The following is a 144,179-nucleotide window of genomic DNA, read 5'->3' as shown; positions in this document are numbered from 1 at the left end:
TTTGTCCAAACACTTTTAATTTTGTTTCCCAGGTGTTATTGGGTAGGTAACGTGATGATGCAGAAGGTAGTCAGGTGGGAGCAGGATGTCACGACGTTTTCTCAACGTGATTGCTCTCTCAGCTGCTATTAGTTTGTTGAAATTAAACCCTATCCAACAAATTACAATTCTTTTTTTTTTATGGTGAACGAAGTGGCAGCCGTGTAGAATATTAGTTTCGGGCTCCGTCCATAGGTATTCTAGCTCGAAGCCTGCTAGTTTCAGGAGCGCTCTATGCGGACGGCATAGCCTTTCCCATTCAATTTAGCGTTCAATCTTTTACTACCGAGTGCCTAATGATCTTAAGCGTTTTGCTTATGGAAAGCTCGAGATGTTTCAAGAGAGTCAACCCGCCGTGGTTGCTCAGTGGCTATGGTGTTGGGCTGCTGAGCACGAGGTCGCGGGATCGAATCCCGGCCACGGCGGCCGCATTTCGATGGGGGCGAAATGCGAAAACACCCGTGTGCTTAGATTTAGGTGCACGTTAAAGAACCCCAGGTGGTCAAAATTTCCGGAGTCCTCCACTACGGCGTGCCTCATAATCAGAAAGTGGTTTTGGCACGTAAAACCCCAAATATTATTATTATTATGTTTCAAGAGCGTCCAATCCGTAAGGCAGATTTTATTGAATTTTACGTTTCAATAATGAAAATATTATATTGCGTTCGGATTGTCAGACCTTATCATTTTTATGTTAAAACGCGCATCGCCATTCGACAAAAGAGAATAAGTTTTTGAATAGATGCCGTGTTCGACGAAATGTGAGTAGGTGGATGAGTATGGTCCAGCAATTGGACATCGGAACAGGCACGGACCCAGGGGGGGAGGCGCCGGGGGGCCCGTCCCGCCCCACATTAAGCGGCATAAAGCCTCCCCCCCCCGCTACGCCTCCACTCCTTACACACATTACTAAACCACCACCAAATCAATGTTCCGACTCGACAGCTATTCAGCGGTTAAGGTTTTGTTGCCTTTTGTCAACTTTTGGACGGCGGTAGTTATCGGCATCTCCTGTGATTTAAAGGCTAGTTTTATCACCGATTCGGTGCCTGTGCGAATAACTCCAGGTGCCTTCAGTTGTCACCATCTCTTGCTGCAACGGTCACGTGCATCACTATTGCGGGGCAAGTTCAACCTTCTTTGTTTAGACTGATCCAGGTACCAGGAATGGGATATAGTTCATTGTAAGCTGGTCTGTAGTCTGTGGTCTGTAGGCCCAACCAACCGGGGACCACTCGTGCAAGCAGCGACTCGGAAGACGAAGAAGAGACCTACAGGGCGGACACTCGGGGCCGGCCGGTCAATACCGAGCGACGCTCCCGCTCCCGGTCAGCGAGCCGCGAGCATCGGGCGCCACCGACGCCCAAAAGGAACCCGTCGCCTCCGGCAAGGAAGCAGAAGCCTTCACACGAGGTAAGCTGGGCGGAAGTCGTCTCTCCCAAGCCACGAAACACATCCGCACCGATCACAAAAAATCCTGAATACCAGAGAGTCATTGAGGAAAACAGACAGCAAAAACAGCGTCTAACCGACTATGAGCACAAGATCGAAACCTTAATGAAAAGAGCGGCCATGCTTGAATCGGCACACGCTGCGACCTGTGAGCGATCGCCACAATCTCAATTACAGCAGCTGAGCACTCTCACCGGACATCCGCCACTACAAACACAACTGCCCTCTTCCCCCCAAACAGCACAGCCAAAGCAGCCTCAGGCGCAGTCACCGTCTGATAGCAACCTGGTAACCCAAGACCAATAGCAACAAGCACTGCAACAATCACGACAACAAATAATATAACAAATACAGCAACAATTCCAGGAGTTTTTTGCGGAATTCCAAGAATTAAAGGAATACGTTAACGAATCCTTAACCAAGGAACCCAAGCATAAACGAGAAAGTAGTAAAATACGCTCTCAGACAGATGACGGTAGCATGCCAACTTCCGACACAGACAACATAATACCGTCTAAGTCCCATCATGGCCCGTAAAACTGAAATGGAAAGCGAAAGCATCAAGATCTGGTCCTGGAACAGTAGGTACATTAAAAGCAAGCAAGCATCCCTCTTGCTATACGTACAGGCGGCGTTAGCACCCCCGGACGTTATCTGCCTGCAAGGGGCGGGAGAGCAACCGAAGCTAATTATGGGGTATAAAATGCACTACGATCCCAGCTACCGTAGGGTGGCCACACTCGTCCGCAAAGATTTGGCAACAACCCTGACAGTGCTCCCTGGTGAGGAAATCCCACATCTCATCACAACGATATGGCCTGTCAAGAAGGGGAGACCTAAACAAGTCGTATGCAACGTATACAGTCCACCCCGCGACGAAAAGGCTGACTTCGCGTCATTGTTCCGGCACCTACAGGGAATGCTGGAACACCGCGATCGCCTAATTATAACCGGAGATTTCAATGCAAAGCACAACACGTGGGGCTACTCGAAAGCAGACACCAAGGGCACCAAGCTCCTAGAAGCGATAGAGTGCCACAATTACACACTAATTACTGTACCAGGTACGCCTACTCGAATAGGAAACAGCGCCAGCAGGGACACGACCCCCGATCTCACCATCACCAACGATACCATGGGAACAAGCTGGAGCGTCCTAGACGACTCGCTGTATAGTGATCACTACATTATCGAAATCACCAGCGCCTCGGCCAAACTACGCCGACCCCTAGGGAAGGACAAAATTACAAATAGGCCTAAATTTAGGGAGAGGCAACAGCTCGATTTAGATACAAGTCCGTCCTTCCCGGAACATCAAGGCCGCTTAACCACGATCGAGGAGTGGGCCCAACGCATCAAAGAACTATATGACGCCAACACTAAAGTGTACCAATGCGATACCGACACGCCGGCAATCGACAACCATCTAATAAACTTATGGGAAGCATACCGAGGCCTCACAGAAAGATGGCGCAAACAAAAGCTAAATCGCAAACTTAGACTTAGGATATCAAACATCACTAAACAGGCCAGCAGTTATGCCCTGAAGGTTCACAGGGACAATTGGCGCACGTTCTGCGATTCGCTTAAAGGCACGTTAAGCACCAAAAAGACGTGGAGCATACTCCGCAGCATCATCGATCCTTCAAATACCAAAACAGAAACAAATACAACCCTACAAAAACTCGTTGGTGAATATCCGGGAACCTAGGAGGAACTCATACAGGAACTCCAGCAAACATACACGGGAATCCGGACCGGGCATCCGAAATCATACCCTCAATATCCGGGACCACCGAACGAGATGCTTGATGCACTCATCACGCATGCGGAGGTATACGCAGCAGCACAGAGCTTCAGGAAAAACATGGCACCGGGTCCCGACGGGATCACCAACGCCATCTTGATAAACCTAAGCGATGAAACCCTACGAGCCTTTACAAAGCAGCTGAACGAAGAAGTATGGACACCGGGCGGAACATTACCCGAAGAATGGACTACAGCTCACATAGTCCTATACCCAAACCGGGAAAACCGCGCAGGCTCGACCAATTACGACCGATCTCGCTCACATCTTGCCTGGGCAAGCTTCTTGAACGAATTGTACTCAGTCGAATAGAACAACACATGGAAGAACATACACTTCACCCGAATTGCATGTACGGATTTCGGAAAGGCATGTCAGCACAGGATGTCTTCCTCCTCCTCAAGAAAGAGGTCCTCAACCCACAACCGCGCAGCAACAACAACATACTACTAGCCCTGGATGTGGAAAAAGCATTTGATAATATAGCACACGAAACCATCCTAGATGTCCTCGCCGCCATAGGATGCGGAGAGCGAGTATACCATTATACCGTGACTTTTCTCAGCTACCGCAAAGCCCGCATCGGCATAGCCCGCATCGGCAGCATCGGCAACATCGGCATGTTGCACAAACGCTGTTTCAGAGACCCAGACACATACTACACGGACGCTAGCGCGTATCCCTTGTCGCCACGTTGCGGGCCCAAATACACACTCGCCGTTGTCAATCAGGGGAACCTGGTAGCCTCTGCCTCCATCCGCGCCCCATGCAGCGCAGCAGCGAAGCAGCAGCGATCGCTCTCGCACTTCGCGACGCCGAGAGCAAGGGAAGGTTTGCCCGCGTCCTTACAGACTCACAAGCGGCGTGTCTTTTATACATGAACGGAACACTCCCTATACAAACCCTTCGAATCCTGCGTCACTCACTAGAATGGACCCACGGTATCGTCTGGTGCCCCGGGCACGAAGGACTGCGGGGCAACAAAGAAGTCGACTGCGCAGCTCGAGGTCTCACTAGCCGAGCGGCAGACCACACCGTTCTTCAGCCCCCGACAGACCGACGAGTGACCCACATGTTATTAACAAGTCAACAAATACTACAGGACCAACGTCTCGGAAGAACGCAATAGGCTCCCCCACACAAAGCTCCCAGTAAACTCCAGGCAAAGGACTGGCGCCGCCTGAAAACCAACACATACCTACACTTGTCTCGTTTACACGCAATCTCCCCAGGCAGTTATACGTCCCGGACATGTCCCTGGTGTAATAACCGCACAGCGACACTCGCGCACATAACACAGGAATGTACCAACCGTCCGGGCGACGCAATTTTGCCACGAGTCACAACACGCAAACTAACTACGTGGTCTTGGGAGGCGAGACTCTCCGAACATGGCCTGGGAAGCCAACTGGCGACCCTCGACCAAGCCCGGTGAGCCGCGATCGCCAGTGGAGCCCTCTCAGAGGGAACCACCCAGGAATAAACCGCGCAACGGCTTCTGCGATAATAAAGTTCCTCCGCCTCCTCCTCCTGGTCTGTAGTCGGCTGGAGAAAACGCCATTTGTGGTTAACTTTTCCGTTTGCTTGATTATTTCTTCGAGTGACGGCTAGCCGTGACGCTGGCAGATCCTCAGAACCATATACCCATGAGGTGGGTTACATGAGGTAGGTTACATACATGAGGTAGAAAATAAAATCATGCCAAACAACGTTCATCATCAAGCTCTGCATTAAAGGGTAAATCGATAAACAATATCAATGTCACGCACTACCTCGTCTGGTTTTTCCGTAATTGTACACTACTTTTCGTGCAATATGGGCAAATGGAAACAAGAGTAGCAAGGATTGACAAATTAAGCGATCTACAAGAGAAAAAGCTGAGGCAACAGCCAAACAAGAAGGAAAATGAAAACTGAACAAATTTACCGTTGTTTGTGAAAATATTCATGAAACAACATATTTTTATTTAAAAGGGAAACAGTGATAACGCTGCCAGAAGTGGAGAATGATTATGTGTGTTTGGAATGGATGCTTCTCGAGTTATAAGATGAGCCGCCTGACGTAGCCACTCCTCTACTGGGCTTATGTGAGTGTTTTCCGTGGAGCGCGCAATCCGCCTAGAACCGCAGCGTCCTGCGCTCCGCTTGGTTGTAGGGGACTGCCGGTCACGCATCGTTACGCAACTTCAGAATAAGAATACTGCTTGGGTTTGGTACCTAACTTGGTAGAGCAGTAAATGAGGGATCCAATAGAACTGTGACCATTCCGCAAATATATATTTCTCTACAGTTTTTACAGAGCTAATTCAAAAAACGCTACTAGAAATCTTTATTTTAACCTTTCGCTTGACCACTTGTTCTTGGCAGTAGTCTTCCTGCGCTTCTTTCATGCTTAAGTCCATTTTATGTGGCTCCTTGTTTGTGAAGTAAAGAAGAGGTGTAGCTCACAGGCGTACCTGTGAGATAAACCTTATTTAACTTCTCTTCCGCAGTTTACGCGTATTTATGGGGAACCGTGGGCATTCTACACATCTATACTAGAAAAGATAATCTCCTCCGCTTATTCGGATAGAAAACTTACCTTGGGTTGCCCCCTCCCCCTCCCCCCCCCCAAAAAAAAGAAAAAAAAAACATTTTCTGTGTGCGTGCGTACATTGGAATCTTAGGTGCAAGAGCTTTCTGGACCAAATTTAACTTGTTAGTATGTTTTTGTGAATTACCTTGCAATGCTCTATACTGAGTATGATGAATTACATATTGCATTCTGCATGTCACTGCAGCAGCAATTGAAATGGAGGCGGAGTATCGCGACTGGCTCTCCGGAAATTTATGAAAATTTTGTACTTTTACGCATATTTTTTGAGACAGTTTCAATAGTATCAACGCATCCATAAATATCTTTTACCGTTGCCTTCTTTCAGATATCACGGCGCAGTATACACAAGGGCACAAAAGAAAGGTACACGCAGACATAAGCGTTAACCCGGAACTCATTCTTCATTTAAAGGAAACCACAATTAAATCTGTTCCATTAAACATATGCCAGAACATGCAAAAATTTTATTTCATTTCCTGAGTGTCTGCGTAGGGAGAGTTCTGAGGTCAAACATAATAGGCATTACCTCGCAGAGTGTTCGCTTCCCAAAATGCTGAAAGAACCCCATTTCCTAACGTTGTCGCACTCATTGCCGTATAAATGAGATGTTTCTAAAGAAATTTACTCGTCCTCCCGGCCGTGTCAAAGTGGATATCGAGGGAAGCTGCTAAAAACCAGCCCTACAACTGGTAATGGTGGAGTGCAATGTTTTGTCGCTTTACAGCACTGGTAATAATGGTAATTTAGAGTAATGATAGCAATGGGAGTAATGGAAATTTCGGCAGCGCGCCACAGCCCATAGGGGTGGTGCAACAACGTTGAAACCGGTTGCTAGGCTGGCTCTTTTATATACGAAAGGCTAGTGGCTTCACTCCCCACGTCGCAAGGGGCCTTCAGCGCGGCACCTTGCGCAACAGTAATCGTTACAAGGAAATGTATGCCCGGAGCGGGACGTGCTTTGCATTGTTATCAGGAGCGCGCTGCAACCATTTATGTGGTTCGGCTGATTGTTTTGTACACGTTCTTTATTCAAACATGTGCTGCTCTGCATGTTGTATACGCGATTCCAAGGAATGTATGCACTGTTCGCTTCACATTGCTGACCATTTGAAGCCTCTGCCTTGCGGGGCTTGAGCCACTGCTCCTATATGCTCACGGCTATATTTTTGCTCACGGACGCGGGCGAAAAGAATGCCACCAAACCAGAGCCTCACAGCTTCGTTGTAAAGTATAAAACGGTCCGAAAGGAGAAAAACGAGAAACTCCACAATGTACATCTGCATGGCAATTAGCCCAGCAGTTCTGGCGCATACAGCATTAAATAAAGGAACATACCAAATCCCCAGATTTATTACGCAAGCGCACTTATTGAACAGTGGTAAATCTTAAATAATTGAGGCGCTCATTTCATAGTCCCTTCAAGCATTCAGTCTTGAGCCACGCACAAAAATAGCTGGGCTTCTCACGCGGTAATCATACCAGCTCATCGCCTTTCGCTCCGCAACAGTCTGTCTAAAGCTGTATATGCACCTCCTGCGCGCACCACGGCGCATCTCAACTCATTTTTCTTTCGAACAGCGAGCGACTGGAATAATCTGCCCATCGACGCTGCGCACCACTCCAATCCTGGCCACCTCAAGGCATTCATCGATGACCTGGCACAAATGTAATAACCATCACTCATGTAAAACCCCGCACCATGGGCATTTGAGGTGTAAATAAATAAATAAATAAATAAATAAATATAGAACTGACGGCTAAAGCATACCTAATTACGAAGCATCCACTTCTCTCGCAGGGAAAATAGCACATGTCGAAATTCAATAAAGCCAGGTCATTGCAATATACATAGAAAATTTCCTATAACAATGATCGCGACAAGCGGGGAAGCTATTGAGAAGCCAATTATTGGCGTTGCTCTTTCGACCATTTTTGAAGCGCCAATTGAAAGTCAAGAGGATGAAGGAAAAGAAATTTATACAATAATTATTACAGGGCGTTGTGGCGCTACTGTCTACCGGAGCTGCAAGCAGGGAGGTTGAGCTAGGAAGGGAATGATGGTTAGTACATGGATGTCCTCAACTTTCTTCTTCTGGTTTTGAACGGCTTCGTTACTTTACAAACTCATAATTTTCTAAAACTATGCATTTTAAATAAATAAATAAACAATAATAAAGTAGTTCTATGGCAGTATTTCAACAGACAGCCTCTAGCCTAAAAGTCATTGCTGAAACTAATACAGGACGGATGCTTTTTATTGCTATAACAATTATATGGGCACTCCAAGTGCATTGTCGCCGTCGGCCTTGCCCTGGGGCTCCGAATGTATTTAGGTATATGCATGCTATGAGCCATGCCATGATATCTGACATGCTGCATTTGCGAATTTACAACACTTACTATTCTACCATGAAGTGGCTCCTAGCAGGTCTTACATAACTAACAACTTTATTCCTCAAAATTTTGTAGTGGTTCGCCGATGCTCGTTGTTATTGTGGTCGAATACGAATTGAATAGTTCCAGAATGGAAGTGAGTCGTATGGAATCGAATAATGTATACTTTTTGAACTGGTTTCAAATATGAAACATTCATTATCACGAATGTTCACATCCCAGTATTCTTCAAATTATCAGGTTTTTGTTATCACATATTATGCTATGAATTGTTGTTTGTTAAAAACACACATGGAGCATTAGAAGGGTACGAGTAGTCAGTCTCTTCGCATGCACACGACTTCACAGAGACTGCGAATGACGGCTGTGCAGCCTGTAAATTCTGGCTACCTAAGTCACGTCGCCAGCTCCACTACGCAATTTCTCATGTTCTATGTCTTTATCAGGCTCATAGGGGTGAAAATTTACCTAACTTTCGCTCCAATTTTATGTTTTCTTGGACACAGTGAACGTTTTGAAATATTCGAAAAGTATAAGAAAAATATTCGCATTAAGAATAGTGAATATTTTATTCGAAGATCCTATCGAATAAGACACGATTCGGTAAGTTATTTTAAACTTTTTAGCATTCACACGCCCCAAGAATTGTGAGCATGGCAGAAATGAAACCTAGAAGTGACAACATATGCCTTCCTTTTGCCTTAAAGCTTCTCATTCTACTAAATAATTATAGCGCGAAACAATACCAGAGTTCAAATGTGGAACCCATGTGATCTTACTGGCGCGCGTTTTCTTATCTCCGGGATTGACCAGGGAAACATGTATGAAACATACCCAATACGGATAAGCTGTGGTTTGTAGCTAAGAAACACTTTTTCTTTAATAAATAAACATATATTATCCGACGGCAGGATTTGAACAGAAGACCCCCAGAAAAGCAGCTCGTACACTTGAATATTAGGCCCCGGGCGCACGCCTCGGTAAACAAACATCTTTGACAATTTTACGCTTGCAGACCAGCGCGTTGAGACGCTCGGCACGTTTTATCGATACTCCGCGCGATCTTTCGCCGCCATTAACAGCTGCACGAGAAATGGCTCATTCCTTTAATTTTAACCTGTTTTCTGAAGAACATTGCTCACATTACCTGTACGATTTCCCATTGTGCCAGAATGTGAATTCCAGTTAGCGAAAGATGTGTAGGCGTGCTTGTGTTCCAATAGCAGAGACTGGTGCACAAACAAAAAAAAATCTGTATTATAACAGCTCACTTTAAAGAAATTTGCTGGCTGAAACAAATTCTAAACCAAGCTACGCAGATCATGCAGACCATGCAGACTCTGTCGGCATCTGCCATCGTATTCCCACACGTAGTAGCATAAGTATACGGTGGATAGAAGGCTACTTGTCAACGCGTGGATTCCGCAGCGAAGCACCGCCTGCCTGACATCACGCACACGTCCAGGCCCGAGCTTTCACTGTACATGGCCCTGTGAAATAAAGGAGGCCTAAAGTGTAACATGCATCAATACACATTTTTAGATAAAATTTTTTGTCTTAGAAATGTACCCTCAAAAAGTGAGCACTGCCAAGAATTTCTTCAAAGAAGCCTCAAGCCGAGCCCAGCATGATTTCGGTTCCAAGAACGAATTAAGGAAGGGCTCGTCTGATCCTCATCTGGACATCATGAGTAAGAACGAGTCTTCCACGTTGCAAGAAAAGTTAGTTAAATGGGGTTTAGTGGGGCATAAGCGGCTAAGACTATGCTGCGCAAGCACTAGGTGTTTTATAAAACCATTTAAGAGGAGAAAGGCTGTGGTAATCTATATTTTGTGTAAAAAGCCAGTGTCGTCAAGGAATTTACACACGTCAGGTAATAAGACAATCGAACCATTTCCTAAAATTAAAGCAGGATGTAAAGACATGTGTAGTTGATATACGTTGGGCAAAAGGTTTCGTCTTTGTAATTCAATATGTGTGCATGTGAGTAATATATGCATAACTGGTAGGGGTTCTTCGCGCACGTTGGTAGGTCTTCTTTTGTTAGTAAATAATTGCGTGTGGGATGTGTGTGCCCACTGCGTAGTCGGCAAAGAACTACTTCAAATAACCGTTCCTGGTGGTTACACGACTTCGACCCACCAAGTACGCATTCAGTGAGATGTAGCTTGTTGTCTGTGTAATGGTCCCATGCTTGTTGCCACTTTTACGTTAAGGTCTTCCTAATTGCACGGATACTATATTTATATGAAAGTGTTGTGTTTATTATGTCTATGTACACTGCCATTGATGCACATCTATCACCTGCTTCTTTACCCGGTATCTCAACATGGCTTGGTATCCCAACACACCAGAAACGAATTGATCTCGTGTAGTTGTTAAGCGCGACCATGTTTAGTATAACCCCTAGGAGGGGGTTCACACTCAGATTTCAGATGTAGAGCCTTCAGTGTACTTAAGGAATCCGTGTATGTGACTGTATTTTTATGTTTGTCAGTGATCATCTTTTTGACTACAACCCATACAGCATAAACTTCAGCAGTGAAAACAGAGGCATGATTTGGTAGACGAATACTTTTTTCCCCAATTTTCTGTTACGGCCCCTACACCCACGTGTTATTTTGTTTTAGAGCCATCAGTGAAGAATGCCATGTTATTTTGATATTTGTGCTGAAGAGCACAGAATTCTGGTATGTTGGTCTTCGTGTGAGGTGTCTCTTTTCATTTAATGTGCTAGTGTCCAGTCACATATCTGTGGGAAATCGTACCGTGGGGGCAATCGTTGTGTTTTTTTTTGGCAACCTGGATGACTTCGCGAGAAATGTCATACTACCAACAATATTCATCATATCACAGGGCAAGCGGCCTGTGATATGTTGGAGCATATGTGTTATGGGTAGGACTGAACTTCTGACTTTGGGGAGACTGAGCACATAGGAAAAAGTGAGTAATGCTCTGCGCTGCTGTATGGGAGGCTCATTACTCTCAACCTATAAACTTCGGGCAGGTGATCTTCGGTAAATTTCACTGCCATTCGCAGTGCCAAGTTACGTGCTGGATCAAGTCGTCGAATGTAAGACTGTCTGGCTGAGCCATAAACCATTCAAACGTAATCTAGAATGCTGCGCGCAAGAGACCGGTAGATACGTAAAACACACGTTCGGTCCGAGCTCCAATGCTTATGAGATAAAACTTTCAGGATATTTAACGGTTTATTCACTTTAATCTTTAATGCTTTTATGTGAGCTAGGAAGTCTAATTTGGTGTCAAAGGTTATTCCTAAATAACTTATGTGCTTGTTTCACCGGCAGTATGGCGTCAATTTTAGGACTGGATCGCTGTGTAGTCCTCGTTTCTGAGAGAAGAAAACAGTAACTGTTTTCTATGTGGAGAAATGAAAACCATTTTTGTTAGCCCATTGTGTGAGGCTATTTATTGTAATTTGAAGTTGCCTTTCACAGGTTGGCAAATTTGAGGCGCTTCAGGCCACTTGGAGATCGTCTACGTATACAGAGCGTATAGGAGACGACTGCATAATCTTATTAACTGACTTAATTTTTACTACAAAGAGTGTCGCGCTGAGAACACAGCCTTGTGGAAAGTCATTTTCCTGTGTAAATGTATGAGAATGTACTGAGCCATGACCTACCTGAAATGTTCTATTAACATAAAATCAGCTAGGCAGTTTAGCATTTTACCACGGATGCTGAGGTTAGCCAGGTCTTTTAAAATTCCATATCTCCATGTGGCTTCTTTTAAATCAAAGAAAACTGCAAGACAGTGTTGTTTGTGTGAAAATGTATATCGAGTTTCGTGTTCTAGACGGACAAGATTGTCAGTAGTTGAACAACCTTTTTTATATTCGCACTGCTGGGGGTCTATAACGTTTACTGATTCTAAAATAAACGAGTCTTATGTGGACAATGCTTTCATATGATTTTGCCAAACAACTTGTGAGGGCAATAGGTCTGTAGCTGCTTGCGGATGTTGGGGATTTACCGGCTTTTAGAAATGGAACTACTATTGCTTTTTCCCACTCTTCCTGCATTATACCAGATTTCCAAATTATTTTGAAAAATTTTAGGTGAGCATCTACAGATGTTTGAGATAGATGAACCAGTATGGCGTAGCGAATACGGTAGTGACCTGGCGCTGTTTTTTTTTCTGCAGAAAGGACTCTCTTTATTTCTTGTTGTGTGAGGGTGGAATTGTACGGTTCATTTGACGCGCCAGTAGTGGGCAGCTTCTGTTTTTCAGCAGGCTGTTTGAACTTTAAAAATTCCTTTGTATAATTCACGGAACTGGATACATCACAAAAATGTTTGCCAAGCATATCAGCATATTCTTGTATTTTTGTTTGTTTGCCTGGACTTGGATGTGATGGTATGGTGTAAGATATATGACGTCCCCGAAATTTTCCAACCCATTCCCCCATTCGTTTAGACGTGAGTGAACAGTTTATTGAAGATATGTATTTCTTACACGATGATTTTTCTGCCTGCCTCCGGATAAATCGTGCTTTGGCTTGGGCCTGTTTAAAGCATAAGATGTTGGTATAGGTGGGGTGTCTTCTTAAAATTGCCCAGGCCCTGTTTTGAAGCGTTTTTGCTTTTGTACACACAGGAGTCCACCAGGAATAGATTTTATTTATTTATTTATTCATTTATTTATTTGATACTGTCAACCCCGTTGTTGGGGTCATTACAGGGAGGGTGATGTGTCAGGAATACATGATACATAATTTTCTTTCTATGTAACATACAAATGCACTGGCGCTCTTGGAAGTTAACAAAAGCAAATAACAGTAGTTATACAAAGCAAAGTCAACGAAAGTGCTCGCAGCAACAATTTAGTATACATTCTCGTAAAAGAAAGTATCCAACGCATTTTCAAATTCGGGAGAGCCCTCGTTGCTCACAACTGCATCAGGCAATCTGTTCCACATTTCAATTGTGTCAGGAAAAAAGGAGAAACGAAAAGCATCAGTACGTGTTAAATAAGGTTGAATAGCTGTGCTATTGTTTAGACGATCGCATCTCCGTCCTGGGGGTTGTAGATATAGATCCTTGTTTATTTTCGTTCGCCCACTCATGATTTTAAAAAGAAACTTTAGCCTATGCTTACTTCTGCGTTCCTCCAGAGGCTCTAGTTCACACGATTTTAACAAGGCTGTAACCGACTCCATGCGTCGGTATTTACCGCGTATGAAACGGACTGCCAATCTTTGTATTCTTTATATTTTTGCTTTCAGGACTTTCTGATGAGGGGACCACACAACACAAGCGTACTCCAAGACTGGTCGTACAAAAGTTTTGTAGGCTGTTAATTTCACGTCCCATGTAGCGCATTCCAGTTTTTTCTTTAAAAAGTATAGTTTTTGGTTTGCCTTAGAACATATATTATCAACGTGTGAGTGCCATTGCAATGTGTGCATAATACTGACTCCTAAGTATTTGAAAGAAGCTGCATTGCGCACAAGGCCAGATGTTTGTGGTATTGCTTTTCTTGCCGCTGAAATTAAAACTGCCGTGAACTTTTCATTAATTCCCTTTACGCTGAGTCGATGATCTTCACCCAAAGTTTTCCATAGGCCAAGATACTACATTTCCTTCATTCTTGGAGCTTCGATAGTGAAGGCTAGGTGAAAAATGTCTTGACTCAGAACCTTCAAAGCACTGTCTACAAAGTTCGACAGATACCATCACAAAAAAAAAAACCTCAAGTGTCGTCCATATAAAGGAAAATACACAAAAATGCTATCGACTTCACGCTTTATAGGCCTGTCAACATATTCACGCAAAATCTGTGAAGAAATAGTCGACGCACTAGAATATATACAAACCCTTGATGTTATGAACAAAGGTTTCTTCACATAGATGTCAAACTGGAACCAAGTAGAAAGATAGAAGTTCAAGAAGAGCTGCTGCTAAAATATCGCGACCGTGTCTCAAAGCTTGTTTATTATTCTAGCAGCATATACACTCCGTTATGGAAATTTCTTTCGCGTTTGAAGCACGTTCGTTTCCGGCTTTATTACACGTTCAAGAGGCACAACAGACTCACCTAGCCATTTTAATTATAACGTTTGCGTAATGAGCATGTGTTCATCCATTGTCATATAGTTTTACCTGCGAATAAGCTACCGTGTTCATTGAGAAATTGCAAGGTTTTAGCAAACTTTAAACAGTTTCTGACGACTAATTGGAATAGGTCTCAGTGCAAATATCATTTTACATCACAGTCAAATGCAACCGATATAAGGTCAATTAAACAAATCGTAAACCGACAAGCCCGTTCTGGCCACGCTGTATTTGCTTAAGAGACCCGAGTTCAAGCTTTGCCTGCGCGCACCCCTTGAATTTTAACGTGTGAATTTGCCAGCACGGCACTCAATACGTTTGTCGCCAGCCCTCAGAACGCCATTGGGAGTTTCCCGATGAGTCTATAACAGCAAGCTTTCGTTGTTCACCACAACATTTTATCGCGACGTTCAGTCGGTCAGTCGGTCGCTGGTTGTGTTTTCGACGAAGTAGATTAGCACTAACTTAATTCAAAAAATGTCGCAGCTTCGCTCGAAAGGCGAAGCGTTGTTTGCGATAGCAAATTAGTGGACAGCTACACGAAGTATTGATGGTATAGTTTTTCTCGGTCTTAAGCACTTAAATACATAGGCAAACTACCTAAATTAACAAGTATGCTGTCATGCGCGCACAAGCAAACATGAAAACATCTTACTCGATGACCGCGGAAACTCGCTGTCAAAACGCTGGCGTGAGGAAACGCGGCAGCAGCAGGGAACAAAGTTACATTCGTGTTTTCTATCGCTTCTATGGAACCTGAGTGCCGAGAAAACACAGTACGCAGAAAGCTACGAGCCGCCGACTCACCTAGACTCTGTCTCCAACGCAGATCGCTCTCGAAACACGGCCGGGCAACCGCGCGGCCGCCACATACGCATTTGCAGCCGGCGTGGACCGCCGCCCCCACCTCTCATCGCTCCCCCCGTTGCCTCGAAAGGTTGAATGATTCCTGCAGTGCGGAAGACGGCGCGCGTCCTGCGCGCATTCGTTTCTTTCGCGGATTGAGCTGCGCTCGTCGGTTCCCCTTGAACGCCTTCACTCGCACATACAATATAGGGTGCGCGGCCACGGTGTTATCGCCCTTGGACTTCACGGCGATGAAGGAAAAGCACTTAGAGTGTGTAGATAATTGCAATTGCAGTATAAATTAGCCAGGGTCCACCGGCGGGGTGCTAACTTTCGGCCGCCAAGCGCAGGAACCCGATGCTCTAAGCATTACACCTCAGTATATTTTTTATTGCGATATCAATTATATCAGCGCTCCAGGCGCATGTTTGCCTTCGGCGTTGCCGTGAGGTTCCGTAGAAGGTCCGATGGCGATAACACCGTCGCCGCGCGTCATATGCTGCATGTGCGAGTGAAAGCACCCGATTTAAGTCGACAATCGCGCTTCATTCTGCCGCCGCGAAGGAACGAAGGGGAGAGCAAAGCCTTCTGTCAGGAGAAAGGCCGGCGAGGGAGGGGAAGGCGGGCAGCAGGGAGGCAGGAACTAAGGAAGAACGGGGCGCGTTCAGCTCCGCCAGCAACCGCGCATTTCGCGACGGTGCGCAAGGTCAACGGATGATCGCGGTTAAATCTCGCGCGCGATATATGGAGAAAAGCAGAGAGGCATTGCGGCCGTGACTCCGCCATGTGCGTACTTTGCACGGCCTCGTGAAGTCGCGCGCGCTGTGTCTTGAAAGGGATCTGCAGACTGTCCATACCTTTGCGCGCGATGTTTTCTCTTCGCTGCTGCGTTGAAGCGATAGACTGCACATCAGTCACATTGCTTTCAGCTGCAACCGCGCTTGCTCACGCGATCACACCATTGTTTTGACAGCGAGTGTGCCCGCCGATCGAGTGGGATGTGTTCACGTTTTGCTTGTGCTTGCTGACACCATGCTTTTTAATTCAGATAGTAATCGAATGTTTGAAAGTTGATACGGCCGATAAAACTAGTGTCCTTGCTTCGTATGGGTGTCTACTAATTTGCTATCACAATCGATGCTTCGCCTTTCGGGCGAAACGGCTAACTTTTGATACATGAGAGCAAAATGTTCAGAAAAAGAAAGCGCTACAGAAATTTAATGGTGCTGAGACTTTCGAAAGTCAGGAAATCAGGTACAAGTGTCGAAAGTGGCATTCAGTCCGGTCGTGTTTCCTGTGCAGCGTACGCACTAAGAGCGCAAGCAGCAGATTCCCTGTAACATTCCTGCTTCGCAATGATTGAGCGTGCTGTCGCACATTCACTCGCACGAGTGGACTTGGTGGCACCGTCTCGGGACACATGTTCATGCACGTCTTTTTCACTGCACAGATTGCGTGGTGGCAACTCGGTACTAGCCTCGGATCAACCACGCATGCCTCGCCGGGAAGTAAGCAGTCAACAATGGCTGTCACCTTGCGGCCATTCCAAGGAAATTTCCGGGACCTGCTGAGCACGGACGCCGCTCACGAATGCGGCTATCAACTACCAAAGCCAGTGACGTCAGCAGACCCACTTCCACCCCAGGATATAAAAGCGGATCTTCATGCCGAGCCCTTCAGTGGACTTGGTGGCACCGTCTCGGGACACATGTTCATGCACGTCTTTTTCACTGCACAGATTGCGTGGTGGCAACTCGGTACTAGCATCGGATCAACCACGCATGCCTCGCCGGGAAGTAAGCAGTCAACAATGGCTGTCACCTTGCGGCCATTCCAAGGAAATTTCCGGGACCTGCTGAGCACGGACGCCGCTCAGGAATGCGGCTATCAACTACCAAAGCCAGTGACGTCAGCAGACCCACTTCCACCCCAGGATATAAAAGCGGATCTTCATGCCGAGCCCTTCAGTGGACTTGGTGGCACCGTCTCGGGACACATGTTCATGCACGTCTTTTTCACTGCACAGGTTGGTGGCAAGTATTTCGTATATTCTGTTCGAGATGATGATATCACCCTGACGGTGCTACCGAGTCCACGATTTCTTGCTGGTTTGGTGTTTGAATGTTGTGATGTTATATGACTGTTACTGCTAATGTCAGGAGATGTAGAACCTAATCCAGGACCGCACTCTGACTCAGAAAGTGATGAAGGCACGAACACTGACTTACTGAAGAAGATACTAAAAGAACAAAGTAAAACAAATAAGACATTGAAGGATTTCGCTTCTAACTTGAAGCAAGTGGAAAGAACCGTAGCCGGTATACAAACAAGAATGACGGCCATTGAGGATGAGCTATCTCGATTCAGACAATGCGAACAAAGAATATCGGAATGTGAAAGTTGTTGCAAAAGCATGAACAAACAAATGCATGAACTTGTTATTAAAGTGGATGATATGGAGAATAGAAGTCGCCGAAATAACTTAGTAATTTATGGCGTTACTGAAGACTCAGACGAGGAGGCGAGAACACTAGAAAACAAAATAAAAGTAGGTATATTCAAGGATATACTCGGCCTTGAAGTTAAATCTATTGAAAGAATTCATAGGATTGGCAATCGTTACGGTCAGCGCCCACGCCCAATCATTCTTCGTCTTTTCGATTGCAGAGAAGAAACGAAAATTTTTTCTTGCTGTAACAAACTCAAGGGCACACCGATATCAATATCAGAAGATTTCTCAAAAAGAATAAGAGACACCCGATCCAACTTCTGGCGTTCAACGGCAATTGAACGGGCAAACGGTACAAAAGCATCACTATCATTTGATAAACTAAGACTGAACGGACGTATTTACACGTAGGATCCCGATAAACGCACCAGAGTAGAAATAACAAGAAACATTGCACCTACCTTAAGTGATTCCCTCACCTCGTCATCGGCACAGGTTAGCACGAAAGAACGCAGAAAGAAATGACAAGGTAACAAGACACAACGGATTTCTGCGCCACTTTCGATATTATGCCTGAATGCTCGAAGTGTAATTAATAAAATTGACAAATTAGAGATAATCATACTGTATAGTCCAGACATCGCAATAATTACCGAAACATGGCTACATGCCCAAATACATGATACTGAAATTGCGCCTGCCTCATATTCATTGATACGTACAGATCGTAATGGCCGAGGCGGCGGCGTAGCTATTATGATAAAAAGCAATTTAACATTTCAAGAAGAGCCTGGAATAGCTAACCATGAAAGTGCTTGGTGCACAATTCAGTTTGATAATACGTCATTGTTAATAGGTGCTATTTACAGACATCCTCGAGCGCCTGAGGAATACCTTTTGAAAGTGCATGATTACCTACACAGCAAAATTAATAACCGTACAAAGCTGTTATTAACTGGGGATTTTAATCTAGCTGGGATAGATTGGATTAAGTTAACTATCGGCAACAGAGATGCAAGAAACTGTGAGCGCCTGTTTGACATAATGTTTAGTTTTTCTTTATCACAGATTGTTAATGAACCTACGCGTGTCCAAGGAAATGCCTGTTCAGTACTTGATCTTGCTTTGGTATCGCAGTCGATAAAACCACATATACGCGTTGAAGAAGGGATTTCAGATCATAAGATGCTGCTTCTAACATTTTTTACTCTGCGTATGAGCACTGGGTGTAAGACCCAACCATCTCGAATAGCTTTTAAGGACTATAGCCGAGCTAATGATGAGAGTGTTATTGACTACTTAGAGGAAACCTTGGATGGTTTCTCAGCTGAATCCTGCGGAGGCGTTAATGGCCTTTGGATAAAACTAAAAGAGGCTATAATGCATTGCGAAAATAATTTCATACCAACAAAATTCAAAAGAACTGAGCGGAAAACACCGTGGATCACGCGGAGCATAATTCACCTAAAACGAAAACTAAAAAGACGTCGAAGAAAAAGGATAAATTCTGCGGAGATAATAGAGCTGGCATGCAAATTGAAATTAGAAATAAAAGCTGCAAAAGACGACTTCTTTTCAAATAAGTTAACAAATTTCATAAAGAACCAACCGCAAAAGTTTTGGCGCTACTTGTCGAAGCCAGAAGGCGTGAGCAGTAAAATAGAAGTGGCAGGTTTGGTCATAGAAGAAAAGCGCGTTGTAGCAAATACATTTAACACCTATTTCCAATCCGTTTTCACGCGCTGGCCAATATCGAGTGCGCCCGTGACAGCCGCTGACACCCGGATGGGCGGAGTTGTGATAACAGAGTCGGGCATTTTAAATTTGCTTTTGGAAATAGACACCAAGAAGGCGCCGGGGCCCGATAATATATCAAATGAATTTTTGAAACGATGTGCGCAGCAGCTGTCTCCCTTTTTGCAAATTATCTTTTCTGAATCGCTGAGTACAGCCTCTCTTCCCAAGGATTGGCTATGTGCCAAAGTAATACCCATTCATAAAGAAGGCAATAAATTACACGTGGAAACATATAGACCAATATCACTAACCTGTTGCAGCTGTAAATTAATGGAACACATAGTAAGTAAAGCCGTTATGACATACTTAGAAGAAAACAACATATTATATCCTAAGCAACACGGTTTTAGAAGAGGCTTGTCAACTATAACACAGTTATTAGAAATAACACATGACTTCGCATCAATAATTAACTCCAAATTCCAAGCTGATGCTATTTTTATTGATTTTTCGAAGGCTTATGATCGCGTCGTGCACTGTAAACTAATCGAGAAAATAGTCTATCGGAATTGAGCACAATGTAGTAGAATGGATAGCAGCCTATCTGTCAAACCGAACTCAGTATGTTACTATAAATAATTATGACTCGGACCAACTCGAAGTTTATTCAGGGGTACCACAGGGGTCCGTATTGGGGCCATTATTATTTCTCATATATGTTAACGACATCGCTGATTGTGCAGAAAATGGAGTAAAATTGCGGCTCTTCGCCGATGACTTGGTAATTTATACAAGCGTGCAAAGAATCGAGGACCAGCTTAGACTAAATACTACACTAAGCAATATAGCCCGCTGGTGTGACATGTGGGGAATGGAAATTAATCTTAAGAAAACACAGTATATGACCATAACTCATAGAAAGTCGATCTTTAGGTTCAATTATACATTAAACGGCAACGATTTAATACAAACTGAACAGTAAAATATTTAGGCATAACCTTTACAAGCGCGTTAAAATGGAATACCCATATCGATAATACATGCACGAAGGCCTTCCGAACACTCGGTTTCTTGCGAAGAAAATTAACTGCAGCATCATCCTACGTGAAACTAACAGCATATAGAACTTTATTAAGGCCAATTCTTGAGTATGGTAGCATAGTGTGGAACCCGCACCAGAAAGGACTCCCACAGAAATTAGAAAGCATTCAAAATAAAGCGTTGCGATTTATTTACCATAAGTATTCTCGACACGAAAGCGTAAGTGCTCTTAGAAGCCAGGCAGCACTGCCTACCCTTGTTTGTCGGCGTCGTGTGGCTGCCATGAAATTTCTTTTTGTGCTATGTAATGGCAAAATTAATATAGATAAGCGATATTACGTGCAGCCACCGCACCGACACTCCAATAGAACTTGTCATAATAAACACATCAGGCAATATCCGACACAGTGCGACACGTTCAGCTATTCATATTTCCCATGGGCAATTGAAATCTGGAATTCGTTACCAAAGGAAATTGTAGAATCACATTCTGTGGATGGCTTTGTCGCAAAATTGGAGTCATATTTTGGCTGTTCATGAAAGTAGTTGAGCGCATAGTTTAAAGGTAATGCGTTGGTTGATTGACTGGACACTAGTGCACGTGTGATTGCATTTCAAATGTAAATATTGCAATGTGCTGAGTAGTGGTGTTATATAGATCCACAATAACTACAAGAATATTATATTTCCTGTTTTTCCCATGCTCGTGTGTGTATATTATACAATCCACTTCCTGTTTGGGCCTGTGCAAAGGCCTACAGTATTGTTAAATAATAAATAATAATAATAATAGTTACGATACGCCAAATGCTATGTAGACGAAGTACCATGAACATGTCATATTGTGGGGCACAGTTATTTTTACAAGGTAAGAAGCCAATTGTGTAAGGCATTATATCTAAATTTGGTATAGAATATTTTCTTTACCTTAGATTCGGGAACCCTTCTTTTCAAAATATGGTGCGAGAAAAGTGCGAGAATATGGTGACTGTTCGTCCCGTATTCGACAAACGGCATTTGTGTCCACATGCTGAAGCAATTGATCACTGTTTTGTAGACAGTAGGGCTTCCGTATTGCTCTAGGACATTTATCAAAGGACACTTTTAAAATAGGCCACATCCTCACCTATACATATATCATGCCAATACACTCTAGCACTTTGCAGTTATTGCCGCATATTGATTGATTATAGTTGCCGAACCATGGCACATACCTACAAAGGAGTGGCAGAGACAAACGTCCAGAAGTTGCCTATGATGATGATTTGATGCTATGGCACATACCCACAATAGGGGTTGGCCAAGTAACGCGTTTTCGCGTCATGCTAACGCCAGCTAGATATTTCAGATGATCGCCGTGTGTACATAATGGTTTTTGCCGCCATGCTACGGCACATAACCGCAACCGAGGGCTGCCGAAGAACAGGCCACTACACTTAAATAAGAATAAGCAAAGGAAAACATACCAGTATGAGATTTGTAAGATAGCGTAGCACGGGTACGTGAGTGAACATGAACGCGGCAGTTTCCCTTACGCAGAGGATGCAGGAATGAAATGAGCAATGTGGTAGCACTTCAACAATTGCTTTACAAAAGCACTTCATCAGATACACTTTCCAACATGCTAGTAGAATGTGCGTAGTATCTTTCAATAAGATGTCTTAAGATGCCGAAATATTAATTGATCTTTTACACGCACACGTCATTTTAACGCGGTGAGTTTTCGCACTCTTGTGACGTCGCGTGACAGGCAGGTGAAGGGGGCGGAGCACGAAAACCTTTGACTTACAGCCGAGCATTAACGGCTAAAAGGCGTCGAATCGGAAATAACTATTTTTTGGGTTCCGTCCAAAGATGCTTAATCATTGTGTACACGTCATATCAGACGGGGACCTATCGCGGTATTCGCGACGTCGCCTGACAGGCAAAGTGGCGGTGCTTCAAAAAATGTTTTCCTAAATAGCTGAAAGCTGATTCCAGAATTGAAATCGAAAGTTTGGAATAGCTTTACGTTATAGGCAGCCAAGGGCTGTTTTGTGCTGTCATCTACAAACAGCCATTAGGGCCCACATGCTGTAACGATTGATCACTCTTGTGCAGACTGTAACGCTTCCGTATTCCTGTAAGATATTAACCAAAGGACGCTTTTAAAATATGCCACAGCCGCACCCATAGATACATCACGCGAATGCACGCTACCACTTTGGAATGGTTGCAGCGTGTTGACGATTGTCTTTCCCGTACCATGGCACATACCCACAAACAAGGAGCTGCCTAGAAGCATGTTCATAAGTTGACTATGATGGTGATTTCATACTATGGCAAATACGCGCAACGCTTGGTGGCCAAGAAGCGGCTTTTCACGACATGCCAATGCCCGCTAGATATTTCAGATGATCGCCCCGTGTACATTGTTTTTTGTCTCCATGCTGCGGCACACATTAGCAAACGAGGACTGACCAAGAAGTGACCAGTACACTTAAATAAAAAGAAGCAAAGGAACACATGCCTGTATGAGATTTGTAATGGCACGGGTACGCGAGAAAACATGCGCACGGCAGTTTACACAGAGGATGCAGCAATGAAACGCTCAAATTTGTAGCATTTAAACAAGCGCTTTACAAAAGCTCCGCTTCAGATACGGTTTCCAACATTTTCGTTGAATATACGTGATTTACTTTAATAAAACGCCTTCGCGATATATTTAACGTGACACGTTGTTCAGTTACGGCACCGGATGTTCTTACGCCGTGGTCGTCGGGGTAGCTTATGCCCCACAGCTGGTTGTGTTTTGAGCGCATGTTTACACCAGCCGCGCTGGTTTAACTGCTATGATGTTGCGCTGCTGAGCACGAAGTCGCGCAATCAAATTACGGCCACGGTGGCCGCATTTCAACGGGGACGAGGTGCAAGAACGCTCGAGTCCTGTGCATTCGGAGCACGTTAAGGATGCGCTGCTGGTCAAGTAAATGCGGAGTCCCACTACGGCGGGCCTCATAATAAAATTGGGGTTTTTGCACGTGACACTACACAATTCCTTGAGCGCATGTTTCAACGTGACGTCATGCGCTCTCACCTCTCGTATATGCGATTTATTCGTCTGGCTTGGCGTTATGCGTTCTGCACAAGATAGTATTATTTACAGCAAAGCATGTTTTACCTCTGACCACGCATATTGCGGTGGATTGGGTAGATAGGTAAACTGCTCTATGCGCACGCTTGGGGCCTCATCGATAAAAGAGATCCGTTACTGATGGCGGTGGGAAAACTGAACTAAGGTGTAATGTTCAAGTACAACGAAATGGCCGCTATACAAGGCATTCGCAAAACTAAACTTTATTTCAATAAAATCGATATCCGCAAGGTTATTTGAGGCATGTATCGTGAGCGAAAATATGATGACAATGGGCAAATATTTTATCCACCAATTCTTGTCTGATCAAACCATATTTATTACTGCTTTATCTATGAAGGCAGTTATAGTTGAAGCTTTCGGTAATTTTTATCACAGGGGCGTTGTTACGTCCAACCCTGTGCAGATAAAGTTACCCTGCATGGTTCAGGAATTGCATAGAGATGGAGAGTCTCCTGCGGACATATAAGGTTAATGTTCCTCTACGGTCGTATTATAACGAGAAATAGTGGTGTTCTCAGAGGTGTATGGGTCCTCGGTTGCCGCTTGCGCTTCGGTAACTGTTGGCGGCAAAGTCGTGACGTAATATTCCCAACTTGTCGTGTTTTCCACGGATGGAGCGCCCACACATTTTCCACCACTGCAGACGTGTGTTTTGACTAATGCTGCTAGCGCCTGCATGAAATAGAAAAAAAAAATCCGCAAAGGAAGTTTCCGCTAGCGCAGTGATGAATACAGTGATGTGCACAAGACTCATAAGTATATAAATATCGTCTCAACATGGTACAAGAAAAACCAGAAACACAGAAGCCCACTGAGAATTCAAGTGCGAGAGGGCGTCGTCACACAAAGTACAAAGGGATCAATGACGAAGAAATACACAATAACGCTAGTGAAATCAGCGACGCCAAACTAACTCATTTAGCAAAAGCTTCGTGCCATCTTCGGTACACACACTGGCACATAGATTGATTAGTCTCGGAACGGAATCGTAATGAGACTGACGAGCGAGAAGGGTCGGTGCGCAAAGCTTTTGGAAAACATTGTATCTTTTGCGCTGTTGGTCTGCAAGAGGGTGGACTGATTCTCGTTTTATGACGAGTCGTAATTCTTCTAGATTGGGGCGCCAAAGAGCCTGTTGTATACAAAACATGAAAGCAGACCATTGGTGATAGTGTGCATGCAAGTTTTACTTGGCTTTGTTATAAAGGGAACAGCTTTCTTTGTTTCTTTCGGCCGTTTTCGTGGTAGGTCCGTGGCTCGATGGTGGTTGGACTTGTACCAGGGAAGGGGAGCCCACGCGCTCACGGAAATGACGTGCGTGCTTGTGTAGCCGAATTGTGATGCGTGGCGGGTGGAAGGAGTGTTTGTCCGCGTATGCAGGCGTGCAGGCGCTGCTTGTCACACGTGAGTTCTCGCGCAACCAAGTGCCGAGTAGGGGTGGGAAGCTGACTTGGGTCACTAGGTATGTGCGACTCTTCAATAACGAAAATACTTCTTTAGAATTTATCCGGTGCTGGAAATGGAATGTGCCACGCTATCATCTTCAACGAGAACTTTTGGTTCAGATTACTAGCATACCAAGGCACTTTCTAATATACAAGGTGGTTTTTGCAGGTTATACAGATATTTCTGATAAGGCTATGTGCCTAGAGAACGTGGAGGTGTTGCTCGGTGCCTAGGCGAGACAAACACATTTAATATTTTTACTTTTAATGAACATACTGCAGGCTTTGACGGCCCTTGCAGCAGTGGATACAAAGATAAAACAAGAGCAATCATGAACAGAAATCTGTAGTTTTAAATTATTACATTATACATGTGTGTTGAAATAAAACATTATTGCAAAACACAGAGCTGTTGGTAAGTCGTTCCAGTAAAAGATGGCTGAGGGAAACAGTGAACATTTATTTAAATTAACGCGGCTTGGATTGTAGCCAACTACCTCACTGTGGTTAGCTCTTGATGAGTGTAAAACGAGATTCACTAAGTAACGTAAGTTACACCTATATTTTTTGCGAAAGAGCCAAACGGCCCATTGAGCGATAAAACTGCCATCTGTCGATTCTAGCAGGGAAACTCCAAGCAAATGCAGACATGCATATATAATTTCCCGATACTCTAGATGCGTTTCTACGTGCCGCTATGTCTTCACTGTACGTGCGTGGAAATTTTCGTCATTGTGTAGCTGGGTCTGCTAATAAGCAGATTTTGTTGGCGCTTCTGTGTGTAAGTTTCTTCATGCTCCGTACTTTGCGCCAAGAACAACATGCATAGTAGAACAGACAGGTGGGCTAGTTGGTTGAAATACGTACTGAAAAAGTTTGCGCGGGGAAACGAGGACAACGCGCTACCAATGTAGCGCTCGTCCCTCTCTTTTCTCGGCAATGTCCTCGCGTCTCCGCGCAAACTTTTTCAGTATGCATGCATACTGTGGGGAGGGCCCAGACACTAAATTGCTCATGATCAACTTCTTTCTGTAGCAGTAATTACTTCAAGCTAATGTTATAACTCACCCCGCATGGAATTCCGTCGGGCTCGTTCTCATACCGTATTGGCCAACCTCTGCACATATATGTGCACATTACTCTGTAGGACGACTGCCACTGTGCGCGCGAAAAAAAGAAAAATTTAAGCACGACTGATATGTTTTATGTCATTTAAATCGCGGTTCACCTATTGCGAATGGGTTAACTCTCATTACAAAAAGAAAACAAGACAAGAACCGTCAGAATCTACGTAACACATGGCCAACACAGATTCTTGGTGAATGTTTGCAATGGTCCAATTAGGTAGATATAAAAAAATTGTGTATTTGGCAAGAACATTGTCTGTATGTCAGTGTGTATTGCTGTTGGAAATATTGGCGACACATTGGAGGTCTTGCAACATTTCTGGTACGCATAACAACAGAAATGTGGTCGCTTATGTTAGCCCATTCAGGGTGCCTAAATTTAGAGCAATATAATAATTCATCTCCATTGCTTTCATCATGTGCAATATGTGATGATTATTGTCATTAACTTGCGCAAATCATTCACCAACTTGACGCTCCGGAGCTCCGGTAATGTATTGAAAATCGAAAGACAAATAAAGTGTCCTGTAATAGATAGTACTCCACCCTTTTGCTCGCGCTTATTCAACCAGCACAAGTAACGCCCTAACCGAACGTATTTGGTCAATTTCTATTCAATTCCGCTGCCACCTGCATTGATTTTCAGCAGGCTGAATTAAGGTAGAGATAACAGCCTTGGTGCCTTAAATCTAGCACATCGATGTCCAAGAACAAATTGAATGAAAACAGTGAAAAAAAAAACATTATATATAGCCGTCGGAAAAGGACAATGTGCCTCAAACCTCGAGCTTAAAGAATGCGGTTATCAATTACGTTATTCGAAATGTCCAAATATAGGCCCATTTTGAATATAAGGGAGAAAAACACGCATTAGAGTGTCAAGGGAGAGAGTACCATAAGCACAATTATTCCTAACTTTTGTTATTTTTTTTGCAGCCACCCAAGTATTAATTTTCTTCTCCAACATATAGAGCAGACAGCTTCAGCTTCATATTTGTCTCTCATTTATCCCGTAAGACTATCTTGCTTCTAGGTAGCCTACAGAGTCATTCGTTTTGTGTACTTGTTTCTTTAGATTTCCTATCGTGACAAATTGATCATGCTTACATCACTTTCATACAAGGTGGGGTGCTGTAACGACGCAATTGTATCCTTCAAGAAACATTCTGCGTGCCTCTTCGGTAAAAGCCTTTTTCCGTGTTTCATTACTGGTGTTTCCATAGTGTTTCACATAACAGAAAGCAGCTTTTCTTTTAGGTACAATGTCAACCGTTCTCCGGCCGTATAGTTGAGAATGATATTACATATGTGTCTAAAATGTGTATCAATCTCATTTTTCTACTAGACAGACTGCGCGCAAATTTCATGTTTAAATTTGAGCAAGAAGTTTGAAAACATTGAAAATTTTGTTCGGTATTCGGAGGTCGTTGCACTCGAACATTCGTGTTCGATCATTCACTAATATTAATGCTCGAACACTCCTTATTTTATAGCTTGCATCTTACAGGACAAGACTATGCAACTAGAAGAATCTAGGCGGTTAGCATTAGCATTTCTAGACATAGGATGAAATGGATCTCTCGATTGTTCTTGCTCTCCGAAATTTCGCCTATTACCGGTGGCAGCAGAAATGCTCGGCGACACTTCCCGTAGACCCCGTCTTCATCTGCTTGACCTGAAACCAAACAAAAGCATAAACGCAGTCACTTCGTTAGCCGAATAGAACCCTGGCAGTGTACTGCCATGTTTACCAATGCGTTTCCGCTAGAGAATATGGCTTCAGTTGAATTTTGCCGATTACCGTAGCGAAAATGAAACGAGCTTACTCTGGCAACTTTGCTTGAGCAAGGCGCTGATTTTGAGTGGTCCATTCTATAACGCGAGGTTGAGTAGAAACACTGCCTTCGTGATTTCTTTTAGGTCACGCTGCTTCATTTTCTTTATTCACACTAATCTCGAGGTTGATGACTGTTGCAGAAAGTACGCACGACGAGCTATAAAAGCGTCAGTGGTTTTTCAGCAAGCCGAATTGTGCGCTTGATCAAAGTCTGCAACATTGCTTAGAGAACGTTCCGAGCTGAGCTATTCATTGTTGTAGGCCTGTATAAGGACCGAGAAATGGCATCTCTGGTTTCACTGTTAAGGATACTGGAATATACGCACGCTAGAAAAGCGGCCATATCGCGTGCAAGAAGCATTTGAAAACATATTTAAAGAACTATTTCAGCAGGAAGTGCGCCACTGGAATCAGACTCAAATAATCAGATTCGAAAATTTGCAGTAAAGTAATAGCTGACTACAGTGGTGTATTTCTTTACTTCTTATAACAATTTACGTTGGGGAATATATTCCCTGACTTAAATCTTTATACCTTATCAACATTGTAACGGTGATTTGGTATAATGAAGATATGATATGAAATTATTTTTTTTAGTTTTCACGCTAGAATTTCATATGCTAGTATATCCCAATATTTGCTTTCTCGTCTTTCTTTCTGTTTCTGGCGCTGCCCTGAAATAAAAACCTAAGTGATCTTGACGAATTGTCGCCTCTTTGCTAGTTTCAATTCTATCAATGCTCGTTAGGAATGTCTACTTTTCATTTGCTTTTTTCTCACAACAGCAACGACTGGGAGCCAACGTGTTTGTTATGATGAAGTAAAATATTATACATACGGGAATAAGAAATCTTAAGGTCGTGAAAGTTTCAAAGCTATACTGCGGAGAGTATGGCAAATTTTGTTTTTGAGAAGAGCAGCCGAGTAGAGGTCTCGCAAGTTAAACCTCCTAGCTCTCCCTCTTCAAGAACATTGCCTGTTTATTTCTAGTTTGATGTCTTATGACATAACGGAGGTTTTTTTCGCGGGTTTCAATCGCCGTACTTTTCTAAGCCACATGCACACTTTCATTTTATGTGATGAAATGTTCGACGCATAAATCATACATACTTAAATAAAATTGAGGCTAACAGCAAGAACCAAGAAATGTCTGCAGCGGCCGCTCTTTAAAGAAGTAAGAAGAAAGCTGGCCTAAGCTAATTGCACTCAAACATTTCAGTTAATAATGCATGAATTCAAGGCAAACGCGAAAATAAAATATCAGCGTGGTAGGTTCTGGTTTCCTTGTAATTTCGTTTCTTCTAATTTCAAAGAGAACAACCGTCAGAAAAAATTAGTACGACATTTGATCATAAGAAATAAGGGCAGGAAGAGACCCAAAAACAAAATTCATTCTCCCGAATGAAAGATTCCGCTCAATTAGAAGCGAATTAAGAAGAGTGTTAGGCGCCAATATGCAAAGGCAGTGAGCTAGATATCGAATTGCCGAATGAATGTTGCGAAATTATGCACACATTCAGTATAAGCACAACATGAATATGCGATATTATTCGTCAGTAAAACTGAGCCTCGTGTGGTCATATGCACGGGCGAACTTGTACATTACGAGTGTGAATGCAACGACTCATTTAAACGGTTTACTCATACCTGTGGAAGATGCTACAAGGCTTGCGCAGGCTGTGACGAAAAGGGCTAACGCCACCTGGTACTTCATCGCTGGTGTTGTTCAGTCGATGTATTCAGTGACAATGATGCGGTGGCTGCAGCATTCTCTTATATACTCAACGAAACCTGCCCTATGCACAGTGCGTGCCCGTGTACCTAATCTCCGGGTGCAACCATTGCATTGTGTGCAATGTAGCTTATCTTAAGATGACCCAGGCTTCAGATTAGTTTCCACTGGAGCCTGACACTTCCCCGTTCCGGCTTCTTGTTCAATGTGTTGATAGCCGAGGTTATTTCATTCTGTTTGTCCATTCTGCAGTTGTTTGGACTTGTTGGTGCATCATCATTGTTTGTCTCGGCGTCCACTAACTCCCTTGCTGCGCGCAACTGCTCCCCCCGATATTTCTGCGTTACTGCGCGAACCTGCAATTAACATTTTATTGCGATACTTAGAATAATCTTCAGAGACCTTGCGCTATAGTCGTTGGCGTCGCCGTCGTCATGCCGTCATGATATCGACGTGCATGCTCGGCTCGCGCGTAGAAGTTTAGAAGCTCTCCAGTGTTGCGAAATGGCATAGTGCTTGCGGCAGCCAACCCAAGAAAGCCATGAGCGCGCACCATCATGCTCCACTCAATCGTCTCTGCAGCCGAGCCATAACAGTGTTCTGCATCTCACTGCTGGCATGCGCCTTGCGCGCACAAACATACGCGTCCCTGCCCTGCTTGCGTGTGCATGCCACGCCGTCGTGCATGCGGTAATAGGAGTGGAAAGGACAGTACATTTCATGCTATAAATTCCAACGGTTTTTTTTCGGTCCTATCTCGCGCACCACCGAGGAGCGATGCCTCAAACATGTGGCACCACTCCTCAGCGCACTAGCGCCGTTTGACGTGTAACAACTGCCTTGGTGACGCTTCCGATGCGACGTAGCCGTCGCCTTGTTTGCTGTGTAGCCCAAAATGCCATCTCCACGTACTGGTAGAATACTGTCCGAGTAGCTTCAGCGCGATGCTAAACCTAGCTATCATTTCCAACGTCACGTCTCTATGGCGGAAGTGTACAGTTTCTTTTCGCAAGAGAAATTTTATGAGCTTCTCCATGTGGTTCCGAGATATATATACATAGCCACTATCGACTGAGCAAATGCACACTGATGACAAACGCTTAGCTTCCACAGCTCATGAAAATGAAGTCGCAACATCTCGATGTTATCTATGCATATGAATAAGAAGAACGGGACCAGAGAGCCCAATTTTTGCTACTGATAGCATCAGGAGCCAACAGGCAAATATACCAAGGACAGCATAGGTGACGACTTGTGCGGATTCATTCAAGAAATTAAAAATATAAATGAAAGTGGATTAAAAAATAGGTTGCTTCATTGGAATACGAAGCCAAGTCTGCGCATTACACGTGCGATGCTCACTCCCATTCACAAACCCCAGGCCTCAATGTGCATATATACACGCCTACATTGTGGAATATTTTTTTCCGCCTATAGTGTTTTACCGGTTAAAGACTGTTCCATGGTTGCCGCTCGCTGAAAAACACGGATTGATATGTCTCAGACTGTCGCCATAGGTTCAACAGCAAAAACAATCGGCTCCAATCAGAGTGCGTGCGCGACGCGAGCAGTGGTGTAGATACCCTAACGTAGCGTCAGAAATGACGATTAGTCTGAAAATGAGAATGAGTCACTTATAAACAGACCAAGCACTGGACCCGCATATCAGACTTTGACGACCACCGGTTGTCCTCTCTGTTATCCTTTTGCTTTGAGGCTTGTTTTTCTGGCCACAAGTGGAATCAGAAAAGAGCATTCGTGGCTCAGGTTTGCGCAAGACCAATTCGTCACTGGCACTCCAATGTGACCAACGATTTTCCTTGCTCAAGAAGGGCCCGCAGAATTTTCCGAATTATAGGGCAATCGAAAAAAGCTAATTTGAGTTAGAAAACAATTCATTTTGTCGAATTCGGGAGTCGGTAACGGATGACATGGTTGGATGCCCCGTCAACGATATCTTCAAATCGGTGGTTCCAATTAAGTGAAGCCCGCCACGCTTCCACGTGCACTCCGAAAAGCGCTGGCAACGGGCAGCAAACGTTTGGTCTGCCTCTCGCTCCAACGAGTCACTAAAACTATAGATTGCGGGCGGGAACACAGCTTACATGGTTCCACGCCATGAGACGTTCATTTGAGGGATCGCCAGCCATTTGTGCGTAGGCGAGGGTACGAGCGGGCACGATAGAGAGAATCTATGGGCTTTTGCTCCTTCAATACATGACTCTGCTATGCACTACGGCGGAGATTTCTTAGCGCGTGTAGTATCCGTTTGTCCCCTTGGCATGCCGGCATTGCGGAGTGGGGTCCAGTTTCTTTACGCTCTGAAGCTGGCTGCCCGCGCGGCGAGGCAGTGGGCAAGAGCGTCCCATTTGGTGATCGCAGTGTCTGAAGCTATGTCGGATAGACTTTCTCACGCCTGCGGAGCCGGTGCCGAGTCAGTCATGTCGAATTAAACCTTTCTTGCTTCTTACGGTGCTCTACCTTTAAAAAAACAGCACTGATTTTCCCGGGGAGCACTAGGGGTCGCAGTAGATGCTCGGCCTTCTCTCCTGGTGCAGTATCTTCGCTCTTGGAAGCTTTTCGTATACTGCTGCCCACGGCTTTGCAGGAGCATTTTTCAGCGTTACCTTTTGAGTGAAATAAACGCACAGCGCCTTAGCAGCCGCTGTTCATAACCACTAAGTGATGTCACGCCGTGAGGATTATTGGCTTTGCGTCTCGCCCACATTTGGTTAGGTTAGCTTAGGTTAGCTTACGTTAGCGCCCACATGCTTAATTTATAAGACATGAGAGCAAACACGCGTTCACAAGTGAAAAAAAATCAAGTTAACACCAGGAAAAAAAGACTATACAAAATTGCGAGAACGTAATTGTGATTCTCCTACAAATATACACCCGCTTTATAAACCTACTTAAACAGAATAAGCTACTTCTGATGACGCTAACACTCAACCATGAAAAGTCAAGTCTTCACAATCCCAGAGTCCCTCATAAGTCTAAGGTCTCTTTGCATACGATGTTTTTTGCACCAAAATCCAATACACATGAGGTGTTCTGCACATCGAAGCAGCTGTTGAGAAAAGAATGCTCAGACGCCTTCTCCTGTGATTTATGCTTTACGGCCCCTTCATTGGCGTCCCACACAACAGCTCTGTGCACTACCAGAGTATCTTCGCCAGTCTTGATGAAAAGGTCGGGTCTCACTCTGCTTCCATAGCGGGAGGTTAAGCGAAGTTTTTTCCGAACAAGCGCTTGTGATTCTTTTGACGTACCGGAGCAGCTACCTGGGCACCTATAAATTTGTTGCGTACAGTGCGTGCGAGATCCACAGATTCATATTCCTACAACATGGGGATAGCGCTTACTGGTTTCTTCTTGCATGTATGGCATAATGGAGATTTTGGGTTTCGGCTCTATTTGTTAGTGAGGGATCCTATTGAATAAAGATTCGTATAAAGACGAAGAGGCTTGATACAATCACCATCTTTAGGAGCTTGAAGTCATGGCACAATAATGAAAACGGAAATAAATATTGGTGCATTCCTTTACGTACGCTTTAGTACGCTTTACGTACGCTTTACGTACGCTATTCCTTACGTACGAACAGCTTTAGGCCTGAATCAGTTTCAGTTTCAGTTTAGTTTATTTGTTTAATAAGGAGGAGACATACATGATTTCACAAGTATACAGAAGGGGGTCCCAGAGCATGTGGCTGAAAGGGGACCTCCTGTCAAAAAATCTATACATTAGAGGAAATACAAAGCATAAAACAGGAATACAGTTGTCACTATGAGGAAGATTATACAAAGTAAATGTAGTACAATCTGTAAAGTAAAATAAGGTCAATAACTAGTCGTAGAATTAAAACAGTAGTCTAAGGCATTCGTAACAGAACAAACCAAAATACTTATAAAGGCTATAAATGATAAAAAAAACTAAAGAAAAAGGGAAAACGGAAAGGAAATAAGCAGGAGGGAAGTGAATAGCTTAGATATGTGGATTATTTTGGCTATCTAGTACAAAAGTGAATAATGTTTTCTTGAATAAATCTAAAGACGAAGAGCGCTTGACATCTACTGGGCGGCTGTTACAAGTGGATAATGCTGCGAAATATCCGGATTGTTTTCCATAATTAGTATGTATTAGGGGTAACAAGAAATTGTTGTTACCTGCAAACCTTGGGCGGTTCAAGTTAACCAAAGTAGCCGCAGTAAATATATTTACTAGAGGAGGATTACGTATTACCTTAAAGAACATTACGGCTAATTTATATTGAACAAGATTTTTTACTGGAAGTATTCTGTGGTTGAGAAGCATATCAGAAGCACTGCAGTTGAATGGGCTGAACGACAATATCCGGATGGGTTGATTCTGCAAATGCTGTAGTGGTGCTCTATGAGTTGGATATGTGTTACCCCATGCTGTAATGCAATAATTGTGATGGCTGTGAATAAAAAAATAATACAAGGTGAGCAATGTTGGTTTAATAAAATAATATCTAGATTTAAGTAAAATTCTAATACCGGGAGAAATTTTGCGCTTCAAGTAGGCGATATGCTTCGTAAATTTTAAGTTGAGTCAAGAATTATTCCAAGAAATGAGCATTCATTACCTGCACTGATGTTAAAGGAGTTTAGGTTGACAGTGGGAATGAATTCTGTTATCCTATGATTCGAATGAAAAAGCATAAAAGACGTTTTGGTAGGATTTATGCTTACCGAGTTAAGCTGGCACCACGTTAAAATATTTTTCAGATCAGTGTTTAGCTTAGTAGTCGGAGAAGTTAGTGAACAATCTGTTGCAAGTAATGTAGTGTCGCCAGCGTAAAGAAAAGTCTCAGTTTCTCTTAAACAACAGGGTAAATCATTTATATAAAGCACGAATAGTAGTGGGCCTAGTACAGACTCCTGCGGTACCCCATTATTGGGTATTCTGAAATTAGAAAGTGAGGAACTAAAATACACAGCTTGTCGTCTCTCTGTTAGGTAACATTTTATAAGTGCTAATGCTGGGCCATCGACGCCTACTGCTCGTAGTTTAGCAAGAAAGAAGACGCGCTTTATGGATAGAAATGCTTTGGATAAGTCGATAAAAACTTATCCTGCGTAGAAAACGGCATCTATAACGTCTTTTATTTTATCCGTGAAAGAAAGTATAGCACAATCAGTCGAAGATCCTGCCCTGAAGCTAAATTAATTTGGCGAAAGAATGTCAAATTTTGAGACATATTTGGTTAAGCGTTCTTCAAGACCGTTTTCGATAACATAGCTACAGAAACGAATAGCAATAGGGCGATAATTATAAATGTAGGGGCGGTCACCAATTTTAAACACTGGAATTATTTTTGCTTTTTTAGTTGACTTGAAAATACTCCAGTACTAAAGATCAAACTGATAACATTAGACAACGGGCTAGGGATAAGAGGAGCTACTAATTTAATATTCATAGAACTGATTTCGTCCAGACCTGCTCCTGTAACCTTTAAATCATGTATGATTTTAAATATTTCATCTGGGCCAGCTGGAAATAGGTACAATGATTGTAAGCATCGCTGAAATGATAGTTGAGTATCAGTAGTATGATCAGAGGAATGGTTACAGAAAAGCTCATTAAATGCGTTCATGATTTCTTCTGCTTGTCCATACGTGGCGTCTGATGAATGAAGCTTACTTATTGGTGTAGCCCGATGGGTTCGGTTTAAGAAGGAATTTATTATATTCCACTGGCATTTTGAATCTGTGCCGGCTTCGGCTATTCTGAATTCATAATATTTTCTTTTGGCTACCCTGAGCAGCCAGTTTAGCAAGTTACAATAGATCTTATAGCGAGTGTTGAGTGGAATGTTAAAATGGCGTTGTTTAGCTTTTCTGTACAGGTTATCTTTTTCACCGAGGCTAGTTAGTAGACCATTGGTTAACCAAGGGTTCTGGATAGCTGGGACATGTCTTCTGCATATTACAAAGCTTGTAGAATTAGCAATACATTTATTTATGTTCTCCGAAAAGTCATTAAATGCAAATTCTGCGTTTGAATCTGAAAACACAGAACACCAATTTAGCTCACCAACGCGAGCGATGAGGCCGTCTTTATTAATCACGACTTTATAGAATTCATGACAAAGTTTATATAATTGATAAGGAAGTTTAAAAAAACCGGAAAGTGGTCAGTGCAGTTAATTTCAAGCACACCGCAAACTGGAGGGTGCATAAGATTGGAAATTATGTGATCTATTAAGGTGACCGAAGCCCATAAATTACATCTAGTTGGAAGGGAAACCAATGATTCGAAGCCAAATCCATGAAGACAGTTAGTGTAGGCAGTAGTAGCAGCGCTGCAGTCATCCAAATGATTGCTGTTAATGTCACCAAGAAGCACAACATTGCTCTTTTCTGAAGAGAAGTTACAAAGTACAGCGTTCAGGCCATTGTAAAAAGCAGATAAGGAAGATGAAGTTGAGCGATACAGGCAACAGAAAATTATCTGGCTCGCATCCTCCAGTTCGATCCATCATCATCATCATCATCATCATCATCATCATCATCAGCCTGGTTACGCCCACTGCAGGGCAAAGGCCTCTCCCATACTTCTCCAACAACCCCGGTCATGTACTAATTGTGGCCATGCCATGCCTGCAAACTTCTTAATCCCATCCGCCCACCTAACTTTCTGCCGCCCCCTGCTACGCTTCCCTTCCCTTGGGATCCAGTCCGTAACCCTTAATGACCATCGGTTATCTTCCCTCCTTATTACATGTCCTGCCCATGCCCATTTCTTTTTCTTGATTTCAACTAAGATGTCATTAACTCGCGTTTGTTCCCTCACCCAATCTGCTCTTTTCTTATCTCTTAACGTTACGCCTATCATTCTTCTTTCCATAGCTCGTTACGTCGTCCTCAATTTGAGTAGAACCCTTTTCGTAAGCCTCCAGGTTTCTGCCCTGTAGGTGAGTACTGGTAAGACACAGCTATTATATACTTTTCTCTTGAGGGATAATGGCAACCTGCTGTTCATGATCTGAGAATGGCTGCCAAACGCACCCCAGCCCATTCTTATTCTTCTGATTATTTCCGTCTCATGATCCGGATCCGCCGTCCCTACCTGCCCTAAGTAGATGTATTCCCTTACGACTTCCAGTGCCTCGCTGCCTATTGTAAATTGCTGTTCTCTTCCGAGACTGTTAAGCATTACTTTAGTTTTCTACAGATTAATTTTTAGACCCACTCTTCTGCTTTGCCTCTCCATGTCAGTGAGCATGCATTGCAATTGGTCCCCTGAGTTACTAACCAAGGCAATATCATCAGCGAATCGCAAGTTACTAAGGCATTCTCCATTAACTTTTATCCCCAATTCTTCCCAATCCAGGTCTCTGCATACCTCCTGTAAACACGCTGTGAATAGCATTGGAGATATCGTATCTCCCTGTCTGACGCCTTTCTTTATTGGGATTTTGTTGCTTTCTTTGTGGGTGACTATGGTGGCTGTGGAGCCGCTATAGATATCTTTCAGTATTTTTACATACGGCTCGTCTACACCCTGATTCCGTAATGCCTCTATGACTGCTGAGGTTTCGACAGAATCAAACGCTTTCTCGTAATCAATGAAAGCTATATATAAGGGTTGGTTATATTCCGCACATTCCTTTATCACCTGATTGATAGTGTGAATATGATCTATTGTTGAATAGCCTTTACGGAATCCTGCCTGGTCCTTTGCTTGACAGAAGTCTAAGGTGTTCCTGATTCTATTTGCGATTAGCTTAGTAAATAGTTTGTTGGCAACGGACAGTAAGCTGATCGGTCTATAATTTTTTCAAGTCTTTGGCGTCCCCTTTCTTATGCATTAGGATTATGTTAGCGTTCTTCCAAGATTCCGGTATGCTCGAGGTCATGAGGCATTGCGTATACAGGGTGGCCAGTTTCTCTAGAACAATCTGTCCACCATCCTTCAACATCCACACAGCTTCACAATTTGGCACTGAAAATTATACGTCATGTCTTCGTTTGTAATGAATATTCGGTTATATAAAAACAGCGACACCTCCGTAGCAATGATGAGGGCGGTAGAATAAGAGGGAAAGCCAAATAAATCATTATCTGCAACAGATAGCCAAGTTTCAGAAATGCAGATGAGAGAAAATGTGTGGTGTAAAGATGCTAAAAAGTTGTAAATTTCATCATGGAGTTTTTTTTAGACTTCGAGCGTTAAAGTCAGTCACAGATAGGCATGGGTTCCTAAAAAAAAAGATTTCAGTTGTACTTTCAATTCCCACCACTTAAGTTTCACAGGTGAGGAAAGGCTATTCTCTGAGAAGCAGTTAAGGAAGCAAGTGATGCCGGTGTTGGTTAAGTTCTCGTGTAACTGCCGAGCGTTTTTGTGAAGAGAGGCAAAAATGCAATATTATACCATAAACTTACTCCTCCTGAGCAAACATGTTTAAGTAGGTTAAAATCAAGGTAAACCTAGCGGAAGTCATAAATAGCCAGCGTTTGTGCTATGCTTGTTGCATCACGGCATGTATGGTATTTTAGCGCCCTACTAGGTCCCACAGTAGTCCGAACACAAAAAGACGACGACGACACGCCCGGCCAGGCTGACGGTGCGCGAGCCGTAAAATAGGCGGAATCAGGGCGGGGCCGATCCACCGCTTTAGCGATTGCTAGGGTGGATCCAGAGTCTGCGGTGGACCGAGAGCAGCTCGGTACCTCTTGAAGTTTCGTTGACCTGCATTGCTGTTTTAGCTGAGTATCGAGTGGTATAAGGTGTCTCAGTAGGCTTAATTTATCGGCTTTCGCCAAGTAGTGACAAGTTCCTCCTCTCCTACCACGCTTTCCCTTGCAGCTCGCATCGGCCGACATTTTCTTCCTAACACGCTCCGGTGGCGCCGTTGTACGCGCTGTATGCACATGAACGGTAGGCGCCGGCAGTCACGGCTTTGCTGCGAGAAGTAGTAAAGAAACGTACCAAATTAGTTAGACACTGAAAAGAAGGGAAACGTGCCATTAATGCGTTCCAGCTGTACTTTACGTGGTCTTTTCTCGTAGAGGGTGCGAGCGGTGAAACTGCGTAGTTGTAGTGCGGCTGCCTTGTTCGCGAGGGAACAGTGCACGCGCGCATCTTAGTATAAGCAGAGTGATAGCAATGCCGCGGCCGCCAGCGTCTTTTCCTTTCGTTTCATACTGTAATAGAGCCAGTACCTAATTTCCTGTATATTGCTGTTTAAATATTCAACGATAGCTCAACTAAATACATTTAAGAAGGATGTCGCACTACGCGGTTAAGCATTATTCGCGCTCAAGAACGAACCCACAATCACAAAGCCAAATTTACCGTTCATGGCCGTCTGATTAGCGCTATCTGATTAGCGCTAGACAGACTGTTGCTGGACTTTTCGAAATGTGAACTGCGCCCTCAGTTGTGCTATCTGTGTATTTAGTACGCGGAAATCATTGTCATGGGGCGAACAATGAAGCATTGCAGCAGCAGGCAGCAAGCAGCGTCCGGAAAGGTACGCTGACTTCCCGCAAACAGCGAAAGATATACAGAAGTCACCTTCTCTGAAAATTTGTGGCCGACACACCTGCACAAGCAAGCAAACAAGCGTGCTAGTGCGTCGAACTGAGCAGCTGGACTAGCCCAGGAAGTACATGGCTGACGGAAGCAGCTTCCAGCCGGAAGTTCGTGCTGCCCAATAAAGTGCGTCGATTTTAAAGCTTATAAAGGTGCTTTAGGGCACGCTTACGTTGCGCGAGCAGTGGAATTGGCGGACTCAGGGGGGGACTGATCCACCGCGTGAACAGTTGACAGGGTGGATCCCGAATCTGCGGTGGACGGAGAGCTGTTTGGTGCCTCTTGAAGCTTCGTTGACCAGCAGTGGTATTTGGCGAAGTATCGGGTGGTATCAGGTGTCTCAATAATCCTAAGTTAGTCCCTGATTTATTAGCATTCCTCGCATCGGCCGCCTCGGGCTGATGCCGACCAATTTTCGTGCCCAGGTGTGAACCGACTGGTCAACATCCCTGCCACCTAATTGTCTCTAGATTTTTTTTCACTTTGGTGTCAGCATCATTCCAGTTGCGCTTGTGCCGACAAATGGAGGTTTGATGACTCACGGACCACCAAACTATCCAGAAGGAGCTTAAGGCTATGTCCAATCACTTCCAGACCCTCACTGACGTGCGAGCGTTCGGAGGGGAGATATAGCCTGTTATCTAACTTTTTATTCGTTTTACACGCAAAATATTAACAGCTCTGCCACTGCCGGGTTCTTCACAAAGAATGAACTTTTCAGTGACTAATGCATGATAATTTGACCAAACACCGTGTGTTCTGAGCACATTGCACTTTTTGAAAACGCGGCTGAAGAAGAGAAAATAAAAACTAGTACGTTAGCAGCACGTCGTCTGATTTATGTAGTCATTTGAAATTAAATCCAGTACTGCACAATACGTAAGTATATGCTAAAATAAGGCACGAATAAATAAGAACATTTTGGATAATCGCTCCCTGTGACTGTTGATGGCAATGCGATCAGTGTCTTCCTGACGGCTTCCGTCAGTCTGCGGTCGCTTACAGCGTGACAAATCATATCGTGACGATTGGCACTCCCATGTTTGCTCTGGGGGTTTGTCGCCTCGCGACAGATCGTCTACCTGTCGCCTCCAAAGAAGAGTTTCAACACATGCTTGACCTTGACTTAACCCATCCCTCCTGCAGTCCTAGGGCCTCGCCACTCCATGTTGTGCCCAAGAAGACCAGTGACTGCCGCCCCTGCGGTGAACAAGGCCACTGTCCCGAACTGGCAGCCTATACCTTAGATTCAGAATCTTACGTCGTCCATCCACGGCTGCATCATTTTAGCAAGGTCGTCCTGGTGAACGCCTACCACCAGGTTTTCCCTCAGATATTCCCAAGACCGCGATTATAACACCCTTCGACCTATTTGTATATCCGCTCATGTATTTCGGTCTTCGTAATGTGGCCAGTCCCTTGAGCGTATTGTTGACCACGTATTACGTGGCTTGGCGTGCTGGTTTCTCTGTCGTGACGACATCCTCGTCTACGACAGCACCACCGAAGCTCTTAAGCTCTATTTACGTCAAGTGCTCGCAACACTGAGCAAGCTTGGTCTTGTTAACTGTCCGAATAGCGAGTTCAGTGTTATGGAGTTGGATGTCCCCGGCCATCGCGTCAACGCAGAAGGCATTCGCCCACTCCCGACCCACGTCACAGTCATCCGTGAGTTTCCTCAGCCATCTACCAACAGGGAACTCCGCAAATTTCTAGGCCTGGCCAACTATTACAACCGCTTCATTCCTCACTACGCCACTATACTTCAGCCTTCCTACTAACTTCTCTCGAGCCTCAAGACACGAAATACTCCCTTGGCCTGGAGTGACCGCTGACTGCGCGCTTAGAGGCATGAAAGAAGCCATTGCCGGCGCGACGCTCCTCATCCACGTGAAATACGAGGCCCCAACGTATGTCATGGTTGGCGAATCGGAAACCGCTGTCGGCGCAGTCTTGCAACAGTTTGTTGCTGGTGCCTGGCAGCTCATCGCTTTCTTTTCCTAGAAGATTGCGCTCCCTGAGCACCGCTACAGCACGTTTGGCCGGAAGCTGCTCGCCATCTATTTGGCTGTGAAGCACTTTCGAAAATTTCTCGAAGGACGCTCCTTCCACGTTCGTCCTGCCCATAACCAACTCACTTCCACCCTAGCGTCCAGCGACACCTCCTATGCTCGCCGCGAAATCACACAGCTCGGCTACATTTTGAATACACCAACGACACTTGTAAGATCAGTGGAAAATCCAATGCCATTGCCGAAGAACTTTCCTGTGCAGCCATCCATACAACGGACTATTGCAGACCGATCATCTACTTCATGGCAATGGCTACCGCCCAGAGTGCTGACGCTGAGCTCCAGCTGCTTCGCACCACCGGTACCTCTCTGGTGTTTCATCATCATCATCATCAGCAGCAGCAGCAGCCTGATTACGCCCACTGCAGGGCAAAGGCCTCTCCCATACTTCCCCAACAAACCCGGTCATGGACTAATTGTGGCCATGCCGTGCCTGCAAACTTCTTGATCTCATCCGCCCACCTAACTTTCTGCCGCCCCCTGCTACGCTTCCCTTCCCTTGGGATGCAGTCCGTAACCCTTAATGACCATCGGTTAATTTCCCTCCTCATTACATGTCCTGCCCATGCCCATTTCTTTTTCTTTATTTCAACTAAGAAGTCATTAACTCGCGTTTGTTCCCTAACCCAATCTGCTCTTTTCTGATCCCTTAACGTTACACCTATCATTCTTCTTTGCATAGCTCGTTGCGTCGTCCTCAATTTGAGTAGAACCCTTTTCGTAAGCCTCCAGGTTTCTGCCCCGTATGTGAGTACTGGTAAGACACAGCTATTATATACTTTTCTCTTGAGGGATAATGGCAACCTGCTGTTCATGATCTGAGAATGCCTGCCAAAGGCACCCCAGCCCATTCTTATTCTTCTGATTATTTCCGTCTTATGATCCGGATCCGCCGTCATTACCTGCCCTAAGTAGATGTATTCCCTTACGACTTCCAGTGCCTCGCTGCCTATTGTAAATTGCTGTTCTCTTCCGAGACTGTTAAGCATTACTTTAGCTTTCTGCAGATTAATGTTTAGACCCACTCTTCTGCTTTGCCTCTCCAGGTCAGTGAGCATGCATTGCGATTGGTCCCCTGAGTTACTAAGCAAGGCAATATCATCAGCGAATCGCAAGTTACTAAGGTATTCTCCATTACCTTTTATCCCCAATTCTTCCCAATCCAGGTCTCTGAATACCTCCTGTAAACACGCTGTGAATAGCATTGGAGAGATCGTATCTCCCTGCCTGACGCCTTTCTTTATTGGGATTTTGATGCTTGCTTTATGGAGGACTACGGCGGCAGTGGAGCCGCTATAGATATCTTTCAGTATTTTTACATACGGCTCGTCTACACCCTGATTCTGTAATGCCTCCATGACTGCTGAGGTTTCGACAGAATCAAACGCTTTCTAGTAATCAATAAAAACTATATATAAGGGTTGGTTATATTCCGCACATTTCTTTATCACCTGATTGATAGTGTGAATATGATCTATTGTTGAATAGCCTTTACGGAATCCTGCCTGGTCCTTTGCTTGACAGAAGTCTAAGGTGTTCCTGATTCTATTCGCGATTACCTTAGTAAATAGTTTGTAGGCAACGGACAGTAAGCTGATGGGTCTATAATTTTTCAAGTCTTTGGCGTCCTCTTTCTTATGGATTAGGATTATGTTAGCGTTCTTCAAAGATTCCGGTACGCTCGAGGTTGTGAGGCGTTGCGTATACAGGGTGGCCAGTTTCTCTAGAACAATCTGTCCACCATCCTTCAGCAAATCTGCTGTTACCTGATCCTCCCCAGCTGCCTTCCCCCTTTGCATTGCTCCCAAGGCTTTCTTTAGTTCTTCCGGTGTTTAAATATATCTTGTTGCCTCACTGGGACGTGCGCCTCGTTTGTGATACCTTGACCGCTCCTGGCTCGCCCATACCGTCGCGACATCTTTCATACCCTCCATTCTTTGGCTCATCCTGACCTTCGCGCAGAACAACGACTCCTCACATGCGGCCCAGAATCAATGAAGAAGTTCACCGCTGGTCACTCGCGTGCATCAACTACCAACAGACTAATGTGCATTGCCGTAATACGACAAGGCACATTCCCGTCTCCGGACGCTCGCTTTAGCCATCTGCCCGACAGTATTGTTGGCCCCCTTCCTCCCGGCCGGAACCATCGCTACCTGCTAACCTGCATTGACAAGTTCACCAGATGGCCTGTAGCCACGCCCTTCAAGGACATAACGGCGGAGTCGACAGCTCTAGCATTCATCGCACTCTGGATTGCACGCTACGGTGTCCCTTCTACCATTACAAGTGACTGTTGTCATCAGTTTGACTCAGCATTGTTCGCCAATCTATGTCAGCTTCTCAGCATCAATCAGATCAAGACTATCTCTTAATGCCCGATATCCAGTGGAATCATCGAACGTTTTCAACACCAATTGAACGCTTGACTCATGGCTTCGAAGTTTCCTTCAACATGGAACGAGCGCCATCCTTTCGTCATGCTTAGAATCCGCACAACTTTTCCTCCAGCGCCACCGAGCTTACGTTTGGAATGACTCTGCGAGGCTCTGGCGAATTCTTGAAAAACTGACCCACCGTACCTTCTGACGTTTCTGACTACGCCTACTCTTTACGCAGCGCTATGCCTAACGGCCATCCCCCTACAACGACGTTCTTCCCGGCGTGTATACGTCAACATGGCCTTGAAAACTGCAGGCACGTCTTTCTACGCCACGATTCCGTGCGTCCGCCTGTACGGCCCTCGTATGATCGCCATTTCAATGTACTGAAGCTTGTAGCTAAACGCTTTCGATTGCTCATCAATAACCTGGAAGACAAGGCCTTCGTCGACCGTCAGAAGCCAGCCTACCTGGGCTCTGATACTTGAGTCACTTCCGCTGACACGTTCCCTCTCGACAAAGGCAGCTCTAAGCCGCGCGTGCGTTTCGAACCACCACCATCCACTCTTCGCCATTCGTCTAGCTCACTGCTTCCTCACTAGAAGGCGTCCCGGGCAGGCTGATTGTGCGTGATCAGTGGAATCAGCGGAACGAGGCCCCCGCCTGTTTGAGCGGGCTCTGTTAACATATAATTTGTGAACTCCAGGCACCAGAGAGTGTGTGTAGTTTTTTCTTTCGCCTACAGTATCCTAACTGAATTCGCATGTGCTATGTTTTTGCATTTGTGCTATTATTATTCAGGTGAGCTACTGCTGAAAAGTATAGATGCGCGCATGAAAAAGCCGCAATGCACTGGTCTGAGCTCCTTTAGCTGGCAACTCTGAGAAATACGCTGTCGTATAGGAAGTAGGTTCTTCTAATAAATTATAGCAAAACAAGACGTCGTAAATATATATTTTAGAAGGACCATCATGAGAATACAAGCAGAGGGAACGAGAGCGAAGAAGGAAAAACACTGCAAAACTCCTACAGACGCCGCCGCAAGTCCGTGTCCGGACGTCATACGTACAGCGCTTGCAGGGCCCCTGTAGGTTATTATTCGTGCTAAGACATACTGCGCTACAACCTCTTCTGTTTTACGCTCATTGTTCCGCAGCACCCCCTCTCCTCTTTTCCCTTCTCGTATTTCATAAAATCCCGGGGAATCCCGTGGTAGCTCTTCAATCCTCGCTTGTTCGCTCAATAAGGCCGCCAGACAACGCCGTCGCCAATTCTTGCCACAGGAATGTCCGCCTAGGAGCTGCGCTGTTAACCTCTGTCCTTAATCCTCTCTCCAGAGGATTCCACTGTGATAGTAAAAAAAATTAAGTCATGGGGTTTTACGTGAGAAAACCACGATCTGTTCCTTGAAAACTTCGCAAAATTTCAAGAAACAAAACTTGACGCATAGAACTTTACCTGAGGAACTAAAAACGATATCGCACTTCTGTAAACTGCACATAATAATATATTTAGGGTGGACAACAATTATATATCATGCGCCACCCTGAAATGCACCACTAATTTGTGAATGTCGCATTCAAACATCGTAATAAAAGCACACAAGTTGTATACTCATCCACAAAATTTGTTCGTTTTCGATGCTCCAACGGATGCAGTTTATATAAATGCACATTTGTTTTCGTGGCTATGTTGCGGATCTGTAAACTTCGTGGTTCTATATTTTTTTAAGCTTACTAGTTTCCTGTAATTGTTCTGAATGATTACACGATCTAAATTAAAATTATATTTGCTACAGTCACTGTAATTTAACTTCCTTTCCTAAATACAATACATTTCATTCAAATCGGTTTGGCGGTTTTATCGTAAAAGCATTCACGCATTTACTAATTTTTCAGCCGCCAACATTGGAGATACGCCTGTGCTATAGCTTCCTATTAAACAGTTGATCATGCCGGTTATATCGGAAAGCCTAATGAAGCAGACACCTGACGTATACGCAAGCGCGAGACTCCCATTTCGGCGAAATAAAGTAAAGGAAACTGCTCAAGAAAATCATATTCAACGAAAGTTTCGCGGGAGCCGTCATTTCACTGAAAGACATCTCTCCTGAAGGCCGGCAAGCTTTCTGGCAACGTGTCTAGCAAAATTGTCGATTTATTGCAAGTAGAAGAAGTAGCTGGCCGTCTTCAAGATAACGCTGATACATAAACGCACTCGTCTCCATGTTCGAGGTGTAGCGACAGTCTCAAGGTGTGCTTCTTTTTACTGTGTTTTCTTTAGCTGTGTGTCGTGGCATGCCTCATGCTTCGAATTTCGAATTCATTAAGGTCGATACACCGCGTGGTCATGAAAGAAGGCAATTGAACGGAATGTCCTTTATTGCTGAAAATGAGGCGAGTTTCTCGGTGTTCCCACCCAACGGCGCGCCATGTATTTCAGAGGGCACGCGCAAGCATTGCGGCAGTGGCGCTGGATGGCACGTAGTGTCCCCAGGAAACCGCAAAAGAGAAGTCCCGCTGCAGCAGACACCTCACACATAACACGTTTCTATGGTGGCAATGCGATCAGTCTACCCAGTGATAGAATGCTAACTCATTACCGCCGATAGCCATCGCAAGATGTGTTCTGCCGCCACTTTTTTTTTCACTCATACTCTAAACGTATCTTGCTTAGTTCTACTGCTGACTGCTTCATGGCTCACTCCACTGACATGATTTCTAAAACTTCGATCGACTGCATGTGCTACGATTACGCGCCATCTAGGAGAGGTAGCGAAAGTTAGCAACTTCTCTTTGCAGGTGTGATCGACGAGTTGCTCTCGTGGTAAAGAAGGCAAGTTCATGCTTAAAAACCTATTCTGCTTGTTTTCAATGCTGAGATGATGAAGGATATAGAGTGAGCTTAGTTGTACAGTTACTTTTGCATTGACCTTTTTCGCATGGTTCCTATGCCAGAAATCCGCGACATTGCAACGAACTTGTTGCTGGACATGTTGGTGCTTTAGAATATTTCGTGCCAGCTACTGATTATTTACATCATACAGATGCCAATGAGAACAATTCTGTGCATGCACAGTGCAGTGAATGTGTCGCAAAAATCTAGCATCGCAAAATCTGGCTCTTGCAAAAGCACATTTGTGAAGAAAACAGCGTCATCAATGTAACTAACACAAGTTGGCCCTTAATTTCTCATAGAACAGCTTCTAGCGATTCTCTAGCCACATAATTTGTGGTTTTACTAGCAATCTTAGCTTTCTCAAAGCCGGGCACGCATAAGTGTGCTTTATAACGTGCAGGATGAAGTAAACTTGCACACGCCATTACCTCGTTTGAAGCACAGAAGAGTGTGCGTTGTTTCGCGCCATAGCCGCCTATTCTTATCCGCTTAATGTCGCAATAAGGCGATACCAGGGCGGCCCCGTTATCCATCCACACACTCGGCGCATGCCGCTTGCCATACCTTTTTCGTGCGTGTAACGGGCGTGTCTCCTCTTTCGGGCATTTTCTGTCTATCCGCCGTTAAATATGAACAGCGCAGACGCGGCGAATTCTCAACCCAACTCTTTCTTTTCTTTCGAATACGTGAAAAGGTGATTCTTTCTAAATGTGTAAGCATTTCTATCTTTACTCAATGGAAAGAACGGTCCGTCCGTCCGTCTGTCCATCCCGTAAGACCATGGGTTCAAAATAGGGTTCACAGCAGCGAGCGAATTCACCTTCGTGCAGCCTGAAGCCTCAACGCGAACTAGGCGGTGAGTACACAGCGCAGACGAAGCTATCAGCACTCACTGCTTTGTGTCTCCATCGCTCATTGCTGTCGAGATAGGGCTCACGCAGACGCGCCACACGCAGCAGCGGTTGATGACAGTTACGCGGATTGATAAGGAGCTAAAAGACGATGACGGCATAACTTGCGTCATCGATTCATCTGTCACCGCCGTCCAGCGCAATTCGTGCCGCCACAGTACTGTCCTTTAAACTGGTTGGATCAAGTTTCATACCATTAATAATGACACCGGGCTGCTTGGAGGTAAGAAAGTGGCCGAATTCTTACACACACTTAAGGAACTCCCAGAGAAGTTTAGGCGGTACTTTTTTTTCCGGGTGGAGCAATAAAGAAAAATAGAATGCATTGACGGCTTGATCACGTGTTTTCCTTTTCGGCCACGCATGCTGTAACGACCAAGCATAAGATAATCCAGGGAAACTAGAGACCCACCGAGGACTAAATTTTATGTCTTGATAACATTAGCTTATTCGTCTGAGGACGTCGCCAGAGCTCGCAGATATATCGGACTTTGCCAGAGTCAGGGTCTTGTTGCATAGTACCCCATATCTCAATCTCGAAGCATGGATGTGATGCCAGAATCTGGTTCCAACGACCAGAGCTCATTATGCGGTTGCAAAGTTTGCACCAAAAGAACGCATACTCTAGGGTACAGTATGTGATTTTATTGAGCAATATTTTCAGGTTGCATGTTCTTAAACAGGCACTTCTGTTTATCACTGACGTGCGCGTACGAATCCAGGGATTCTCATTTTCGCACTGCTGCGCTTGCGTCGAGTTAGACTGTTAAGTGCTCACAGCTGCCGAAGTCGTGGTGCCTTCCGACTCATCTCGTGGGCAAGGGAGCAGGCGAGACAAAATGCACGTTCCATTTTTGCAAGCAGTCACTTCTCGTATGGCCGGAATATGCTGCAAATTGAAAAGAAATGAAAGAGTGAAATAAATACTTCCGTTTTAATGAATTTAGAGAAGGGAAATTTATTCCAAGGAATTGTTGTAAATACTGCTTTTTCACTGTTGTTACAATTGAAACATCGAGATAAATATGAAATGCACCAAAATGGGCAAAATTAAGTTCGGAAATTGGCGTGACGTTATAAAATACTGAAGGTTCAGAGTTTTGCGATAAACCTACAGCAGAAATTTTTATCAAGCGGATCTGGCAACCCACATTCCGTGGTACAAATCTATAAAAGACATTAGACAAACTCTGCTCTGTACGTTTTAGCGTCTTTAAACGAACCTCCCGAAATGGCAGTAGCATCATTATTAATGATACAGCTGCAGCTGCACCCGTGCCGAAGGTTTGTGGCTGCCCTTTTAATTCTCTAATAAGTGTTTACAGTTTGAATAAATGATTTCAACTGTCAAACAGCAACTGCGCTTATCTTCCTTGATACAGCTCGAAAAGACCAACGAAACTGAAACATTTTCCGTAGGGCTACTGCGTTAGGTTTGATGCCGCTAACCAGCACGGTTTTGACAGTAACTATCATGATATAGTTCAAAAATAATGACGCCTTCTATGTAAAAGAAGACAGATGAGTTTCAACAATTTGGCATCACCGGAGCGATGGTAGGGAAGCCAGCGTAAGCTTGAACGTCTTCGCGCAGTATACCATCTCTGCTATCCACATCCTAGAATGGGGTTCCGCTGGCGCAATCACGACAATGCCTAACTTCACGTCTGCTCTTAGTCTTTGTATATTTGATCAATAGCACACGCGATAAATTGAACACGGCGTAATCTTTCCGATACACACACTCACACTCTCTGCCATCCGACACCTAAACAATCGCACGCTCTCGCACTCGTCTTCATTGTGAACAAGAGACGCGTAAATTTTGGTTTCTCTCAACCTTACACGAGCGCTCATTTTATTTTGTTCATGCACCATCCTCGCCTAACCATTGAGTTGTCGAACGTAGATTTACGCGAAAGAATACATGACGTCTTACGTCCAAAGGATAGCATGCCACATTTGCCTTATTGGCACACGAAAATGGGCTTCATAATAAAGCAACTAATCATTAAGAAAATCGTCCTAAACGCTACGTGAAAGCCGTGAGACCTATGTTCTAGTTTATCCAAATAACTTTGTTTCCCCACCATGCTGTATGCTATAAGGTCATGTTGTGATATTGCTTATTCTCAAGCTAAGTGCTATCTTGTATGCACTATGAATATGTATAAATAATCACTGGAAATACAGCTTGTAAGATTGTCGCTGAGAACTAGTTTCATATATCTTTAACAAAGAAATCAAACGACATCGTTGTGTCCATCCTTTGATCACGCAGTGACCAATGTGCATGGTGAATTCCAGTTTTGCATAATGTAATAAAAAGTCAACTTCAATATCTGAAAGACTTCTATTCACGTGCAAATATATTTTCTAACGACGCAAACAATTTCCTGTCATGATTATGTTCAACGGCTGCGTGATTAAGGTACGGGTAAGGTGTTCCGCTCCTTACGCATGAAATAATGGTTCCAGCGTAGTCGCTTTCGCTATGGCTTTGGCGGAGTTAGATTGTGACACGTGATTTGTGGAAACCATTAAACACGCTCCAGTTGTAGACATTCACATGCACTTCCTGGAACTCCAGTGGAAGTACTCTTGCTTACACTTTTGCACTCATACACCGATGCCCCATTCATGTGTATCATGAGCTGCTACTGATTCTTCATTTTCTGAATCCGAGGTCCTGCTCCCGGAATCCAGCATTTTCTAGGCAGAAGCATATGCAGTGATGGCGGCTGTGAAACATATAAGAAAAACAAAGCTTCAAAAAACCATTATATTCACAAGGGCTTTATGTGTAGTGACAGCTTTATGATTACGACTACACTAACGTAAAATATAATATAATCAACGATCTTTACGCGCTGCTATGCACAACCAATATAGCTAACCAACGTGTCATTGCTGATGGCGCCTTACGAACAATCCATTAAGAACTGCCTAGATTTGAAAAAAAACTGTCCACATAGATAGGAAGAATGTCTTTTGTAGCTGCGGAAGGAGTTATGGATTTTCGCTACATATTCATGCTAGCCATTCCTAACAAATTATCGCATTTGCTTTGCCTACTCTCATAAACCAGTGCCTTTACGCTTCATTTTTCTATTCTGGTTTTTATGTATTGAAGGAAAGTACTTGTGTTTAGTGTCAGTTGCTAGACCACTTGTGTTATATTTCTAGCATATAATTGCGTCATCATACGTTGGTCGCATAGGAACTTTTCCCGCTGTCAGAGTGCATTGATCGGGGGAAGACGTCTCCAGGCCTTGCATGAATTTTTTACTGCCGTCCCTGTATTTTGTCATCTCCCTGTATCACATTGTCGAAATAACAATCAATGTTTGGATGGCAGCTCGTGCTGCACCGCGCCATGTCGCCTCGTCGTGCTGTGAGAAGGCCGTCTAAACAGGTCGAACGCCAGGGTGAACCTTGCTATTCTTATATATGCCCTGGTTTTGGGTCAAACTGCCAATTTGTTTTAGCCCTTTAGATATAGGCAGCGGTTCTCCTAATACCTTTCGTTATCGACACGTGGGGAATTGCTGAAATTTTCGTTCATGACGCAAATCTCTTAGGCACCAGATGACACGACGACCAGATGATCACCAGATGACACGTAACTATGTCTTCATGTTATAAATACCAGACAAATAATGTCGCGGTGAGTACACAAAGAACATTTATCCTCCTATAGTAGGCAGCTAATGATTGATCTGATACTTTGTGGACGGATTAGATTTCATTACTGCGCGCTGTATTGTCCAGTTATTTGCCCTTGTCTTTCACGGCACATATTACAGGCGACATCCGTTCCCGCGAGCCTTGAGTCAACAGAAGAGGTTTTACATAGCCAGGAGGTTGAATTGCACAGAAAAGGATGTGCGAGATACCGCCCCGCCCCCCCCCCCCCGCACATCCCCGCCACAAAGAAAACAATTGAAGATAAGCCTTAGGGCGCACCGATTGGGTGCCATTGTTCCCTTATGTTGCCACAGACGATCGCAACTGTTATCAAACAATTGGCGTCGCAACAAAGGTGCATGGCAGGACGTAGCACGAATGGCCATGTCCCTCTGCGTGGGCGGGAAATCGAGTGGCTGGTTGACGGATAAGCACAGACTTCACAATATTGATTTAATTTCTAGATTAGCGTAGTAAGCCGTCCCATAGAGTTATGCGGATGTTTTTCGACCGCAAATGATCGCTAGCGTGACTCGAGACATGCGTATGCTTATGGCATTATACTCACATTCGCCTACTAATCTAATGACGCTAAGACACGTGAAAACCTCTAAGCAACAGGTGTGGCATCATCAAAAAATGACAGCGCACCAGCAGAAATGTATTCCGTGCGTTGAAACAAAATTATGTATTGTTAGGTGTAATCAGATGGAATCTATCAGGTGATCGAGGTAACTGAAGACATTCGAGTTTCGTGCTTTGGCGGGTGCGCACGAATAAAGGAGTACAGATTTTCTGGAAGCTAATGCAAGCTGGGTGTGGAAGTATTCGTAGCACTCGAAAGGTTGGTACTTTAGCTGCCTACAAGCAAATTTAATGCAAGTGGCGAACTCATCGGCGCGTTGTGAAGACTGATATTGCTCAGCACAGTTAGACATTATCTTGTTTTATTTTACTGCGTAGTATTTGAGTTGTGCTAAGACGCAGGGGTGAGATCCATGGAAAGCGATGCGGGACGTAAATTACAGAAGCTTAATTGCCAAAGGGGAGTTACGCAGAAATGACAAGATCCGGTACAACCCTTTATGTGCCGTGACGTTTATGAATACAACAACTTCACATAAAATAAACGATCTGTAAAGGCGTTTATTAGTCACCGGCGTTTGGGACCACCCATTGGAGCTCGGCACCGTCTCCTCCCTAGAACAACGTTGGAGGGCTTGACCCACTGGAAAGCACAGGAGAGGATGGCCCTATAGTGTTCCTCTTCTTCGCTAAAGAAGAACGAATCTAGAAGTCTATTTATATGTAATCAATGGACAGCTCCTTGTAAAGAACTGTATCCCTCAATGGTGCTTTGATACGTAGAGAGAACGCGCAGTTTTGCCGGAAGGTTGTATTATTTTGAAAAGTAGCAAGACATTTAAACATATATTGCAATAGCTGAAAGTCTATATTTATACAGGGTATGGGCAGATAAATAAAGAGTAAAGGGGCTGCGGACTGTTTCTAGCTTTCAGCCAAAAATTTATATGAGGTGCTAAAATTACACTATAAAAGTGAACCAAATTTCCTTTTGAAGATGTACTGGGAATTTCTTGAAATTTTTTTATGAACTAAAGGTGGAAAAGACTGTATGAACGAGATGAAGGTTTGGCTAATTAGAAGATTGATCTCTGTAAAATTAAAGCATTGTACTCAGGCGACAATGTTTGCGCTAAAAATACACCACTATTAGTATTGGCCCAAGCCAAGGTAAATTTGTGTCACGCAGAGAATGTTTTTGCGAAACTGCCAAACGTTGTTTTTTGAGCAGCTACTTTTGATTGACCCCGAAATTAAGGGTTCTTTCCGGCCATTTTAGCTAAGCATGTTCATCTGGAAAATATTTCTCGCAAATGTTCAAAAGGTTTCCCACTAACTCAAAAAACAGCATGCGACTACATCATCTATTTACTTCGTTATAAAATCCCAAAATTGCCTAAGTTGCAAAAATACCGAAATTGAGAATATTTTCGAGACGTTTAAAAAACAATCATCGCCAGTTGCTATCGAAAGATGGTAAGATACCCAACCATGACTGGTTAATTTAGTACAGCTAGAACATGTAGCCTTATTTTCTTTTAGGTGAAAAAATTGAGCTTCATTTAGGATCCATGCATTGCCATCCCAACAATTTGGCTCGTTCTAGCAATAAAATTAAATGAAAATCATATCTAATTCAGAAATCTTTCTTTTTGTTGAAGTTATGAAGAGGGACTCAGACTGGTTTTTTTATGTTTAGCGATTAAATGTGTTCAGCTTGAGTTTTCAGCGATCCTGAATGAGTTCAGCTTGAGTTTTTTGTGATCCTGCATCCGCGTTCCTATTAGGCACGTCAAGGTAGCAACTACGCCTGAGCTCGTACAGCAAGTTCTTCAAGATTAGAGCGGGGAACCTATTTCTGGTATTGATCTCTAGTTGCATCTGCTATCTCAAATGTACAGTCAACCGCAAAAGTTTATGGGACGCATGATCTGCCAAGCAGATCAATTCTCGCGAAGCGTAGTAACACAAACACGAATTAAATGTTCCGGCTTGTAGTTGCCTTCGCCCCCTACACAGTGATTCAGTAAATACGAAGTGTCGTGCCTTAACAGTGCAGGAATTCATTTTTGAAGGAGGAGCCGCATCGCATAAACTTTTGCTGTTGACTGTACTTGTACAAATGAACACGTACATGAACTGTGCACCAGCCTACTGGTAAATTGGGATGGCGCCACTGCAGTGGATAAGCCAGTAGGGTATGTTCTGAGGAGGGCGGTCGCCATACCGGCCTCATACGCTGCTTTTACAGCATAGCTTTTAGTGGATACTTCTCCCAGGATCGCGTCCGTGTGTCGACACAAAATTCGAGCCTTCGCCTCCGGCGCTGCGTCAGACTCCACCTGCGTTTTCGTCTCCAGTTTGCCTCAAATGCGCTATATTTGTTCTCCATCTAATGTAGCTAACTTGCAAAAACAATATGCTCAAATTGGCCGCTAAGACGCCCTTATTATTACAAGTGTCATTTACTTGTCTCAACTACTTAGTTCGCAGTGAAGTTGTTAACGTAACAGAATTCCCATCTGCTGTCAATATATTGCCGTCTACGGAGGGAGTATGGTTACAGAAAACGGCTGTAACTCTTGTTTTGTAAAAACTATCCCTAAAAAAATTATATGGCGATCAGCCGCTAAAACGACTGAAACATTACACTGAGTTTCACATACTTTTCGTAAATACGTAGTTCACAGTGAATTTGTAAATTCCTAGAATTCTCGTTAGCTGTGCGGCGGTATTTCCAGACGTCACTACTTCATAAAGAATAAGAATAAAACATTCCACAGTCGAAAGATGTATTAGTTTATTAGTTATCTGTGTCCTTTAATAATAATAATAATAATAATAATAATAATATTAATAATAATAATAATAATAATAATAATAATAATAATAATAATAATAATATGAACCATACACACATAGACGCGACGATTGAGGCGAAACACCACAACTTCGCTGCTCGTCCTTGTTCACAGACAGGAAGGGCTGCTGATTCTTTTTATTCTCACCTAAATTTTTCTATTAGCCATACCAACCAATCTACGTCTCCGAACTGCCACTACTTTCCAAAAGACATTTCCTTTGACACACAAGTAACCTTAATTGCGACAAGGTGCGAAAATACCCTTATCGAGTTGCAAAACATCGCAATGAAATAAAAATCGCGTGGCATCGAGAACACAGTTTTCTAAAGGGTAACTCGTTCATTCCACATCTATACCATATCTCACACGGAATTAAAGGAAACTGAATTTAAATAATCTGCGCTCGACAATAGGCGGCGAAGTTAGAGGCTTATTCGGACCTTTTACAAGGCGCCATCATTTAATGGTTCAACTTCAATTTTTATTTTCCTCCGTAGTTATCTAGGTGCTCAACAATTTACGAAACAGTGTGCTCACCAGTGTCTTGTTTTTTCTTGAAACTGGATGGCAAATTATGAAACGAGATCATGAAGTGTTAGCTTTGCGGCCTATATTTTCATTGAAATAAAGATTGATTGACAGCCTCTATAAGATTACTTGAGGACGATCGCTTCATGACATTCCTGCAAAAATGAGTTTTAATACTCTGTAACAGCAATAATATTCCCTGTGGGCTAGGAATTTTTATCTATTTCACTCTTGAATGGGTTAGATAACTATGTAGGTGAACGGGGTGCTTGAATTCTATCTTTGGGCACCGCAGTACCTACAACTAATTTTCTCAGACACATTTTTTCTTTCACACATGCGTTATCAGAATTCTTTGCACCCGCCCGAAACATTTCCACTGTTTTTCATGCGTTCTCTGAACGCTTTTACCTCATCTTTTTTCACTTGCAATAAGAAAACAATTTCAAGTCTATGATCTACAATGGTGACAATATGGCTTGCGCATTGAATGAACACGGTGGCTGCATCAAAGGCCGTGCTCCTGAATATTGTAGCCATACCCAAAGAAAAAGCTTTGTTGTGAACCGCGTTCCATCCAAGCACGTATGACACTTGTGGTTGCATCTTTCCTTCTTAAACTTTCATCGAAATTGATTTTATAACACCCCGTACCTGCGTTCTATATTTTGCCTTGTTGTAATAAAATCAACGTTGTTAGTCAGTGCTTGTGTTGTCGTTCGTTCGCGTACATTTCTCTTGCGGGCAGTTTACCCCGTCAAAATAATCTACCGTTAGGCAGATTCCAAAGAAATGCCCAAGAATATTTCGTTCCTTGAAAACACAGAAAAGATCGAAACAGTAAGTAACCTTTGAAATACTCAAAGATAGCGAATTGCCACCTGTTTCGCTGCAAATATACAGCCAGGTGATCGAAGTAAACGTATCAGATTTCGCGCATTTGTTAGCCAAAATAATGAACATTTATTTCTGAAAGATACTGGTCATTTTAGACATCATTTCTAAAGGCCACTCCAATGTAAAAATTGCATGAGGCTGGGACACGTGTGCTCTGCGTGCGAGAGCAAGATATTTTGCCCGCGCTGCGTTGAGCCCCCCGCTGCAGACTCCTGTGCAGCCACGGTTCTCAAATGCCCCAATAGCATTGGGTCCCATGATGCTGCCTCAAAGGAGGGTCCCAAAATGAAGGAAAGGGAGGTCTTGAAGCAGATGACGGCCGACCGTTCGTCTAGTCGGAAAGCAGCTGCAGCCCTTAGTAAGCGACGCTCCCGACATCGACGGAATTCAAAGAATACAGATGCCTACCTGGACAGCACGCCACATCCTCCTCCTCCTCTACCCCCTAGGCCTGGAGGGGTCGAGTCTGAGGTCGTGCCACACACCACGAATACTGAAGCTTGACCCGCGCTACCAAAGCGACAGCCCCCGTCGCAGCTGAAACCACAGTCGCAGAAACCGCCGGGGTCACAGCCGATGGCACAGCTGAAGCGACAGTTGAGGTCACATCCGGAGCCAGAGCGGAAGCCACAGTCAGAGCCACAGCCAGTTCCTCAGCAGGTGCTCCAGCCAGAGCCACGGTTGGACCACAGTCACATCAAAGATGCAGAGCACCGGTGTAGACTCCAGAGTCCCGATAAATTGTCCGAAGAAGACCAGCAAGTGGTTGTGATGCTTCGGTCCCTCATGAATACGCTACTTGCAATTTTTAGCAAGTTGTATGCTCCGTCAGCGCGAAGTAGAGCACAAGTACTGGATGCTCTTAATCCAGTGCTTGCCACTCTCTAGTAAGCCACAGCCCGCAGCCTCCTTCTCGCGCAACGACCACTGGTCCTTTGGTCGTCACAGATGCGAACAACGCAGACCGGTAGTTATGGAGCTCCACTCTGGTATTTCGATGCTTTACTACACCCTGTCATCACTTCCTTCCTCTTTTTCCAATTTATGTTCCCCCATTCCCTCAGCCCTAGTGTAGGATAGCAAACCGGACGCTCGTCTGGTTGACCTCCTTGCCTTTCCTCTCTTTGCTGTCTCTCTTTCTCTCACGTCTATCGAGGAGCAGTGATACCGTTACATGTCCCATACTACTATTCAATGAGTCTTCGGATTCTTTCTGGCTGCAGTCACAAGTTCCAAATGGCGTATTTCCCCGCAAAAGTTCACGTCCAGAAGCCTTTTTTAGTTCGCCAGACGAACTCGTCATGTCATTTCTTTAAGAAACAAGCACTAGTAAATTTCTGAAGTGGACAAACCTGTAGCACGGAAAGGGAAAGAAATAAAGGCGTATTCCTTTCTGTATGCCGCAAACAGCTTTAAGCCTCAATTAGCTTTACTTCAAGTTACCACCACGTCAATTTATTCGGTGAAGAATGGCCTACCTTTAAGAAGGAGTTAAAGAAGCAAATGGTGTTGACAGAATTAAAACTGCTGCGTTGGATAAGTCTTCATGTTACTGCCGATGTTTTCTGTGAAGAAAAGGAATAATTTGGTTTATACTATGAACTTACCCGTCGTAGGAAACATGTTTTATCACTTTGAAGTCAAGGTAAATGATCTAGAAGTCATATATAGCCCACATTTGTGATATCCTTGTTGCATCACGGCAGGTATATTATCCCAACCGAATTATTACGTGCTGCTTTTTTTCCGTTTGGGAAGTTATTATTCAAGTGAAATACCGCTGCAAAGTATACATGCACGCATGAGAAACCCGCACTGCGCTCGTCTGAGCTCCTTCGGCTGGTACCTTTGAGTAATAGGTTGTCGTATAGGAAATAAGCTCTCCAAATAAATTTTAGCGAACGAAGGCGCCGTAAAATTAATTTTGAGACGACCATCATCAGTACACAAGCATAGGAAACAAGAGCGAATAAGCGGAAACACTGCAGAACTTTAGCAGACTATAGGCGCGTGTTCGTGTTCTCACGTCATGCGAGCGGCGCTTGCAACGACCCTGTAGGTCGTTCTCGGGGCGAATACCAACTACGTCATAACGTCCTCTGCTTTTCGCTGATTGTTTCGGGGCAGCCACTGCCCACTTTCCTTCTAGCATATTTCCTTACCCCTTGGTACTCCGCGTGGGCCCTTTCGTCCTTCGCTCGTTGGCTTGGTTATGCCGCCAGACAACGCTGTCGCCAACGCTCACAGTAGGAACGGGCGCTTAAGAGCTGTGCTTTTCTCCTGTCTCCTTACTTCTAACTAGAGGCTTCCGCTTTGACAATAATTTTGTATAGCACATGCGTACAGTTCCTTGCATTTCAATGGTTTTGTTAAGGCAGTGGGGCTTCTTGAAATAGATTGTCTTTGACATATTTTAGTATACCATCATCATCTCGCGATGTGTATTTCGTGTGTGTGCGTGTGAAAACTTTTATTGTTATGAGGTCCGGAGGCTCGACTTCTTAAGCCAAGGCGGGCCGCTCCCACGTTGGCACTGTCAGGCCAAGCCTATCAGCGACATCATGGGCCCTCTGGACTGCCCTTAGTTGGTGTATTTCGTGTCCATAGTAGATTTCATTACCCATTGTCATACTTTCAAATCGTACGAGTTTTACGCACTTCACAGTGATTGTTCTTTAAGCCCGTCTACAGCTGCGTCACATCCACCTCGCTTTTTTCCTCGTTCCACGTGGAACTCATTATAACTGGCCTGGCGCATTTAGGCCATACTTGACCCTTGCGCCAGAAGACACTGCATTTGTCCATTTGTTGCACTGCAATTGTTACTGTAGATGGAACGCTAAAGAACATAACGAAACCCAACTTCCCACACCTCTTAAGAGTTGTTTCGAAACAGACACCGTCATTATTCCACAATTATTTTTTGTATATATAAACCTGTTTCAAATCCCACTCGTTGGAAAAATTTGACGGAGTGGTAGTGGAATGTTTAAAGAAATAGTTGAGTATAAACTGATGTGTTATTGGTACTGAATTTTTCGGAGGTGCGAGGGGACTACGTCAGCTTGCGGTGACGTTAGCAGAGTTCGAGGAAATTATTTTACGCTACAAGAGCGAATGGTGTAAAAATGAAATAATGGAGTTTTACGTGCCACAACCACTCTCTGGTTATGAGGCACGCCATAGTGGAAGACTCCAGAAATTTAGACCGCCTGGGGTTCTTTAACGTGCATTTAAATCTAAGTACACGGGTGTTTTCGTCCCCATCAAGTAGGCATCCCGAAATACGATGGCCGTGGCCTAGATTCGATCCCGAGACGTCGTGCATAACAACCTAGCATGATAGCCATTGAAAAACCAGGGCGAGTAGCGTACGGTGTGACCATATCAGAGTATCATGCCGTCCGCGCGCTCACTCGGCCAGTTACACATTTGAAGCCCAACAGGCGATTTACGCTCGCCTGTCGCACGCGTGCGGTCGTACTAAGACCTACATATGAAATCGAGAGTTTGACAAAACTCGTCTCTTTGGGATTTCTCATAGTCGATGGTAAGAAACAGACGCCGACCAAAATACTTTAAGAGAAAGAAAACATCTCTCCGCTCCCACGCGGGGGCCGTGTTCACAATGAAACCAAGCTGATGGGGGACATGATTATGTACGTGTGAATAGATGGCGCAGTTAGTGGGCATGAACGGAACGAAGGCTGCCGTCATCACGGTTCAGCGTAGTATCAGTAGTTTGAATTAGTAATGACTCCAGATGCAAACGCGAGGCTGGATTGCTTTAAGTGGCTAGCACATGCGCCCTATCTAAGTAAGTTTACATCCTTATGTTACAAAATGCTTAGTAAGAGCGTTAAAAGACACTTTTTATGTTTGGCATAATGGCAGTGTTCCTTGATGCGGCTTTGAAGTTTAGCAGCCTCGCCGAGGCAGCTGCAACTGCGCTCGGCACAAAGGGCATTGCCCCCAAGACCTGGATACCTCTCTTTCAGAAGCTTTCTTTTGACATTAACAAGCACGTTTTTCAGTTTTGTCGCCCCGGCATGTGCAACGTGCACATCAAAAAACGAAGTACATAGGCTGACGCCTCGCTAGTATAGGGAGTATAAGGTATCGCAACAGGTTTACGAGGAATAAACGTTGCGGAGGAAGTACTAAGCGGGCGTGACAAGTGGCAGTGCACTTAAGCCACGAATGAAGTAGGATAGATATGTGAAAGTTTAACATGAGAGGCTTCCGAGTCTTTCTCTAAGTCTTCAGGGCAAGTGCAGAATTTTTGCGAACGTTCTATGAGCGATGCGGCGATGGAACGTTTGTAGCAAGAGGGATGAATTGAGATGAATTTCAAGTACGCATCCCATGTGCGTAGGTTTGCAGAAGGCATTGAAAAGTAGTTCAACCCCCTACAATTCAACCGTAAAATCTATGGCGTGTTCTGTTGTGTTTAAGCGCAACGAAAAGGAACCCAGGGTATCGTTCTTAATCACGAAGTAGCAGTCATTCGAATATCTAAGGAATATTCTAGGTTGTGGCACGAACGTCGCCTAAGCCCGGCGTTCTGCTACTTCCATCTTTACATTTGCAGTGGTTACGAACAAGGCCTGTAGTTTCCTGAAGTTGCTTGTAGAAGCAGCCTTGGAAAACAAAATAAGCATTTTGCGGGCAAAACTGCAAAAACTCGCGCAGGCCGCTACTTTCGAACGATGCCCACTCGGATAGCGGAGGGCAATCTTGGCAAACACATCTGAACAGCGAGGTCGATCGGCACGCAAGTAAACGGGGACGTCACTCCAACGGTACCATAGTGTTATCATCGTCAAGCCTACGATCGCGTGCTTTCTCAATGAAGTCGCTCGAGTTACGGACACGTGTCGAGCCTCTGTCGACAAGTGGCGATAAGACGTAGTGCAAAAATACTTGCGTAGGCTGTGAAGAGGAGACCGTCTGTAATTCACGGTTGGCCGCATTGGCACAGCAAGCTTGCTCTCTGGGATAGCCGATAGAGAGCAGGAGCGGAGCCATTGTGGCAAAAGACTCTGTAGGACAGGTGCTTATGCCTCGGAGGAACGAAAACGAAACGCATCCGTTAGAAGCTTTTAACAGTATTGCTGTTCTTTGCTGGTTGGGTGCTTGTCAAGAGGAGAGTAAGTGCTCGCTTCTCGCGGCAAGGGCAGCATCCTGTCGATGTAATCACCTGCGATTTAGAAGCACTGGGGCGTTGCATTTATCCGCTTGAAGGATAACCAGGTTTTGGATTGCCTTGCTCTGTCTGAGGTCAGACGTGACATGAATTCTCAGGAACAAAATTTCGACAGCAGACTCACGGCTCGTGTCCGGGCTTCATCGCGGCGAGAAGGCTCTAACTTGGTTACGGCATTTTCCACAGCACACACCAAGCGCTTGGTGTCGAATGTTGGTAACTAGCTCAGAAACGGTTGAACTGTAAGATGATAGGTTGTGCACAGTGGTGATAGTGAAGCGTCTGGTTGACGTCGTGTGTGAAAAACGGGGGTGATCCAGCTTATTCTTGCGGGTAGCTTCTCTTGATGAGACTGTTGTGCTGCCTAGAAGTTCGCCTGATGTTTGTCTGCATATTGTCTCTTACCGATTCATTGTAGTTAAATAATAATAAAGTGAAATTGAAAGCGAGATGCTGGCACGTTCATCAAGGTAACGGAACACTCCAAAAAATTACGACCAGAGAAAAAGGGTTCCTTTCGAGCCATCTTATCTTTTCGTTCATTCATTTATTGATACTGTGAATCCCATCCGGGATTCTAACAGGAAGGGCTGTATGTGATACATAGGAACGTGGTATAAGGTGCTACCTACTAAATCTTATACAATAAAAAACTTGGGCATATAACAATTTGATTACGTGATTATACAAGAGAATAAATAGAATGGAGAGGTTATGACAACAATAACTGCAGAGACAGAAACCAGTTACAGGGTCAGTATTGTGGTAATAACAGTCACGCAACAATCAAGGTTACAATATTGACAACAAGAAAAGAAATGTATTGCATCATTGCCCTAATTATAGTCAAGCACAAACACCGTTAAAATAACAAGGCAAAAAGGAACTGCGTAATTAATGTGAAGAATTATTGCTGCAATGCGTATAGTTGATCCGCAATCAGTGTACCAAACGTATCTGAGGATGAGCTGTGAGTGTTACTTGTGTTGAAATTTTTCCATTCGCGTGTCGCCCTTGCAAAAAATGAGTATTTTAATATATCAGTGCGGAATGAAAATTCACCTAATGTGTGTGTGTGTTTATGACGAGTTTATCTATTCGAGGACGTTGATATGTATTTCATAATAGGCAGATTAAGTTGATTGTGTATTAACTGATACATGATTTTTAGTCTAGCAAGCTTGGCTCTGTTATGCATGGTTAAAAGTTCTGCCCGTTTCAGTAATGCTGTTAGTAAGTCTGTGATGGAGTGTTCATTACATATGTGTCTCGGCGCTTTTCGCTGTACCCCTTCAAGTTTTTTAATCAGCTTTTTAGAAAACGGGAACCGAACGGTGTTGGCGTACTCTAGAACCGGTCTTATAAGTGTTTTATATGCGAGTAACTTTGTTTCAGATGGTGCTAGTTTAAGGCGTCCGTTAATGAAGAATAGCTGTCTTATTGCGGTTGGTGTGATGTTGTTAACGTGGGAAGCCCACCTGAAGTCAGATGTTAGTGTCCTACCAAGGTACTTATGCTCATGAACAAATGCAAGAGGAATGCTGTTGAGGGTGTACTGGAAAGCTGATGTATGTTTTTTTCTGGTTATAGATAATAGAACGGACTTTTTTAGATTGATATCCATCTGCCAGTCCTTGCACCACTGGGAAACTGCTGTTATGGCGTTATTTAAAGTTCTATGGTCCCCAAGGCAGTTAATTTCCTGGAAAAGAACGCAGTCATCTGCAAAAAGTTTGATATTCTGTGAAGCATATGCTGGTAAGTCATTAATAAAGATTAAGAATAATACTTGGGCTAAGACACTTCCTTGGGGTACTCCTGATGTAACGTTAGTTGTCGCGGACCTCTCGCTGTTAATTTCAACAAATTGTGTGCGATTACTTGGCTTTAAGCCGTAGGAAGATTAATTAAGTCAAGAGTTCGACGAAAGCATGTCTGGTCGGGAGCGCTCAAGTCAATGGTAAAAAAAAGCGGACGCCAACCAAAAATAATAATAAAGAAACAAGGCATCTCGGCTCTCATACGGGGTCCTTGTTCACAATGAAAGCACTTAAAGAGGGAGAGGATTGTATACGTCTGGGTAGATGGCGCAAACAGCGGGCATCAATTGAATTCTGTAGGTTTATGGGCCAAAACAATAATTTGATTATGAGGAACGCCGTACTATGAAACTCTAGATTATTTTTTTCAAAATTTTAAGAAACAAACCTTACCTCAGGAACTACAAGCGATATCGGACTTCTCTGAACTGCACATAACAATACATGTAAAGCGGACAGCAATGATATATCATAGGCCATACTGAAATGTTCCACTAATTTGTAAATGTTGCATCCACTGATTGTACCCGTTTCCAACATCCAAACCCCGTTGCCTGCAATTGTACCGCAAGGTTGACTGATTTAAATTAAAACTATAGTTACTGCCGTCACTGCAATTTCTCTCTCAGGTATCATAAATTTCTTTCTAATCGGTTCGGCGGTTTTCTCTTTACATCATTCAGTCGTTTTAAATGTATTTGAGTAGCCACCATCGGAGATAGGCCCGTGCTACAGCTTCCTCTTAAACAATGGATCATGCTGGTTCTATCCGAAACCAATGGAAGAAGCGCCTGACGTATACGCCAACACGTGGCTACCCTGGTGAAGAAATAAAAAAAAGAAAACCACTCGAGAAAATTATATATAACGGAAGCTTCACGGAAGTTATCATTTCGCCGAGAGACATCTCTCCTGAATGCCGACGAGCTTCCTGCCCACGTGTCTAGCAAAATTGCGGATTCTTTGCTGTTGTAGAGGAAATAGTTGACCGTCTTCGAGATAACGCTGATACGTAAACGCACTCGCTTCCATGTGCTAGGTGATGCGACGATCCGAAGATGTGCTCATTTTTACTGTGTTTTCTTTAGTTGCGCGTCATGGTTTGCTTTATGGCGCGTATTTTGAACTCTTTAAGGTCGACACACCGCGTTGTGGCTACAAACCTAAACTGAACGAAATGTCCCTTACTGCTGGGGATGTGGCAAGTTTCACAGCGTTCCCACCATGCGGCAGCGGCGCTGGATAGCACATATCGTTCCAGGAAACCGCAAAACAGTACACGCCTGATACATGCAACGTTCCAATGGTGGCAATGCGATCATCCTATCCACTGATAGAATGCTAACGCACTACCGTCGATAGTCATCACAAGACGTTTTCGGCGGCCGCTTTTTTTTTCACCCATATTCTAAATGTATCTTCCTTAGTTGTACTGTTTACTTACTGCTTGATGGATCAGTCCACATAGATCATTTTAAAACTTGAATCCACCTCCCGTGCTACCATTCGGCGCCATCCAGGAACAGCAGGGGAAAGTTGGCAACTTCTGTTTCCAATGGTGATCGACGAGCGGCTCTCGCGGTGAAGAAGGCATGTTCATGCTTAAAAACGTATTGTGCTTGTCTTCATCCTTGAGATGATGAAGGATATATAGTGAGATTAGGTCTGCGGTAACTTTTGTATTGACGTTTTTGGCATAGTACCTATTTCACAAATTGGCGACATTGCAACGAACTTGTTCCTGGGTAAGTTGGTGCTTTGGTCTATTACGCGTCAACTAATGATTGATTACATCAGACAAACGCATATGTGAAGAATTCTATGCTTTCGCGCTGCAGTGAATGCGCGGCAAGAAAAAAAAACCGTGCATCCTAAAATCTGGCTTTTGCAAAAGCAAATTTCTGAAGAAAACAACGTGATCAATGTAACTAACACAAGTTGACCCTTTATTTCTGATAGAAGCCCTTCTAACAATTCTGCAGTGACGTGATTTCTGCTTTTACTCACAATCTTAGCTTTCCCAAAGCCAGGCACAAATATGTGCGCTTTATAACGTGCAGGATGAAGTAAACCTGCACACACCATTTCCTCGTTTCAAGCACAGAAGAGTGGGAATTGTTGCGTGCCACCGCCGCCTATTCTTGTCCGCTTAATATCACAATCAGGCGATACCGTGAATGCCCCCTTATCCATCCACACACTCGGTGCGAGCCGCTTGCAATACTCTTTTCTTGCGTATAACTTACGTGTCTCCTCTTTCGCACATTTTCTGTCTATCCGCCGTCGAATGCGAACAGTGCAGACGCGGCGCATTCTCAACCCAATTCGTTGTTTTCTTTCGAATACGCTAAAAGGTATTTTTTTTATACATGTATAAGCATTTCTATGTTTACTCAAAAGAAAAAATAGTGCCTCAGCTCTTCCGTTCTTCCGTTTCTTAAGACAATCGCTTTCGAGATGTAGCCCTCAGCAGCTATTGAATTCACCTTTGTGCTGCTTCATGCTTCAACGCGAACCAAGCCGCGAGAAAAGACCGCTCACGAAGCTAACAGCGCTCGGCGTTCCCTTTGCCCCATTCCAGACTATTTCAATATTGGGTGGCCCCGCGTCTCGCCTCAACGCGAACTAAGCGGTGAGAAAAACAGCCAAGACGAAGCTGTCAGCATTCACTGCTCTGTGTCTCCATCGCTGATCGCTTTCAAGATAGGCTTCACGCGGCTGCTCCATACGCAGCCGCCATTCATGACCATTCCACGGACGGATAAGGAGCTAAAAGGCGATAACGAATTACAATGGTGGGATAGTCAACAGCGCACCTGGCGCCGCGAACTTTAGTAATTTTCTTTCGTCATCGATAAACTTTGCGCTGCTGCCCACCGCAATTCGTGTCGCCGCTGCGCTGTCGCTTATAGTGGTGGGATCAAGTTCGATAACATTTGTAATGACATCGGGCTGAGTGGAGATGAGGAAGTGGCCTCATACTTAAGCAACTCCCTGAGGAGTTTATGCGTGACTTTATTTTTCTGGGTGCAGCGATAACAAATGAAAGAAGGCAACGGTGGCTTGACCTCGTGTCTTCTTTTTTGGCCACCCATGAGGTAACGCCCAAACAAAAGATAATGTAATCAAACTGGGGGTGTGCCAATGTTAGTATCTTATGCTTTCATCGCATAAGCTTATTCATCTGAGGTCAACGTAGAGCTCGCAGAGATTCCGTACTTTGCCAGAGTCGGGTCATCTTGCATAGTACCACATATTTCAATCTCAACGTATGGCTGTGGTGCCAGAATCTCGTTCCAACAGCAGGACCTGATAGTACGGCAGCAAAATTTGCAGTAAAAGAAAGCGTACTCCAGGGTGTAGTACGTGAATTTATTGAGCAACATTGTCTGGCTGCGTTTTCCACAATTGGCACTTCTATCTGTCATTCACTTGCGGACATGGACCCAGAGGTGCTGATTTTCGCGCTACTGCGCTTGCATCGAGTTAGACTGTTCAGTGCCCACAGATGACGAAGTCGTGGCATCTTCCTACTCATCTGGTGGGCAGGGGAGCGGGCGAGACAGCACGCACGTTCCATTTTTGCAAGCAGTCACTTCTCGTATAGCCGGAATATGCCGTAAATTGAAAAGAAATGAAAGAGTGAAATAAATGCTTCCATTTCCACGAATTTCGCGCTGGAGAATTTATTCTAACGAATCATAATAAATACTGCTCCTACAGTTTTGTTACATTTTAAGTTTTGTCATACATTTAAAACAGCGAAATGACAAAAAAAAGAAATTTGGGATATAGGCTTCAGCTTATAAAATTCGCGAGCTGCGCACTATTTCTAGAAAAATCAAACAGAAATCCAAATTAATGGCATTTGGCAAACCATATTCGATGGAACAAATCTATAAAAGCATTACACAAACGGTGCACTGCCTTTTTCGGTGTTTTAAGCCGAACCTCGCAAAATGGCAGTGACATCAGTATTAGTGACACGGCCGTAGTTAAAAAAGGTTTGTCGTCCGGCTTCCGAATCTCTTAATAAATGTGAGCCGGCGTTAGAAGTACATTGTCTATATGATTAAAACTTCGAGGAACAACTGCGCGTATCTTGTTTAATGCAACTCGAAAGGACAACCAAATGCGCAAGGAAGAAAGGAGGAAAAAAGCGACGGGACGCGGCAACAAAAAAAAGAGAGGAGGAGGAGGGTAGAATCGACCGTCTCTCTCAGAAATTTTTCGAAAAATTTGCCATAAAGCTATTAGGGTACTTGTGATACCGCCAGCGAGCACGGTTTCTAGCTGTAACTCGCAGGATACCACTGAAAAAAAATTACGCGTTCTATGTGAAAGAATCTCGTTGAGTTTAAACAATTCAGCGGCACCAGAACGACGGTAGGGAAGCCAGCCTAAGCGCGAGCTTCGTCGCGCGATACATCTGTACTATCCACTTCATAGAATTGGGTTCCCCAGGCGCAATTAGGACATCACGTTTGCTCTTAGAGTCTTCCTATATTTAATTAATAGCCCACGCGATAAAACGAACACTTCGTAATCTTCCCGAGACATACACACACTCAGTGCCACCTGACCCCTAAATAATCTCACGCGGTCGTGTTCCTCTTCGTTGTGAACAAGAAACGGGTATATTTTTTGCTTCTTTCAACCTTACGCGAGCGCTCGTTTTATTTTAATCACGCACCATTGTCCCCTAACCATTGAGTGGTCGAACATTGAATTAACGTGAACGAATTCATGACCTCCGATGTTCAAAGGATCACACGCCCCTTTTGTTTCATATACACACGGAAATGGGCTTCCTAATAAAGCAACCAATTAATAAGGATATTGGCCAAACGCTAGGTGAAAGCTGTGAGGCCCATTTTATACTTTGGCCAAATAACTATGTTGCGCACTCTGCGGTATGCTATAAGGTCGTGTTGTCACATTACTTATTCTCACGCTAAGTGTTGTGTAGTATGTGCTATGAATATATATACATAATGATTGAAATTACCGGTAGTGAGATTGCGGCTGATAAATATTTTGATATGTCTTTAACAAAAAAAATCAAACGACGTTGTTGCGTTGATTCTTTTAACATGCAGAGCCCAAAATCAATGGTGAATTCTTGTTTTGCATAATGTAAAAAAAAGAGCCATCCAATTCAATATCTGAAAGACTTCTATTCGCGTACAAATAATTTCTGGTATGATGCAAACAATTTCCAGCCAAAATTATGTCGAAGAGCCGGGCGGTTTAGGTACCGGAACTGCGGAACGCATCCACGGGCCGTATAACGTAATACTATCCCAATATATTTTTATTCCAATCTCCTGACATGAGACTTGCGCAACCACCGACGCAAGCATCGGGCGGTCACCGACAGCGTTGTCTGAACAGACCAATCAAACGCTCTCCTCGTTCATAGGAGGTCACTTTTGTTTGCTTGAAAAACGAATAACATTGCTCACTCTGAGCGGCTTGTCTCATCCAATTGGCTAAGAGGCGAGGAGCACGTTCAAGTAGAGAGGGATTTGATGGGGCAGAGCCACTGCAATCAAAATTGATAACCGGAGAAAGTGGGTGGTGCCTGCGTCTGCGATGGGTCCATTTTTCCTTACTTAGCTTGTGGTGGGTGGTTGAAAATCGCGGCGGCATGCAATGGAAGCTTAAGAATGGCGCTAAAACGGATCCTCAACAAAGAATAGTTGACAGCACGAGGTCGTAAGCATGCCGAAAGTGCTCGAAAACGTTACATGGAAACGCAAGAACGTTTATTATAAGCAGATAAGCCCATGCTCTCCGGCAGGTGCAAGTAGCCAGTGCCTGAGCGATCAGTGGCAGCCGGATTTTATTCCTTTCGGAACGGGGCAGCTTGCGGCTATTCAGAAGAAAACTGACCTTTGTTCGGCATATTAATGCGTCTTTAACGCATTCACGTCATTTTGACGCATTGAGCTTTTGCGGTTTTGTGACGTCGCGTGACGGGCAGGTGAAGTGGGTGCAGCCCGAAAACTTTTCACTAATAGCCGAGAGCTAATGGGGGAAAATTGTCGAATTAGAGATAACTATTTTTCTGTTGTTCGGTCAAATCATGTATACTCACTGTGCCCACGTCATATCAGATGGGAAGCTATCGTGGTTTTCGTGACGTCGCGTGACGGACAGCTGAAGTGGGGGTGGTCCAAGAAAGCTTCTGACTAATCGCGGAGGGCTGATTGCAGAATTGGAATAGAAAAGTTTCGAATAGTTTTACGTTATAGCACCCCACATTACTAAATGAACCCAGCGCGGCCAAAATCTTGTGCCTCCCTTCGCCCCCACCCCCCGCCCCATGGCATGATCACCTCAATTTTCGCAATTATCATGCCAGCTTCTTTCATGTCTACCTGTGTTTTTTGTCGATTTGTGGAGGAGTGCTTTTTCTTGTTTTTCCGACTCTGAGGCAGCATTTCATTCCGAGATATTAGGACGACTAGGTAGCAAACGGTAGCGCAGTGTGATTTTTTTCGTCATCGCTACGATATACGCCTCTTTCTGAGCTTTACGAGGATGCAATGAATTGATGAAGTTGAGAGATAAGATAATAAGGACGTTACAATGCCGTCTGGATACCTAACCTCAGGATATGCGAAAGCGCCACAAACATAAAGCAAAGCTCCGATAATGTTTCTCAATAGTGTTGGCATATCCATTTATTAGTACACGACAACTAGGATCATAGAGTGGAAAATATAGTCTATAACATATAGTTTTAGGGTATTGCAAGCAGTGCCCACACGTTTGTGTACGCCAAACACCGGGCATCCAAAGGCCCAAAGCGAGCTGAAAACAGCCCGAAGGAACCACAACGAAGTTCGCCTCCCACGAGGCTTCGGTGCAGCTTGCGTCGCCTAGTCTTAAACTTTCTAATTATGCTCATTAGCAAGAACGCCGATCAATGTACACATGTGTCGTATTAACGGCGTCAAAGCTGTAAGCTCAAGGACTGAAGTCGATGCAATTACGCAGTCAATGCTACACAGAGACAGTTCCCCAACGCACGTCGTCTTCGAAGAATGGGTTGTGAACTCACCCCACAAGGGATACCGTCTGGTTCATCTTCAAAGCGAGAGGGATCGTCCTTGCACCTGTACGTGCAGGTCAGCCTGTACGTTTCCTGCGACTGCACGTATCAGAAAAAAAGAAAATGAACGTCGATTGTAAAATATGTTTGGGTAGCATTTGCTATTCAGTACATTTGCTTTAATGTATGGCTAAATGGGTTCTTCTTAAATGTTGAAGTTAGCAAAAGCAACCTTCGTTAATCGCGCCCTGTGTGCTTAAGGTTGTTCAAGAATACAGTTAAAAAATAACAAAGCAGGGAAAAGACAGTCTGATTTTTTAGACCACAGTTCTTAGGCGCCTTTTGCGGCGAGCATTCGGCGAACCGCGCGAATGAGCGCCGCGAAGAATGAAAGCGAACGCAGAGCGAAGCGGGAGATGAAAAAAAGGCGAAAGTTCAGGAAGAGGGTGCAGCGGAACCTTACGCCGGGAACCGGAGGAGGGGAGCAGGGGAGGTGGCCTGCGCATGAGCAGAGCAGCAGGCGGCTTAGGCATCAGCAGATGCGTGGGCGATCTAATTTGTGTTTCCAGGGGGGAGGGGGGAGGCTGCTGTGAGGTGGCCAAGGCTATGCTTGTCCGTGTCGTCTGCTGCTGATGTGAGTCCGCAGTACCAACGTGTGTGATGGGGATCACTGTTTCTGCAAGGGGCGGTGGCGAACAACTACGATTAAGGCTCTATGTGACACTCGCTTTAAGTAGTCGCCGCTGGCAATGCTGGCATGTCTTCGCCGCGACGAGGGTGCCGCTCTTGTCGTTGATGTAACGAAGGCGAGGGAATCGTAGTGCTTCGCAAGGGAGGCTGTGCGACGAGAAGGCTACAATATTAGGGCAGAGTTGCGCACGTCGACGGAATGGATAAAAAGCGCTACATGAGCGGATGTCTGTCTGTAGCGCCTCCTGTGAATCGCACTCATGTGACGCCCAGGCGCTGACTCTCGTGATCTTCCATTTAGCGAGGCAGCCGTGCCATGTTTCGCTTCGTTTGGAGCGTGCCGCACGAGATAGATTGTCCGCACCGCCCAACATATCGTGAAATAAAAGCAAGAAAAGAGCTCGCTCAAATTTTGCATTGTGGAGTGCTGTAATCATCCGTGAATATCTTTTTCTTATGGCACACATGAAAACACACGTGTTTTCCAGATGTTTCCTCATTGATAATATGGCGTGTTCTATTACGATAACTTCGTAATGTACAGAATTATCTCTTAATTGGAGAAGAGGCATCTTATATGCCATATATTTATTAACCTGGTTGATTTAAAGCTTTCTGGGTTCTTTTTTTTACTTTCTTTCGAGGGAAACTTTACCGGTGGCAATGGAACAAGCCTTTCACATTTTTCCTTTCCGGACTGGCCCTTAGTTTCGTCTGCGAAAGAGAAAAAACAAACAACAGGCGCAATTTTTAAACCGTTCTTGGTATCATTTTCCTTTTTTATTGAAAGGAATAATAGGGGTGGTTTGCTCCTTTATGACGGCAACGGCTACTCATTGTCACTTAGCAAATGAAACAAATATGCGCAAGAAGGGTGGCTAATGTCCCAAAATATGGCACTCAATAAAACACCGGATAAATAAAAACTTCGCAGTCCAACACTACCTAAGTCGCAAAGTTTTGTGCATGAGTTCAGCACACATACACATACACATAGTCACTGTAATTACACAGTGACTGGGAACACAAGAAATTACAGATTGCGTGAAAATCACGATCACCGCACAAATCAATTTTGAACAAAGAACAACATTTATGTCACTCATTTAACTTATTAGGATAAACTGAAAGTGATTATTTCACCAAAATGTTGGTGCTCTCGAAAAATTTTTAACGCAAGAAATGCTCTTTGCTGAAGAGGCGCTCTTGACCATCGAAAAAATGTGTTCCTTAGAGTGAATGGTCTTTTATCTGGAAGTAACATTTTCTTGCAATTGCTTTCGTGGTGAATCATGTTTAGTGCACTGGAGCAGGAGATGATGCACATCTTAATCTTAATGGTCACAAGAAAACTGTGGACAAGAGCCACCTTTTGTCCTGAATAAAAATACCTCGTAAATGCAGTACCAAGTCACATACAATTGACGTTTCTAATTGACATACAATTGACGTTTCTAATTTGCTGTTTTGTCTAATATTTTAAGGAATTTATAAGTTTATGCATTGATCTATAACGTATAACTCAAATTTCTTACATTGCTGATCAAACCGTGTAGTTTTGTTGAGACGAGAAGATATTTGTCTCAAGAGCAGGCGGACTTCATTGCAAAGAAGAGGATCACTCATTCTCTTTGCGTTACTGTGCGCCCGATTCGGAGCTGCGTCAGATGCAGTGTTACCAGGAATATTGTAGTGCCCGGATATCCACCGAACTGCAATTACGCGATTCCTTGCGCTTACGTTTGTGTGCTCTTTGAGTCTCATAAAATGAAAAAGTTTTCAAAGAATTTTACTTATTCTTGCGTAGTAATGCGACAGCGGCTTGCGAATCACTAAGAATGTCATAACTATATAATAATTCATTCATTTTTGCCCAACTTACGTGGGACACGTTGTGTACTGAAGAGGTTATGCAGTAGTTTTTTCGCTAGCAAATTTTATATGATTTCTTCCTATTCTAGTAACGTAGTTTGTTTATAATATTATTTCATTTTTTTATTTTCCAAAAAAGCATGAAAAGAAAGCCACTTCACTAATATCGGATTTCATGATATAGCTGGCAGCGAATAAAAACTAGCTGACGTTATGTTTTGTACACATCTTTTTCAATATTTAATATGACTTTTGCATTGACCTAATTCAGTTCCGTTTCACAGCATTTGCCACCTAATAAATTATGCAACAAGTTAGCGTAATTGCGGAATTCCTTGTTTTCTGCAGTTTTTTTTTTCTTTATCCTAGTTTCCACGTGATCAAGTTCACAAGCATAGCAAGAGGAGTATCAGTATTTTCCACCTTCACTTTTGCGTGTTCACAACGCATTAAAGGAGCAACGTCCATCTCGTTAAGGGTTCGGAGAACTGGCCGTCGTAGAGATGCTTCTGATGGGACGCGCGGCATCTTTTCCACCAAGTTCGCTCCTAATCCGAAAGCGAATGAAATTACACTGACAATGAGAGGCGAGAAAGTCATAATATAATGTAAAAAAAATAAGACCATATATATTTGATGTTTAGGTGAAAGCTTGGCGAGTGCGCAACATATATATATATATATATATATATATATATATATATATATATATATATATATATATATATATATATATATATATATATATATATATATATATATATATAAAGGAGCCGGTGAAGACCAAGCGCCGGAATAAAGTCGTCACGTATTCATGTAGATAGCTTTACATGTCTAATACCTAAGCAGATATCGCTATTTCCGTACTTTGTTTATTCTTCCTTTCGTGCAGGCATTTGATCATTTTATACATTGTACGTCTTCTGTAGGTTTATATCGGACTCTCAGGTAAATGTGTGTCGGATATTTCGGCGGAGTAATGCCATTTTTGCAACAATTGCATGGCTCAATCATTCCAAGAGCAAGTATATGGAAAAATACGGTTGCTGTTAACCTGAGATAAATATGTGCGTAAAAGCGCAACTCTCATTCTTGAAATTAATTTGTTATGCGTAATTTATGACGGATCAGAAAGGCTTTTTCAAAGCATCATAGGTTTGCTTTAAAATCTGTATAACTGCGACCAAGATGCTGGCTTGTGAGCTTGGACTACTGTTTGCTCTTTTGTGCTTTGATAATTTGGTAAAGGCGCCAGTAGGGATTAGTCATTCGCGGACTCTCTGGTGGACTAGTGGACACGTAAGCATAAGGGAAGTTACTATATATTTTTAGTTGCTATTCACGGAGAGAATGCATTCATGAAATTCAAGATGAGTAAAACACTTACGCTATAGAAAAGAATGGATGAGCCTAATAAATAAACATACCTTCAGAAGAAACAGCGAGGGTGGCGCATCCCGCAATCACTAGGATTGTCCCTACCAGAAACCTCATCTTCGATTTTGTTTCGTCCAAACTTCAGGAAACACTGAATGTAAGGGCTGCTGGTCTCCTCATTTTATATAGATCAATACTTTCATGTTATCGATGCAACCGGGAGAGATATTTCATCAAGTACTTTACCGTATTTCCGTTTGGGTTAGTTGCCTAACTGGTGTTTCTGCCTTTTTGATTGGTGGACAATAGCACGTGAAAATGGCCTTTTTTCTATTGTGCAATGTCTCTGTGATGTATAAGAGGGAACTGGAGATCACAGGAAGTGACAGCCTATGGGGTACTCAAGTGTCACTTATCGAAGCCATTTCCGGCCACGCTTCGTCAATTCACATGTATCAGTCACAGATTAGCTGCTGTGAAGCCTGCTATGAGTACTAAATCCCAAAAGCACAATCATATGATTACATAAGTGTTACGTGAGCAGCGTGTTCAGCACTATCTTTTTCCAGCTGCATATTGCTAATTTACCTTCATCATCAAACTTTTTCTGGCTTTATGCTTCTTCTTAAATGTACCTTGTGCCCCAATAAGAATAACAATAAATTGCCGGTGTAGACAATGGCTGGGAAAAGCACCCTTTCGCGCTAACGACAGCGCTCAAACGCAGCAGTAACGCAGCATGTGCATTTTGATAATGTGTTCGTGTGTGATTGTGTCATGTTTGATTTTCTAGAAAGCGGATGCATAGTTTGCTAACGCCCTCAAACTCTGAATACTGCATCCACGCGCGCTTCAACCACACAAAACTAGTTGGACTTTACTTTGACAATGAACGAAATATGAAGGATTACAGCAAGCTTTAGCAAATTATGCGAATGTAAGTGCCTCCTTCACCATGTCAAAATTATTTTTAAATTCCATAGTTTGTCGTTATATTATTATTTATTACGTTTTTGTTTCACAATTAATGCAAAGTGGTGTATTTTTTAAATAACAAGATATGAATTTTTGTCTTAGAAATGTACCCTCAAAAAGTGAGCACTGCCAAGAATTTCTTCAAAGGAGCCTCGAGCCGAGCCCAGCATGATTTCGGTTCCAAGAACGAATTGAGGAAGGGCTCGTCTGATCCTCATCTGGACGTCATGAGTAAGAACGAGCCTTTCACGTTGCAAGAAAAGTTAGTTAAATGGGGTTTAGTGGGGCATAAGCGGCTAAGACTATGCTGCGCCAAGCACTAGGTGTTTTATAAAACCATTTGAGAGGAGGAAGGCTGTGTTAATCTATATTTTGTGTAAAAAGCCAGTGTCGTCAAGGAATTTACGCACGTCAGGTAATAAGACTATCGAACCATTTCCTAAAATTAAAGCAGGATGTAAAGGCATGTGTAGTTGATATAGGTTGGGCAATAGGTTTCGTCTTTCTACTTCAATATGTGTGCATGTGAGTAATATATGCATAACTGCTAGGGGTTCTTCGCATTTCTCGCACGTTGGTAGGTCTTCTTTTGTTAGTAAATTATTGCGTGTGGGATGTGTGTGCCCAGTGCGTAGTCGGCATAGAACTACTTCAAATAACCGTTCCTGGTGGTTACACGACTTCGACTCACCAAGTACGCGTTCAGTGAGATGTAGCTTGGTGTCTGTGTAATGGTCCCATTCTTTTTGCCACTTGTACGTTAAGGTCTTCCTAATTGCACGGATACTATCTTTATATGAAAGTGTTGTGTTTATTATGTCTATGTACACTGCCATTGATGCACATCTATCACCTGCTTCTTTACCCGGTATCTCAACATGGCTTGGTATCCCAACACACCAGAAACGAATTGATCTCGTGTAGTTGTTAAGCGCGACCATGTTTAGTATAACCCCTAGGAGGGGGTTCACACTCAGATTTCAGATGTAGAGCCTTCAGTGCACTTAAGGAATCCGTGTATATGAGTGTATTTTTATGTTTGTCTGTGATCACCTTTTTGACTACAAGCCATACAGCATAACTTCAGCCGTGAAAACAGAGGCATGATTTGGTAGACGAATACTTTTTTTCCCAATTTCCTGTTACGGCCCCTACACCCACGTGTTCTATTGCTTTAGAGCCATCAGTGAAGATTGCCATATTATTCTGATATTTGTCCTGAAGAGCACGGAATTCTTGTATGATGTGTTCGTGTGAGGTGTCTCTTTTCATTTAATGTGCTAGTGTCCAGTCACATATCTGTGGGAAATCGTAACGCGGGTGCAATCGCTGTGTTTTTTTGGCAACCTGGAGGACTTCGCGAGGGATGTCATACCCCCAAAAATATTCCTCATATCGCAGCGCAAGCTGCTTACGATATGTTGGAGCATATGTGTTGTGGGGAGGACTGATCTTTGAGCACATAGGAAAAAGTGAGTAATGCTCTGCGCTGCTGTATGGGAGGTTCATTACTCTCAATCTATAAACTTCGGACAGGTGATGTTCGGTAAATATCACTGCAATCGCAGTGCGAAGTTATGTGCTGGATCAAGTCGTCAAATGTAAGACTGTCTGGCTGAGCCATAAACCATTCAATCGTAATATAGAATGCTGCGCACGAGAGACCACTAGATAAGTAAAACACACGTTCGGTCTGAGCTCCAATGCTTATGAGATAAAACCTTCAGGATATTTAACGCTTTATTCGCTTTAATGTTTAATGGTTTTATGTGAGCTAGGAATGTTAATTTGGTGTCAAAAGTTATTCCTAAAGAACTTATGTGCTTGTTTCACCGGCAGTATGGCGTCATTCAATTTTAGGACTCGATGGCTGTGTAGCCCTCGTTTCTGAGAGAAGAAAACAGTAACTGTTTTCTATGTGAAGAAATGGAAACCATTTGTGTTAGCCCATTGTGTAAGACTATTTATTGTAATTTGAAGTTGCCTTTCACAGGTTGGCATATTTGAGGCGCTTGGTTGGCATATTTGAGGGCCTGTTTAAAGCATAAGATGTTGGTATAGGTGGGGTGTCTTCTTAAAATTGCCCAGGCCCTGTTTTGAAGCGTTTTTGCTTTTGTACACACAGGAGTCCACCAGGGATAGATTTTATTGCGCACAAGGCCAGATGTTTGTGGTATTGCTTTTCTTGCCGCTGAAATTAAAACTGCCGTGAACTTTTCATTAATTCCCTTTACGCTGAGTTGATGATCTTCACCCAAAGTTTTCCATAGGCCAAGGTACTACATTTCCTTCTTTCTTGGAGCTTCGATAGTGAAGGCTAGGTGGAAAATGTCTTGACTCAGAACATTCAAAGCACTGTCTACAAAGTTCGACAGATATCATCACAAAAAAAGAACCACAAGTGCCATCCATATAAAGGAAAATACAAAAAAATTCTTTCGACTTCACGCTCTATAGGCCTGTCAACATATTCTCGTAAAAATGCGAAGAAATAGTCGACGCACTAGAAAATATACAAACCCTTTATGTTATGAACAAAGGTTTCTCCACCTAGATGTCAAACTGGAACCAAGTAGAAAGACAGAAGTTCAAGAAGAGCTGCTGCTAAAATATTGCCACCGTGTCTCAAAGCTTGTTTATTACTCTAGTAGCATATACACTCCGTTATGGAAATTTCTTTCGCGTTTGAAGCACGTTCGTTTCCGGCGTTATTACACGTTCAAGAGGCACAACATACTCACCTAGCCATTTTATATATAACAGTTGCGAAATGAGCATGTGTTCATCCATCGTCAGATAGTTTAATCTGCTAATAAGCTACCGTGTTGATTGAGAAATTGCAAGGTCTTGGCAAACTTTAAACAGTTTCCTGACGACTAATTGGAATTGGCCTCAGTGCGAATATCATTTTACATCAGGGTCAAATGCAACCGATATAAGTTCAGTTAAACAAATCCTAAACCGACAAGCCCGTTCTGGCCACGCTGTATTTGCTTTACAGACCCGAGTTCAATATTTGCCTGCGCGCACCCCTTGATGTTTAACGTGTGAATTTGCCAGCACGGCACTCAATACGTTTGCTTGTCAGCCCTCAGAACGCCATTTCGAGTTTCCCGATGAGTCTATAACAGGAAGCTTTCGTTGTTGACCACAACATTTTATCGCGTGGTTCAGTCGGTCAGTCGGTCGCTGGGCGTGTTTTCGACGAAGTAGATTAGCACTAACTTAATTTAAAAAAAGTCGCAGCTTCGCTCGAAAGGCAAAGCGTTGTTTGCGATAGCAAATTAGTGGACATCTACACGAAGTATTGATGGTATAGTTTGTCTCGGTCTTCAGCACTTATATACATACATAGGCGCACTACCTAAATTAACGAGTATGCTGTCATGCGCGCACAAGCAAACATGAAAACATCTTACTCGATGACCGCGGAAACTCGCTGTCAAAACGCTGGCGTGAGGAAACGCGGCAGCAGCAGCGAACAAAGTTACATTCGTGTTTTCTATCACTTTTATGGAACCTGATTGCCGAGAAAACACAGTACGCACAAAGCTACGAGCCGCCGACTCACCTAGACTCTGTCTCCAACGCAGATCGCTCTCGAAACACGGCCGGGCAACCGCGCGGCCGCCACATACGCATTTGCAGCCGGCGTCGACTGCCGCCCCCACCTCTCATCGCTCCCCCCGTTGCCTCGAAAGGTTGAATGATTGCTGCAGTGGCGGAAGACGGCGCGCGTCCTGCGCGCATTCGTTTCTTTCGCGGATTGAGCTGCGCTCGTCGGTTCCCCTCGAACGCCTTCACTCGCGCGTACAATATAGGGTGCGCGGCCACGGTGTTATCACCCTTGGACTTCACGGCGATGAAGGAAAAGCGCTTAGAGTGTGTAGCTAATTGCAATTGCAGTATAAATTAGCAAGGGTCCACCGGCGGGGTGCTAACTTTCGGCCGCCAAGCGCAGGAACCCGATGCTCTAAGCATTACACCTCAGTATATTTTTATTGCGATAGCAATTATATCAGCGCTCCAGGCGCATGTTTGCCTTCGGCGTTGCCGTGAGGTTCCGTAGAAGGTCCGATGGCGATAACACCGTCGCCGCGCGTCATATGCTGCATGTGCGAGTGAAAGCACCCGAGCGAAGTCGACAATCGCGCTTCATTCTGCCGCCGCGAAGGAACGAAGGGAAGAGCAAAGCCTTCTGTCAGGCGAAAGGCCGGCGAGGGAGGGGAAGGCGGGCAGCAGGGAGGCAGGAACTAAGGAAGAACGGGGCGCGTTCGGCTCCGCCAGCAACCGCGCATTTCGCGACGGTGCGCAAGGTCAACGGATGATCGCGGTTAAATCTCGCGCGCGATATATGGAGAAAAGCAGAGAGGCATCGCGGCAATGACTCCGCCATGTGCGTACTTTGCACGGCCTCGTGAGGTCGCGCGCGCTGTCTCTTGAAAGGGATCTGCAGACTGTTCATACCTTTGCGCGCGATGTTTTCTCTTCGCTGCTGCGTTGAAGCGATAGACTGCACATCAGTCACATTGCTTTCAGCTGCAACCGCGCTTGCTCACGTGATCACACCAACGTTTTGACAGCGAGTGTGCCCGCCGATCGAGTGGGATGTGTTCACGTTTTGCTTGTGCTTGCTGACACCATGCTTTTTAATTCAGATAGTAATCGAATGTTTGAAAGTTTATACGGCCGATAAAACTAGTATCCTTGCTTCGTATGGGTGTCTACTAATTTGCTATCACAATCGATGCTTCGCCTTTCGGGCGAAACTGCTACCTTTTGTTACATGAGAGCAAAATGTTCAGAAAAAGAAAGCGCTACGGAAATTTAATGGTGTTGAGACTTTCGAAAGTCAGGAAATCAGGTACAAGTGTCGAAAGTGGCATTCAGTCCGGTCGTGTTTCTTGTGCAGCGTACGCACTAAGAACGCAAGCAGCAGATTCCCTGTAACACGCCTGCTTCGCAATGATTGAGCGTGCTGTCGCACATTACGATACGCCAAATGCTATGTAGACGAAGTACCATGAACATGTCATATTGTGGGGCACAGTTATTTTTAAAAGGTAAGAAGCCAATTGTGTAAGGCATTATATCTAAATTTGGTACAGAATATTTTCTTTACCTTAGATTCGGGAACCCTTTTCAAAATACGGTGCGAGAAAAGTGCGAGAATATGGTGACTGTTCGTCCCGTATTCGACAAACGGCATTTGTGTCCACATGCTGAAGCAATTGATCACTGTTTTGTAGACAGTAGGGCTTCCGCATTGCTCTAGGACATTTATCAAAGGACACTTTTAAAATAGGCCACATCCGCACCTATACATATATCATATCAATACACGCTAGCACTTTGCAGTTATTGCCGCGTATTGATTGATTGTAGTTGCCGAACCATGGCACATACCTACAAAGAAGGAGTGGCAGAGAAAAACGTCCAGAAGTTGCCTATGATGATTATTTGATGCTATGGCACATACCCACATTAGGGGTTGGCCAAGTAAGGCGTTTTCGCGTCATGCCAACGCCAGCTAGATATTTCAGATGATCGCCGTGTGTACATAATGGTTTTTGCCGCCAAGCTAAGGCACATAACCGCAACCGAGGGCTGCCGAAGAAGCGGCCACTACACTTAAATAAGAATAAGCAAAGGAAAACATACCAGTATGAGATTTGTAAGATAGCGTAGCACGGGTACGTGAGTGAACATGAACGCGGCAGTTTCCCTTACGCAGAGGATGCAGGAATGAAATGAGCAATGTGGTAGCACTTCAACAATTGCTTTACAAAAGCACTTCATTAGATACACTTTCCAACATGCTAGTAGAATGTGCGTAATATCTTTCAATAAGATGCCTTAAGATGCCGAAATATTAATTTATCTTTTACACGCACACGTCATTTTGACGCGGTGAGTTTTCGCACTCTTGTGACGTCGCGTGACAGGCAGGTGAAGGGGGCGGAGCACGAAAACCTTTGACTTACAGCCGAGCGTTAATGGCTAAAAGGCGTCGAATCAGAAATAACTATTTTTTGGGTTCCGTCCAAAGACGCTTAATCATTGTGTACACGTCATATCAGACGGGGACCTATCGCGGTATTCGCGACGTCACCTGACAGGCAAAGTGGCGGTGCTTCAAAAAAGGTTTTCCTAAATAGCTGAAAGCTGATTCCAGAATTGAAATCGAAAAGTTTGGAATAGCTTTACGTTATAGGCACCCAAGGGCTGTTTTGTGCTGTCATCTACAAACAGCCATTGGGCCCACATGCTGTAACGATTGATCACTGTTGTGTAGACTGTAACGCTTCCGTATTCCTGTAAGATATTAACCAAAGGACGCTTTTATAATATGCCACAGCCGCACCCATAGATACATCACGCCAATGCACGCTACCACTTTGGAATGGTTGCAGCGTGTTGACGATTGTCTTTCCCGTACCATGACACATACCCACAAACAAGGAGCTGCCTAGAAGCAAGTTCATAAGTTGACTATGATGGTGATTTCATACCATGGCAAATACGCACAATGCTTGGTGGCCAAGAAGCGGCTTTTCACGACATGCCAATGCCCGCTAGATATTTCAGATGATCGCCCCGTTTACATTATTTTTTGTCTCCATGCTGCGGCACACATTAGCAAACGAGGACTGACCAAGAAGTGACCAGTACACTTAAATAAAAAGAAGCAAAGGAACACATGCCTGTATGAGATTTGTAACGGCACGGGTACGCGAGAAAACAAGCGCGCGGCAGTTTACGCAGAGGATGCAGCAATGAAATGCTCAAATTTGTAGCATTTAAACAAGCGCTTTACGAAAGCTCCGCTTCAGATACGGTTTCCAACATGTTCGTTGAATATACGTGATTTACTTTAATAAAACGCCTTCGCGATATATTTAACGTGACACGTTGTTCAGTTACGGCACCGGATGTTCTTACGCCGTGGTCGTCGGGGTAGCTTATGCCCCACAGCTGGTTGTGTTTTGAGCGCATGTTTACACCAGCCGCGCTGGCTTAACTGCTATGATGTTGCGCTGCTGAGCACGAAGTCGCGCAATCAAATTACGGCCACGGTGGCCGCATTTCAACGGGGACGAGATGCAAGAACGCTCGAGTCCTGTGCATTCGGAGCACGTTAAGGATGCGCTGCTGGTCAAGTAAATGCGGAGTCCCCACTACGGCGGGCCTCATAATAAAATTGTGGTTTTTGCACGTGACACTACACAATTCCTTCAGCGCATGTTTCAACGTGACGTCATGCGCTCTCACCTCTCGTATATGCGATTTATTCGTCTGGCTTGGCGTTATGCGTTCTGCACAAGATAGTATTATTTCCAGCAAAGCATGTTTTACCTCTGACCACGCATATTGCGGTGGATTGGGCAGATAGGTAAACTGCTCTATCCGCATGCTTGGGGCCTCATCGATAAAAGAGATCCGTTACTGATGGCGGTGGGAAAACTGAACTAAGGTGTAATGTTCAAGTGCAACGAAATGGCCGCTATACAAGGCATTCGCAAAACTAAACTTTATTTCAATAAAATCGATATCCGCACGGTTATTTGAGGCATGTATCGTGAGCAAAAATATGATGACAATGGGCAAATATTTTATCCACCAATTCTTGTCTGATCAAACCATATTTATTACTGCTTTATCTATGAAGACAGTTATAGTTGAAGCTTTCGGTAACTTTTATCACAGGGGCGTTGTTACGTCCAACCCTGTGCAGATGAAGTTACCCTGCATGGTTCAGGCATTGCATAGAGATGGAGAGTCTCCTGCGGACATATAAGGTTAATGTTCCTCTACGGTCGTATTATAATGAGAAATAGTGGTGTTGTCAGAGGTGTATGGGTCCTCGGTTGCCGCTTGCGCTTCGATAACTGTTGGCGGCAAAGTCGTGACGTAATATTCCCAACTTGTCGTGTTTTCGACGGATGGGGCGCCCACACATTTTCCACCACTGCAGACGTGTGTTTTGACAAATGCTGCAAGCGCCTGCATGAAATAGAAAAAAAAATCCGCAAAGGAAGTTTCCCCTAGCGCAGTGATCAATACAGTGATGTGCACAAGACTCTTAAGTATATAAATATCGTCTCAACATGGTACAAGAAAAACCAGAAACACAGAAGCCCACTGAGAATTCAAGTGCGAGAGCGCGTCGTCACACAAAGTACAAAGGGATCAATGACGAAGAAATACACAATAACGCGAGTGAAATCAGCGACGCCAAACTAACTCATTTAGCAAAAGCTTCGTGCCATCTTCGGTACACACACTGGCACATAGATTGATTATACTCGGAAAGGAAGCGTAATGAAACTGACGAGCGAGAAGGGTGGGTGCGCAAAGCTTTTGGAAAACATTGTATCTTTTGCGCTGTTGGTCTGCAAGAGGGTGGACTGATTCTCGTTTTATGACGAGTCGTACTTCTTCTAGATTGGGGCGCCAAAGAGCCTGTTGTATACAAAACGTGAAAGCAGACCATTGGTGACAGTGTGCATGCAAATTATACTTGGCTTTGTTATAAAGGGAACAGCTTTCTTTGTTTCTTTCGGCCGTTTTCGTGGTAGGTCCGTGAATCGATGGTGGTTGCACTTGTTCCAGGGAAGGGGAGCCCACGCGCTGACGGAAATGACGTGCGTGCTTGTGTAGCCGAATTGTGATGCGTGGCGGGTGGAAGGAGTGTTTGTCCGCGCATGCGTGCGGGGAGGGCGTGAAGGCGCTGCTTGTCACACGTGAGTTCTCGCGCAACCGAGTGCCGAGTAGGGGTGGGAAGGTGACTTAGGTCACTAGATATGTGCGACTCTTCAACAACGAAAATACTTCTTTAGAATTTATCCGGTGCTGGAAATGGAATGTGCCACGCTATCATCTTCAACGAGAACTTTGGGTTCAGATTACTAGCTTACCAAGGCACTTTCTAATATACAAGGTGGTTTTTGCAGGTTATACAGATATTTCTGATAAGGCTATGGGCCTAGCGAACGTGGAGGTGTTGCTCAGTGCCTAGGCGAGACAAACATATTTAATATTTTTACTTTTAATGAACATACTGCAGGCTTTGACGGCCCTTGCAGCAGTGGATACAAAGATAAAACAAGAGCAATCATGAACAGAAATCTGTAGTTTTAAATTATTACATTATACATGTGTGTTGTAATAAAACATTATTGCAACACACAGAGCTGTTGGTAAGTCGTTCCAGTAAAAGATGGCTGAGGGAAACAGTGAAGATTTATTTAAATTAACGCGGCTTGGATGGTAGCCAACTACCTCACTGTGGTTAGCTCTTGATGAGTGTAAAACAAGATTCACTAAGCAACGTAAGTTACAAATATATTTTTTGCGAAAGATTCAAACGGCCCATTGAGCGATAAAACCGCCATCTGTCGATTCTAGCAGGGAAACTCCAAGCAAATGCAGACATGCATATATAATTTCCCGATGCTCTAGATGCGTTTCTACGTGCCGCTATGTCTTCGATGTACGTGCGTGGAAATTTTCGTCATTGTGTAGCTGGGTCTGCTAATAAGCAGATTTTGTTGGCGCTTCTCTCTGTAAGTTGCTTCATGCTCCGTACTTTGCGCCAAGAACAACATGCATAGTAGAGCCGACAGGTGCGCTAGTTGGTTGAAATACGTACTGAAAAAGTTTGCGCGGGGAAACGAGGACAACGCGCTACCAATGTAGCGCTCGTCCCTCTCTTTTCTCGGCAATGTCCTCGCGTCTCCGCGCAAACTTTTTCAGTATGCATGCATACTATTGGGAGGGCCCAGAAACTAAATTGCTCATGATCAACTTCTTTCTGTAGCAGTAATTACTTCAAGGTAATGTTATAACTCACCCCGCATGGAATTCCGTCGGGCTCGTTCTCATACCGTATTGGCCAACCTCTGCACATGTATGTGCACATTACTCTGTAGGACGACTGCCCCTGTGCGCGCGAAAAAAAGAAAAATTTAAGCACGACTGATATGTCTTATGTCATTTAAATTGCGGTTAACCTATTGAGAGTGTGTTAACTCTCATTACAAAAAGAAAACAAGAGAAGAACCGTCGCAATCTACGTAACACAAGGCCAACACAGATTCTTGGTGAATGTTTGCAATGGTCCAATTAGGTAGATACAAAGAAATTGTGTATTTGGCAAGAACATTGTCTGTATGTCAGTGTGTATTGCTGTTGTAATTAATGGTGACACATTAGAGGTCTTGCAACATTTCTGGTGCGCATAAAAACAGAAAAGTGGTCGCTTATGTTAGCCCATTCAGGGTGCCTAAATTTAGAGCAATATAATAATTCATCTCCATTCCTTTCATCATGCACAATATGTGCGAATTATTGTCATTAACTTGCGCAAATCATTCACCAACTTGACGCTACGGAGCTTCGGTAAAGTACTGAAAATCGAAAGACATATAAAGTGCGCTTTAATAGATAGTACTCCACCCTTTTGCTCGCGCTTATTCAACCAGCACAAGTAACGCGCCAACCTAACCTATTAGGTCAATTTATATTCAATTCCGCTGCCACCTGCATTGATTTTCAGCAGGCTGAATTAAGGTAGAGATAACAACATTGGTGCCTTAAATGTAGCGCATCGATGTCCAAGAACAAATTGAATGAAAACAGTGAAAAAAAAACATTATATATAGCCGTCGGAAAATGACAATGTGCCTCAAGCCGCGAGCCCAAAGAATGCGGTTATCAACTACGTTATTCGAAATGTCCAAACATAGGCCTATGTTGAATATAAGGGAGAAGCACACGCATTAGAGTGTCAAAGGAGAGAGTACCAGAAGCGTGATAATTATTCCTAACTTTTATTATTTTTTGGAGCCACCCAGTATTAATTTTCTCGTCCAACCCATAGAGCAGACAGCTTAAGCTTCATATTTGTCTTTCATTTATCCCGTAAGACTACCTTGCTTTTAGGTAGCCTACAGAGGCATTTGTTTTGTGTACTTGTTTCTTTAGATTTCATATTCTGACAAACTGATGATGCTTACATCACTTTCATATAAGGTGGGGTGCTGTAAAGACGCAATTGTATGCTTCAAGAAAAATTCTGCGTGCCTCTTCGGTAAAAGCCTGTTCTCTTGTTTCATTACAGGTGTTTCCATAGTGTTTCACATAACAGAAAGCAGCTTTTCTTTTACGCACAATGTCAACCGTTCTCCAGACGTATATTTGAGCGTGATATTACATATGAGCCTAAAATGTGTATCAATCTCATTTTTCTACTAGACAGACTGCGCGCAAACTTCATGTTTAAATTTGTGCAAGAAGTTTGAAAACATTGAACATTTGGTTTGGTATTCGGAGGTCGTTGCACTCGAACATTCGTGTTCGATCATTCACTAATATTAATGCTCGAACACTCCTTATTTTATAGCGTGCATCTTACAGGACAAGACTATGAAACTAGAAGAATCTAGGCGGTTAGCATTAGCATTTCTAGACATAGGATGAAATGGATCTCTCGATTGTCCTTGCTCTCCGAAATTTCGCCTATTCCCGGTGGCAGCAGAAATGCTCGGCGACACTTCCCGTAGACCCCGTCTTCTTCTCCTTGACCTGAAACCAAAGAAAAGCATAAACGCAGTCACTTCGTTAGCCGAATAGAACGCTAGCAGCGTAATGCCATGTTTACCAATACATTTCCGCTAGAGAATATGGCTTCAGTTGAAGTTTGCCGATTACCGTAGCGAAAATGAAACGAGGTTACTCTGGCAACTTTGCTTAAGCAAGGCGCCGAATTTGAGTGTTCCATTCTATAACGCGAGGTTGAGTAGAAACACTGCCTTCGTGCTTTCTTTTAGGTCACGCTGCTTCATTTTCTTTATTCACACTAATCTCGAGGTTGATGATTGTTGCTGAAAGTACGCACGACGAGGTATAAATGCGTCAGTGGTTTTTCAGCAAGCCGAATTATGCGCTTGATCAAAGTCTGCAACATTGCTTAGAGAACGTTCCGAGCAGAGCTATTCATTGTTGTAGGCCTGTATAAGGACCGAGAAATGGCATCTCTGGTTTCACTGTTAAGGATACTGGAATATACGCACGCTAGAAAAGCGGCCATATCGCGCTCAAGTAGCATTTGAAAACATATTTAAAGAACTATTTCAGCAGGAAGTGCGCCACTGGAATCAAATAATCAGATTCGAAAATTGGCAGTGAAATAATGGCTGAATACAGTGGTATATTTCTTTACTTCTTATAACAGTTTAGGTCGGGGAATATATTCATTGACTTAAATCTTTATACCTTATCAACATTTTAACGGTGATTTGCTATAATGAAGATATGATATTAAATCTTTTATTTTTAGTTTTCTCGATAGAGTTTCAAGGGCTAGTATAGCCCAATATTTGCTTTCTCGTCGTTTTTTTTCGTTTCTGGCGCTGCCCTGAAATAAAAACCTAAGTGATCTTATGGAATTGTCGGCTCTTTTCTAGTTTCAATTCTATCGATGCTCCTTAGCAATGTCTACTTTTCATTTGCTTTTTTTCTCACAACAGTTACGACTGGGAGCCAACGTGTTTGTTATGATGAAGTAAAATATTATTCATACGGGAGTACGAAATCTTAAAGTCTTGAAAGTTTCAAAACTATACTGCGGAGGGTATGGCAAATTTTGTTTTTGAGAAGAGCAGCCGAGTAGAGGTCTCGCAAGTCAAACCTCCTAGCTCTCCCTCTTCAAGAACATTGCCTGTTTATTTCTAGTTTGATGTCTTATGACATAACGGAGGTTTTTTTCGCGGGTTTCAATAGCCGTATTTTCTAAGCCACATGCACACTTTCATTTTATGTGATGAAATGTTCGACGCATAAATCATACATACTTAAATAAAATTGAGGCTAACAGCAAGAACCAAGAAATGTCTGCAGCGGCCGCTCTTTAAAGAAGTAAGAAGAAAGCTGGCCTAAGCTAATTGTACTCAAACATTTCAATTAATAATGCATCAATTCAAGGCAAACGCGAAAATAAAATGTCAGCGTGGTAGGTTCTCGTTTCCTTGTAATCTTGTTTCTTCTAATTTCAAAGAGAACAAGCATCAGAAAAAATTAGTACGACATTTAATCATAAGAAATAAGGGCAGGAAGAGACCCAAAAACAAAATTTATTCTCTCTAATGAAAGATTCCGCTCAATTAGAAGCGAATTAAGAAGTGTGTTAGGCGCCAATATGCAAAGGCAGTGAGCTAGATATCGAATTGCCGAATGAATGTTGCGAAATTATGCACACATTCAGTATAAGCGCAACATGAATATGCGATATTATTCGTCAGTAAAACTGAGCCTTGTGTGGTCATATGCACGGGCGAACTTGTACATTACGAGTGTGAATGCAACGACTCATTTAAACGGTTTACTCATACCTGTGGAAGATGCTACAAGGCTTGCGCAGGTTGTGACGAAAAGGGCTAACGCCACCTGGTACTTCATCGCTGGTGTTGTTCAGTCGATGTATTCAGTGACAATGATGCGGTGGCTGCAACATTCTCTTATATACTTGAACGAAACCTGACCTATGCACAGTGCGTGCCCTTGTACCTAATCTCCGGGTGCAACTATTGAATTGTGCAGAATGTAGCTTATCTTAAGATGACCCAGGCTTCAGATTAGTTTCCACTGAAACCTGACACTTCCCCGTTCCGCCTTCTTGTTCAATGTGTAGATAGCCGAGGTTATTTCATTCTGTTTGTGTAATCATTTCATCTCGTGCCATATCGGTGCGGGAAACTCCGTTCGGAAATAACTCCCTCCACGAAGTGAATTTGTAGGTTACTTAGAATGGTAGTTGTTTGGACTTGATGGTGCGACATCATTGTTCGTGCTTCGCACAACTGCTCTCCCCGATATTTCTGCGTTACTGCGCGAACCTGCAATTCACATTTTATTGCGATGCTTAGAATAATCTTCAGGCACCTTGCGCTATAGTCGTTGGCGTCGCCGTCGTCATGCCGTCATGAAATCGACGTGCATGCTCGGCTCGCGCGTAGAAGTTTAGAAGCTCTCCAGTGTCGTGAAATGGGCGCAGTGCTTGCGGCTGCAAACCCAAAAAAAGCCATGAGCGCGCACCATCATGCTCCACTCAATCGTCTCTGCAGCCGAGCCATAACAGTGTTCTGCCTCTCACTGCTGGCATGCGCCTTGCACGCACAAACTTACGCGTCCCTGCCGTGCTTGCGTGTGCATGACACGCCGTCATGCATGCGGTAATAGGAGTGGAAAGGACAGTAAATTCCATGCTATAAATTGCAACGGTTTTCTTTCGGTCATATCGCGCGCACCACCGAGGAGCGATGCCTTAAAGCATGTGGCACCACTCCTCAGCGCACTAGCGCCGTTTGACATGTAAGAACTGCCTTCGTGACGCTTCCGATGCAACGTAGCCGTCGCCTTGTTTGCTGTGTAGCCCAAAAATGCCATTACCAAGTACTGGTAGAATACTGTCCGAGTAGCTTCAGTGACATGCTAAACCTAGCTATCATTTCCACTGTCACGTCTCTATGGCGGAGATGTACAGTTTCTTTCGCAAGAGAAACTTTATGAGCTTCTCCATGTGGTTCCGAGATATATATACATAGCCACTATCGACTGAGCAAGTGCAAACTGACGACAAACGCTTAGCTTCCACAACTCATGAAAACGAAGCCGCAACATCTAGATGTTATCTATCCATATGAATAAGAAGAAAGAGACCAGAGAGCCCAATTTTTGTTAGTGATAGCATCAGGAGCCAACAGGCAAATATACCAAGGACAACATAGGTGAAGGCTTGTACGGATTCATTCAAGAAATTAAAAAAATATATAAATGAAAGTGGATGAAAAAATAGGTGGCTTCATTGGGATACGAAGACAAGTCTGCGCATTACGCGTGCGATGCTCACTCCCATTCACAAACCCCGGGCCTCGATATGTATATATACACGCCTACATTGTGCAATATTTTTCTTCCGCCTCGGATCCGCGGAAGTAGCGAGGAACCAAGACCTCGAGGAGCACAATGCACGAGACTGACGTAGTGGCCGCGTCGCGGTAAAAGCTTGTCCTACCTGCGTGGAGGGAGCCTAACCGACTCTGCAGGAATTTTCACTAAAGTTGTTCTCTCTCTCTGTAGTGTTTTACCGGCTAAAGACTGTTCCACGGGCTGCCGCTCGCTGAAAAACACGGATTGATATGTCTCAGACTGTCGCCATAGGTTCAACAGCAAAAACAATCGGCTCCAATCAGAGTGCGTGCGCGACGCGAGCAGTGGTGTAGATACCCTAACGTGCGTCAGAAATGACGATTAGTCTGAAAATAAGAATGAGCCACTTATAAACAGACGAAGCAGTGGACCCGCATATCAGACTTTGACGACCACCGATTGTGCTCTCTGTTATCCTTTTGCTTTGAAGCTTGTTTTTCTGGCCACAAGTGGGATCAAAAGAGAGCATTCGTGACTCAGGTTTGCGCAAGACCGATTCGTCACTGGCACTCCAATGTGAGCAACGATTTTCCTTGCTCAAGAAGGGCCCGCAGAATTTTCCGAATTATAGGGCAATCGAAAAAAAGATAATTTGACTTAGAAACCAATTCATTTTGTCGAATTTGGGAGTTGGTAGCGAATGATATGGTTGGTTGTCCCGTCAACGATATCTTCACATCGGTGGTTCCAATTAAGTGAAGCCCGCCACGCTTCCACGTGCACTCCGCCCCCACGGCTGATAACGTCGCCCGCAGTGGGACGCTGCTATTATGAAAAGCGCTGGCAACGGGCAGCAAACGTTTGGTCTGCCTCTCGCTCCAGCTAGTCACTGAAACTATAGATTGCGGGCGGGAAGACAGCTTACATGGTTTCACGCCATGAGACGTTCATTTGAGGGATCGCCCGCCATTTGTGCGCAGGCGCGGGTACGAGCGGGTAGGATAGAGAGAATCTATGGGCTTTTGCTCCTTCAATACATGACTCTGCTATGCACTACGGCGGAGATTTCTTAGCGCGTGTAGTATCTGTTTGTCCCCTTGGCATGCCGGCATTGCGGAGTGGGGTCCAGTTTTTTACGCTCTGAAGCTGCGTGCCCGCGCGGCGAGGCAGTGGGCAAGAGCGTCCCATTTGGTGATCGCAGTGTCTGAAGCTATGTCGGATAGACTTTCTCACGCCTGCGGAGCCGGTGCCGAGTCAGTCATGTCTAATTAAAGCTTTCTTGCATCTTACGGTGCTCTACCTTTAAAGAAACATCACTGATTTTCCGGGGGAGCACTAGGGGCCGCAGTAGATGCTCGGCCTTCTCTCCTGGTGCAGTATCTTCGCTCTTGGAAGCTTTTCGTACACTGCCCAAGGCTTTGCAGGAGCATTTTTCAGCGTTACCTTTTGAGTGAAATAAACGCACAGCGCCTTAGCAGCCGCTGTTCATAACCACTAAGAGATGTCACGCCGTGAGGATTATTGGCTTTGCGTCTCGCCCACGTTTGGTTAGGTTAGCTTAGGTTAGCTGACGTTAGCGGCCACATGCTTAATTTATAAGACATGAGAGCAAACACGCGTTCACAAGTGAAAAAAAATCAAGTTAGCATCAGGAAACAAAGACTATACAAAATTGCGAGAACGTAATCGTGATTCTCCTACAAATATACACCCGCTTTATAAACCTACTTAAACAGAATAAGCTACTTCTGAGGACGCTAACACTCAACCATGGCAAGTCAAGTCTTCACAATCCCAGAGTCCCTAATAAGTCTAAGGTCTGTTTGCATACGATGTTTTTTGCACCAAAATCCCATACACACGAGATCTTCCGCACATCCAAGCAGCTGTTGAGAAAAAAATGCTCAGATGCCTTCTCGTGTGATTTATGCTTTGCAGCCCCTTCATTGGCGTCCCACACAAAAGCTCTGTGTACTACCAGAGTATCTTCGCCAGTCTTCATGGAAAGGTCGGGTCTCACTCTGTTTCCATAGCAGGAGGTTAAGCGAAGTTCTTCCCGAACAAGCTCTTGGGATTCTTTTGCCGCACCGGACCAGCTATCTGGGCACCTACAAATTTGGTGCGTGCAGTGCGTGCGAGATGCAAAGAATCGTATTCCTACAACATGTCGATAGAGGTTTCTGGTTTATCCTTGCATCTGCGGCATAATGGCGATTTTGGGTCTCGACTCTATTTGTTAGTGAGGGATCCTATTGTATAAAGACTCGTACAAAGACGAAGATCTTGGAAAGAGCTTGGAGTCATGGCATAATAATGGAGACGGAAATAAATATTGGTGCATTCCTTTACGTACGCCGCAAACAGCTTTAGGCCTGAATCAGTTTCAGTTTCGGTTTAGTTTATTTCTTTAATAAGGACGAGACATATATGTTCACACAAGTACACAGAAGAAGGTCCCAGAGCATGTGGCTGAAAGGGGACCTCCTGTCAAAAAATATATACATTAGAGGAAATACAAAGCATAAAACAGGAATACAGTTGTCACTATGACGAAGATTATACAAAGTAAATGTAGTAAAAACTGTGAAGTAATATAAGGTCAATAGCTAGTCGTAGAATTAAAACAGTAGTCTACGGCATTTGCAACAGAACAAACCAAAATACTTATAAAGGCTATAAATGAGAAAAAAACTAAAGAAAAAGGAAAAACGGAAAGGAAATCAGCAGGAGGGAAGTGAATAGCTTAGATATGTGGATTATTTTGGCTATCTAGTAGAAAAGGAAATAATGTTTTCTTGAATAAATCTAAAGACGAAGACCGCTTGACATCTACTGGGAGGCTGTTCCAAGTGCATAATGCCGCGAAATATCCAGATTGTTTTCCATAATTAGTATGTATTAGGGGTAACAAGAAATTGTAGTTCGCTGCAAACCTTGAGCGGTTCAAGTTAACTAAAGTAGCCGCAGAAAATATATTAACTAGGGGAGGATTACGTATTACCTTAAATAACATTACGGCTAATTTATATTTAACAAGATTTTTTACTGAAAATATTCTGTGATTGAGAAACAATCAGAAGCACTGCAGTTGAATGGGCTGAACGACGATGTCCGGATGGATTGATTCTGCAAATGCTGTAGTGGTGCTACATGAGTTGGATATGTGCTACCCCATGCTGTAATGCAATAATTGTGATGGCTTTTAATAAAAGAATAATACAAGGTCAGCAATGTTGGTTTACTAAAATAATATCTAGATTTAAGCAAAATTCTAATACCGGGAGAAATTTTGCGCTTCAAGTAGGTGATATGCTTCGTAAACTTTAAGTTGAGTCAAGAATTATTCCAAGAAATGAGCATTCATTACCTGCACTGATGTTAAAGGAGTTTAGGTTGACAGTGGGAATGAATTCTGTTATCCAATGATTCGAATGAAAAAGCATAAAAGACGTTTTGGTAGGATTTTTGCTTAGCCAGTTAAGCTGGCTCCACGTTGAAATATTTTTGAGATCACTGTTTAGCTTTGTAGTCAGAGAAGTTAGTGAACGATCGGTTGCATGTAATGTAGTGTCGTCAGCGTAAAGAAAGGCCTCAGTTTCTCCTAAACAATCGGGTAAAACATTTATATAAAGCAGGAATAGTAGTGGGCCAAGTATAGACCCTTACGGGACCCCATTATTGGTTATTCTGAAATTATAATGTAAGGAACTAAAATACACAGCTTGTCGTCTGTCTGTTAGGTAACTTTTATAAGTGCTAATGCTGGGCCATCGACGCCTACTGCTCGTAGTTTAGCAAGAAAGAAGACGTGCTTTATGCATTGAAATGCTTTGGATAAGTCGATAAAAGCTGATCCTGCGTAGAAAACAGCATCTATAGCGTCTTTTATTTTATCCGTGAAAGAAAGTATAGCACAATCGGTCGAGGATCCTGCCCTGAAGCCAAATTGATTTAACGAAAGAATGTCAAATTTTGAGAAGTATTTGTTTAAGCGTTTTTCAATACCGTTTTCGATAACCTAGCTACATAAAGGAAGAATAGCCATAGGGCGATAATTATAAATGTAGGGGTGGTCACCATTTTAAAATACTGGAATTATTTTTGCTTTTTTAGGTGACTTGGAAATACTCCAGTATAAAGATCAAAGTGATAACATTAGACAACGGGAACTGATTTCGTCCAGACCTGCTACCGTAACCTTTAATTCATGTATGATATTAATTATTTCATCTGGGCCAGCTGGAAATAGGTACAATGATTCTAAGCATCGCTGAAATGATAGTTGAGTATCAGTGGGGTGATCAGAGGAATGGTCACAGAAAAACTCATTAAATGCGTTGTCGATTTCTTCTGCTTGTCCATAGGTGGCGTCTGATGAATGAAGCTTACTTATTGGTTTAGCCCGATGGGTTCGGTTTAAGGAGGAATTTATTATATTCCACTGCCGTTTTGAATCCGCGCCGGCTTCGTCTATTCCGAATTCATAATACTTTCTTTTGGCTGTCCTGAGCAGCCAGTTTAGCAAGTTACAATAGATATTATAGCGAGTTTTCAGTCGAATGTTAAAATGGCGTTGTGTTTAACTTTTCTGTACAGGTTATCTTTTTTACGTAGGTTTGGTAGCAGACCATCGGTTAACAAAGGGCTTTGTATAGCTGGGACATGTCGTGTGCATTTTGCAAAGCTTGTAGAATTAGCGATACATTTCTTTATGTTCTCTGAAAAGTCATTAAATGCAAATTCTGCGTTTGACTCTGAAAACACAGAACACCAATTTAGCTCACCAACGCGAGCGATGAGGTCTTCTTTATTAATCACGACTTTAAGAAGAGTGATAGCAATGCCGCGGCCGGCAGCGTCTTTTCCTTTCGTTTCGTACTGTAATATAGCCAGTACCGAATTTCCTGTATATTGCTGTTTAAATATTCAACGATAGCTCAACTAAATACTTTTAAGTAAGATGTCGCACTACGCGGTTAAGCATTATTGGCGCTCAAGAACGAACCCACAATCGCAGAGCCAAATTTGCCGTTCATAGTCGTCTGATTAGCGCTAGACTGATTAGCGCTATCTGATTAGCGCAAGAGAGACTGATGTTGGACTTTTCGAAATGTGAATTGCGCCCTCAGTTGTGCTATCTGTGCATTTAGTACGCGTAAATCATTGTCTTAGGACGAACAATGAAACATTGCAGCAGCAGGCAGCAAGAAGCGTCCAGAAAGGTACGCTGACTTCCAGCAAGCAGCGACTGATATGCAGAAGTCACCTTCGCTGAAAATTTGTAGCCGACACACCTGCACAAGCAAGCAAACAAGCGTGCTAGTGCGTCGAACTCAGCAGCTGGACTAGCCCAGGAAGAACATAGCGGACGGAAGCAGCTTCCAGCCGAAAGTTGGTGCTGCCCAATAAAGTGCGTCGATTTTAAAGCTCATAAAGGTGCTTTAGGGCAGGCTGACGGTGCGCGCGCAGTGGAATTGCCGTACTCAGGGGGGGGGGCGGGCTGATCCACCGCGTGAACAGTTGACAGGGTGGATCCCCAATCTGCGGTGGACGGAGAGCTGTTTGGTGCCTCTTGAAGCTTCGTTGACCAGCAGTGATGTTTTGGCGAAGTATCGGGTGGTATCAGGTGTCTCAATAATCCTAAGTTAGTCCCTGATTTATTAGTATTCCTCGCATCGGCCGTCTCGGGCTGATGTCGACCAATTGTCGTGCCCAGGTGTGATCCGACTGGTCAACATCCCTGCCACCTAATTGTCTCTACATTCTTTTCGCATTGGTGTCAGCATCATTCCTGTTGCGCTTGTGCCTACAACTGGAAGTTTGATGACTCACGGACCACCGAACTATCCAGAAGGAGCTTAAGGCTTTGACCAATCACTTCCAGACCCTCACTGACGTGCGAGCGTTCGGACTGGGAGATATAGCCTGTTGTCTAATTTTTTATTGGTTTTACACACAAAATATTAACAGCTCTGCCACTGCCGGGTTCTTCACAAAGAATGAACTTTTCAGTGAGTAATGCATGATAATTTGACCAAACACCGTATGTTCTGAGCACATTGCACTTTTTGAAAACGTGGCTGAAGAAGAGAAAATAAAAACTTGTACGTTAGCAGCACCTCGTCTGATTTATGTAGTCATTTGAAACTAAATCCAGTACCGCACAATAAGTAAGTATATGCTAAAATAAGGCAAGAATAAATAAGAACATCCTGGATAATCGCTCCCTGTGACTGTTGATGGCAATGCGATCAGTGTCTTCCTAACGGCTTCTCTCAGTCTTCGGCGCTCACAGCATGACAAATCATATCGTGACGATTGGCACTCCCATGTTTGCTCTGGGGGTTTGTCGCCCCGCGACGGATCGTCTACCTGTCGCCGCCAAAGAAGAGTTTCAACACACGCTTGACCTTGACTTAACCCATCCCTCCTGCAGTCCTAGGGCCTCGCCACTCCATGTTGTGCCCAAGAAGACAAGTGACTGCCGCTCCTGCGGTGATTAGCGTGGTCTGAACAAGGCCACTGTGCCGAACCGGCAGCCTATACCTTAGATTCAGAATTTTACGTCGTCCATCCACGGCTGCATCATTTTTAGCAAGGTCGTCCTGGTGAACGCCTACCACCAGATCTTCCCTCACATATTCCCAAGACCGCGATTATAACACCCTTCGACCTATTCGTATATCCGCTCATGACTTTCGGTCTTCGTAACCTGGCCCATTCCTTTCAGCCTTTTGTTGACCACGTATTACGTGGCTTGGCGTGCTGGTTTCTCTGTCGTGACGACATCCTCGTATACGACAGCACCACCGAAGCTTTTAAGCTACATTTACGTCAAGTGCTCGCAACACTGAGCAAGCTTGGTCTTGTTAACTGTCTGAATAGCGAGTTCAGTGTTATGGAGTTGGATGTCCCCGGCCATCGCGTCAACGCAGATGGCATTCGCCCACTCCCGACCTGCGTCACAACCATCCGTGGCTTTCCTCAGCCATCTACCAACAGGGAACTCCGCAAATTTCTAGGCCCGGCCAACTATTACAGCCGCTTCATTCCTCGCTACGCCAATATACTTCAACCTTCCCACTAACTTCCCACTACCTTCCCACTAAGACACCAAATACTCCCTTGGCCTTACTCCCCCGAAATACTCCCTTGCGCGCTTAGGGGCATCAAAGAAGCCATTGCCGGCGCGACGCTCCTCGTCCACATCGAATACGATGCCCCAACGTCTGTCATCGTTGGCGAATCGGAAACCGCTGTCGGTGCAGTCTTGCAGCAGTTCGTTGCTGGTGCCTGGCAGCCCATCGCTTTCTTTTCATCGAAGATTGCGCTCCCTGAGCACCGCTACAGCACGTTTGGCCGGAAGCTGCTCTCCATCTATTTGCCTGTGAAGCACTTCCGAAAATTTCTCGAAGGACGCTCCTTCCATGTTCTTGCTGCCCATAACCAACTCACTTCCACCCTAGCGTCCAGCGACACCTCCTATGCTCGCCGCGAAATCACACAGCTCGGCTACATTTTGAATACACCTACGACACTTGTAAGACCAGTGGAAAATCCAACGCCATTACCGAAGAACTTTCTTGTGCCCCCATCCATACAACGCACCATTGTAGACCGATCATCTACTTCATGGCAATGGCTACCGCCCAGAGTGCCGACGCTGAGCTCCAGCTACTTCGCACCACCGGTACCTCTCTGGTGTTTAAAGATATCTTGTTTCCTCACTGCGACGTGCGCCTTGGTTGTGATACGTCGACCGGACGTGGCTCGCCCATACCGACGGGCCATCTTCCATACACTCCATTCTTTGGCTCATCCTGACCTTCGCGCAGAACAACGACTCCTCACATGCGGCCCAGAATCAACGAAGAAGTTCACCGCTGGACACTCGCGTGCCTCGAATACCAACAGACTAAAGTGCATGGCCGTACTACGACTAGACACATTCCCGTCTCCGGACGCTCGCTTTAGCCATCTGCCCGACAGTATTGCTGGCCCCCTTCCTCCCGGTGGGAACCATCGCTACCTGCTAACCTGCATTGACAAGTTCACCAGATGGCCTGTAGCCACGCCCTTACAGGACATAACGGCGGAGTCGACAGCTCTAGCATTCATCGCACTCTAGATTACACTCTACGGTGTCGCTTCCACCATTACAAGTGACTGTTGTCATCAGTTTGACATTGTTCGCCAATCTATGTCAGCTTGTCAGCATCAATCATATCAATACTATCTCTTAACGCCCGATATCCAGTGGAATCATCGAACGTTTTCAACACGAATTGAACGCTTGACTCATGGCTTCGAAGTTTCCTTCAACATGGAATGAGCGCCATCCTTTCGTTATGCTTGGAATCCGCACAACTTTTCCTCCAGTGCCACCGAGCTTACGTTTGGCATGACATTACGAGGCCCTGGCGAATTCTTGAAAAACTCACCCACCGTACCTCCTGACGTTTCTGACTACGCCTACTCTTTACGCAGCGCTATGCCTACGGCCATCCCCCGGCAACGACGTTCTTCCCGGCGTGTATACGTCAACGTGGCCTGGACAACTGCACGCACGTCTTTCTGCGCCACGATGCCGTGCGTCCGCCTGTACGGCCCACGTATGATCGCCATTTCAAAGTACTGAGGCTTGTACCTAAACGCTTTCGATTGCTCATCAATAACCTGGAAGACAAAGTTTCGTCGACCGTCAGAAACCTGCCTACCTCGGCTCTGATACTTGAGCCACTTCCGCTGACACGTTCGCTCCCGACAAAGGCAGCTCTAAGCGGCGCGTGCGTTTCGAACCACCACCATCCACTCTTCGCCATTCGTCTAGCTCACTGCTTCCTCACTAGAAGGCGCCCTGGGCACGCTGATGGTGCGTAATCAGTGGAATCAGCGAACCAGGCCCCCGCCTGTTTGAGCGGGCTCTGTTAACATATAACTTGGAAACTCCAGGCACCAGAGAGTGTGTGTAGGTTTTTCTTTCGCCTACTGTATCCTAACTGAATTCGCATGTGCTATGTTTTTGCATTTGTGCGATTATTATTCAGGTGAGCTACTGCTGAAAAGTATAGATCCGCGCATGAAAAAGCAGCTGGTCTGAGCTCCTTTAGCTGGCAACTCTGAGAAATACGTTGTCGTATAGGAAGTAGGTTCTATAAATTATAGCAAAACAAGACGTCGTAAATATATATTTTAGAAAGACCGTCATGAGAATACAAGCACAGGGAACGAGAACGAAGAAGGAGAAACACTGCAAAACTCCTACAGATGCCGCCGCAAGTCCGTGTCCGGACGTCATTCGAACAGCGCTTGCAGGGCCCCTGTAGGTTATTCTTCGTGCTAAGACATACTGCGCCACAACCTCCTCTGTTTTCCGCTCATTGTTCCGCAGCACCCCCTCTCCTCTTTTCTCTTCTCGTATTTCATAAAACCCCGGGGAATCCCGTGTAGGCTCTTCAATCCTCGCTTGTTGGCTCAATAAAGCCGCCAGACAACGCCGCCGCCGATTCTTGCCACAGGAATATCCGCCTAGGAGCTGCGCTGTTAACCTCTGTCCTTAATCCTCTCTCCTCAGGATTCCACTGTGATAGTAAAAAAAATTATGCTATGGGGTTTTACGTGAGAAAACCACGATCTGTTCCCTGAAAACTTCGCAAAATTTCAAGAAACCAAACTTGACGCATAGATCTTTACCTGACGAACTAAAAACGATATCGCACTTCTGTAAACTGCACATAATAATACAATTAAGGTGGACAACAATGATATATCATGCGCAACCCTGAAATGTACCACTAATTTGTGAATATCGCATTCAAACATCGTAATAAATTCGCACAAGTTGTATACTGATCCACAGAATTTGTTCGTTTTCGATGCTCCAACGGATGCAGTTCATATAAATGCGTATTTGTTTTCGTGGCTATGTTGCGGATCTGTAAACTTCGTGGTTCTATATTTTTTGTTTACCAATTTCCTGTAATTGTTCTGAATGATTACATGGTCTAAATTAAATTATACTTGCTACAGTCACTGTAATTTAACTTCCTCTCCTAAATACAATATATTTCATTCAAATCGGTTTGGCCGTTTTATCGTAAAAGCATTCACGCATTTTCTAATATTTCAGCCGCCAACATTGTAGATACGCCCGTGCTATAGCTTCCTATTCAACAATGGATCATGCCGGTTCTATCGGAAAGCCTAATGAAACAGACGCCTGACGTATACGCAAGCGCGAGGCTACCATTTTCCCGAAAGTTTCGTAAAAAAAAAAGTTTTGTAAAGGAAACTGCTCAAGAAAAATCATATTCAACGAAAGTTTCGCGGGAGCCGTCATTTCACTGAAAGACATCTCTCCTGAGGGCCGACGAGCTTTCTGGCCACGCGTCTAGTAAAATTGTCGATTAATTTCAAGTAGGAGAAGTAGCTGGCCGTCTTCGAGATAACGCTGATACGTAAACGCACTCGTCTCCATGTGCGGTGTGTAGCGACAGTCGCAAGGTGTGCTTCTTTTTACAGTGTTTTCTTTAGCTGTGTGTCGTGGCATGCTTCATGATGCTTCGAATTTTGGAATCGTTAAGGTCGATACACGGCGTGGTCGTGAAAGAAGGAAATTGAACGGAATGTCCTTTATTGCTGAAAATGAGGCGAGTTTCTCAGTATTCCCACCCAACAGCGCGCCGTGTATTTCAGAAGGCACGCGCAAGCAATGCGGCAGTGGCGCTGGATGGCACGTAGTGTCCCCAGGAAGCCGCAAAAGAGAAGTCCCGCTGCAGCAGACGCCTCACACATAACACGTTTCTATGGTGGCAATGCGATCAGTCTACCCAGTGATAGAATGCTAACTCATTACCGCCGATAGCCATCGGAAGACGTGTTCAGCCGCCATTTTTTTTTCACTCATACTCTAAACGTATCTTGTTTAGTTCTACTGCTTACTGCTTGATGGATCACTCCACTGACATGATTTCTAAAACTTCGATCGACTGCCTGTGCTACGATTACGCGCCATCTAGGAGAGGTAGCGAAAGTTAGCAACTTCTCTTTGCAGGTGTGATCGACGAGTTGCTCTCGTGGTAAAGAAGGCAAGTTCATGCTTAAAAACTTATTCTGCTTGTTTTCAACGCTAAGATGATGAAGGAAATAGAGTGAGCTTAGGTGTACAGTTACTTTTGCATTGACCTTTTTCGCATGGTTCCTATGCCAGAAATCCGCGACATTGCAACGAACTTGTTGCTGGACATGTTGGTGCTTTAGAATATTCCGTGCCAGCTACTGATTGTTTACATCATACAGATGCCAATGGGAATAATTTTGTGCATGCACAGTGCAGTGAATGCGTCGCAAAAATCTAGCATCGCAAAATCTCGCTCTTGCAAAAGCACATTTGTGAAGAAAACAACGTCATCAATGTAACTGACACAAGTTGGCCCTTAATTTCTCATAGAACAGCTTCTAGTGATTCTCTAGCCACATAATTTGTGGTTTTTCTAGGAATCTTAGCTTTCTCAAAGCCGGGCACGCATAAGTGTGCTTTATAACGTGCAGGATGAATTAAACTTGCATACGCCATTACCTCGTTTGAAGCACAGAAAAGTGTGCGTTGTTTCGCGCCATAGCCGCCTATTCTTATCCGCTTAATGTACTGCTTATACTGCTTTTTCACTGTTGTTACAATTGAAACATCGAGACAAATATGAAATGCACCAAAATGGGCAAAATTAAGTTCGGAAATAGGCGTGATGTTATAAAATACTGAAGATTCAGAGTTTTGCGATAAACCTACAGGAGAAATTTTTATCAAGCGGATCTGGCAACCCACATTCCGTGGTACAAATCTATAAAAGGCATTAGACAAACGCTCCTCTGTACGTTTTAGCGTCTTTGAACGAACCTCCCGAAATGGCAGTAGCATCATTATTAATGATACAGCTGCAGCTGCACCCGTTCCGAAGGTTTGTGGCTGGCCTTTTAATTCTCTAAGTGTTTACAGTTTGAATAAATGATTTCAACTGTCAAACAGCAACTGCGCTTATCTTCCTTGATACAGCTCGAAAAGACCAACGAAACTAAAAAATTTTCCGTAGGGCTACTGCGTTAGGTTTGATGCCGCTAACGAGCACGGTTTTGACAGTAACATCATGATATAGTTCAAAAATAATGACGCATTCTATATAAAAAAAGACAGATGAGTTTCAACAATTTAGCATCACCAGAGCGATGGTAGGGAAGCCAGCGTAAGCTTGAACGTCTTCGCGCAGTATACCATCTCTGCTATCTACATCCTAGAATGGGGTTCCGCTGGCGCAATCACGACAATGCCTAACTTCACGTCTGCTCTTAGTCTTTGTATATTTGATCAATAGCACACGCGATAAATTGAACACGGCGTAATCTTTCCGATACACACACTCACACTCTCTGCCATCTGACACCTAAACAATCGCACGCTCTCGCACTCGTCTTCATTGTGAACAAGAGACGCGTAAATTTTGGTTTCTCTCAACCTTACACGAGCGCTCATTTTATTTTGATCATGCACCATCCTCGCCTAACCATTGAGTTGTCGAACGTTGATTTACGCGAAAGAATACATGACGTCTTACGTCCAAAGGATGGCATGCCACTTTTGCCTTATTGACACATGAAAATGGGCTTCATAATAAAGCAACTAATCATTAAGAAAATCGTCCTAAACGCTACGTGCAAGCCGTGAGACCTATGTTCTAGTATATCCAAATAACTATGTTTCCCCACCATGCTGTATGGTATAAGGTCATGTTGTGATATTGCTTATTCTGAAGCTTAGTGCTTTCTAGTTTGCACTATGAATATGTATACATAATCACTGGAAATACAGCTTGTAAGATTGTCGCTGAGAAATAGTTTCATATATCTTTAACAAAGAAATCAAACGACATCGTTGTGTCCATCCTTTGATCACGCAGTGACCAATGTGCATGGTGAATTCTAGTTTTGCATAATGTAATAAAAAGTCAACTTCAATATCTGAAATACTTCTATTCACGTGCAAATATATTTTCTAACGACGCAAACAATTTCCTGTCATGATTATGTTCAACGGCTGCGTGATTTAGGTACGGGTAAGGTGTTCCGCTCCTTACGCATGAAATAATGGTTCCAGCGTAGTCGCTTTCGCTATGGCTTTGGCGGAGTTAGATTGTGACATGTGATTTGTGGAAAGCACTAAACACGCTCCAGTTGTAGACATTCACATGCACTTCCTGGAACTCCAGTGGAAGTACTCTTGCTTACACTTTTGCAAGCATACACCGATGCCCCATTCAGGTGTCTCATGAGCTGCTACTGATTCTTCATTTTTTGAATCCGAAGTCCTGCTCCCGGAATCCAGCATTTTCTAGGCAGAAGCATATGCAGTGATGGCGGCTGTGAAACATATAAGAAAAACAAAGCTTCAAAAAACCATTATATTCACAAGGGCTATATGTGTAGTGACAGCTTTATGATTACGACTACACTAACGTAAAATATAATATAATCAACGATCTTTACGCGCTGCTATGCACAACCAATATAGCTAACCAACGTGTCATTGCTGATGGCGCCTTACGAACAATCCATTAAGAACTGCCTAAATTTGAAAAAAAAACTGTCCACATAGATAGGAAGAATGTCTTTTGCAGCTGCGGAAGGAGTTATGGATTTTCGCTACATATTCATGCTAGCCATTCCAAACAAATTATCGCATTTGCTTTGCCTACTCTCATAAACCAGTGCCTTTACGCTTCATTTTTCTATTCTGGTTTTTATATATTGAAGAAAAGTACTGAAGAAAAGAAAAGTACTGCTCGTCCTTGTTCACAGACAGGAAGGGTTGCTGATTCTTTTTATTCTCACCTAAATTTTTCTATTAGCCATACCAACCTATCTACGTCTCCGAACTGCCACTACTTTCCAAAAGACATTTCCTTTGACACACAAGTAACCTTAATTGCGACAAGGTGCGAAAATACCCTTATCGAGTTGCAAAACATCGTAAAGAAATAAAAATCACGTGGCATCGAGAACACAGTTTTCTAAAGGGTAACTCGTTCATTCCACCATCTATACCATATCTCACACGGAATTAAAGAAAACTGAATTTAAATAATCTTCGCCCGACATTAGGCGGCGAAGTTAGAGGCTCATTCGGACCTTTTACAAGGCGCCGTGATTTAATGGTTCAACTTCAATTTTTATTTTCCTCCGTAGTTATCTAGGTGCTCAACAATTTACGAAACAGTGTGCTCACCAGTGTCTTTTTTCTTGAAACTGGATGGCAAATTATGAAATGAGATCATCAAGTGTTAGCTTGGCGGCCTATGTTTTTAATGAAATAAAGATAGATTGACAGCCTCTGTAAAATTACTTGACGACGATCGCTTCATGACATTCCTGCAAAAATGAGTTGTAATACTCTGTAGCAGCAATAATATTCCCTGTGGACTAGGAATTTTTATCTGTTTCACTCTTGAATGTGTTAGATAACTTTGTAGGTAAACGGGGTGCTTGAATTCTATGTTTGGGCACCGCAGTACCTACAACTAATTTTCTCAGACATATTTTTTTCTTTCACACATGCGTTATCAGAATTCTTTGCACCCGCCCGAAACATTTCCACTTTTTTTCATGCGTTCTTTGAAGGCTTTTACCTCATCTTTTTTCACTTGCAATAAGAAAACGATTTCAAGTCTACGATCTACAATGGTCACAATATGGCTTGCGCATTGAATGAACAGGGTGGCTGCATCAAAGGCTGTGCTCCTGAATATTGTAGTCATACCCAAAGAAAAAGCTGTGTTGTGAGCCGCGTTCCATCCAAGCACGTACGATACTTGTGGTTGCATCTTTCCTTCTTAAACTTTCATCGAAATTGATTTTATAACACCCCGTACCTGCGTTCTATATTTTACCTTGTTGTAATAAAATCAACGTTGTTAGTCAGTGCTTGTGTTGTCGTTCTTTCGCGTACATTTCTCTTGCGGGGAGTTTACCCCGTCCAAATATGCTACCGTTAGGCAGATTCCAAAGAAATGCCCAATAATATTTCGTGCCTTGAAAACACAGAAAAGATCGAAACAGTAAGTAACCTTTGAAATACTGAAAGATAGCGAATTGCCACCTGTTTCGCTGCAAATATACAGCCAGGTGACCGAAGTAAACGTATCAGATTTAGCGCATTTGTTAGCCAAAATAATGAACATTTATTTCTGAAAGATACTGGTGATTTTAGACATCATTTGTAAAGGCCACTCCAATGTCACAATTGTATGAGGCTGGGACACGTGAGCTCTGTGTGCGAGAACAAGAGATTTTGCTCGCGCTGCGTTGAGCCCCCCGCTGCAGACTCCTGTGCAGCCATGGTTCTCAAATGCCCCAACTGCATTGGATCCCATGATGCTGCCTCAAAGGAGTGTCCCAAAATGAAGGAAAGGGAGGTCTTGAAGCAGATGACGGCAGACCGTTCGTCTAGTCGGAAAGCAGGTGCAGCCCTTAGTAAGCGACGCTCCCGACATCGTCGGAATTCAAAGAATACAGATGCCTACCTGGACAGCACACCACATCGTCCTCCTCCTCTACCCCTAGGCCTGGAGGGGTCGAGGCGGAGGTCGTGCCACACACCACCAATACTGAAGATTGACCCGCGCTACCAAAGCGACAGCCCCCGTCGCAGCTGAAACCACAGTCGCAGAAACCGCCGGGGTCACAGCCGATGGTACAGCTGAAGCGACAGTTGAGGTCACATCCGGAGCCAGAGGGGAAGCCACAGTCAGAGCCAGGACTGATACCGCAGCCAGTTCCTCAGCAGGTGCTACAGCCGGAGCCACGGTTGGACCCCAGTCACATCAAAGATGCAGCGCACCGGTATAGACTCGAGAGAACCGATAAATTGTCCGAAGAAGACCAGCAAGTGGTTCTGATGCTTCGGTCCCTCATGAATACGCTACTTGCGATTTTTAGCAAGTTGTATGCTCCGTCAGCGCGAAGTAGAGCACAAGTACTGGATGCTCTTAATCCAGTGCTTGCCACTCTCTAGTAAGCCACAGCCCGCAGCCTCCTACTCGCGCAACGACCACTGGTCCTTTGGTCGTCACAGATGCGAACAACGCAGACCGGTAGCTATGGAGCTCCACTCTGGTATTGCGATGCTTTACTACACCCTGTCATCACTTCCTTCCTCTTTTTCTAATTTCTGTTCCCCCTTTCCCTCCATCACCTCCATCGAGGAGCAGTGATACCGTTACGTGTCCCATACTACTATTCAATGAGTCTTCGGATTCTTTCTGGCTGCAGTCACAAGTTCCAAATGGCGTATTTCCCCTCAAAATTTCAGGTGCATAAGCCTTTTTTAGTTCCCCAGACGAACTCGTCATGTCATTTCTTTAAGAAACAAGCACTAGTAAATTTCTGAAGTGGGCAAACCTGTAGCACGGAAAGGGAAAGAAATAAAGGCGTATTCCTTACTGTATGCCGCAAACAGCATTAAGCCTCAGTTAGCTTTACTTCAAGTTACCACCACGTCAATTTATTCGGTGAAGAATGGCCTATCTTTAAGAAGGAGTTAAAGAAGCAAATGGTGTGGACAGAATTCAAACTGCTGCGTTGGATAAGTCTTCATGTTACTGCCGATGTTTTCTGTGAAGAAAAGGAATAATTTGGTTTATACTATGAACTTACCCGTCGTAGCAAACATGTTTTATCACTTTGATGTCAAGGTAAATGATCTAGAAGTCATATATAGCCCACATTTGTGATATCCTTGTTGCATCACGGCAGGTATAGTATCCTAACCGAATTATTACGTGCTGCTTTTTTCCGTTTGGGAAATTATTATTCAAGTGAAATACCGCTGCAAAGTATAGATGCACGCATGAGAAACCCGCACTGCGCTCGTCTGAGCTCCTTCGGCTGGTACCTTTGAGTAATAGGTTGTCGTATAGGAAATAAGCTCTCCAAATAAATTTTAGCGAACGAAGGCGCCGTAAAACTAAATTTGAGACGACCATCATCAGTACACAGTCATAGGAAACAAGAGCGAATAAGCGGAAACACTGCAGAACTTTAGCAGACTATAGGCGCGAGTTCGTGCTCTCACGTCATGCGAGCGGCGCTTGCAACGACCCTGTAGGCCGTTCTCGGGGCGAATACCAACTACGTCATAACCTCCTCTGCTTTCCGCTGATTCTTTCGGCGCAGCCACTGCCCACTTTCCTTCTCGCATATTTCCTTACCCCGTGGTACTCCGCGTGGGCCCTTTCGTCCTTCGCTCGTTCACTTGTTTATGGCGCCAGACAACGCCGTCGCCAACGCTTACAGTAAGAACGGGCGCTTAAGAGCTGAGCTTTTCTCCTGTCTCCTTACTTATAACTAGAGGCTTCCGCTTTGACAATAATTTTGTATAGCACAGGCGTACACTTCCTTGCATTTCAAGGGTCCTTGCATTTCAAGGCAGTGGGGCTTCTTGAAATAGATTGCCTTTGACATATTTTAGTATACCATCATCATCTCGAGATGTGTATTTCGTGTGTGTGTGTGTGCGAAAACGTTTATTGTGATGAGGTCCGGAGGCTCGACTTCTTAAGCCAAGGCGGGCCGCTCCCACGTTGGCACTGTCAGGCCAAGCCTTTAAAAAAATAAATTATGGGGTTTTACGTGCCGAAACCAGTTTCTGATTATGAGGCACGCCGTAGTGGAGGACTCCGGAAATTTTGACCACCTGGGATTCTTTAACGTGCACCTAAATCTAAGTACATGGATGTTTTCGCATTTCGCCCCCATCTAAATGCGGCCGCCGTGGCCGGGATTCGATCCCGCGAACTTGTGCTCAGCAGCCCAACACCATAACCACTGAGCAACCACGGCGGGTGCCAAGCCTTTCAGCGACATCATGGTCCCTCTGGACTGCCCTTAGTTGGTGCATTTGGTGTCCATAGTAGATTTTATTACCCATTGCCGTACTTTCAAATCGTACTAGTTTTACGCACTTCACAGTGATTGTTCTTTAAGCCCGTCTACAGCTGCGTCACATCCACCTCGCCTTTTTCCTCGTTCCACTTGGAACTCATTATAACTGGCCTGGCGCATTTAGGCCATACTTGACCCTTGCGCCAGAAGACACTGCATTCATAATCTTAATTGTTACTGTAGATCGAACGCTAAAGAACATCACGAAACCCAACTTCCCGCACATCTTAAGAGTTGTTTCGAAACAGACACCGTCATTATTCCACAATTATTTTTTGTATATATGAGCCTGTTTCAAATCCCACTCGTTGGAAAAATTTGACGGAGTGGTAGCAGAATGTTTAAAGAAATAGTTGAGTATAAACTTAAGTGTTATCGGTACTGAATTTTTCGGAGGTGCGAGGGGACTATGTCAGCTTGCGGTGACGTTAGCAGAGTTCGAGGAAATTACTTTACGCTACAAGAGCGAACGGTGTAAAAATGAAATAATTGAGTTTTACGTGCCGCAACCACTCTCTGATTATGAGGCACGCCATAGTGGAAGACAACAGAAATTTAGACCACCGGGGGTTCCTTAACGTGCACCTAAATATAAGTACACGGGTGTTTTCGCCCCCATCAAGTAGGCATCCCGAAATACGACGGCCGTGGCCTAGATTTGATCCCGAGACGTCGTGCATAGCAACCTAGCATGATAGCCATTGAACAACCAGGGCGAGTAGCGAACGGTGTGACCATATCAGAGTACTATGCCGTCCACGCGCTCACTCGGCCAGTTACACATTTGAAGCCCAACACGCGATTTACGCTCGCCTGTCGCACGCGTGCGGTCGTACTAAGACCTACATATGAAATCGAGAGTTTGACAAAACTCGTCTCTTTGGGATTTCTCGTGTTTGATGGTAAGAAACAGACGCCGACCAAAATACTTTAAGAGAAAGAAAACATCTCTCGGCTCCCACACGGGGGCCGCGTTAACAATGAAACCAAGCTGATGGGGGACATGGCTATGTGCGTGTGAATAGATGGCGCAATTAGTGGGCATGAACGGAACGAAGGCTGCCGTCATCACGGTTCAGCGTAGAATCAGTAGTTTGAATTAGTAATGACTCCAGATGCAAACGCGAGGCTGGATTGCTTTAAGTGGCTAGCACATGCGCCCTATCACAGTAAGTTTACATCCTTATGTTACAGAATGCTTAGTAAGAGCGTTAAAAGACACTTTTTATGTTTGGCATAATGGCAGTGTTCCTTGATGCGCCTTTGAAGTTTAGCAGCCTCACCGAGGCAGCTGTAACTGCGCTCGGCACAAAGGACATTGCCCCCAACACCTGGATACCTTTCTTTGAGAAGCTTTCCTTTGACATTACCAAGCACGTTTTGCAGTTTTCTCGCTGCGGCATGTGCAACGTGCACATCAAAAAACGAAATACATGGGCTGACGCCTCGCTAGTATAGGGAGTATAAGGTATCGCAACAGGTTGACGAGGAATAAACGTGGCGGAGGAAGTACTAAGCCGGCGTGACAAGTGGCAGTGCACTTAAGCCACGAATGAAGTAGGATAGATATGTGAAAGTTTAAGATGACAGGCTTCGGAGTCTTTTTCTAAGTCTTCAGGGCAAGTGCAGGTTTTTGGCGAACGTTCTATGAGCGATGCGGCGATGGAACGTTTGTAGCAAGAGGGATGAATTGAGATGAATTTCAAGTACGCATCCCATATGCGTAGGTTTGCAGAAGGCATTGAAAAGAAGTTCAACCCCCTCCAATTCAACCGTAAGATCTATGGCGTGTTCTGTTGTGTTTAAGCGCAACGAAAAGGAACCCAGGGTATCCTTCTTAATCACGAAGTAGCAGTCATTCGAATATCTAAGGAATATTCTAGGTTGTGGCACGAACGTCGCTAAAGCCCGGCGTTCCGCTACTTCCATCTTTACATTTGCAGTGGTTACGAACAAGGCCTGTAGTTTCCTGAAGTTGCTTGTAGAAGCAGCCTTGGAAAACAAAATAAGCATTTTGTGGGCAAAACTGCAAAAACTCGCGCAGGCCGCTACTTTCGAACGATGCCCACTCGGATAGCGGAGGGCAATCTTTGCAAGCACATCTGAACAGGGAGGTCGATCGGCACGCAAGTAAACGGGGACGTCACTCGAACGGTACCATAGTGTTATCATCGTCAAGCCTACGATCGCGTGCTTTCTCAATGAAGTCGCTCGAGTTACGGACATGTGTCGAGCCTCTGTCGACAAGTGGCGATAAGACGTGGTGCAAAAATACTTGCGTAGGCTGTGAAGAGGAGACCGTCTGTAATTCACGGTTGGCCGCATTGGCACAGCAAGCTTGCTGTCTGGGATAGCCGATAGAGAGCAGGAGCGGAGCCATTGTGGCAAAAGACTCTGTAGGACAGGTGCTTATACCTCGGAGGAACGTAAACGAAACGCATCCGATAGAAGCTTTTAACAGTATTTCTGTTCTTTGCTGGTTGGGTGCTTGTCAAGATGAGAGTAAGTGCTCGCTTCTCGCGGCAAGGGCAGCACCCTGTCGATGTAATCACTGCGATTTAGAAGCACTGGGGCGTTGCATTTATCCGCTTGAAGGATAACCAGGTTTTGGATTGCCTTGCTCTGTCTGAGGTCAGACGTGACATGAATTCTCAGGAACAAAATTTCGACAGCAGACTCACGGCCCGTGTCCGGGATTCATCGCGTCGAGAAGGCTCTAACTTGGTTACGGCATTTTCCACAGCACAAACCAAGCGCTTGGTGTCGAATGTTGGTAACTAGCTCAGAGGCGGTTGGACTGTAGGATGATAGGTTGTGCACAGTGGTGATAGTCAAGCGTCTGGTTGACGTCGTGTGTGAAAAACGGGGGTGATCCAGCTTATTCTTGCGGGTAGCTTCTCTTGATGAGAATGTTCTGCTGCCTAGAAGTTCGCGTGATGTTTGTCTGCATATTGTCTCTTACCGATTCATTGTAGTTAAATAATAATAAAGTGAAACTGAAAGCGAGATGCTGGCACGTTCATCAAGGTAACGGAACACTCCAAAAAATGACGACGAGAGAAAAAGGGTTCCTTTCGAGCCATCGTATTTTTTCGTTCATTCATTTATTGATACTGTGAATCCCATCAGGGATTGAAACAGGAAGGGCTGTATGTGATACAAAGGAACGTGGTATAAGGTGCTACTTACTAAATCTTATACAATAAAAAACTTGGGCATATAACAATTTGATTACGTGATTATACAAGAGAATAAATAGAATGGAGAGGTTATGACAACAATAACTGCAGAGACAGAAACCAGTTACAGGGTCAGTATTGAGGTAATAACAGTCTCGCAACAAACAAGGTTACAATATTGACAACAAGAAAAGAAATATATTGCATCATTGCCCTAATTATAGTCAAGCACAAACACCGTTAAAATAACAAGGCAAAAAGGAACTGCGTAATTAATGTGAAGAATTATTGCTGCAGTGCGTATAGTTGATCCGCAATCAATGTACCCAACGTATCTGAGGATGAGCTGTCAGTGTTACTTGTGTTAAAATTATTCCATTCGCGTGTCGCCCTTGCAAAAAATGAGTATTTTAAAATATCAGTGCGGAATGAAAATTCACCTAATGTGTGTGTGTGTTTATGACGAGTTAATCTATTCGAGGACGTTGATATGTATTTCATAATAGGCAGATTAAGTTGATTGTGTATTAACTGATACATGATATTTAGTCTAGCAAGCTTGGCTCTGTTATGCATGGTTAGAATTTCTGCCCGTTTCAGTAATGCTGTTAGTAAGTCTGTGATGGAGTGTTTATTACATATGTGTCTCGGCACTTTTCGCTGTACCCCTTCAAGTTTTTTAATCAGCTTGTTAGTAAACGGGAACCAAACGGTGTTGGCGTACTCTAGAACCGGTCTTATAAGTGTATTATATGCGAGTAACTTTGTTTCAGATGGTGCTAGTTTAAGGCGTCCGTTAATGAAGAATAGCTGTCTTATTGCGGTTGGTGTGATATTGTTAACGTGAGAAGCCCACCTGAAGTCAGATGTTAGTGTCCCACCGAGGTACTTATGCTCATGAACAAATGCAAGAGGAATGTTGTTGAGGGTGTACTGGAAAGCTGATGTATGTTTTTTTCTGGTTATAGATAATAGAACGGACTTTTTTAGATTGATATCCATCTGCCAGTCCTTGTACCACTGTGAAACTGCTGTTATGGCGTTATTTAAAGTTCTATGGTCCTCAAGGCAGTTAATTTCCTGGAAAAGAACGCAGTCATCTGCAAAAAGTTTGATATGCTGTGAAGCATATGCTGGTAAGTCATTAATAAAGATTAAGAATAATACTTGGGCTAAGACACTTCCTTGGGGTACTCCTGATGTAATGTTAGTTGTCGCGGACCTCTCGCTGTTAATTTCAACAAATTGTGTGCGATTACTAAGATAGTTTTTAATCCAAGTTCTAAGATAGTTTTTAACAAGTAACCTCGCTTGAAAAAGCGAGCGTTCAGCCTTTGCAACAAGGCTCAGGCCAAAATTCAAAATGACGGGTCGGCCGAGGTGAACGGAACGAAAAATGGAAGCAGGAGACTTTGAAGGCCGAAATCCAGAGGATGAGGGAAAAGTAGCGCCGAATATCAGTAACGATAGCTTGACTTTAAGCCGTAGGAAGATTAATTAGGTCAAGAGTTCGACGAAAACATGTCTGGTCGGGAGCGCTCAAGTCAATGGTAAAAAAAAAGCGGACGCCAACCAAAAATAATAATAAAGAAACAAGGCATCTCGGCTCTCATACGGGGGCCTTGTTCACAATGAAAGCACTTAAAGAGGGAGAGGATTGTATACGTCTGAGTAGATGGCGCAAACAGCGGGCATCAATTGAATTCTGTAGGTTTATGGGCCAAAACAATAATTTGATTATGAGGAACGCCATACTATGAAACTCCAGATTATTTTTTTCAAAATTTTAAGAAACAAACCTTACCTCAGGAACTACAAGCGATATCGCACTTCTGTAAACGGCACATAACATTACATGTAAAGCGGACAGCAATGATATATCATAGGCCATACTGAGATGTTCCACTAATTTGTAAATGTTGCATCCACTCATTGTACCCGTTTCCAACATCCAAACCCCGTTGCCTGCAATCGTACCGCCTGGTTGACTGATCTAAATTAAAGCTATAGTTACTGACGTCACTGCAATTTCTCCCTCATGTATCATAAATTTCTTTCTAGTTGGTTGGGCGGTTTCGTTATAAAATCATTCACTCGTTTTAAATGTATTTGAGCAGCCGCCATCGGAGATAGGCCCGTGCTACAGCTTCCTCTTAAACAATGGATCATGCTGGTTCTATCCGAAACCAATGGAAGAAGCGCCTGACGTATACGCCAACACGTGGCTACCCTGGTGAAGAAATAAAAAAAAGAAAACCACTCGAGAAAATTATATATAACGGAAGCTTCACGGAAGTTATCATTTCGCCGAGAGACATCTCTCCTGAATGCCGACGAGCTTCCTGCCCACGTGTCTAGCAAAATTGCGGATTCATTGCTGTAGTAGAGGAAATAGTTGACCGTCTTCGAGATAACGCTGATACGTAAACGCACTCGCTTCCATGTGCTAGGTGATGCGACGATCCGAAGATGTGCTCATTTTTACTGTGTTTTCTTTAGTTGCGCGTCATGGTTTGCGTTATGGCGCGTATTTTGAACACTTTAAGGTCGACACACCGCGTTGTGGCTACAAACCTAAACTGAACGAAATGTTCCTTACTGCTGGGGATGTGGCAAGTTTCTCAGCGTTCCCACCATGCGGCAGCGGCGCTGGATAGCACATAGCGTTCCAGGAAACCGCAAAACAGTACACGCCTGATACATGCAACGTCCCAATGGTGGCAATGCGATCATCCTATCCACTGATAGAATGCTAACGCACTACCGTCGATAGTCATCACAAGACGTGTTCGGCGGCCGCTTTTTTTTTTCACCCATATTCTAAATGTATCTTCCTTAGTTGTACTGTTTACTTACTGCTTGATGGATCAGTCCACTTAGATCATTTTAAAACTTGAATCCACCTCCCGTGCTACCATTCGGCGCCATCCAGGAACAGCAGGGGAAAGTTGGCAACTTCTGTTTCCAATGGTGATCGACGAGCGGCTCTCGCGGTGAAGAAGGCATGTTCATGCTTAAAAACGTATTGGGCTTGTCTTCATCCTTGAGATGATGAAGGATATATAGTTAGATTAGGTCAGCGGTAACTTTTGTATTGACGTTTTTGGCATAGTACCTATTTCACAAATTGGCGACATTGCAACGAACTTGTTCCTGGGCAAGTTGGTGCTTTGGTCTATTACGCGTCAACTAATGATTGATTACATCAGACAAACGCAAATGTGAAGAATTCTATGCGTTCGCGCTGCAGTGAATGCGCGGCAAAAAAAAAAAAAAAAAGACAGTGCATCCTAAAATCTGGCATTTGCAAAAGCACATTTCTGAAGAAAACAACGTGATCAATGTAACTAACACACGTTGACCCTTTATTTCTGATAGAAGCCCTTCTAACAATTCTGCAGCGACGTGATTTTTGCTTTTACTCACAATCTTAGCTTTCCCAAAGCCAGGCACAAATATGTGCTCTTTATAACGTGCAGGATGGAGTAAACCTGCACACAACATTTCCTCGTTTCAAGCACAGAAGAGTGGGCATTGTTGCGTGCCACCGCCGCCTATTCTTGTCCGCTTAATATCACAATAAGGCGATACCGTGAATGCCCCGTTATCCATCCACACACTCGGTGCGAGCCGCTTGCCATACTCTTTTCGTGCGTATAACTTACGTGTCTCCTCTTTCGCACATTTTCTGTCTATCCGCCGTCAAATGCGAACAGTGCAGGCGCGGCGCATTCTCAACCCAATTCGTTGTTTTCTTTCGAATACGCTAAAAGGTATTTTTTTACATGTATGAGCATTTCTATGTTTACTCAAAAGAAAAAATAGTGCCTCAGCTCTTCCGTTCTTCCGTTTTTGAAGACAATCGCTTTCGAGATGGGGCCCTCAGCAGCTATTGAATTCACCTTCGTGCTGCTTCATGCTTCAAAGCGAACGAAGCGGCGAGAAAAGACCGCTCACGAAGCTAACAGCACTCGGCGTTCCCTTTGCCCCATTCCAGACTATTTCAATATTGGGTGGCCCCGCGTCTCGCCTCAACGCGAACTAAGCGGTGAGAAAAACAGCCAAGACGAAGCTGTCAGCATTCACTGCTCTGTGTCTCCATCGCTGATCGCTTTCAAGATAGGCTTCACGCGGCTGCTCCATACGCAGCCGCCATTCATGACCATTCCACGGACGGATAAGGAGCTAAAAGGCGATAACGAATTACAATGGTGGGAAAGTCAACAGCGCACCTGGCGCCGCGAACTTTAGTAATTCTCTTTCGTCATCGATAAACTTTGCGCTGCTTTCCACCGCAATTCGTGTCGCCGCTGCGCTGTCGCTTATAGTGGTGGGATCAAGTTCGATAACGTATATAGTGACACCGGGCTGAGTGGAGATGAGCAAGCGGCTTCATGCTTACGCATACTTAAGCAACTCCCTGAGGAGTTTATGCGTGACTTTATTTTTCTGGGTGCAGCGATAACAAATGAAAGAAGGCAACGGTGGCTTGACCTCGTGTCTTCTTTTTTGGCCACCCATGAGGTAACGCCCAAACAAAAGATAATGTAATCAAACTGGGGCTGTGCCAATGTTAGAATCTTATGCTTTCATCGCATAAGCTTACTCATCTGAGGTCATCGTAGAGCTCGCAGAGATTCCGTACTTTGCCAGAGTCGGGTCATCTTGCATAGTGCCACATATTTCAATCTCAACGTATTGCTGTGGTGCCAGAATCTCGTTCCAACAGCAGGACCTGATCGTACGGCAGCAAAATTTGCAGTAAAAGAAAGCGCACTCCAGGGTGTAGTACGTGAATTTATTTAGCAACATTGTCTGGCTGCGTGTTCTTAAATAGGCACTTCTATGTGTCATTCACTTGCGGACATGGACCCAGAGGTTCTGATTTTCGCGCTACTGCGCTTGCATCGAGTTAGACTGTTCAGTGCCCACAGATGACGAAGCCGTGGCATCTTCCTACTCATCTGGTGGGCAGGGGAGCGGGCGAAACAGCACGCACGTTCCATTTTTGCAAGCAGTCACTTCTCGTATAGCCGGAATATGCTGCAAATTGAAAACAAATTAAAGAGTGAAATAAATGCTTTCATTTCCACGAATTTAGCGCTGGAGAATTTACTCCAACGAATCATCATAAATACTGCTCCTACAGTTTCGTTACATTTTAAGTTTTGTCATATATATAAAACAGCGAAATGAAAAAAAAAGAAATTTGGGATATAGGCTTCAGCCTATGAAATACGCGAGCTGCGCACAATTTCTAGAAAATTCAAACAGAAATCCAAATTAATGGCATTTGGCAAACCATATTCGATGGAACAAATCTATAAAAGCATTACACAAACGGTCCACTGCCTTTTTCAGTGTTTTAAGCCGAACCTCGCAAAATGGCAGTGACATCACTATTAGTGACACGGCCGTAGTTAAAGAAGGTTTGTCGTCCGGCTTCCGAATCTCTTAATAAATGTGAGCCGGCGTTAGAAGTGCATTGTCTATATGATTAAAACTTCGAGGAACAACTGCGCGTATCTTGTTTAACGCAACTCGAAGGACAACCAAAATGCGCAAGGCAGAAAAAAGAAAAAAAGCGAGGGGACGCGGCAACAAAAAAAAAAAGAGAGGAGGAGGAGGGTAGAATCCACCGTCTCCCTCAAAAATTTGTCGAAAAATTTGCCATAAGGCTATTAGGGTACTTGTGATACCGCCAGCGAGCACGGTTTCTAGCTGTAACTCGCATGATACCACTGAAAAAAAAATTACGCGTTCTATGTGAAAGAATGTCGTTGAGTTTAAACAATTCAGCGGTACAAGAACGACGGTAGGGAAGACAGCTTAAGCGCGAGCTTCGTCGCGCGATACATCTGTACTATCCACTTCATAGAATTGGGTTCCCCAGGCGCAATTATGACTTCACGTTTGCTCTTAGACTCTTCCTATATTTAGTTAATAGCCCACGCGATAAAACGAACAGCTCGTAATCTTCCCGAGACATACACACATTCGGTGCCACCTGACCCCTAAATAATCTCACGCGGTCGTGTTCCTCTTCGTTGTGAAGAAGAAACGGGTATATTTTTTGCTTCTTTCAACCTTACGCGAGCGCTTGTTTTATTTTAATCACGCACCATTGTCCCCTAACCATTCAGTGGTCGAACATTGAATTAACGGGAACGAATTCATGACGTCCGATGTTCAAAGGATCGCATGCCCCTTTTGTTTCATTTACACACTGAAATGGGCTTGCTAATGAAGCAACCAATTAATAAGGATATTGGCCAAACGCTACGTGAAAGCTGTGAGGCCCATTTTATACATTGGCCAAATAACTATATTGCGCACTCTGCGGTATGCTATAAGGTCGTGTTGTCACCTTACTTATTCTCACGCTAAGTGTTCTGTAGTATGTGCTATGAATATATATACATAATGATTGAAATTACCGGTAGTGAGATTGCGGCTGAGAAATATTTTGATATGTCTTTAACAAAAAAAATCAAACGACGTTGTTGTGTTGATTCTTTTGACATGCAGAGCCCAAAGTCAATGGTGAATTCTTGTTTTGCATAATGTAAAAAAAAAGAGCTATCAAGTTCAATATCTGAAAGACTTCTATTCACGCACAAATAATTTCTCGTATGATGCAAACAATTTCCAGCCAAGATTATGTTGAAGAGCCGGGCGGTTTAGGTACCGGAACAACGAAACGCATCCACGGGCCGTATAACGTAAAACTATTCCAATATGTTTTTATTCCAATCTCCTGACATGAGATTTGCGCAACCACCGACGCAAGCATCGGGCGGTCACCGACAGCGTTGTCTAAACAGACCAATCAAACGCTCTCCTCGTTCATAGGATGTCACTTTTGTTTGCTTGAAAAACGAATAACATTGCTCACTCTGAGCGGCTTGCCTCATCCAATTGGCTGAGAAGAGGCGAGGAGCACGCTCAAGTAGAGAGGGATTCGATGGGGCCGAGCCACTGCAATGAAAATTGATAACCGGAGAAAGAGGGTTGTGCCGGCGTCTGCGATGGGTCCATTTTTCCTTACTTAGCTTGTGGTGGCTGGCTGAAAATCGCGGCGGCATGCAATGGAAGCTTAAGAATGGCGCTAAAACGGATCCTCAGCAAAGAATAGTTGACAGCACGAGGTCGTAAGCATGCCGAAAGTGCTCGAAAACGTTACATGGAAACGCAAGAACGTTTATTATAAGCAGATAAGCATGCTCTCCGGCAGGCGCGAGTAGCCAGTGCCTGAGCGATCAGTGGCAGCCGGATTTTATTCCTTTCGGAACGGGGCAGCTTGCGGCTATTCAGAAGAAAACTGACCTTTGTTCGGCATATTAATGCGTCTTTAACGCATACACGTCACTTTGACGCATTGAGTTTTTGCGGTTTTGTGACGTTGCGTGACGGGCAGGTGAAGTCGGTGCAGCCCGAAAACTTTTCACTAATAGCCGAGGGCTAATGGGGGAAAATTGTCGAATAAGAAATAACTATTTTTCTGTTGTTCGGTCAAATCATGTATACTCACTGTGCCCACGTCATATCAGATGGGAAGCTATCGTGGTTTTCGTGACGTCGCGTGACGGACACCTGAAGTGGGGGTGGTCCAAAAAGGCTTCTGACTAATCGCAGAGGGCTGATTGCAGAATTGGAATAGAAAAGTTTCGAATAGTTTTGCGTTATAGCACCCCACATAACTAACTGAACCCAGCGCGGCCAAAATCTTGTGCCTCCCTTCGCCCCCACCCCCCGCCCCATGGCACGATCACCTCAATTTTCGCAATTATCATGCCAGCTTCTTTCATGTCCACCTGTGTTTTTCGTCGTTTTGTGGAGGAGTGCTTTTTCTTGTTTTTCCGACTATGAGGCAGCATTTCATTCCGAGATATTATGACGACTAGGTAGCAAACGGTAGCGCAGTGGGATTTTTTTCGTCATCGCTACGATATACGCCTCTTTCTGAGCTTTACGAGGATGCAATGAATTGATGAAGTTGAGGGATGAGATATTAAGGACGTTACAATGCCGTCTGGATACCTAACATTAGGATATGCGAAAGCGTCACAAACATAAAGCAAAGCTCCGATACTGTTTCTCAATAGTGTTGGCATATCCATTTATTAGTACACGACAACTAGGATCATATAGTGGAAAATATAGTCTATAACATATAGTTTTAGGGTAATGCAAGCAGTGCCCACACGTTTGTGTACGCCAAACACCGGGCATCCAAAGGCCCAAAGCAAGCTGAAAACAGCCCGAAGGAACCACAACGAAGTTCGCCTCCCACGAGGGTTCGGTGCAGCTTGCGTCGCCTAGTCTTAAACTTTCTAATTACGCTCATTAGCAACAACGCCGATCAATGTACACATGTGTCGTATTAACGGCGTCAAAGCTGTTAGCTCAAGGACTGAAGTCGATGCAATTAGGCAGTCAATGCTACACAGAGAGAGTTCCCCAACTCACGTCATCTTCGAAGAATGGGTTCTGAACTTACCCCACAAGGGATACCGTCTGGTTCATCTTCAAAGCGAGAGGGATCGTCCTTGCACCTGTACGTGCAGGTCAGCCTGTACGTTTCCTGCGACTGCACGTATCAGAAAAAAAAAATATGAACGTCGATTGTAAAATATTTTTGGGTAACATTTGCTATTCAGTACATTTTCTTTAATGTATGGCTAAATGTGTTCTTCTTAAATGTTGAAGTTAGCAAAAGCAACCTTCGTTAATCGTTCCCTGTGTGCTTAAGGTTGCTCAAGAATACAGTTAAAAAATAACAAAACAGGGAACCACAGTTCTTAGGCGCCTCTTGCGGCGAGCATTCGGCGAACCGCGCGAATGAGCGCCGCGAAGGCGAACGCAGAGTGAAGCGGGAGATGAAAAAAAGGCGAAAGTTCAGGAAGAGGGTGCAGCGGAACCTTACGCCGGAAACCGGAGGAGGGGAGGAGGGGAGGTGGCCTGCGCATGAGCAGAGCAGCCGGCGGCTTAGGCATCAGCAGATGCGCGGGCGATCTAATTTGTGTTTCCAGGGGGGAGGAAGGGAGGCTGCTGTGAGGTCGGCAAGGCTATGCTTGTCCATGTCGTCCTCTGCTGATGTGAGTCCGCAGTACCAACGTGTGTGATGGGGATCACTGTTTCTGCAAGGGGCGGTGGCGAACGACTACGATTAAAGCTCTATGTGACACTGGCTTTAAGTAGTCGCCGCTGGTAATGCTGGCACGTCTTCGCCGCGACGAAGGGCCGCTCTTGTCGTTGATGTAACGAAGGCGAGGGAATCGTAGTGCTTCGCAAGGGAGGCTGTGCGACGAGAAGGCTACAATATTAGGGCAGAGTTGCGCACGTCGACGGAATGGATAAAAAGCGCTACATGAGCGGATGTCTGTCTGTAGCGCCTCCTGTGAATCGCACTCATGTGACGCCCAGGCGCTGACTCTCGCGATCTTCCATTTAGCGAGGCAGTCGTGCCACGCTTCGCTTCCTTTGGAACGTGCCGCACGAGATAGATTGTCCGTACCACCGAATATATCGCGAAATAAAAGCAAGAAAAATGCTCGCTCAAATTTTGCATTGTGGAGTGCTGTAATCATCCGAGAATTTCTTTTTCTTATGGCACACATGAAAACACACGTGTTTTCCAGATGTTTCCTCATTGATAATCTGGCGTGTTCCATTACGATAACTTCGTAATGTACAGAATTAACTCTTAATGGGAGAAGAGGCTTCTTATATGCCATATATTTATTAACCTGGTTGATTTAAAGCTTTCTGGGTTCTTTTTTTTACTTTCTTTCGAGGAAAACTTTACCGGTGGCAATGGAACAAGCCTTTCACATTTGTCCTTTCTGGACTGGCCCTTGGTTTCATCTGCGAAACAGAAAAGACAAACAGCAGGCGCAATTATTAAACCGTTTTTGTATCATTTTCCTTTTTTATTGAAAGGAATAACAGGGGTGGTTTGCCCCTTTATGACGGCAACGGCAACTCATTGTCACTTAGCAAATGAAACACATATGCGCAAAAAAGGTGGATAATGTCCCAAAATATGGCACTCAATAAAACACCGGATAAATAAAAACTTTGCAGCCCAACACTACCTAAGTCGCAAAGTTTTGTGCATGAGTTCAGCACACATACACATACACATAGTCACTGTAATTACACAGTGACTGGGAACACAAGAAATTACAGATTGCGTGAAAATCACGATCACCGCACAAATCAATTTTGAACAAAGAACAACATTTATGTCACTCATTTAGCTTATTAGGATAAACTGAAAGTGATTATTTCACCAAAATGTTGGTGCCCTCGAAAAATTTTTAACGCAAGAAGTGCTCTTTGCTGAAGAGGCGCTCTTGACCATGGGACAAAAATCTCCTTTAGAGTGAATGGTCTTTTATCTGAAAGTAACATTTTCTTGCAATTGCTTTCGTTGTGAATCATGTTTAGCGCACTCGAGCAGGAGATTATGCACATCTTAGTCTTAATGGCCACAAGAACACTGTGGACAAGAGCCACCTTTTATCCCGAATAAAAATATCTAGTAAATGCAGTACCAAGTCGCATACCGTACATTGACGTTTCTAAATTGCTGTTTTGTCAAATATTTTAAGGAATTTATAAGTTTATGCATTGGTCTATATAGGGTAACTCAAATTTCTTAGATTGCTGATGAAACCGGGTAGTTTTGTTGAGACGACAAGATATTTGTCTCAAGAGCAGGCGGACTTCATTGCGAAGAAGAGAATCACTCATTCTCTTTTCGTTACTGTGCGCCCGATTCGGAGCTGCGTCCGATGCAGTGTTACCAGGAATATTGCAGTGCCCGGGTATCCGCTGAACTGCAATTACGTGATTCCTTGCGCTTACGTTTGTGTGCTCTTTGAGTCTCATCAAACGAAAAAGTTTTCAAAGAATTTTACTTATTCCTGCGTAGTAATGCGAGAGTGGCTTGCGAATTACTAAGAATGTCATTACTATATAATAATTCATTCATTTTTGCCCAAATTACGTGGGAAACCTTGTGTACTGAAGAGGTTATGCGGTAGTTTTTCGCTAGCAAATTTTGTATGATTTCTTCCTATTCTAGTAACGTAGTTTGTTTATAATATTATTTCATTTTTTTATTTCCCGAAAAAGCAAGAAAAGAAAGCCACTTCACTAATATCGGATTTCATGTTATAGCTCGCAGCGAATAAAAACTAGCTGACGTTGCGTGCACATCTTTTTTAATATTTGATATGACTTTTGCATTGACCTAATTCAGTTCCGTTTCACAGCATTTGCCACCTAATAAATTATGCAACAAGTTAGCGTAATTGCGGAATTCCTTGTTTTGCGCAGCTTTTTTTGTCCTTGTCCTAGTTTCCACGTGATCAAGTTCACAAGCATAGCAAGAGGAGTATCAGTATTTTCCACCTTCACTTTTGCGTGTTGACAACGCATTCAAGGAGCAACGTCCATCTCGTTAAGGGTTCGGAGAACTTGCCGTCGAAGAGATACTTCTGATGGGGCGCGCGGCATCTTTTCCACCAAGTTCGCTCCTAATCCGAAAGCGAATGAAATTACACTGACAATGAGAGGCGAGAAAGTCATGATATAATGTAAAAAAATAAGACCATATATATTTGATGTTTAGGTGAAAGCTTGGCGAGCGCGCAATGTATATATATATATATATATATATATATATATATATATATATATATATAGAAAGGAGCCGGTGAAGACCAAGCGCCGGAATAAAGTCTTCCCGTATTCACGCAGATAGCTTTACATTTCTAATACCTAAGCAGAAGTCGCAATTTCCGTACTCTGTTTATTGTTCCTTTCGTGCAGGCATTTGCTTATTTAATACATTATACGTCTTCTGTAGGTTTATATCGGACTCTCAGGTAAATGTGTGCCGGATATTTCGGCGGAGTAATGCCATTTTTGCAACAATTGCATGGCTCAACTATTCCGAGAGCAAGTATATGGAAAAATACGGTTGCTGTTAACCTGAGATTAATATGTGCGTAAATGCGCAACTCTCATTCTTGAAATTAATTTGTTATGCGTAATTTATGACGGATTAGAAATGCTTTTTCAAAGCATCATAGGTTTGCTTTAAAATCTGTATAGTAGCGACCAAGATGCTGGCTTGTGAGCTTGGACTACTGTTTCCTCTTTTGTGCTTAGATAATTGGGAAAAGGCGCCAGTAGGGATTAGTCCTTCGCGGACTCTCTGGTGGACTAGTGCACACGTAAGCATAAGGGAAGTTACTATATATTTTTAGTTGCTATTCACGGAGAGAATGCATTCATGAAATTCAAGATGAGTAAAACACTTACGCTATAGAAAAGAATGGATGAGCCTAATAAATAAACATACCTTCAGAAGAAAGAGCGAGGGTTGCGCATGCCGCAATCACTAGGATTGTCGCTACCAGAAACCTCATCTTCGATTTTGTTTCGTCCAAACTTCAGGAAACACTGAATGTAAGGGCTGCTGGTCTCCTCATTTTATATAGATCAATACTTTCATGTTATCGATGCAACCGGGAGAGATATTTCATCAAGTACTTTACCGTATTTCCGTTTGGGTTAGTTGCCTAACTGGTGTTTCTGCCTTTTTGATTGGTGGACAATAGCACGTGAAAATGGCCTTTTTTCTATTGTGCAATGTCTCTGTGATGTATAAGAGGGAACTGGAGATCACAGGAAGTGACAGCCTATGGGGTACTCAAGTGTCACTTATCGAAGCCATTTCCGGCCACGCTTCGTCAATTCACATGTATCAGTCACAGATTAGCTGCTGTGAAGCCTGCTATGAGTGCTAAATCCCAAAAGCACAATCATATGATTACATAAGTGTTACGTGAGCAGTGTGTTCAGCACTGTCTTTTTCCAGCTGCATATTGCTAATTTACCTTCATCATCAAACTTTTTCCGGCTTTATGCTTCTTCTTAAATGTACCTTGTGCCCCAATAAGAATAACAATAAATTGCCGGTGTAGACAATGGCTGGGAAAAGCACCCTTTCGCGCTGACGACAGCGCTCAAACGCAGCAGTAACGCAGCATGTGCATTTTGATAATGTGTTGGTGTGTGATTGTGTCATGTTTGATTCTCTAGAAAGCGGATGCATAGTTTGCTAACGCCCTCAAACTCTGAATACTGCATCCACGCGCGCTTCAACCACACAAAACTAGTTGGACTTTATTTTGGCAATGAATGAAATATGAAGGATTACAGCAAGCTTTACCAAATTATGCGAATGTAAGTGCCTCCTTCACCATGGCAAAATTATTTTGAAATTCCATATTTTGTCGTTATATTATTATTTATTACGTTCTTGTTTCACAATTAATGCAAAGTGGTGTATTTTTTAAATAATAAGATATAAATTTTTGCCTTAGAAATGTACCCTCAAAAAGTGAGCACTGCCAAGAATTTCTTCAAAGGAGGCTCGAGCCGAGCCCAGCATGATTTCGGTTCCAAGAACGAATTGAGGAAGGGCTCGTCTGATCCTCATCTGGACATCGTGAGTAAGAACGAGCATTTCACGTTGCAAGAAATGTTAGTTAAATGGGGTTTAGTGGGGCATAAGCGGCTAAGACTATGCTGCGCCAAGCACTAGGTGTTTTATAAAACCATTTGAGAGGAGAAAGGCTGTGTTAATCTATATTTTGTGTAAAAAGCCAGTGTCGTCAAGGAATTTACGCACGTCAGGTAATAAGACTATCGAACCATTTCCTAAAATTAAAGCAGGATGTAAAGGCATGTGTAGTTGATATAGGTTGGGCAATAGGTTTCGTCTTTCTACTTCAATATGTGTGCATGTGAGTAATATATGCATAACTGCTAGGGGTTCTTCGCATTTCTCGCACGTTCGTAGGTCTTCTTTTGTTAGTAAATTATTGCGTGTGGGATGTGTGTGCCCAGTGCGTAGTCGGCATAGAACTACTTCAAATAACCGTTCCTGGTGGTTACACGACTTCGACTCACCAAGTACGCGTGCAGTGAGATGTAGCTTGTGTCTGTGTAATGGTCCCATGCTTTTTGCCACTTGTACGTTAAGGTCTTCCTAATTGCACGGATACTATCTTTATATGAAAGTGTTGTGTTTATTATGTCTATGTACACTGCCATCGATGCACATCTATCACCTGCTTCTTTACCCGGTATCTCAACATGGCTTGGTATCCCAACACACCAGAAACGAATTGATCTCCTGTAGTTGTTAAGCGCGACCATGTTTAGTATAACCCCTAGGAGGGGGTTCACACTCAGATTTCAGATGTAGAGCCTTCAGTGTACTTAAGGAATCCGTGTATGTGACTGCATTTTTATGTTTCTCAGTGATCATCTTTTTGACTACAAGCCATACAGCATAACTTCAGCCGTGAAAACAGAGGCATGATTTGGTAGACGAATACTTTTTCCCCCAATTTCCTGTTACGGCCCCTACACCCACGTGTTCTATTGCTTTAGAGCCATCAGTGAAGGTTGCCATATTATTTTGATGTTTTTCCTGAAGAGCACGGAATTCTTGTATGATGTGTTCGTGTGAGGTGTCTCTTTTCATTTAATGTGCTAGTGTCCAGTCACATATCTGTGGGAAATCGTAACGCGGGTGCAATCGCTGTGTTTTTTTGGCAACCTGGAGGACTTCGCGAGGGATGTCATACCCCCAACAATATTCCTCATATCGCAGCGCAAGCTGCTTGCGATATGTTGGAGCATATGTGTTGTGGGGAGGACTGAACTTTGAGCACATAGGAAAAAGTGAGTAATGCTCTGCGCTGCTGTATGGGAGGTTCATTACTCTCAACCTATAAACTTCAGACAGGTGATGTTCGGTAAATATCACTGCCAGTCGCAGTGCGAAGTTATGTGCTGGATCAAGTCGTCAAATGTAAGACTGTCTGGCTGAGCCATAAACCGTTCAATCGTAATATAGAATGCTGCGCACGAGAGACCGCTAGATAAGTAAAACACACGTTCGGTCCGAGCTCCAATGCTTATGAGATAAAACCTTCAGGATATTTAACGCTTTATTCGCTTTAATCTTTAATGGTTTTATGTGAGCTAGGAATGTTAATTTGGTGTCAAACGTTATTCCTAAAGAACTTATGTGCTTGTTTCACCGGAAGTATGGCGTCATTCAATTTTAGGACTCGATGGCTGTGTAGCCCTCGTTTCTGAAAGAAGAAAACAGTAACTGTTTTCTATGTGAAGAAATGGAAACCATTTTTGTTAGCCCATTGTGTAAGGCTATTTATTGTAATTTGAAGTTGCCTTTCACAGGTTGGCATATTTGAGGCGCTTCAGGCCACTTGGAGATCGTCTACGTATACAGAGCGCTTAGGAAACGACTGTATAATCTTATTAACTGACTTCATTTTTACTACAAAGAGTGTCGTGCTGAGAACACAGCCTTGTGGAACGTCGTTTTCCTGTGTAAATGTATGAGAATGTACTGAGCCACGGCCTACCTGAAATGTTCTATTAAGATAAAATCAGCTAGGCAGTTGAGCATTTTACCACGGATGCCGAGGTTAGCCAGGTCTTTTAAAATTCCATATCTCCATGTGGCTTATTTTTAAATGAAAGAAAACTGCAAGACAGTGTTGTTTGTGTGAAAATGCATATCGAATTTCATGCTCTAGACGGACAAGATTGTCAGTAGTTGAACAACCTTTTTTATATTCACACTGCTGGGGGTCTATAACGTTTATTGATTCTAAAATAAACGAGTCTTATGTGGACAATGCTTTCATATGATTTTGCCAAACAACTTGTGAGGGCAATAGGTCTGTAGCTGCTTGCGGATGTTGGGGATTTACCGGCTTTTAGAAATGGAACTACTATTGCTTTGTCCCACTCTTCCGGCATTATACCAGATTTCCGGATTATGTTGAAAAATTTTAGGTGAGCATCTACAGATGTTTGAGATAGATGAACCAGTATGGCGTAGCGAATACGGTCGTGACCTGGCGCTGTTTTTTTTTCTGCAGAAAGGACTCTGTTTATTTCTTGTTGTGTGAGGGTGGAATTGTACGGTTCATTTGACGCGCCAGTAGTGGGCAGCTTCTGTTTTTCAGCAGGCTGTTTGAACTTTAAAAATACCTTTGTATAATTCACTGAACTGGATACATCCCAAAAATGTTTGCCAAGCATGTCAGCATATTCTTGTATTCTTGTTTGTTTGCCTGGACTTGGATGTGATGGTATTGTGTAAGATAAGTGACGTCCCGGAAACTTTCCAACCCATTCCCCCATTCGTTTAGACGTGAGTGAACTGTTTATTGAAGATATGTATTTCTTCCACGATGATTTTTCTGCCTGCCTCCGGATAAATCGTGCTTTGGCTTGGGCCTCTTTAAAGCATAAGATGTTGGTATAGGTGGGGTGTCTTCTTAAAATTGCCCAGGCCCTGTTTTGAAGCGTTTTTTGCTTTTGTACACGCAGGAGTCCACCAGGAATAGATTTTATTGCGCACAAGGCCAGATGTTTGTGGAATTGCTTTTCTTGCCGCTGAAATTAAAACTGCCGTGAACTTTTCATTAATTCCCTTTACGCTGAGTTGATGATCTTCACCCAAAGTTTTCCATAGGCCAAGGTACTGCATTTCCTTCTTTCTTGGAGCTTCGATAGTGAAGGCTAGGTGGAAAATGTCTTGACTCAGAACCTTCAAAGCACTGTCTACAAAGTTCGACAGATATCATCACAAAAAAAAAACCTCAAGTGTCGTCCATATAAAGGAAAATACACAAAAATGCTATCGACTTCACGCTTTATAGGCCTGTCAACATATTCACGCAAAATCTGTGAAGAAATAGTCGACGCACTAGAAAATATACAAACCCTTGATGTTATGAACAAAGGTTTCTTCACCTAGATGTCAAACTGGAACCAAGTAGAAAGATAGAAGTTCAAGAAGAGCTGCTGCTAAAATATCGCGACCGTGTCTCAAACCTTGTTTATTATTCTAGCAGCATATACACTCCGTTATGGAAATTCCTTTCGCGTTTGAAGCACGTTCGCTTCCGGCTTTATTACACGTTCAAGAGGCACAACAGACTCACCTAGCCATTTTAATTATAACGTTTGCGTAATGAGCATGTGTTCATCCATCGTCATATAGTTTTACCTGCGAATAAGCTACCGTGTTCATTGAGAAATTGCAAGGTCTTAGCAAACTTTAAACAGTTTCCTGACGACTAATTGGAATAGGTCTCAGTGCAAATATCATTTTACATCAGAGTCAAATGCAACCGATATAAGGTCAATTAAACAAATCGTAAACCGACAAGCCCGTTCTGGCCACGCTGTATTTGCTTAAGAGACCCGAGTTCAAGCTTTGCCTGCGCGCACCCCTTGAATTTTAACGTGTGAATTTGCCAGCACGGCACTCAATACGTTTGTCGCCAGCCCTCAGAACGCCATTGGGAGTTTCCCGATGAGTCTATAACAGCAAGCTTTCGTTGTTCACCACAACATTTTATCGCGTCGTTCAGTCGGTCAGTCGGTCGCTGGTTGTGTTTTCGACGAAGTAGATTAGCACTAACTTAATTCAAAAAAAGTCGCAGCTTCGCTTGAAAGGCGAAGCGTTGTTTGCGATAGCAAATTAGTGGACAGGTACACGAAGTATTGATGGTATAGTTTTTCTCGGTCTTAAGCACTTAAATACATAGGCGCACTACCTAAATTAACAAGTATGCTGTCATGCGCGCACAAGCAAACATGAAAACATCTTACTCGATGACCGCGGAAACTCGCTGTCAAAACGCTGGCGTGAGGAAACGCGGCAGCAGCAGCGAACAAAGTTACATTCTTGTTTTCTATCGCTTCTATGGAACCTGAGTGCCGAGAAAACACAGTATGCACAAAGCTACGAGCCGACGACTCACCTAGACTCTGTCCCCAACGCAGATCGCCCTCGAAACACGGCCGGGCAACCGCGCGGCCGCCACATACGCATTTGCAGCCGGCGTCGACCGCCGCCCCCACCTCTCATCCCTCCCCCCGTTGCCTCGAAAGGTTGAATGATTCCTGCAGTGCGGAAGACGGCGCGCGTCCTGCGCGCATTCGTTTCTTTCGCGGATTGAGCTGCGCTCGTCGGTTCCCCTCGAACGCCTTCACTCGCGCATACAGTGTAGGGTGCGCGGCCACGGTGTTATCGCCCTTGGACTTCACGGCGATGAAGGAAAAGCGCTTAGAGTGTGTAGATAATTGCAATTGCAGTATAAATTAGCCAGGGTCCACCGGCGGGGTGCTAACTTTCGGCCGCCAAGCGCAGGAACCCGATGCTCTAAGCATTACACCTCAGTATATTTTTTATTGCGATAGCAATTATATCAGCGCTCCAGGCGCATGTTTGCCTTCGGCGTTGCCGTGAGGTTCCGTAGAAGGTCCGATGGCGATAACACCGTCGCCGCGCGTCATATGCTGCATGTGCGAGTGAAAGCACCCGAGTGAAGTCGACAATCGCGCTTCATTCTGCCGCCGGGAAGGAACGAAGGGAAGAGCAAAGCCTTCTGTCAGGCGAAAGGCCGGCGAGGGAGGGGAAGGCGGGCAGCAGGGAGGCAGGAACTAAGGAAGAACGGTGCGCGTTCAGCTCCGCCAGCAACCGCGCATTTCGCGACGGTGCGCAAGGTCAACGGATGATCGCGGTTAAATCTCGCGCGCGATATATGGAGAAAAGCAGAGAGGCATTGCGGCAGTGACTCCGTCATGTGCGTACTTTGCACGGCCTCGTGAGGTCGCGCGCGCTGTGTCTTGAAAGGGATCTGCAAACTGTTCATTCCTTTGCGCGCGATGTTTTCTCTTCGCTGCTGCGTTGAAGCGATAGACTGCACATCAGTCACATTGCTTTCAGCTGCAACCGCGCTTGCTCACGTGATCACAGCATCGTTTTGACAGTGAGTGTGCCCGCCGATCGAGTGGGATGTGTTCACGTTTTGCTTGTGCTTGCTGACACCGTGCTTTTTAATTCAGATAGTAATCGAATGTTTGAAAGTTTATACGGCCGATAAAACTAGTATCCTTGCTTCGTATGGGTGTCTACTAATTTGCTATCACAATCGATGCTTCGCCTTTCGGGCGAAACTGCTACCTTTTGATACATGAGAGCAAAATGTTCAGAAAAAGAAAGCGCTACAGAAATTTAATGGTGTTGAGACTTTCGAAAGTCAGGAAATCAGGTACAAGTGTCGAAAGTGGCATTCAGTCCGGTCGTGTTTCTTGTGCAGCGTACGCACTAAGAACGCAAGCAGCAGATTCCCTGTAACACGCCTGCTTCGCAATGATTGAGCGTGCTGTCGCACATTACGATACGCCAAATGCTATGTAGACGAAGTACCATGAACATGTCATATTGTGGGGCACAGTTATTTTTAAAAGGTAAGAAGCCAATTGTGTAAGGCATTATATCTAAATTTGGTACAGAATATTTTCTTTACCTTAGATTCGGGAACCCTTCACTGTAAACGGAAATAACTCCGAGGTGGGAGTATACTGCTTGTCCTATAGCGACCCCCCGGTTCGGAGTTTTTTTTGCTCCGTATGATCGGAGTAAAATTTTTACTCCGTACGAGCGGAATTTTCGCGTGGAATTATGGGAGTTTTTTTTTCTGTCTTTTCTTTATTTTTTGCTTTGCTATTGACGGAGTTCTTTCGAGGTGCAATGGGAGTATAAAAAGAGCCATCGCGTGAGTTTGCGCGAACATGTTTACATGCAGAGGCTGCTGGTCAAATTTCGATATATGCACACGAGACCGCGTCGAATTCGACGGAACAAGTCAATGAAAGCACATATATCATGACATACATAAACATTTCAGAAACACCCAATGCAGAAATTTGAAAGACATCACACGTACACGCGATACTCAAGAAGCAACGGTGCCAGTATATATAGCCACGATATTGTGTGCCTCGAAACCGCCTAGGGAGCAGCTGGGCTGTTTTCAGAATTACGACTCACATGCTCGTTCATACGAGATCTCTCTCTCTGAAATTAACAGAATACCTTAAGCAACACAAAACTGTTAATTCAAAATAGTGAGAGAGAAAAAGTTAATGGCGTAATTTTTCAAAATTATCATGCCATTCTGTGAGTGCTGAAGCGACTTCGCACACTGCCGGCGTTCGCGGCCAAAAAGTAGTGCGTTAGTTACAGTAAGCAAGAAAAATGTAAGTGCATGTGTTGCATAGCAAAATTAAATTTTTGCGATATAGTGGTAGCGTAGCAAGAAATTATTACGTTTGAGCATGACCCGCAGCAGCCGACATAATTAACACCGAGAAATGCGCAGTCATACATTTTATACACCGCACTACTTGCTCTGCGTCCGAGCAATCTGTCTCGGTTGCGAAAAGGAGCTACATCGCTGATCTGTCGAGTGAATCCCTAAACTCGGAGCCAGCAGGCATGCGTCTAAATCAATGTCTCGGATAGAGCGTAATGTTAATGCAATATAGGAAGCAACGACGTGACCAAAACATATATGCGCGATAACAATTCGATTCACATCGCTCAATAAGAAGCTTTATTTTCAGTACGCATACTTATGTCCTACCGTTTTTCTTCGGGCGAGGATATCCATTCACAGATACATAAAAACAGTTGCTTGCACTCCGGTCTTTCTCACTGGCAACACAGCACCGCAACGAACTTGGGTTACGCCATTCATGCGCGACTAGCACGGATGTCGTCGCTCGAACAGTGACTACTGTTGCCATTGCTACGCGGTCCTTTCAAACACTACACTGGACGTTATCAGCATGTACTAAAAGGTCATAGAAGTCGCATTTCACGTACTGAAGAACACAAGACAGGGTGACGCAGCACGAAAACACAGCCAGAACGTGAGCCGACATCACGAGCCAGTGAGCAGCTTCGAGGTATACCTAAGCCTTTTTCCGTACTTGAAAACGTGGTTCTTGCAATCATCGTTGTCAGCAAAGCGATCACAGCTAATGTACTTGATGCTGAGATACAGTGAGCTTCAGGCATGCCAATAACACTTTCTGGAAGGAAATACGGGAAACAAATTGACGAAGCGCTGTCGCGGAACGACACTTCACAGACGTAAACAAACCGTCAGCCATGAGCACTGCCCGCTCCGCCGAACGCGCCCGGTCGCTGGCGAGGCGCACAGCCTCATGGGAAGCGCCACGTGACCAACCTGTATCGGCGGATGGGAGTTTTTTTAAAACTCCCTGTCGGAGTTTCACGGGAGAACAAGATTTTTAAGCGGAGTAAAATCGCGTCATGTCGCCTTAATACTCCCACAGCTAGCCAGCGGAGTGAAACGAGGGGATGGCGCTGTTTTGCTCCCAATACATCGGAGTAAATATTTGAGAGGGGAGGTTTTAGGGCACATCACCTCTTAAAAACTCCCAGGTGGGTTTATTTTCGTTTACAGTGTTCTTTTCAAAATACGGTGCGAGAAAAGTGCGAGAATATGGTGACTGTTCGTCCCGTATTCGACAAACGGCATTTGTGTCCACATGCTGAAGCAATTGATCACTGTTTTGTAGACAGTAGGGCTTCCGCATTGCTCTAGGACATTTATCAAAGGACACTTTTAAAATAGGCCACATCCGCACCTATACATATATCATATCAATACACGCTAGCACTTTGCAGTTATTGCCGCGTATTGATTGATTGTAGTTGCCGAACCATGGCACATACCTACAAAGAAGGAGTGGCAGAGAAAAACGTCCAGAAGTTGCCTATGATGATTATTTGATGCTATGGCACATACCCACATTAGGGGTTGGCCAAGTAAGGCGTTTTCGCGTCATGCTAACGCCAGCTAGATATTTCAGATGATCGCCGTGTGTACATAATGGTTTTTGCCGCCATGCTAAGGCACATAACCGCAACCGAGGGCTGCCGAAGAAGCGGCCACTACACTTAAATAAGAATAAGCAAAGGAAAACATACCAGTATGAGATTCGTAAGATAGCGTAGCACGGGTACGTGAGTGAACATGAACGCGGCAGTTTCCCTTACGCAGAGGATGCAGGAATGAAATGAGCAATGTGGTAGCACTTCAACAATTGCTTTACAAAAGCACTTCATCAGATACACTTTCCAACATGCTAGTAGAATGTGCGTAATATCTTTCAATAAGATGCCTTAAGATGCCGAAATATTAATTTATCTTTTACACGCACACGTCATTTTGACGCGTTGAGTTTTCGCACTCTTGTGACGTCGCGTGACAGGCAGGTGAAGGGGGCGGAGCACGAAAACCTTTGACTTACAGCCGAGCGTTAATGGCTAAAAGGCGTCGAATCAGAAATAACTATTTTTTGGGTTCCGTCCAAAGACGCTTAATCATTGTGTACACGTCATATCAGACGGGGACCTATCGCGGTATTCGCGACGTCACCTGACAGGCAAAGTGGCGGTGCTTCAAAAAAGGTTTTCCTAAATAGCTGAAAGCTGATTCCAGAATTGAAATCGAAAAGTTTGGAATAGCTTTACGTTATAGGCACCCAAGGGCTGTTTTGTGCTGTCATCTACAAACAGCCATTGGGCCCACATGCTGTAACGATTGATCACTGTTGTGTAGACTGTAACGCTTCCGTATTCCTGTAAGATATTAACCAAAGGACGCTTTTAAAATATGCCACAGCCGCACCCATAGATACATCACGCCAATGCACGCTACCACTTTGGAATGGTTGCAGCGTGTTGACGATTGTCTTTCCCGTACCATGGCACATACCCACAAACAAGGAGCTGCCTAGAAGCATGTTCATAAGTTGACTATGATGGTGATTTGTTTTGTGGCATTTGTTTTGTGTACTTGTTTCTTTAGATTTCATATTCTGACAAAGTGATGATGCTTACATCACTTTCATATAAGGTGGGGTGCTGTAAAGACGCAATTGTATGCTTCAAGAAAAATTCTGCGTGCCTCTTCGGTAAAAGCCTGTTCTCTTGTTTCATTACAGGTGTTTCCATAGTGTTTCACATAACAGAAAGCAGCTTTTCTTTTACGCACAATGTCAACCGTTCTCCAGACGTATATTTGAGCGTGATATTACATATGAGCCTAAAATGTGTATCAATCTCATTTTTCTACTAGGCAGACTGCGCGCAAACTTCATGTTTAAATTTGTGCAAGAAGTTTGAAAACATTGAACATTTGGTTTGGTATTCGGAGGTCGTTGCACTCGAACATTCGTGTTCGATCATTCACTAATATTAATGCTCGAACACTCCTTATTTTATAGCGTGCATCTTACAGGACAAGACTATGAAACTAGAAGAATCTAGGCGGTTAGCATTAGCATTTCTAGACATAGGATGAAATGGATCTCTCGATTGTTCTTGCTCTCCGAAATTTCGCCTATTACCGGTGGCAGCAGAAATGCTCGGCGACACTTCCCGTAGACCCCGTCTTCTTCTCCTTGACCTGAAACCAAAGAAAAGCATAAACGCAGTCACTTCGTTAGCCGAATAGAACGCTGGCAGCGTAATGCCATGTTTACCAATACGTTTCCGCTAGAGAATATGGCTTCAGTTGAAGTTTGCCGATTACCGTAGCGAAAATGAAACGAGGTTACTCTGGCAACTTTGCTTAAGCAAGGCGCCGAATTCGAGTGTTCCATTCTATAACGCGAGGTTGAGTAGAAACACTGCCTTCGTGCTTTCTTTTAGGTCACGCTGCTTCATTTTCTTTATTCACACTAATCTCGAGGTTCATGATTGTTGCTGAAAGTACGCACGACGAGGTATAAATGCGTCAGTGGTTTTTCAGCAAGCCGAATTATGCGCTTGATCAAAGTCTGCAACATTGCTTAGAGAACGTTCCGAGCTGAGCTATTCATTCTTGTAGGCCTGTATAAGGACCGAGAAATGGCATCTCTGGTTTCACTGTTAAGGATACTGGAATATACGCACGCTAGAAAAGCGGCGATATCGTGCTCAAGTAGCATTTGAAAACATATTTAAAGAACTATTTCAGCAGGAAGTGCGCCACTGGAATCAAATAATCAGATTCGAAAATTGGCAGTGAAATAATGGCTGAATACAGTGGTATATTTCTTTACTTCTTATAACAGTTTAGGTCGGGGAATATATTCCCTGACTTAAATCTTTATACCTTATCAACATTTTAACGGTGATTTGCTATAATGAAGATATGATATTAAATCTTTTATTTTTAGTTTTCTCGATAGAGTTTCAAGGGCTAGTATAGACCAATATTTGCTTTCTCGTCGTTTTTTTTCGTTTCTGGCGCTGCCCTGAAATAAAAACCTAAGTGATCTTATGGAATTGTCGGCTCTTTTCTAGTTTCAATTCTATCGATGCTCCTTAGCAATGTCTACTTTTCATTTGCTTTTTTTCTCACAACAGTTACGACTGGGAGCCAACGTGTTTGTTATGATGAAGTAAAATATTATTCATACGGGAGTACGAAATCTTAAAGTCTTGAAAGTTTCAAAACTATACTGCGGAGGGTATGGCAAATTTTGTTTTTGAGAAGAGCAGCCGAGTAGAGGTCTCGCAAGTCAAACCTCCTAGCTCTCCCTCTTCAAGAACATTGCCTGTTTATTTCTAGTTTGATGTCTTATGACATAACGGAGGTTTTTTTCGCGGGTTTCAATAGCCGTATTTTCTAAGCCACATGCACACTTTCATTTTATGTGATGAAATGTTCGACGCATAAATCATACATACTTAAATAAAATTGAGGCTAACAGCAAGAACCAAGAAATGTCTGCAGCGGCCGCTCTTTAAAGAAGTAAGAAGAAAGCTGGCCTAAGCTAATTGTACTCAAACATTTCAATTAATAATGCATCAATTCAAGGCAAACGCGAAAATACAATGTCAGCGTGGTAGGTTCTCGTTTCCTTGTAATCTTGTTTCTTCTAATTTCAAAGAGAACAAGCATCAGAAAAAATTAGTACGACATTTAATCATAAGAAATAAGGGCAGGAAGAGACCCAAAAACAAAATTTATTCTCTCTAATGAAAGATTCCGCTCAATTAGAAGCGAATTAAGAAGTGTGTTAGGCGCCAATATGCAAAGGCAGTGAGCTAGATATCGAATTGCCGAATGAATGTTGCGAAATTATGCACACATTCAGTATAAGCGCAACATGAATATGCGTTATTATTCGTCAGTAAACCTGAGCCTTGTGTGGTCATATGCACGGGCGAACTTGTACATTACGAGTGTGAATGCAACGACTCATTTAAACGGTTTACTCATACCTGTGGAAGATGCTACAAGGCTTGCGCAGGTTGTGACGAAAAGGGCTAACGCCACCTGGTACTTCATCGCTGGTGTTGTTCAGTCGATGTATTCAGTGACAATGATGCGGTGGCTGCAGCATTCTCTTATATACTTGAACGAAACCTGACCTATGCACAGTGCGTGCCCTTGTACCTAATCTCCGGGTGCAACTATTGAATTGTGCAGAATGTAGCTTATCTTAAGATGACCCAGGCTTCAGATTAGTTTCCACTGAAACCTGACACTTCCCCGTTCCGCCTTCTTGTTCAATGCGTCGATAGCCGAGGTTATTTCATTCTGTTTGTGTAATCATTTCATCTCGTGCCATATCGGTGCGGGAAACTCCGTTCGGAAATAACTCACTCCACAAAGTGAATTTGTAGGTTACTTAGAATGGTAGTTGTTTGGACTTGATGTTGCGACATCATTGTTCGTGCTTCGCACAACTGCTCTCCCCGATATTTCTGCGTTACTGCGCGAACCTGCAATTCACATTTTATTGCGATGCTTAGAATAATCTTCAGGCACCTTGCGCTATAGTCGTTGGCGTCGCCGTCGTCATGCCGTCATGAAATCGACGTGCATGCTCGGCTCGCGCGTAGAAGTTTAGAAGCTCTCCAGTGTCGTGAAATGGGCGCAGTGCTTGCGGCTGCAAACCCAAAAAAAGCCATGAGCGCGCACCATCATGCTCCACTCAATCGTCTCTGCAGCCGAGCCATAACAGTGTTCTGCCTCTCACTGCTGGCATGCGCCTTGCACGCACAAATTTACGCGTCCCTGCCGTGCTTGCGTGTGCATGCCACGCCGTCGTGCATGCGGTAGTAGGAGTGGAAAGGACAGTAAATTCCATGCTATAAATTGCAACGGTTTTCTTTCGGTCATATCGCGCGCACCACCGAGGAGCGATGCCTTAAAGCATGTGGCCCCATTCCTCAGCGCACTAGCGCCGTTTGACATGTAAGAACTGCCTTCGTGACGCTTCCGATGCAACGTAGCCGTCGCCTTGTTTGCTGTGTAGCCCAAAAATGCCATTACCAAGTACTGGTAGAATACTGTCCGAGTAGCTTCAGAGACATGCTAAACCTAGCTATAATTTCCACTGTCACGTCTCTATGGCGGAGATGTACAGTTTTTTTCGCAAGAGAAACTTTATGAGCTTCTCCATGTGGTTCCGAGATATATATACATAGCCACTATCGACTGAGCAAGTGCAAACTGACGACAAACGCTTAGCTTCCACAACTCATGAAAACGAAGCCGCAACATCTCGATGTTATCTATCCATATGAATAAGAAGAAAGAGACCAGAGAGCCCAATTTTTGTTAGTGATAGCATCAGGAGCCAACAGGCAAATATACCAAGGACAACATAGGTGAAGGCTTGTACGGATTCATTCAAGAAATTAAAAAAATATATAAATGAAAGTGGATGAAAAAATAGGTGGCTTCATTGGGATACGAAGACAAGTCTGCGCATTACGCGTGCGATGCTCACTCCCATTCACAAACCCCGGGCCTCGATATGTATATATACACGCCTACATTGTGCAATATTTTTCTTCCGCCTCGGATCCGCGGAAGTAGCGAGGAACCAAGACCTCGAGGAGCACAATGCACGAGACTGACGTAGTGGCCGCGTCGCGGTAAAAGCTTGTCCTGCCTGCGTGGAGGGAGCCTAACCGACTCTGCAGGCATTTTCACTAAAGTTGTTCTCTCTCTCTGTAGTGTTTTACCGGCTAAAGACTGTTCCACGGGCTGCCGCTCGCTGAAAAACACGGATTGATATGTCTCAGACTGTCGCCATAGGTTCAACAGCAAAAACAATCGGCTCCAATCAGAGTGCATGCGCGACGCGAGCAGTGGTGTAGATACCCTAACGTGCGTCAGAAATGACGATTAGTCTGAAAATAAGAATGAGCCACTTATAAACAGACGAAGCAGTGGACCCGCATATCAGACTTTGACGACCACCTATTGTGCTCTCTGTTATCCTTTTGCTTTGAAGCTTGTTTTTCTGGCCACAAGTGGGATCAAAAGAGAGCATTCGTGACTCAGGTTTGCGCAAGACCGATTCGTCACTGGCACTCCAATGTGAGCAACGATTTTCCTTGCTCAAGAAGGGCCCGCAGAATTTTCCGAATTATAGGGCAATCGAAAAAAAGCTAATTTGACTTAGAAACCAATTAATTTTGTCGAATTTGGGAGTTGGTAGCGAATGATATGGTTGGTTGTCCCGTCAACGATATCTTCACATCGGTGGTTCCAATTAAGTGAAGTCCGCCACGCTTCCACGTGCACTCCGCCCCCGCGGCTGATAACGTCGCCCGCATTGGGACGCTGCTATCATGAAAAGCGCTGGCAACGGGCAGCAAACGTTTGGTCTGCCTCTCGCTCCAGCTAGTCACTGAAACTATAGATTGCGGGCGGGAAGACAGCTTACATGGTTCCACGCCATGAGACGTTCATTTGAGGGATCGCCCGCCATTTCTGAGCAGGTGCGGGTACGAGCGGGTAGGATAGAGAGAATCTATGGGCTTTTGCTCCTTCAGTACATGACTCTGCTATGCACTACGGCGGAGATTTCTTAGCGCGTGTAGTATCCGTTTGTCCCCTTGGCATGCCGGCATTGCGGAGTGGGGTCCAGTTTCTTTACGCTCTGAAGCTGCGTGCCCGTGCGGCGAGGCAGTGGGCAAGAGCGTCCCATTTGGCGATCGCAGTGTCTGAAGCTATGTCGGATAGACTTTCTCACGCCTGCGGAGCCGGTGCCGAGTCAGTCATGTCTAATTAAAGCTTTCTTGCATCTTACGGTGCTCTACCTTTAAAGAAACATCACTGATTTTCCGGGGGAGCACTAGGGGCCGCAGTAGATGCTCGGCCTTCTCTCCTGGTGCAGAATCTTCGCTCTTGGAAGCTTTTCGTATACTGCTGCCCAAGGCTTTGCAGGAGCATTTTTCGGCGTTACCTTCTGAGTGAAATAAACGCACAGCGCCTTAGCAGCCGCTGTTCATAACCACTAAGTGATGTCACGCCGTGAGGATTATTGGCTTTGCGTCTCGCCCACGTTTGGTTAGGTTAGCTTAGGTTAGCTTACGTTAGCGGCCACATGCTTAATTTATAAGACATGAGAGCAAACACGCGTTCACAAGTGAAAAAAAATCAAGTTAACATCAGGAAACAAAGACTATACAAAATTGCGAGAACGTAATCATGATTCTCCTACAATTATACACCCGCTTTATAAACCTACTTAAACAGAATAAGCTACTTCTGAGGACGCTAACACTCAACCATGGCAAGTCAAGTCTTCACAATCCCAGAGTCCCTAATAAGTCTAAGGTCTGTTTGCATACGATGTTTTTTGCACCAAAATCCCATACACACGAGATCTTCCGCACATCTAAGCAGCTGTTGAGAAAAAAATGCTCAGATGCCTTCTCGTGTGATTTATGCTTTGCAGCCCCTTCATTGGCGTCCCACACAAAAGCTCTGTGTACTACCAGAGTATCTTCGCCAGTCTTCATGGAAAGGTCGGGTCTCACTCTGTTTCCATAGCAGGAGGTTAAGCGAAGTTCTTCCCGAACAAGCTCTTGGGATTCTTTTGCCGTACCGGACCAGCTATCTGGGAACCTACAAATTTGGTGCGTGCAGTGCGTGCGAGATGCAAAGAATCGTATTCCTACAACATGTCGATAGCGGTTTCTGGTTTCTCCTTGCATCTGCGGCATAATGGCGATTTTGGGTCTCGACTCTATTTGTTAGTGAGGGCTCCTATTGTATAAAGATTCGTACAAAGACGAAGATCTTGGAAAGAGCTTGGAGTCATGGCATAATAATGGAGACCGAAATAAATATTGGTGGATTCCTTTACGTACGCCGCAAACAGCTTTACGCCTGAATCAGTTTCAGTTTCGGTTTAGTTTATTTCTTTAATAAGGACGAGACATATATGTTCACACAAGTACACAGAAGAAGGTCCCAGAGCATGTGGCTGAAAGGGGACCTCCTGTCAAAAAATATATACATTAGAGGAAATACAAAGCATAAAACAGGAATACAGTTGTCACTATGAGGAAGATTATACAAAGTAAATGTAGTAAAAACTGTGAAGTAATATAAGGTCAATAGCTAGTCGTAGAATTAAAACAGTAGTCTAAGGCATTTCCAACAGAACAAACCAAAATACTTATAAAGGCTATAAATGAGAAAGAAACTAAAGAAAAAGGAAAAACGGAAAGGAAATCAGCAGGATGGAAGTGAATAGCTTAGATATGTGGATTATTTTGGCTATCTAGTAGAAAAGGAAAGAACGTTTTCTTGAATAAATCTAAAGACGAAGAGCGCTTGACATCTACTGGGAGGCTGTTCCAAGTGCATAATGCCGCGAAATATCCAGATTGTTTTCCATAATTAGTATGTATTAGGGGTAACAAGAAATTGTAGTTCGCTGCAAACCTTGAGCGGTTCAAGTTAACTAAAGTAGCCGCAGAAAATATATTTACTAGAGGAGGATTACGTATTACCTTAAATAACATTGCGGCTAATTTATATTTAACAAGATTTTTTACTGAAAATATTCTATGATTGAGAAACAATCAGAAGCACTGCAGTTGAATGGGCTGAACGACAATGTCCGGATGGATTGATTCTGCAAATGCTGTAGTGGTGCTACATGAGTTGGATATGTGCTACCCCATGCTGTAATGCAATAATTGTGATGGCTTTGAATAAAAGAATAATACAAGGTCAGCAATGTTGGTTTACTAAAATAATATCTAGATTTAAGCAAAATTCTAATACTGGGAGAAATTTTGCGCTTCAAGTAGGGGATATGCTTCGTAAACTTTAAGTTGAGTCAAGAATTATTCCAAGAAATGAGCATTCATTACATGCACTGATGTTAAAGGAGTTTAGGTTGACAGTGGGAATGAATTCTGTTATCGAATGATTCGAATGAAAAAGCATAAAATACGTTTTGGTAGGATTTTTGCTTAGCCAGTTAAGCTGGCACCACGTTGAAATATTTTTCAGATCAGTGTTTAGCTTTGTAGACAGAGAAGTTAGTGAACGATCGGTTGCATGTAATGTAGTGTCGTCAGCGTAAAGAAAGGCCTCAGTTTCTCTTAAACAATCGGGTAAAACATTTATATCAAGCAGGAATAGTAGTGGGCCAAGTATAGACCCTTGCGGGACCCCATTATTGGTTATTTTGAAATTATAATGTAAGGAACTAAAATACACAGCTTGTCGTCTGTCTGTTAGGTAACTTTTATAAGTGCTAATGCTGGGCCATCGACGCCTACTGCTCGTAGTTTAGCAAGAAAGAAGACGTGCTTTATGCATTGAAATGCTTTGGATAAGTCGATAAAAGCTGATCCTGCGTAGAAAACAGCATCTATAGCGTCTCTTATTTTATCCGTGAAAGAAAGTATAGCACAATCGGTCGAGGATCCTGCCCTGAAGCCAAATTGATTTGACGAAAGAATGTCAAATTTTGAGAAGTATTTGTTTAAGCGTTTTTCAATACCGTTTTCGATAACCTAGCTACATAAAAGAAGAATAGCCATAGGGCGATAATTATAAATGTAGGGGCGGTCACCATTTTAAAATACTGGAATTATTTTTGCTTTTTTAGGTGACTTGGAAATACTCCAGTATAAAGATCAAAGTGATAACATTAGACAACGGGAACTGATTTCGTCCAGACCTGCTACCGTAACCTTTAATTCATGTATGATATTAATTATTTCATCTGGGCCAGCTGGAAATAGGTACAATGATTCTAAGCATCGCTGAAATGATAGTTGAGTATCAGTGGGGTGATCAGAGGAATGGTCACAGAAAAACTCATTAAATGCGCTGTCGATTTCTTCTGCTTGTCCATAGGTGGCGTCTGATGAATGAAGCTTACTTATTGGTTTAGCCCGATGGGTTCGGTTTAAGAAGGAATTTATTATATTCCACTGCCGTTTTGAATCCGCGCCGGCTTCGTCAATTCTGAATTCATAATACTTTCTTTTGGCTGTCCTAAGCAGCCAGTTTAGCAAGTTACAATAGATATTATAGCGAGTTTTGAGTCGAATGTTAAAATGGCGTTGTGTTTAACTTTTCGGTACAGGTTATCTTTTTTACGTAGGTTTGGTAGCAGACCATTGGTTAACAAAGGGCTTTGTATAGCTGGGACATGTCGTGTGCATTTTGCAAAGCTTGTAGAATTAGCGATACATTTCTTTATGTTCTCTGAAAAGTCATTAAATGCAAATTCTGCGTTTGACTCTGAAAACACAGAACACCAATTTAGCTCACCAACGCGAGCGATGAGGTCTTCTTTATTAATCACGACTTTAAGAAGAGTGATAGCAATGCCGCGGCCGGCAGCGTCTTTTCCTTTCGTTTCGTACTGTAATAGAGCCAGTACCGAATTTCCTGTATATTGCTGTTTAAATATTCAACGATAGCTCAACTAAATACTTTTAAGTAGGATGTCGCACTACGCGGTTAAGCATTATTGGCGCTCAAGAACGAAGCCACAATCGCAAAGCCAAATTTGCCGTTCATAGTCGACTGATTAGCGCTAGACTGATTAGTGCTTTCTGATTAGCGCAAGACAGACTGATGCTGGACTTTTCGAAATGTGAATTGCGCCCTCAGTTGTGCTATCTGTGTATTTAGTACGCGTAAATCATTGTCTTGGGACGAACAATGAAACATTGCAGCAGCAGGAAGCAAGAAGCGCCCAGAAAGGTACGCTGACTTCCAGCAAGCAGCGACTGATATGCAGAAGTCACCTTCGCTGAAAATTTGTAGCCGACACACCTGCACAAGCAAGCAAGCAAAGTGCTAGTGCGTCGAACTCAGCAGCTGGACTAGCCCAGGATGAACATGGCGGACGGAAGCAGCTTCCAGCCGGAAGTTGGTGCTGCCCAATAAAGTGCGTCGATTTTAAAGCTCATAAAGGTGCTTTAGGGCACGCTGACGGTGCGCGAGCAGTGGAATTGGCGGACTCAGGGGGGGGGGGGGGGGACTGATCCACCGCGTGAACAGTTCACAGGGTGGATCCCGAATCTGCGGTGGACGGAGAGCTGTTTGGTGCCTCTTGAAGCTTCGTTGACCAGCAGTGATGTTTTGGCGAAGTATCGGGCGGTATCAGGTGTCTCAATAATCCTAAGTTAGTCCCTGATTTATTAGTATTCCTCGCACCACCGGTACCTCTCTGGTGTTTAAAGATATCTTGTTTCCTCACTGCGACGTGCGCCTCGTTTGTGATACGTCGACCAGACGTGGCTCGCCCATACCGACGGGCCATCTTTTATACCCTCCATTCTTTGGCTCATCCTGACCTTCGCGCACAACAACGACTCCTCATATGCGACCCAGAATCAACGAAGAAGTTCACCGCTGGTCACTCGCGTGCCTCGAATACCAACAGACTAAAGTGCTTGGCCGTACTACGACTAGGCACATTCCCGTCTCCGGACGCTCGCTTTAGCCATCTGCCCGACAGTATTGCTGGCCCCCTTCCTCCCAGCGGGAACCATCGCTACCTGCTAACCTGCATTGAAAAGTTCACCAGATGGCCTGTACCCACGCCCTTCCAGGACATAACGGCGGAGTCAACAGCTCTAGCATTCATCGCCCTCTGGATTACATGCTACGGTGTCCCTTCCACGATTAAAAGTGACTGTTGTCATCAGTTTGACTCAGCATTGTTCGCCAATCTATGT

The 144,179-nt window shown here is 44.1% G+C and overlaps 1 protein-coding gene and 2 long non-coding RNA genes across 3 annotated transcripts; all 3 read right to left on the bottom strand.

The window, feature by feature from the left end:
- Positions 1–25,909: 25,909 nt before the first annotated feature.
- LOC142574245 (uncharacterized) lies at positions 25,910–29,990 on the bottom strand. The gene is made up of 3 exons (XR_012826469.1): positions 29,633–29,990; positions 27,765–27,823; positions 25,910–26,179 (listed from the first exon to the last, which is right to left on the bottom strand). It is a non-coding gene; the product is annotated as an uncharacterized LOC142574245 (long non-coding RNA).
- A 49,517-nt stretch (positions 29,991–79,507) lies between these two features.
- On the bottom strand, positions 79,508–136,814 carry LOC142576357 (uncharacterized). The gene is made up of 4 exons (XM_075686458.1): positions 136,437–136,814; positions 134,573–134,631; positions 84,961–85,050; positions 79,508–83,111 (listed from the first exon to the last, which is right to left on the bottom strand). Exons 1-4 carry the CDS (start codon positions 136,501–136,503, stop codon positions 82,908–82,910), a joined length of 420 nt encoding a protein of 139 aa, XP_075542573.1. The 5' UTR covers positions 136,504–136,814; the 3' UTR covers positions 79,508–82,907.
- Positions 114,715–121,840, bottom strand: LOC142574244 (uncharacterized). The gene is made up of 3 exons (XR_012826468.1): positions 121,011–121,840; positions 119,703–119,792; positions 114,715–116,245 (listed from the first exon to the last, which is right to left on the bottom strand). It is a non-coding gene; the product is annotated as an uncharacterized LOC142574244 (long non-coding RNA).
- Positions 136,815–144,179: the final 7,365 nt, after the last annotated feature.

This window comes from Dermacentor variabilis, chromosome 3 (genome assembly GCF_050947875.1).
Source record: "Dermacentor variabilis isolate Ectoservices chromosome 3, ASM5094787v1, whole genome shotgun sequence".
In the NCBI taxonomy this organism is placed as follows: domain Eukaryota; kingdom Metazoa; phylum Arthropoda; class Arachnida; order Ixodida; family Ixodidae; genus Dermacentor; species Dermacentor variabilis.
This window is presented reverse-complemented; position numbering and strand designations above follow the sequence as displayed.

Coding starts and splice junctions, on each gene's coding strand:
- LOC142576357 (XM_075686458.1), bottom strand. CDS start 136,503: ATGAAGTACCAGGTGGCGTTAGCCCTTTTCGTCACAACCTGCGCAAGC. Junction 85,051..134,572: donor GAGCATTTCTGCTGCCACCG/GTAATAGGCGAA, acceptor TCGCGCGCACAG/GGGCAGTCGTCCTACAGAGT. Junction 83,112..84,960: donor CCGACGGAATTCCATGCGGG/GTGAGTTATAAC, acceptor TATTTCATGCAG/GCGCTTGCAGCATTTGTCAA.